The sequence below is a fragment of the Vigna umbellata genome, chromosome 1 (assembly GCF_029865625.1).
Source record: "Vigna umbellata cultivar VRB3 chromosome 1, Vumbellata_1.0, whole genome shotgun sequence".
Classification (NCBI taxonomy): domain Eukaryota; kingdom Viridiplantae; phylum Streptophyta; class Magnoliopsida; order Fabales; family Fabaceae; genus Vigna; species Vigna umbellata.
The window spans coordinates 88,873,179-89,017,357 of record NC_142165.1 but is presented as its reverse complement, the minus strand read 5'-3'; the positions used below and the strand labels follow the sequence as shown (position 1 = coordinate 89,017,357).

The following is a 144,179-nucleotide window of genomic DNA, read 5'->3' as shown; positions in this document are numbered from 1 at the left end:
TCCTGAGACGTGTAGATCACTGTCCTTAAGGACTTATCCGCGGTGTATTGCGCAAGTCCCCCAGGATACAACAGGAACTTCTCAGAATTTCTGAGGATCTCAGAACTAGCAAGGAACTCTAAAGAGAGTATAAGAATAAACCCAGAATAATTTTAGAAGAGGAAAAGAAGAAAAGAAAAGGAGAGAAGACTGACTTGGGATGTTTTTGGAATGGGAGAAAAACACTCTATTTATAGAGTTAGGAAAGAATATAATCAATAAAAGCCATTAAATATTTTGCCGTTGGAGCACTTAATAAAATGAATATGAACGTTGTTGGCAATTAAAGTTTTGACCGTTATAATCCAACGTTTTCTTTTGCAATAATCTAACATTATTACAACAACAAGTTCAATAACACATGATAAGCTTGGTAATATCAGTAGTTCGACAATAGCTCAACAACACATGATGATAATCCTATCAACAAGCTTGACGGCATATGATAAACTCAATAAAATCAACAATTCGACAACAATTCAGCTACAACTTGACAACACATGATGATGATCTTATCAGCCTCCATCAAGTTGACAATAGATATTTTGTAGTCCCAGATTAGAATAGAGAGTGTGGAAAGATGGAGAGGTAAGTGTTTAGTTAAAATATGAGCAATTGGCAAGGATGTTGAAATAGGAAGTTATTTGATCAATCACGCAACAATCTTTTCATGAACGAAATGGCAAGGTAAGGGTTTAGTTAAAATATGAGCAATTGGTAAGGATGCTAAAATAGGAAGTAATTTGACCAATCGTGCATCAACCTTTTCATGAACGAGATGGAAATCAATCTCGATATGCTTAGTTCACTCGTGGAAAATCATATTTAAAAGCTATTTGTATTGCACATTGGTTATCATAGTAAACAAGTGTTGAAGAAATGAGAGGAAGCAAAAAATCGTGAAGCAGGAAGGTTAAGCATTGGAGTTCACAAGTCGTGCTTGCAAGAAATCACTACTCTGCCTCAGAGGAACTAAGAGAAACAATGTCTTGTTTCTTGGATCACTAGGATATAAGGGAGTTACCTAGATAAATAGTGAACCTAGTGATAAAGCATCACGTAATACAGCATGTGGCCTAATCAGAGTTGTAGAAAGCTTTAAGATGAAGAGTTGATTTGCGATAAAGAAAAACGCCAAAACTAGGGATACTTTTATGGTATCTAAGAACATGAGTAGCAACTTGTTGATGAGAAAAGTTGGGTGCGGAAAGATACTGACTGAGATGGTTGATGATGAAGGTTATATCAGGACGAGTGGTGGTAAGATAGATGGGCTTTCAATAAGACGACGATAAGAGGTCGTTGTCAACATCATTCAGAGGTTGAGTAGTAGCTAGAGAGGATTGTTTAGGAACCATAGGAGTAGGCACAGGTGAACTATCAAGTAAGCAGGTTTTGGCAAGCATATCAAGGACATACTTACGTTGGCTACGATGAATACCTTTGGAGTTGCAAGAAACCTCAAGACCAAGGAAATATGTCAAGTCTGCAAGGTTCTTGATACGAAAAAAAGAATGAGGTTGGTGATGCGTCGAGTTTCCTCGCTGTTATTTCTAGTGATAATGATGTCGTCGGCGTAGATGAGAAGTGTCGTGATTTTCTCATTAATGTGTTGTAGAAAAAGAAAGTGATCAGAAAGACATCATTTGTAACTATGGAAAAGTGTAAAATGGTGTAACTACCATTTACGATCCACTTGCTTGAGACCATATAATGATTGTTGCAATTTGCAAACTTGATTTTGGAAGAGGTTTGAAGGCTAGGCAAAATCTTCATGTAGACATCTTCTTAAAGATCACCATATAGAAAAACATTATTGATATCCAATTATTTAAGTAACCAATGTTGAGAGACAACAATGGCTAAAAGGAAAAGAACAATTGTAAGTTTGGCAACTAGTGCAAGGTGTCAAGGAAGTCTAAACCTTAAAGGTTATATCCTTTGGCGACAAGCCGTGACTTGTAACGATCCACACATAAGAGTTATATTTTATTTTGAAAATCCAAAGACAACCAATAGTAAGCTTCGTGGGTCGAAAAATTGTTAACACCCTAAGTGTTATTAGCTTCTACAATGTCAAGTTCACCATGGTAACAACCCACTTGGGTTGTTTGGATATTAGACTCTGATACCATCGTGGGATCTCATAGCTTTATGAAAAAGACAATGGAAAAAGAGAAGAATAACATGTGCCTGAAATTACATAATAAAGTAATCAAAAGGAAAGGAAAAAAAAGAATATATAAGATATGAGGCACAACAGAAAAAACCGAAAAAATACATATATTATAAGACTCGACAATACATGACAAACTCGACATCACATGATAAGTTTGGTAACATCAACAACTCGATAATAGGTCCATAACAACTCGACTATCGGTGACAACTTAACAACAACCCAACAACAACTCGATAATACATTATGATGATATTATAAGTATATGCCTCCAGCTTCTAACCTCTTCTCTTACAATTATTTTTTTGGAGTCTTTGGTATTCAATTATTAATAACCCTAAATGTTTTTCCACCCAATTTTTCTTTGTTTCTGTCAACAACAACGAACATTGGTATACAAAGTTCCTTTCCAAAGTTGTTGTATATGCTTCCTTGCCAGCATTCCATCCGTTTCCCCTGGTCACAAAATATTTCGTAATGTGACTTCTAGCCTTATTATTGGTTTGAACCATGTTAACTTCATCTCTACGAAAGGAATATATATCACCTCCATTTTTTTGATGAACTCATTAAAATCTCTTTGCATCTTTCACAAATTGTTTTTTACTCTTTCATCTCATACATAAGAACCAAATATTGTTGTTTGATACGGCCATTAAATTCCTTCACTTCTCCATTAAGAATTTCTTTGTAGGATATAAATATTTATTATGATAACTCTCTTATTTCTTTCCTTCCTTCCTTCCAAATCTCTTCCATCCAGGAACCTTACCGTCTGAATGATTTTTGCATATACACAAAGTAATATTCCTGTCATATTTTGTTATGGATTCATGTACCATTTTGGCTATTCAAACGACCAAAGTTTATGCTCAATAAAACTTATTTTTTGTTTTTTTTCCATGTATACACGTAAGTTGAAATTCTTTCACCACGTAATTTTTAGCACTTCCATTTTACTTCGGTCTATGTCGGCCAGCTAAACAGGTAAAATCCTTGTTTTAAATTAAAAAAAAAAACAATTTTAAAAAAATTATTTTAGTATTAATTATTTTAGGTTCTTAATTTTTTTAAATGTTAAATGCTTTAAACCTTAAAAAAATGTCTCAAAAAGTTCAAAAAATAATTTTTAAATAAAATTATGATAAAAAGATTTCATTCTTAATTCTACTTTAGTCTTCCAAACTTCTTATCATCCTGGTATATATTTATTAAAACTTAACTTCTCTCCTTCACATAATCTATTTATCTCTTCTCAACTTCCTCTTTGTCTTTAAAAATATCCGATTTTCTCTTATAAATAACTATTTTGACATCAGAATAGTAAAATAATAGATAATATTTTTTTTATTATATAAACATTAAAAAAAAAAATTTTACAATCACATTTTTCTCTTATTTCCATTTAACAACTCTATATAATAATAAAATATTGAATTAAAATATAAATTCAATCACTAAATAAAAAAACTAATAAAAATAGTTGTGAAGCTAGACTATAAATTCAAAAGGGTGTTATTAACCTATTCTGTAGAAGTAACTGACTATTTTTTAGAAAAATATAGTATTGTTGCACTACTATTTATTTGCATAATTTTATATGTGTGTGAAATAAAAAAAATTGAGTACATCTGTACAGTACGCAGTACATCTCCTGTTTAATCAGTAAATTTAATTCAAGTGTTTTTAATATATATTAGTTGGTTATATATTTAAAGAAAAAAATCTGTCAACCATATTGATAGTACAGGTTTTGGTCAGATTCCTGTTATGGGGGCACTGAAACTGGGTATCTATGCTAACTGTGTGTGTAAAAACTGAGAATTTTAAATGTTCGGTTTAATTGTACAGTGTGGTGTTAAAGTGAAGAAGTTACAACCCGGTTTGGTTTCATAGTTTTGGTTGTTATTTTTTAGGCAATTATTTGTAGTACAGTTTAGACAGAATGATTAAGTGCCACGTAAGCGAATCCAGCCAGGTACCGCGCCGACAAAACCATTGAACCTAATTCCAAACAAGAAGAAGAAAGAGAAGGAGCGGTTAAGAACCATCCACACCTACTTTATTTATCGCAAGAACTCATTCGCCTCTCCAATTGAGATTAGTCATCACATTATTTATTAATTATTGTTATTCGTTTATGCCTTTCATACACTAATTCTTACCCTTACAATACACATCATACACAAACACTCTTACCCCCGACCTTATTATTATTCTTAATACTACTCTGAAATCTTAAGGTGGTTCATGTTACGGGCATGTTTTGGGTTGAATTACCATGGTAGAATGGAGGAGCTGCCAGGGGCGTTTGGAAGCAGCGCCAGTTTGGCTCTCCGATTGGGTCAAACAGTTTTTTCCACAGCTTCCCTTCTATTCATGTGTTTGGATGTTGATTTCTACGGTTACACTGCTTTCTGGTATCTCTCTCTCTCTCTCTCTCTCTCTCTCTCTCTCTCTCTCTCTCTCTCTCTCTCTCTCTCTCTCTCTCTCTCTCTCTCTTTCTCTCTTTCTCTCTGTTTCTAACTTTGGTTTTGTCATGTTCATCTTCTTCATATGCCCAATTGGGGGTCTTTTCTTATTCTGTCACTCACTGCTTCACCAAATTCGGTAACTTTTGCCGATTTCATCATGCCCCATTATCTGATTTTGTAAAGGGTAATTGATTTGGGGATGCTTTTGTTTCGTGATGTTGGAGTTTTATGCAAGAATTGAATTTGAGATCATGTATCTGTGCTTGTCATGAATTGTTTCAGAACTTAAGTGTTGGAGGATTTATGTGAGTTTGTGATTGGTGTGTCAGAGAGTGGTGTACTGTGGGCAAGAAACATGAGTAAAGGTAAGGGGGGGATTGTGGAAGAAAGTCAGTAAAATTGAGTGGCCTATTCAATTAATTTTGGGGGTTGCACACAGTTAATGAGTGGGTTTCTTGGTTATTACTCCCTTTTTCTTTCAAAGAATTGAAATAAATTTTCTTTACTTTAATTATTCTTTTATTTCTATATCGCAATAAATACATATATTTAAATCAATAAAAATGGTTAATTAATATCATCTTAGATTTTGAAAACAACGCTGAAATAAAAACAAATATCTTTAAAAAATTTATCCTTAAAAACAAATCGAGAGAATAACTGGTTAAAGAAAAAAAAATCACATTTTGAAATGGTGAGTTCTTATCTGTTGCCGCTGATCCGTATTTTTCAACTTTTGCATTGAAATGCCTTTATGAGACTTTAAAGAGGGTTATTGGAAACATTGAATATTATTAGGTTCTGATTTGTGGTTTGGGGAAGTGCACATGTTTATAGGTGAAGATAAATCAGATTGAATTGGCATGTAGAAAGTCGTTATATTTTTTTGGGGGCATTTAAGTAGAAAAGATAAAAATGAACTATTTCAAGTTGTCTTTTGTTGAAATGAAATCCTTTTGGATAATTGAGTGAATTTCAATGTTGACGGCACTGTTTTTCCGTTTTTCACTTCAATGTTTCTTATTTTCGTATTCCATATCCGTGTAGTGCAATTTTATCGCAATTATGATAACTATGATGCTGGCTTAATCGCTCTATATTTTCACTTCAACATGGTTTGAGAGTGATAACACGACATATTTCTTTGTGGAGTCGTTGTTCATGTATAAAGCTTGCAGAAGGTAAAAGATTTTGGTATACGCATGTTTTCCCAGTTTCAAAAGTTGCATTGGCAATGTCTGAGGGTTTATATCCTGTTTAGGTTATCTTGTAAGGATGTGCTTGAGTTGAGTTTTTACCTGTGTTTGTTTATGGTATTCACAGCTATTTGGTAACAGTCATGGGTTTGGTAATTCCCTGGAGCATAACACTGTTGGTTGTGGATGCATACTCTGTGTTTATAAAATGTTTACCCCTCCAACGAAGACTCGTAATGATAGTCTTTTTGGGAGACATGGTACGTGCAATTTGTGACCTCAAAAACTGTTTCCATGCTATACTAAAGCACTAATGATATTACAGTTTTTGTACACTCCAGATTTTGTCATATCTGTCATTAGCTGCAGCATGTTCAACAGCCAGTGTCACAGATCTGCTGCTCGATGCCGATCGATCCTATTGCCCAGCAAAGCTATGCGGTAGATATCAACTATCTGCTGCTATGGCCTTCTTGTCTTGGTTTCTTTCATCAGCCTCTTGCCTGTTTAACTTCTGGCTTTTCCCTTCTTTGTAAAATCTACCTTGCTTGCTGTTCATATGTGCTCTAATCAAAAGGGTGCAAATGACGAAGTCATTTGCTTTTGTAAAGATATTTTTTCTTTCCATGTGAATAAAATCATCATGACTATACCCAACAATGTAATAATTACTTTTCCCAGGCAAGAGAAATATCAAAATTCTTTGTCTTGGTTTTCTACTGCTTGCTACTTTTCGTCTCTATTTTAGATACTGATTGTAAGATATAAAGCCCCCATGCCTCCTGAGTGTTGTCTCGTATTGATATAGATACTGAAAGTTTATACATATATATATATTCCTGCAAAATTTGGTGCACACACTCCAACACTTTGTCTATGAGATTATCTTATGCACACATTTTAACTGTCTTTCATCACCCCTGGATGTAAATGTAATGAATACAATAACAAAGCTCTGAATAGAGCGTGCGTGGCGGTTACTTAAAGCAAAAAAAACTTTAATTGTGCAGTTTTTCTCATAATGTGACTAGTGATAACTGTCAGCTAGTAATCAGAAGAAAGTTTTTCCATTAACTGTCATGTATCTTGCAGGAGTTTTGGAGCAGAGGTCGATGGAGTGATTGTTAAAATAACTGGATAGGAGTATTTTCTATTTTGTTAAAATTATTTCTGCTTTTGATATCATATGCTTGATGTTAATAAGAGAGTGCATGGGTTACGAAATTGAAATATGAAGAGAACTTTCTATATATTACGTTTCCACAAATATCATAGGAGTATTTTCTATCTTGTGTTGTGTTCTTTCTTTCTTTAGACCTACCAGTTCAGATTCTACTATTTTTTTTTTATCCAGTTTCTTCACACATTATAGGAATCGACGTTTTATAAAATGTCACCCGTAACGTTGGTTATTCAGTGGTTGGACGTTGAACGCGTCACCGTTATACATTGTTTTTGTACTAGTGAATTTTGAGTACTTATATGTTTCATATAAATTATATAGTTTTTTATGAGTATAGTAGACAGAGGAAGTAATCATTGAACAACTGCTGATGGATATTTCCAATATATCTCAATAATAAGCACATCATTGATATACAACAAGATAGTGAAATTATCATAAAAAAATCCTAACAAGGACATAATGGTCAAAATAATCTTCTTATAGCCTATCATCAAAAGGCCTTTCATTACGAGGAAACTTCACTAAATAAAAGTATGATTATCATTAAGAATTTCATCTCATCCTTGCATCCAATAACTTTGATTCTTCCTCATTTATCAACATCATAAACTCATAAGGAAAATACTTATTACAAGGTTGTTTCTCTGTATTAGACCACCTAAGTTAAACTTAAGGTGCTTTAGTAACATTATTAAGATTTTCATCTCATAATATTTCAAGTCCCTTTCTTTATTAGTCATCAATAGGAATATCTTATCAGTTTAAAACATCAATATGTATATTTTGCATAAGTTGTTAAATAGATTCAACATTATTATTTTATTGATGTATTTAATAGTTTGGTCTTTCATTAATTTCACATCACAACCTCTCACAAGAAGTGGCGGAGCTTAGAAGCATTGTAGGGGACGTTGGAAATCCCATTTTTTTATATATGTAAATTAATATAATACAAGTTTTTTTTTTAATTTTAATGAACTTTATGTATTTGGTATCTCCAAAATTTTTACACATTTATCTTGACACCCTCATAATATTGTCTCAAGATCTACTACTACTCACAAGTTTATTTGAATAAGATCATAAAGCACACGACCAAATTCATTCTCTAATGGATCAAACACTTATCACTCAACCAAAAATTATAATTGATAGTAAAGACATAACTCTATTTATCAGTGTAACAATCTTGGTGCCACAATTTGTTTGTGACTTGACCTAGCTAGCCTTCACCATTAAACAATTCATGCCACCTATAAGAATTTTGCCTCAACAATTTCCGTTTTAGGAATCAAACATGTGACTTTGCTTTCATACAAATTATTAGATTGAGCCTTTGACCAACGATTAAAACTAATAATTAGTACACAACTCTTTCTACTTAAGAGTGTAATAACTAATACATCACAATTTGACTATGACTTAACTCATTTGACCTCTATCATAAGATAATTGATGTCACTTGTAATATCCTTAACTTTACATCCAATTGGGATCTTTCCTCCCTTGAAACATATACAAGTTCCTTCCAACCAAAGTCTCTCAATAGCTCATACTTGACATTCTTAGCAAAACAAATTTTGTTTGACACTTCACTATCTAAAGCAACAATAAGACTAGGAATATTAACATGTATCATAGTGTACATGTCTCACTTCAAAAAATAAGTAACTTAGCTTAAAAAATGATACACTTAGACTCTCTCAATCAATTTATTGGTCATGTTTTCAATAAATTCATTTAATGAAGAAATTTTAAGAGGACTCTTCTTAAATGTAATAACATCTACCTTGCAGTAGACATCAAACGGTTCACAATATTCATTATTATTGTCAATACAAATGCACTTTAATTTTTTTTATTTGATTGCTTCACAACCAAAGTATGGAACTGTATACCCTTTTTCAACAAATCAATCTTTTGTATTCAATGCATAAATATACTTTTAAAAAACTATTATGATAGAGGTGAAAAACATAGAGTTCGCAATAAAGGATTATACCTTCAACAATCCACAAACATCTTAACGTACCAATTATAGCAATTCAAATTTCCTAAGTAAAGGTTCTTTTGGGAAGATGTCCTAATTTGCTTATCAACCATGAATCAAAATACTTATCCAACTCTTCATTTTTTCATCCTGAAAGCACATCTTATTTTTCTAAACCATTTAGCCACTTTTGTTTGTTTAACCCAGCCATAAGCTCCCAAATATGTCTCCATATACATAACATTCACACTACACTGTCACGAAAAGCTTTAACTTAGTACAACATATAATTTTTTTCCCTTTGATCACAATTAATAAGTTAACTTAGTGAGTTCCCACTTTCTAGAGCCACATTACTTTCATAACCAATATAATTTACTATGTGCATAAAAATCAAATTAAAATGAGCATTTGGAGCATGTTTAACTCCTACCAATAACAACTACATCTCAATTTTGAATTACAAGCACACATCACTAATATTAATCATCTTAGACTCATTATTGTCCATCTTAGAGTATAAAATGTGAAGAAATCCTTACTAATTGTGACATAGTGTAACACCATTATCTCTCATCAACTATAAGATTAATTAAATCACAATCACTAGAATAACAAAATCATCACTAATAGTAGTATTTATCACATAATCACCATCACCATGATCTATGTCACATATATATTGATTTGCTTTCTTGTATTTATTTTCACTTATCTAAAGAAGAAAGCTCTTATGTATGTATTCATTTTATGACAATAATGATATTTTACATTCTTTTATGTAGATTTGAAGTTTTTTCTTTTTTAATCTTTACCAATTCAATTCTTTTCTCTAGTTTCTCTCCTTACTTTTTTTAACAATAAATATTTATGAGTGAATTAAAATACCTTCTATAATCTTTTTCATCTCATCATCATGAACACTCATTTTTTTCATTTTAAAATAACTATCACCACTGAACATTATTGTACATAACACAGTCTATGTCGAGTATAAAGAGTTTACTATATTGGTTATTATAGCATTATAGTTGCGAGTGATATACAAAAATGTCAAAAAACACCTGACATAGTAAGTTAACTTACTATGTCAAGTGTTCATATATATATATATATATCATAATTAATAAGTCCAACTTACTATGATAGAGTTAATAATCCTAACATAGTAAGTTGACTTACTATGACGAATATTTGAACACCTTCCATAATAAATCCAACTTACTATAGGTTGATAATCTTAACATAGTACGTCCAACTTATTATGACATGGATTGATAATCCTAATATAATAAGTTAATTTACTATAATGCATATTTGAACACCTATTAAATATGTTTTTAGTCCCTAAACTATTGGTCGTTCGAAACGTTCGAAAAGAATGAGGACCAAATTTTACCTTACTTTGAAAGAGGGACGAAAACCAGAAACGACCAATAGTTTAGGGACTAAAAACATATTTAACCCTAGTTATGTTAGGTATTGGTAGACCTAAAATAGTAAGTTTAATATAGTAAGTATCAAACTAACAAGAATGATAAATATTTATTATGATGGATCATCCAATAACCGACAAAATAAACTTTCATAATAATTACAATTGTCTCACCATGCTTGAATAATTATGACAAATCCAATATATATTGATAATAATAAGTTTGTTCTCTTCAATTATAATATCATATTCCTTAACACAACATTTTACTTTTACTATACAAATATTAACGGTTACAAATGCTTACATGCATCGTAATAAGTTATCATTGATTTCTCTTTTTTCACTATTGAAATACAATTCTAATTTGAAATATATGAGATAAAAATAATAATTATATTTACATAATATAATTTCTGCCCTTAAATCTTTGGATAATTTATTTTATTCTTGTTAGGATTAACCCTCGTCCCATCTCCTTTTAAAAGTATAAGAGAACTACAAGAGTAGCATTGAAAGCACCTGAGAATAATTTTGCTTTGAAATAATATTTCAAAATTTAAAAACAACATGGAAACTTTTTGTGACTAAATACTCTCCATAAAAGAAAAGTAAATCTTAAAAATATATCTATTTATGTAAGTATATATCTTTATATTGGTAGCGAAACAAACAAGCACTTAGTTATGGGTCCAATAAAACTCCATTATGCCGGACGAGGAGCAGGAATATAGTATATTGTTTTGACATGTTTCTTTGCTAGCTGCAGAACTTGCGTTGATGGGTTCAGTACTTCAATGTTGGGCTTTTCACTTTGTCTTTCAACTGAATTGGTGTAGAGACACTTTGTCTAACACACGTATGGGAAGTTGCAGTTCGTCAAAATATTTAGTATAAGTTTTAATTTTCAATTACTTATATTTATAAGTTACCACGAAGCCTATTTTATCAATTTATTTTAAAACTAAAATATAAGAAAATTTTATTTGTAAAAACAATATATATAATAGAATGGATCACATCGATTTTTTTTATACATTATTCTACCACGATGGTATCATAACTATTTTTACGATAATATTATATATATATATATATATATATATATATATATATATATATATATATATATATATATATATATATAACATTATTTTAGCATTCATCAGTTCTATCCTTTCGGAATATCTCATCAAATCATATATCATTTTATAATAATAAATAAGTATATTCTTGCAAATTTTTATGCCCGATAATTATCACAGAAGACTTTGGAGACTGATTGAAAATGGGATAAAAGATAACCCTTGATTAATTGCAATATAAATTTAAGGTATAAATTTTGACTTCGATTCCTTCACAAATCAAAGGACTATTTTTAATCCTAAGTTCTTTTCTTTATTATTTTCGATTTTCCATCCAGTTTCCATCCTGCTATTTTTTTCGTCCAACTGTTATGATATTATAATCTAACCATTATCCTTCACTTTTTTTTTTACTTTATTATTGTGTTTTTATCACCTAGCCTGATGGTGGTTGTGTGCGATAAATGAAACTCAACATTTGTTATGTATTTTTTTAATTTGAATTTGAATTTTGTTTCTCCTTTTTAACATTAATTTATACGTGTAGCATAAAATATTTAGTTGATTATTTATAAAATAGTAGTCATCCTAGTTTCCACTATCCTACAATAGCTTTGTTAGAGTTGGGAGTGTTCGGCTATTCAAGATAGCTTTTTCAAATTTGACAACTATTTTAGACTATTCAAGATTAGTAAGTAGTTAAGTGCCGAGAAATTAGGGTGAGAAATCCGTACCCCACCACATCCCACACATTTCTTAACTCACTAGTTTTACCATTCAACAATTTCTTTGCATTCTATACTAAAAAATAATATCATGATTTTATTATACGTATTTGAAGACAATTATTCTTAAACATTTAATATTGATAAGAAATAAGATTATGTAAATAAGTATATCACTTAATAAATTAATTTTTCATAAAGTTGAATTATATATATGTATGAACAAATAACAAACTAAAAGTACCAGCAAGTTCAAAATATGTGAAGCTTTAAAGTTTTCAGAGCAAAGTTGCTCGAACTTCGCTTTCGTTGTGTTCAATGGTTATAATAATATGTTTTTCTCAAAAAAATAGACAGAAGACAAGGTTCACTGCCATGGGTAAATCTGTCAGTGGAACCACATTATAATATTGTTTTTTTTTCTTTATCACATAATGTCAGCAAGGTATCTTGACATCTTCCAAACACAATGTGTAGTGCTTCCCTTTCACAACATGCATAGAGTATGTTTCGGTGGATACTTTTGGGGACCGAGAGACTAACCTGCTGACGCGTCTGGGCCGCTCGCTCGCTTCCAAACTCCTCCTGTTGGCCGATCGGTGTTGGCGTAAATCGATCGGTCTCCTTCCTGACGAGGGGGATGTACCTGCAAAAGGTACTCCGACGCCCAAGTTAGGCGTGTGATTTGAAGAGCCTCGACTCTTGTTTGAATATTTAGTGAATGATTATCACTATTGAATATTTGAGAGTAGCGTAGAGTAAATAATGCGTATGTGGAACGTACCTGGCTTTTGGCCCTGGCTTTGTATTTATAATTTACTTCATGGATCCTGAGCTGATATAAGCCCAATAAAATATAAACAGAATAAGATATAAACAGATTACCTGAATATCCGGTTGGTTGTTTGTAACCACTCGGTTAATATTTTATACTATACATTATGCCCCCCAAGTCCGAGTTAAGCGGTTGGCTTTAGCCGTGGTTAACTATAGGACTGATGAGTTTGAGGGAGGCTGCGTTGGCGGAACTGAAAGCGTTTTACCGCTCGACCTTCAACAGTAACCGAGAGGGATTTATCGCTCGTCCTTCAACAGGAACCGAGAGGAATTTACCGCTCGGTCTTCTACATTAACCGAGAGCGCTTTACCTCTCGACCTTTGACATTAACCGAGCGGGATTTATCGCTCGTCCTTCAACAGGAACCGAGAGGAATTTATCTCTCGGTCTTCAACCTTAATCGAGAGGATTTTACCTCTCGACCTTCGACATTAACCGAGCGGGATTTACCGCTCGTTCTTCAACAGGAACCGAGAGGAATTTACCTCTCGGTCTTCAACCTTAATCGAGAGGAATTTACCTCTCGACCTTCGACATTAACCGAGCGGGATTTACCGCTCGTCCTTCAACAGGAACCGAGAGGAATTTACCTCTCGGTCTTCAACCTTAATCGAGAGGATTTTACCTCTCGACCTTCGACATTAACCGAGCGGGATTTACCGCTCGTTCTTCAACAGGAACCGAGAGGAATTTACCTCTCGGTCTTCAACCTTAATCGAGAGAATTTTACCTCTCGACCTTCGACATTAACCGAGCGGGATTTACCGCTCGTTCTTCAACAGGAACCGAGAGGAATTTACCTCTCGGTCTTCAACCTTAATCGAGAGGAATTTACCTCTCGAGCTTCGACATTAACCGAGCGGGATTTACCGCTCGTCCTTCAACAGGAACCGAGAGGAATTTACCTCTCGGTCTTCAACATTAATCGAGAGGATTTTACCTCTCGACCTTCGACATTAACCGAGCGGGATTTACCGCTCGTTCTTCAACAGGAACCGAGAGGAATTTACCTCTCGGTCTTCAACCTTAATCGAGAGGATTTTACCTCTCGACCTTCGACATTAACCGAGCGGGATTTACCGCTCGTTCTTCAACAGGAACCGAGAGGAATTTACCTCTCGGTCTTCAACTTTAACCTAGGACTTACCGTTCGTCTTTGAGAGGGTTTTACCTCTCTCCCTAGGGGGATTTACCGCTCGGTCTTCGACCTAGGAGTGCTTCCTAGGGAACGGGCTTTACCGTTCGGCTTTGAGAGGGTTTTACCTCTGTTTTGAGCTAGGATTGTGTCCTAGTGAACGAGATTTACCGTTCGTCTTTGAGAGGGCTTTACCTCTCTCCCGAGGGGGATTTACCGCTCGGTCTTCGACCTAGGAGTGCTTCCTGGGGAACGGGCTTTACCGTTCGGCTTTGAGAGGGTTTTACCTCTGTTTTGAGCTAGGATTGTTTCCTAGTGAACGGGATTTACCGTTCGTCTTTGAGAGGGTTTTACCTCTGCTTTGAGCTAGGAGTGCTTCCTAGTGGACGGACTTTACCGTTCGGCTTTGAGAGGGCTTTACCTCTCTCCCGAGAGGGATTTACCGCTCGGTCTTGGACTTGATCGTTAATTATGAACTTTGCTGACAAAATTGGCAATCGGTGTTTGCAATAGGAGACTTCCCCTTCGTTAATTGAATTCCATGATACTTTAAGCATGAAGTTCGTTTATGACTAGATCTTAGTCTGCACTTGCATAGTTGATGGCGTGGATTTCGATATATATTTGTTCAAGATGTTCATTGCTGAAATTCTCATGATGATATATATTATGGTATATAACCGTATAATAAATGATTCGGTTACCAGATATTATGAATTGCACCGAATAAATAACATAGACAATAAACAAGGTATCAAAACCGTTTCGAGATTTTATAATATTGTTGTTGATAGTTATCTCTAACACAATAATTTATTTGACTATTTGAATCATGCCAGAAAATGTTTCGATTATAATAATTAGATAACTATATTTATAGTTATGTACTATATTATATATCATATATCATATAATATATTATGGATTATACTATATATTTAACATAAAAATAGTTGTTATAGTATCTATTATCAATTAGATATTTTATGATATATTCATATTTCAAAAAATACTTATATTGTTGACGACGTCTCACGTAGAGATGATGATTCATCTACTGTAGTTTTTACTTTGTCGAAAGTTTCTCGTGTTGATCCGAAATAGTGATGTCGAGACCAAACGCTCGTCTTGGTTTCTTGTGGTTTCTAATCATCTTTCTGGTGCTTTGTTGTTCCTCCATGCTCCTCGTGGTCATCATTGGGTTTGACGCTCGGCCCCACGGTGGGCGCCAAAATGTTTCGGTGGATACTTTTGGGGACCGAGAGACTAACCTGCTGACGCGTCTGGGCCGCTCGCTCGCTTCCAAACTCCTCCTGTTGGCCGATCGGTGTTGGCGCAAACCGATCGGTCTCCTTCCTGACGAGGGGGATGTACCTGCAAAAGGTACTCCGACGCCCAAGTTAGGCGTGTGATTTGAAGAGCCTCGACTCTTGTTTGAATATTTAGTGAATGATTATCACTATTGAATATTTGAGAGTAGCGTAGAGTAAATAATGCGTATGTGGAACGTACCTGGCTTTTGGCCCTGGCTTTGTATTTATAATTTACTTCATGGATCCTGAGCTGATATAAGCCCAATAAAATATAAACAGAATAAGATATAAACAGATTACCTGAATATCCGGTTGGTTGTTTGTAACCACTCGGTTAATATTTTATACTATACAGAGTATATAAAATTTCAAGGAAAAAGAAGATTGAAAGCACCACTTTCTTTAACCTAGTTTTTAATACTTGATTATATTGTTAGATTAAATGTCACGCAAGTTTCACTAAATAATTTGTGTCTATTTATCCATATATTAGTTGGGCTAGCTAGAGATTTCGTTTAATAAATAATGAGCCATGAAAGAGAATTAAAGAACTTGTTTATTCTTAGGAAGAAGAAGAAAAATGATAATCAATAGAGGCATTAGGTTCAACTTAGAAACCCATCTTGTCGTGATTTATTTACCTAGGAGCAAAACATGCCACTTAGCTTCCAATGATTCAAAGTCTTATCCATCATCACCGTATAATTTATTCATAATAAAACGATGATTATTACAATCATGACATGTCCCTAACGTTCATAACAAGGTCAAGTTAAGTCTGAAAATTAATGTTTTCTTATTGAGGGGCCCTCCGTGATGATAATCTTGCTCAATAATGAAGATCATAATCTTCCAAACATTGATGCTTCTTGGCTAAATGAATTGGATTTTGAATCAGATTAGTCTTAAGAAGCAAATAGTATTCCTCAACAACCGGCAATAACACATTGCAACATAATAATATATATTATGTGCTTAAGACATTAATACAAACAACAAAACTATCTATTTAATGTCACACTATTAGATTTTCAAAGCATTTTGACGTTTTCAACACAAGGACAATGTATGGTGTTGGGTATATCTTCGACCATATCAGAAAATGATTATAAAGTAGGCATTGTCAATACTTGGAAACTTCATTTCTCCTCAACATATACAGAAGATGCACACAACGCCAAATCAAATACGTAATGACCCCTTTAGATGACCAAAAGTATGTAATTAGACAAAAATTATAGTATTGTTTTGAGTTATGATTAATTACGTCGCCATTAAAAAAAATAATTACTGTTCATACTTGGAACGTAACTCTCCTAATATGAAAATTATGGACTTCGAAAGAACCAAATTCTGTCTTAAGAAGAGGTTGTCATGGTGTTAATAGAGACTGAGAGATTCACTTGTAAAAGAAAAAAAAATTGGACACTTAAGTCAGTACGAACATAAGAAAGTATATGAGTACAAGGGTAAACGTTAATATTTTCTTTAAAATTACATTATATTATATTTATAAGTGTCTTTAGGCGTGGACTAAGATACGTAAAAGATGCCAAAAATAAATAGAAGATATAATTTAAATATTTATTTATGTGTGTGTGAATTATAGAATTGCATGATAGAAATTCAACGTTAATTAAAGATAAAACGAGTTTACTACTGATATTTAATATTAATTAAAAATAAAACAAGTTCATAGTATATAAATAGATATAAACTTTATGGTATAAATCAAGAATTTATATTGAAATGTGTGCCTGTATTGTTGAAGATATAGTTACGTTTGTAAACCAGAGCATTTACCAGTCTCTACAACGTATTGGTCTTACAAAAAGAAAAAGCTCGCATCCTAAACAATGTTCTTGTCATAAAAATAAAGTGGGCATAAGCGCAGAAGATTTTTTTGTCATCCACAAAAGGTTTTTTGGTCAACTACACTTTGGTAGATTAAAGTAGAGTTTATAGTTTTCAGTATACACTAACTTGGATCATGTCTCATACTTATGTGATATATGTATTTTATTTTTATTTAATATGTCGAACTATGTTAAAATTTTATGGTCCCTCTCTCTCAATTGTATTGGTGAAATGATGAATCTGAAGAAAAAAAATGTGTACGTAAGGGAACTGTCTTCTATTATTTTTTTTAATTATAAAACTGCTCTTTCCATTGTTAAATGCAACAATATATATTAAACATAAATGAAAGTATTACAAATGGTAAGGTTTTACAGATGTCACATTTTTCTTTCTTCTTCGTTTAATCATCATTCAAAAGTTAACTATCATAGAAATAAAATTATTAAAATGCAATAAACAGACAATTAAAATAAATAATAAATAGGGAGAACGGCTTTAACATACATTTGGTTTGAGTTTAAACCCACCGACACTTTTGCACCTCAGCCCAATTGAATGAAGTGTCATCAACGCATATATTTTAGCATTATGGTCAAAAAGCTTCTTGAAAAAAATGTCTAGGAATAACATGGAAGTGAATGAGTTTTATTACGAAAAAAATAGTTATAAGAACATAACTACGTAATATTATTTAAGTTAGCTACCAATAATTGGAATATCTATGTGCTAAATACTAAAATAAAAATTAATCAAAATGATAATTATTAAATATACAATTAAATCTTAAAAACTGAGAAACTTTTTTTTCTCTATTGTTTTCTTTCAAAAGAGTTATAAACCTACACGTGTTCTAGTTGTTTTGTAATTATAAATTATCTTCGAGGATTTTTATAATAAATTCTAAAACTAATACTTCATACAAAAATATGTTTACATTAACGTCATTTCATCATTATGGTGATTAATAATATATACTGCCTATTTCTCTGTGCTAAAATATAAAGAAAATAATGTTTAGGTGTTAGAGTCAAGATGACTGATTTCCATATTGTTTTACAAATAACATTAAGACTTAAATGAATTTTTATAAAATATTAATTTGTATAATGAGTGTTGAATTTACTAAAAAAACACAAAGTGACGTGTTTTATCGAAAGAACTTAAATATCATGCAAGTATGAGTGATAAATAGAACTGTTAACTGTTATGAGCTACTTCTAACTCATCTTTCAATAAGTCTCTTTTCAGGAGGCTCCTAATTAAGGTGGTTAAAAAAAGTTTTAGTTTTCAAAATCTTTTCTCACTTAATTAATTATTAAAAAATATATATATTTAATTGTTTTGAACTGAAGGCTAAAATGGTTTGACTAAGATCAAAGGTTGTGACATATCTTCTTAGACAGAAATTTCAGATGAGCTCTTTTAGATTATGAGTAACAAATCACCTCATAAATAAATTGATTAAATTATAATTATGGTTTTGCTTTACTTTATTAACACCTCTCAATATTTTGAGTCTAATACCTTTCTCCATAATCCATTATTTTTTACATCCAACCTTCATTTTCATTTTGTTAGCAAATCTAGGTTAAACTTTTCAATATCTCTGATTTATAGCCCCTCTCTCCTTAGGTCTATACAAATTTTCTCATTTATTCTAAGTTATCTTTCTTTCATCAAGTCCCATCTCCAAACGGAAGTTTTTTTTTTTTTAGTTTTGTGATGGTTTTACATACATTTTTTTGGTGTTTTAAAAAATATAAATAGAATAAAGAGAACATACTTAATGAGACATACAAGTCCTGCAAAAGTTAGTAATGTACCATTCCATCTAAACAACTTGCACCTTATATTTTCCATCACCTCATCCCAAGACTTTTGTTTTCTTGGGTTTTACTGTCATTCCATCGTATACAGTTCAATGTTTTTGAGAAATTACTCACTACTATCTTCTCAATCTCAATAAGTCTATTAAAATATTATTTATTTTTAAAAAAAATAATTAAGTATTTTTATTATCTTTTTCAAATGACATTAAATGTTCATTAATGAAGTCTTAATTAACCGGGCTATGGGTATTTAATAAATAATAAGACAGAAACTTGATGGACCCATAGATGACCTTAAAGGGACCAAACCAAACACACCGATTGAGACGACGAATGTAAGGGAATAAATGGAAAAGGCCAAAATGTTTCCTGTCATTCTCACCAAACAAACAGTCCCTATTTTACTATCACCGTATATCAAAACAACGCGGATCTTTAAGGTTTTAACTGTTCAATACACGTAATATACGTACAACACCATATTTCTATTTTTTTAAATTTCAATATACTTATCTTTCAAATTCTAAGTCTTATTCTTTGGATGGAATACTTATCAGTTTTACAAATATACATTGTTGTTATGACATTAATTATTTTTTTAATTCAATTTAATCTAAATAGTAGTATCTTGTCTTAATTAAGATATAAAATTAAAATCATTTTAAATTTAAATTACATCGTTGTGAATGTACTGATATTTTCAAATTCAAATTGAATTGTTTTTTTTTTTAAGTCAAACTTGAAATTCTTTATAACGTGACATATTTATCTAATCATTGATAAATAGTTGTTTTAAAACTTCTATTGAAATTTTGATAATTTTGACATTAATTTTAACTTTAATAATTGTAGGAAAAACATTTTCAGCTTAGTCATACTACATAAAACGTTTTCAGGTAGTTTCCTACTATCAATAAATATTGTGACAACACCTCGTCCATTCGTCCTAAGTGGTTATTCATAAGTTACATGGTAGCTTGTTTTATATCGTGTTAGGTATGATACATAGTAACATTATAATGAGTTAACAATTAAAATAAAAGATAAAAAAGATAAATAAAACCAATAATAATTAGTGATGTAATTTTAATAAATGAAATAAAATTATGATAAAAATTTTATCGTTCTTGAAAAAAAAATAGTAACATTATCTTGAAAATAAGAAAATATAATTATTGACTATTTTTCGTTTCTTAATTTTCTTTCTGAAGCACTAAAATAGTACGAAAGTAAATTATTTGATTTTGGTAAATTTTGTTAAGAAAACAATTTCTTCCTTTTATAATAAAAAAAAATTAAACATGAGTAAAATTATAGTAATGTACGTTTTCTCTTCTCACATTTTCTCATTTGAAAAATTTTAATTAAATTAATTAAATCTTTTCATAATTTTTTTTTCTTCATTTATGCTATTTTTTAAAAAACAAAATATACACTAGGATCAATCATATACAAGTGTACCGATGTTAATCCACTTTGTTATAGCATTTGGTATGTTTTGATTGGTATGAATCTTTTTGCCTTTATACACATACTCCTTTTTCAACAAAATGATAATATTTATTAATGTGTGTTGTCCTGAATGAAAAACAAAATTCTTTATAATGTTTTACTCACTCAGATTGTCATAATACACAACAATTTTTGCTTATTTGTGTTCATGTTCTATGTTAACCTGTGATCCAAATAATTTCCTTTTCAGTCTAGGTAGTTTGGTTCTATAATAATAATAATAATAAAAAAGTCACATGTAGTAAAGAGTTTGACAATAATTATTTTAGACATTAAGTATGAGTTTTAACTTCAATTGTGAACTCAAACATAATTCTTTTTTGTACTTCAATTCTTTCAAAACTAAAACATAAAGCCAAAAATAAATAATAAAAATATAAAAAATATAGATTACACGGTTCAAATAGCAACAGAAGCATAAACCTTTTTTATTTTAAAAAATTATTTAATTTTAAAGATATTTAGCCTCAATTCTCTTTTAAGAATTTAGGTTAAAATATCCTTAAAAATTGAATAATATTTTTAATCAAAAAAGTATTAACTTTACTTACTACTTTATGTTTCAATTATGGTTATAGTCGAAGCCTAATGAAAACAAAGAAATTTTATATGAAAGTAATATAATTAAAAAATTGTCATGCATATTATATTTGTTGACTCTAACAATAATCTTCCTCACTAAAAGTCATACATATCAAGTTTGTTGATTGTTTCTAAGCAAAGCTAGCAACATTCCCTGCAAACTTCTCTGTCTCAACATCATCAATATCAACACAAATTAATTGCTCTTCGCAACAACAACAATGTCATGACAAGAAAACATGAAGCATGAGGGTTCAAATACTATTTATCAGAAACACTATTTGCAAGTTTAAAGTAGGTATTAGGGAACATGAAGCATGAAAAAGTGTTCAAATAAATCTAGGGGAATCTTATTCCTTGAGAAAGAAACATAACACACATTTTGCAATAACGAATACCTCAATAATCTTATTCCTTGAGAAAGAAACAAGATACCACCCTATACTATATCATTTTGGAAGACACAAAAAATACTTTTATAATCTTATTACCTGATAAAGAAACAGAAACTTAGGTTAATGACAAAGCGATGAATTCACCAGAATGCCTAAGGTTAATGACAAAACGATGAAGTCTCGTCAATGAGCGCTTTGGTTTGTTGAACCTAAGTCGATGAGTGTAGCTGAACTCAAGTTGGCGAGCTCAACGATGAGTGCAGTTAAACCCTAGTCAACGATCAATGATGGATGAACTAAGAAGGATGTATGAAAAATTTAGGAACAATTCAGAAGATGCGAAAGAGAAATAAGAAATATGAAAAGAGTCATGTGTGAAAAAATTTGGAGTGTAGAAGGAAAGTCTTGGAAAAAGTTGAGAGAGAATGTAGAGGATGAAAAATATATTTTAATTTGTAAATGTCATAAACCTCTTAAAAAACATCTATTATTATCTTTTTAACAAATTATTATAATTATCTTAAATAATGTTAATTTATGGAAATTTTTATAACTTCCAAAAAAATAACTTTCAATAAATAACAATTTTTTTAGTGATATATCCTTTTACTTGCAAAATGCCAAAAATTGTCATTTACATATTATCTTTCATTATCATTGTTTTTTTAGTTTCAAGTTTTATTCTTCCTTCGAATTTTATGAACATCGCAAAAACATACTACTTCCTCTTGATGGGCTACTTTAGGAATCTCTTAAACTAATCATAAATTAGTAATACATTTTGCTAGTCCAAGACATAATATCGGTTATTCCAACACATCATAATGAATCAAATTTATTATGTGTACACTTTGAATTGTACCTCACACACTTCAATTTATGTATTTTTAGCTTATATCATACTCGCATAAAGATAAAACATATTCTTAAGTCTAGGTAAGAGATTAAGTTTTGTTGGATTTCCTGACCTTACTTTGACATATGACTGTGTTCACGATGCTACATCATTCACTCTTGTTCTTGACTTGATGTAACATTTACATCTATTTTGTAGAACGTATATTCCAAAAGTATATATATATATATATATATATATATATATATATATATATATATATATATATATATAATAATAATAATAATAATAATTTTCTCCACTTTAATCAGTATCAAATTTTCTCTCAGTGCCTCTAAATCTCATCTTCAATATGAATATTACATCTGCAATCATCCAATTTTTTAATATACAATATATTATTATTTTTAAGTTCTTCGGCACACTCTTTAAACTGTATGTATAATGATATCTTACATTTCTTTTATACACTTGAATATAAAATCTTTCTTTCGTTAGAACTTTTCTTCACATGTACTCTTACCCTATTACACTCTCTATCTAGTAAAAATAAAATAATAATATTTTAATGTGAAAAAGTATATTAGCTACAATTATACAACAATATATTAAAAATTGTCTACAGTACTATTTTAACATCAATATTGTTAAAGACCAAAGTAACACCATAATAACTTACAATTAAAAAAAATGAAAAAAAAAGAACAAAACAAGCAATAAAAAATTATATAACTTACTAAAAAAATAAAATTATAACATCTTTCTCTAAATTTAAGAAAAAAAATAATACTTTCTCTCTGAAAAATGCGAAAATACAACTATTTAGAAAACCTTTAGAAAAAAAAAACATTTTTTCTCATAATTTTTCTCCAAATAGTATAGTAGAGAGTAGATAAAAAGAAGAAGTAAGTTTTGGTGTTTTACTAAAATAATATTATGTTTCTTTTATAATACGAAAAGGGAAACATTTGATGAGATTTCAACTAAAAGTTCACTGTTTTAGATTGATATAATGCTCCAAAATCATGTAGATGACCTCCTGAATTTTAAAATGAATACTAAGATTGGTGATCCTTTCACCTAAATCCACATACTTTAAATCCAAAGTTATCCCATTTCTATAGAATTATTATAAACGAACCAAATATCCAACATAAAGAAAGATAGTTTTATTAACAGATTGTTTTAAATTAAACATTTTATCATCTAAAATTTTATTCCTACATAAAAAAGAAATTAAAATGAGTTTCTGCACTTTAGGTGGCTTAGAATCCACTCCCATCGATTTATCTCAATGATAAACCTAAGAAGTGAGAAAATGGCAATAATACTTCCTCTTCATGGGGAAAGAAGAAGCAAAGGAATAAGAGAGGTGTTATGTGATGAAGCTGGAAGAGGTACTTTAGGTTAAAATGAAAGAACAAATTGAGTGAGGAGAAACATGTCACAAATGTCCAACTCTTTATTGGAAGAACTGGACCTACATTTCACTATTATGTCTTTCTTTTGTTTTTTTTTTCAATGTTTGGCTCTCACCTGTAATTAAAATCCACTTCACTGTGTCTATTCCACTTTGAGTGGAAAAGGATGAGGTAATCTATAGCAGATTCTAACTCCTGTTTTCAAAATAAATTAAATATAATTATTTTACTATTTTATTTTTTAATCTGAATATATATATATATATATTTTTCCTAATTTAAGCTTCAGTGTCACTTTCTCTTCCTATTTATTTTTTTAAGAAGAAAAAAAAATGAGAGACATGTCGATGGTTTCACAATTGAGATTGAACTGAACGCGGGACAAGTTAAAATATGCATATACACGGACCCAGTTTTAATATAATATCTTATATTCTTTTTGCTTAAAATGGTTAGGAATAACATAAAATATTTATATTAATATTTTTTTATATTATTATCTTTAAAATTTCATATTTAATAGTTACACTCATATTTTTACCCACTTGTTTTAATATAACTTTATTACTAAAAAAACATTTTAGATGTCGAACTAATTTATTCCGAATCAGCATGCTAATCCTAAAAGTAATAAGAACGAGACTGTAATAAGCATTATCCAAAACATTGCGTAAATCGTTTTTATGCAATACTTATTATTTTTAGAACCTGTAGAATTTCACTAAAATGATTTAGACACGTTTCATTTATATAATGAATCCACATAGTTTTGTCTAACAAAAAAAAAAATATTATAGTAGCAGAGCATTTATATGGAGGTCGTAAGCATTACCGTGAAATGAAGAAACTTGAGAAAAGGTAAGAAGAGAAGTAAAAGATAAGTGCATAGAAGGGACCAAAATCTGGTAGCAGTCCCTCTCTTCGTAAATACTAACTCACTCAACACTTCATGCACCACAACCTGTCACCAGCCTGTAAACCCATTCCCATTCTCCTCCCAATGCATGCACAATATTTTTTATTAATTTATTTATTTCTAATAAATTCCAATATTAGGGAAAAAAGGTGTTCTGACATAACATTATCTAGATTAATTTGTAAATTAAAAGGTAATGAAATTGAATTGTTTTTGTAATAAATTAAAAATTAGTTGGGGGACCAGAATTAGTATTTATTATTAATGTGGTAAAAGTTAAGAGTTGAAAAGGTGGGAAGCAAGAGAAGGCTGGCTGGCTCTTCCGAAGAGTGGGAGTCCTATAAATAGAGGGATAAACCTTAACACGGTGTCTCCAATTAAGAGTTGAAAACAAATAGCTATCCCCACACGCACAATTTGACTCCTCTTTCTTTCCTTCTTCTACATGGGAAATTGCGTTTGCGGCCAAACCGCCCAGCAGCCCACGGCCAAGGTCGTCGTTCACGACGGCCGGATGGAGGAGTTCTCATACCCGGTCAAGGTCTCCTATCTCTTGCAACTCTATCCCACGTGTTTCATATGCGACTCCGACGAGATGGCCTTCGACCACGTTGTAACAGCGGTTCACCACGACCACGAGTTAAAGCTTGGCCAGCTCTATTTCGCGCTCCCGCTTAACCGCCTCAAGCGCCACCTCCCGCCGCAGGAGATGGCCGCGCTAGCCGTCACTGCCAGCTCCGCACTCGCCAGGTCAGCCGGCGACAAATGTAGCTCTCGCCGCCAACAGAATCTGCTTTTCCCCTGCGAGGAGAATGCCAAGCCTGGCTGGAAAGTGGCGCCGGACAGTCGTGCCGCCGCCGATGCCGCTGATAACAGTGCGGCGAGGAAAGGAATGAATAAAAATGGCGTTGTCAGGGGGAGGGGGAAGTTCACCGCGACGTTGAGTTCCATACCGGAGCAGGGGTAGTTTCGGAAGAAAAAAAGACGTGCTCGCTGGGATTTTGTATTGCTGTATATATATTTAAGAGAAAAAGACAAAAGATATATTAATTGTTGAACGTTGTAGAGTTGTTTCCTGAAAAACAACCATGGAGGTATACAGGTTTAATTAATTAATTAATTAATTAATTAATTAAAACCGGTGTTATTCATGGGCTAATTACGTGAAAAAGCCTACTGTAATTCACTTATTATACTAACTTCATTCTTAGGAAAATTAATGTGTTTTTCTTTTTCTTTTTACTTTTTCTTCATCTCTGTTCATTTCCTTCGCACATTAACTACTGAGATTTCAGAACAAATATATGATAACTTTTACTATTTCACTCTAATTACGTTAATCATGTACTTTTTTTTTATTAAAATTCTATAGAATCATATGTTAAGATTTGTTAACGAATCTTGTCAAACAGTATCTTTAAGAACTGGTTATGAAATTAAAATGATTATTTTTGTACTTCAATACAAACTCTCTATTCCTAGTTTCTCAAGGAGATTTGTCTTTGTCGAATACGAGATGAAATTGATAAAATTTAAGGTTTGTTAATAAATTTTACTCTCACGGTCTAATAATAAATGTTGTGTAAAATGAAAAATAAATCATAAAATATATTTTTTTCATTTATACTTAATAAGTTGTTCATTTTAGTTTTTTCAATAATTACACTCTTTGTAAGTCTCTATTTAATTTTGCCATGTAATAATAAGGTTAGGTACTTAACATTATTCACTTTCAACTTTTTAATAGCGAAAAAGTTTATGTTCAAGAGTATCTTTTTTAACATTTTTGCTAATTTAACTTTGATATGAAAACTGTTTCTGATTAATCAAGTGATGATTCACTTTTTCATTCCAGGCTGAGAACAGAGTCATTTGGCGATGGTTGATTTTTGTGGGTTATTTCAGAGGAATTTTAGAATATGTTCCGAGTGAAATTAATTATTGTGTAATTGTTTCAAGGCAAGTGCGTTCCACCTTTGGAGAGGGTACTTCATTGGAAAATGTTGACCGAGAAACTAGTGAAAAATTTTATATATATCCTGACATTTTTCATGTTAAAGTTCTGTAAATCTTTATAAATTCATTAAAGTCGTACGAAATTAAAAATTGTATAGAAAAAAAATGCAATATTTTAAAAGGGTCATCAATAATTTAGTAAAGAAACAGCTATCCAGATTAGTTTGCTTTGATATAGTGTGTTATCATTTGATACAAAAGGTAAATACTAATCTATATTACATTTGCATTGAACGTTGAGTCTTGCAATTAAACAATTAAACAAACTACAAACTAGAAAAAAAAATATCTAATAAATAATTTAAGATATTCTAAATTATTTTAAGATTCAATATCTTATACATGTGAATAATAATTTGTATAAATCTGATTGAGTTTACATTCATTACACAAGGTTAAAATGAAGTGCTTAAGCCATGGTTTGGTAACTCGTTCGTTCACAAGGACAGAACAATAAAATGAGTGCCTATCGTACCAAACACTGTTTCTATCATACAAAAAAGGGTCTACCATTTATTTTATCCCTTTGTTGTTAACTTACTTAATATACATATATTTCCTTCTTTTCATCTTATCACTAAACACTTTCTTTTCCTTTGTGTCTTTCACTTTTCACTTGAGTGTATACACGTAGGGCATCAACTTATCATCATTCAATAAGAGAATTTTTGTACGCATAGTTTTACAACCCCTCTTTATTACAGAGACGAAAAAGTTATAACGATAAAAAAGATTTATATAGTACCGTCAAAATTTGTGATTTTTTTTCCTTAATTTAAATATTTTCTTCTTTAAGTCTTTGTTCACTTGAATAGATTTGGCGAGAGTGATTGAGGGAATTTGAGAGGATTTGAAGGTAAATTTTTGTTGTTGTTTATTTGAGTGAATTTGGAGGTAAATGAGAGTGGATTTGGAAGTAAATTTTTTTAATCTGTCACGTCAATCAAATTCTACACTAATTCTCACAAACTTTACTTCCAAATTCACTCCCACTTACCTCTAAATCTACTCAAATAAACAACAAAAAAATTTACTTTCAAATCATTTCCATCACTCTTCTGCACATCCATTGAAGTGAAGAAAAATTAACTGTGGAATATTCTTTTTACGGTGAGGAGTGATTGTGACATATTAAACATCTTGTCAGATAAGTGTTACTGAAAACTCTCAACCGCACAAGCGTTTCTACTTGAAATTTGAACGTAAAAAGAAAGTTAACACAAAAAGAAAGAATACCACCCCACATCGATTTCATCTTTATTTCTCTCATATTTTATTCTTCAATCCATTTATCGTTTTCTCTCTATCTTTTTCCTTTTACTTATCTCTTACCTAATCTTTGGGAGGACATAACATTTTCCGAATTAAAAATGCACAGCGAGAAGCTTTCCTTAATAAGTTGTGACCACCTGGTTGAGTACAGTGTAAAAATGGATAAACCTAACACGTAAAATTCAGTAAAAAAACAACATCAACAACAGAAGCCAAATTAATATTTGAAGGAAAGAAGACGGAAAAGGGTTATATTTTGGGTCGGTTACATTTCATTACATTACACCTAAGAGATAATAACGAAAACAGAAACCTAGGTATACATCATCTACATAGAATAGGTTGAAGAACAGGAACTTATCCTCGCACATTTGTCAAGGGTACAAATGTCACTGACAAGGAAATCTGCACAGAAGACGCTCTTTCCTTCTTTTGGACTTTTCTTTCAACATGCATCAGTGGCTTCAGAGACACTGTTGAGTACACTGTATTCGGTGACAAAAAGTACAAATAACAGACCGGCTACAGATATTAATCTAGTTGTGCGTGTGACATGGACGGAAAATACATGGGAACCCTTTGTCTATTCCATTTTTAAATTTATGTATACGAAAAAAAGTAAAAAATTAGTTTTTGAACCTAGGGTTTAAAAAATGAACTAACGGGCGTAGAATTTGGCATTTATATATACGCGGTTTGCTATTAAACGAAAAAAAAGTGAGAAGGCACAGGGTGGTTGAGCAATGTTACCATTAGAAAGAGTCGCTGTCTGTGATAGAATTTTTATACGTACAGCTGTAAAAAGCGTATACAGTAGCATGAGGGTACGTAACCACCACATTAAGTATGTTGAATATGAAGTAATGAATAATAAGGTTGCGTTTGAATATATATGGTTAGTGAATACTTATAAAGGGCTGGTGAAGTAATGAGATATTTAGATGGTGGAATTAGAGTGTTTGAATTTTGCTATATGTGACAGGGAGTTGCAGAAACAATGGAAATGGTGTCTGTGCATGGATGGTTGGCACAGCACGAATTTGCAGGCACTTGTTTTAGCGTGTTGAAGACATGACAATGACGTATGTGACGACTCACTATGTACTGTATGTTTTGACCTGATTGGAATGGAAGCTGCTTTGCCCTCCCGTTTCTTTTGTTTTCGCCCGTTTAGTTTAAGAAGGAGCAGTCATGCTAGACTAAATCAATAATAAGGACAAAAACAAAACTTCTATTTATCAACCCTATCATTATCTCCGATTAATATAAACATTATGACAATAAATAAAATTTTATCTTTCTATTTATTATAACGCGTTTGGTGCATGGTAATGAATCATATTTATGTACATTTAACTTTCTTCATTATTACATTTCGTTCGGACAATCCTATACGAGATAGAATTTCATAATCAGGTTTTGTTTATAATACCTTTTGAGTCTGATGCCAGTGAAGCTCTACATTGATTAATAAATGATGCGATATCATCAAAGGAAATAAAAATACGGGAATGAACAGGTCAAAGTTCCAAATTTGAATGTGTGATGGATGTGTAAGTAACACATATATTTGAAAACCCCAATGGAACGCGTATTTGATAAAAATAATGAAACTATACATAAGCGGGAAAAAGACATGAGATAATACGATAGAAAGGAAGGCAATTAAGGAAATTGAGCGTAGCATTGAATTTATAAGAATAGCATTATGTTTATATACGTATAGAGGGTGCGTCATTCTCCGTATGAAGGAACTAATTATTTGAAGCTGAAGACGATACATGCATAAGATTGGACCTTTCAGCAAAGAAAGGAAACATGATATGAATGAATATGTGCATAACTCGTTGTTGGTTTTAACATTGATTATGAAGTAAAGCCAGCTGGAGGAATCCGATGTTGATATATCATAAAAAGACTAGCATTCATTTAGTGCTCCATCTTTGGTTCAACCTTTTGAACCTTCAAAGTGTTTGCTACAAATGCATTTATATTGTGTTTATAAGGGATTGTCATGCATTTTTCTTTATTTCCTGCCAATGAAATCGACGCTTTAAATTTGAACTTAATTTTTATTTATAAGATAATAATATGAAGAAATTATAAAAGAAAAATTGTTAATGGGAATGGGAAGGAAGAACATATATAGTAAGTAGCACGTGATATTAGTTGTTGAGTTGTTGTCCAGTTGATGAGGAACAAGTGGGAAAGGCGATTTCTGAATGAGGACGAACATTTTTATAATTAAAAGGTACGGCTCCTTCTTGTGTGGTCCTCACAGCTGATTCACTCCACTTAACTTTGTTTTTTTCGGCGTTCAAGTTTGGGAGGAAGTAACCTATTTCAATTTCATCATACAAGATAAATTACATAAATTGTGTCTCTACATGGTTTTCACTGAATAGCCCAATGTAAAACTCTATCGTGTGATGGACACTCTTACACTAAATCTTTAAAGCCCTTCATCTTCAAACATAGATCATTACTCAAGTTCAGCAAATTTTCCTGTTTCTTTGTTCAATTCACTAGTTGTGGTTGGAGGAGTATTCATTGAGAATTTTGTTAGTACATTCTTCCACAATAATTTTAGACTCATCTAAGAGTTTCACTATTTAAATCATTTCATTTTTTTATCATTGAAAAAGGGAGTAACCTAAAACTTACAATTATTCACACACCACTCAATCAAATACAAAGTTATGTCTTTAATGAGAAGAAAAAAAACCATTATTATATATATATATATATATATATATATATATATATATATATATATATATATATATATTATAATAAAATTATACACCGATATTATATTCTAAATAAAATATAAAGTAATATCATGTCTTTCCTAAAATCTGTATATCTTAAAACTCATAAACATGATTGAAGACACTAAAATATTGATTCAACTGTGATGATGTGATCCAAATATCTCACCTAAATCCTAGTAATGTTATTATTATATAATTTTTTATCATAAATTTTACTCTATAAATTAATATTTTTTTAACTTATATTATTAGTTTTATTGTATAAATTTATTTTATATTATTATTAATATGTTACTACTACTAGTATTATTATTATTATATAAATGTATTTTATTATTATTAGCCAAAATGCATGTGTTAGATGATAACAAAAAATAATAAAATTATAAAAATAAATATAAATAAATTTTATAATTATATTTTAAATAATTTTTATTTATTTTGTAAATAATTTCTTATTATAAATAATCACTTTAGTTTAAAATATTAAGTTTTGAAAAATGTCAAATTGAAAAAATGGTTAAATTTAAATAAATTTGGAAAGATAATTATTTTAATTTAAAAAAGTTTTTTATTAAGAAATAAAATTAAAAAGCAAATGTGTATACCATCTTCCTTATATAATAATATAAAATTATTATTTTATTATGTTATATAATAATATAATTAATTATGTTACATAATACATTATGTTTAGTATCGATTATCACATTGATATTAAGGATAAAATAGTACTATATATACTATCTTCTAGCATGAATTTTTCACTATTCTTTCACATAATCACACAAGAGTGAGACAGTATCGGTAACCAATTATTAAAGATAAAACTATAAATTATTAATTATCTTTCAAGGTATCTTTCTCTCTATTTTTCACACAAGAGCGCGTACTCCTTGAATTCCTTCTTCGGAAATCACCAAATACAAACGTATGAATTTCCTTCAAATTTATTCATGAACAATTATCACCTGAATAGAAAATTTCTATTAGTGTTTGTACGATTGGTTTTCATGTTTACTTCATAAAAATTTCTTCCAATCTTCAACAAGAGTATACGTACAGATTGGAAGCACTAGAAAATTTGTCACGTCTTCAAGTGTATTTACGATCCCAAATCAGAATTGCAAAAATTCCAGCCTGCTAATCTGTAAAATTTAAGTAATAAAAATTTTAAAAAAAATATCAACATTTTCTGTGGATTTGTTGTACTTTTCAATGACCTAGTTAGGTCAATCAAAATCAATCCACTATAGCATGCACAAAGTCTTAAAGTGTGGATGGGTGGATGTATGATTGGATGTCATAGTTTTTCTTTTTCTGTGGATTTGTTGAACTAGCTAGCTATGTAGCCATGTTTCGATACTTTAAGATTTTTTCATCACATTGCCAATGCCACATTAATGGCAAGATAAGTCTATACAATTCTATGGCTTAGATCAAACTTATAACACCTACCACTCAACTTAATGATATCTATTGTATGATATAATACCATCACTTCTAGTTTATGTATCGTAATCTAGGAATACTTTTATGCCAAACAAAATTCGTTAATACTTTATTTATTTTTCGAACTTATCATTTCTAACATTTTTTTCCTGGTTGTTTTCCCTGTTTATTAAAAGCTACTACATAAAAGCACTATCAGGTGTCACCTTTGTCCAATCCGAAAAGACACAAACAAATAGAATAATATTATATACTTCACGTACGATTTGACAAAACTAATTGATGAACGAAAATATCTAATAAAAAATATATAACGAGATATCACTTGTTATACGTATTTGCAAGAAGTTATATATTCCTGAGAATAGACAAGAATTGTTGAAGTTTCCTCGCAATGGATCAGATGGCATAGTTAAAGAGAACTTGAAATTAAATTCTTATTTGCGATTGTGATAGCACTTGGAATCTCCATATAGTCAAAAAGATAAAACATAATCTAAGATCGATAATTGTGTCATAGCTTTCATTGAGTAGTCCAAAATAAAAATGTCCATCATCAATTATTCTCAAAAACAGTAGTAAGTACGATCAAGTAAATTGAATTTGGATGTTACTGGCCATAGTTGACGTAACTATCCAGTGAAAATATATATATATATATGCTCAAGAGTGAAGACGGTGCGATGATCTTGTTGATCAAGTTGTTACTTTTGATCAAAAGTCACACTCAAATATGCAGTATGATTTTGAAATAGCAGGTGACAAAGTAGGAAACAAACTCAATTCTTTAGTTAACTTTCATATAACTTCATAATTGCCGTCCATTACTGAATAATAATTGCATGTGAAGACCAAATATATGAATAGGTATGGGTGGATGAGAAATAGTGTTATGCAAGTTGAGGATAATCATCACTTCAGTTGAGGAATATAAGTCCCCGTTGGCTGTAGTACTAGTTTCTGAATATTTATCGAAATAAAAATAATATTTTTTAAATTTTTTGTGTGTTGTCTTAGTTTATAATAAGTAGGATTTTGTACTTTAATATATATACCATGTTTTCAGAGTAGCTACTTACAATCAGTATCTTTTAGGGCCTACAAAGCTTCAAACTTTATCTTTTAAAAAAATCATTTTCCAAGCTCTTAAAATCACATCATATAGCCATCAATTTTTTGATATCAAACCCCCCTTAAATCACAACAAACACAACAAGAAAATATCTAAATAATAACCAATTCCAAGCTCTTAAAATCACATCATATAGCCATCAATTTTTTTATATCAAACCCTGCTTAAATCACAACAAACACTACAAGAAAATATCTAAATAGTATAACCAATTTTAGAGAAAAAAAAATTAGTTATTGTAGTGACTAATTTAGATAAATTGATATTTAAATTGATCACTATAATAACTAATTATTTTTCCTCTCTAAAATTATTATTTAAGCATTTTCTTATATATCATAACACATGTATATTTCTAGTAATATGATGAACTGATAATTTTTTTTTTGTAATAGTGATTAAAAGAAATATATCAAATATCATAAGTAATTAAACGAAGATGGAAGAGAAGAATAGAAAAAGAAGAAAGAGGAGCAAGAGAAAAAGGTAAAGGCAACGACAAGAACAACAACAATCGTGAAAGGAATAATAGAGACAGAGTTATCAGTGGTGTAACAGAGGAGGAGGAGCTGAAGGTGACAAACGCAACATCAACAACAACTATGATAGAGGAGGAGGAGAAAAGGAAGAGGGAGAAGAAGAAAAAAATGTAAAAGAAGAAAAGGAGAATGAAGAGGAAGGTTTAAAAATAGAATTTTAGAATTAATATTAGTTTTAAAATAGTAAGACTCAATTATTTTAATATTAAAAGGCTTTAGTATAAATAGTTTTATTATAAAAGAGTTTCATTATTTTAGAACACGTCATCTCTCTATAAACCACTTTTCTAGAGTTTTTTTACTTTTCTCTACGAGCTCTCCTTTCTTGCTTATTTGATTGAAGAATCGAGGCCGCATAATTAATCCTCGTGAAAAACTCTTTAATTTGGATTATCAATTTCTCAGTTTGGGTAAGTTAGGTTCCAGCCCATCTCTTGGTCCATTTTTGTTTTCGATTGCAAGTGAGCTTTTTTTCGCTTGAATGTGTTTTTTTAGCCTTGTATTTGAATCTCTGCCAATCACTGATCATAATTATATGGTCTGATTTTTTTGTGATGTTTTTATATATAGATAGAGCATCATATGTGGTTGTAGATTGTTTGGAGTTTTAAAGTTGAGATGTCCTACTAGGTGAGAGAAGCTAATTTTATGCTAATATATATTATTGATATTTTTGTGAATTACAATTTGGTGATTTAATTTGTGAAATTTGAATAATTTGCATGATTTGGTTGATTAAGAAGTTTAATTTGTTGTTTCTATTAAATATAAGGAATTATGCTTTGATGTGTGCAGCTATTTATGAAAACAATGTTATGAATGTGTTTGAAATGCCTTAGTGAAGTCTTTCATATAGGTAAAATTGCATTTCCTGAATTAGGGATTTGAAATTTGAAAGTATTATGAGGTTGACAAGTCAAAATTTACTCAAAAGTACTAAATTATGTAATTGAAAGCTAAAAGGGTGAGTTTCTTATATGAATAATTGAGTTTAGAAAAGTTTTTTATTATATAGTTTATATCTATATAATTAGTTAGAGTACATTGTATTATGATACAACATGTTTTATGATGTTACTTTTGCATATTAATTTATCTTTTTTTTTATTGATTTATTTTGTATTTATGTTTTTTTTGTCTTATTGGTGAAGCAAATAAAGATAAAATTTGTAGTTTTCTTCTTAAAGCCATATGTCTAAGTCATAAGATAGTAGTAAATTCTATTAGATATATCTTTTAAATATAACTATAATTTAAAAAACTTGAGGTGTAAATATCTTATATTATTATAATTTTATTAATGGAATGATGGTACATATAAATATATTTTGGATAAGTTAATTTTTGAATATTTATAATAAAATATTTTATTTTAATAGTATTATATAAAATGAGATATTACTTATCATTAATAATAAACGACATATTTTTTATTTATTAATAATATTTAACAAAGATTTTATCAATAAATTTTAGAGCATTAATAAGACATTAATATTTTTTATTGACCGACAAATTTTGAAACTACCGACCAATGAAGTTAACGGCACATATTTATTTAAACGTGTTTTTATACAAATGTATAAAATTAATATTTAGATTCTATGAAGAATCATTTAATGTGTATATGTTATTTTTTTATAATTTTACCGTATTTCATTACTTAAAATAAGATGTAATTTTTGAAAATTATATTACTTCACGCTGAACCACAATTCAATCACTGTTATGGATAAACATAAAATCACTTCTTTCATAAGCTTAATCAAAGCTCAAATTTTAAAATATTGATCAATTCATCTCAATGCTTTTTCTTTGCCAATCAACTAGTAAAGATACTATCAGCTAATTTGCACATATATTGTCGGTTTTCAAACTTCACCAAATAAAATAATGTTTTGAGTTCTTCTGCTATTGGCTTTGAAATCTCATTTCATCTTCAACAGTCTCAAAGTTTCGTAATATGAATTGAAAACGTAATAATAATAATAATAATAATAATAATAATAATAATAATAATAATAATAATAATAATAATAATAATAATAATAATAGTAATAATAATAATAATAATAATAATAATAATAATAATAATAATAATAATATAACTGATCTGTAAGATTTTCTTATATTAAAAATAGACTAAAATTTTTAGGTGAAGAGGTATTTCTCGAGAACGAGTATAATAATTTAGTCTGAGAAGAAATGAAAAATGTAACATAACTAAAAGAATGTAGCTTGCATTGATTAGAATAATTGTTAGGGTATCTTTTGAGGTGATTTTTTTAGAACTTCTGTCTTCTTTTAACATCTCCATGGTCATGGAAAAAGTTTAATTTTTTTTTATAATTTAAAAATATTTTGATTTATATAATTTAAAAATATATTTCGTATAGTGCAATTTTAAATTCAAAAATATATTTTAACTATAAAAATGTATTATGAATTATACAACCTAAAATTTATTTTAGATTATACAATTTATAATGTTTTTAATTTTATAATTTAGAAACATCTAAAATGTATTTATAAATTACGAAATACGAAAATAAAAAATATAAATATATATTATTATTTTAAATTACATAATTTAGAATATATTTACGAATTATATGATTCAAAACATGCTTTCGAATTCTACGACCTTGCATGAGTACTACAGATATTTCCAAGACTCCCATGGAAATTGGAAAAGAAACACGGGGTGTAAAAAGTAACTTTTATATTTTTGTTCTTCAAAGAGCAGTGTGGTTTTGTAGAAGGAGGCCCATTAAAAATTAGGGAATTGCTATTTGACAACACATTTTCCATTACTCCACACCCGTATATTTTCATTTTCCTACAGTTTTCACCCCATATCACTTCACTCATTAAGCAGTTCGACGAAAGTAATTCATTAAATTATGAGTATTACATTTATAAGTTGTACAGCCCTCCACTGTGGCAAATTATTTTATAATTCTGGAATTGTCTTATTTTCACTGAAAGTTTACAGTTTTTTTTTTCTATCATTACTTTGTGTTACCCTTTAGCTCATTTTGTCGCATTATTTTTACAACATATCATAGATGGTATGAGCTTTGTATTTTTTTTATAAAATTTTACTTACACTTTGATGCAAATACAAATTTAATTTTTTATAATATTTAGATTTTATATTTAAGACTTGCTCATAGCTTTTCCTTTGGAAATAAATTATAATCCATTCCACTATAATTTTTTGTTGAAAATTTTCATCTTGAAGAATCCACCACCCTCGTGTTCCTTCGGGAAAAAAAAAACTAGATAAAGTTGATATCGATTTCAAGAATTTGTCTTTAATGTTATGCGTGCTCACCTATTTCACCTTATTTACTAAGTAATTGAAAACAAATTTTATCTTATAAATCAATTTTAAACGTGGTTATTTTCCATCACGTGTAATGCTTGTTCGTATTGCGTAATCGTTAATATCCATAAAGAACACATTCATATTTATACATTATGTTTTAAAACGGATTAGTTAGTTAAAGTATACCGTTTAAAACAACACGTGTTATGTTATAAAAGAAATGCATTTCCAATGTTAATAGAAAAATTATTAATAAGTTTGAAAATTTTCTTATTAAGAGAGAAAATTTATTGAAAAATCCACAGAAAGAAAAAGGAGTGAGAAGGTTTTGTGGTCAAATGGATGGAAAACTAAGAAAGTGATTTAGTTGGTTTTTTACTGCAGCAATATTTTTAATTTTGTTGATAAAAAATGATAATATTTTGTTGGTTGAGTAACTGCTGCTCTGCCCAGAACAGACATGAAGGGCATCGTTTGATGAGTTAGCTCACACACCTAGGCGCTGACTTTTCCCCTTTCCAAACCTACCCTAGTATATTACTGCCTCCAACAACTTTAGGGACCATAATTATATATTACTTAAATAACTTTTTATATTTCATTTCCTATTTTTATTATATTTATGAATATGCAAATTATGATACTAACTTTCATTTTCTTAAATTAATAGTTGTTAGGTATGTAATTATCTTAGTAAAATATTTATAAATAGCTATTGTCATTTTGTCAAAATTAATATCACTAGTGTAAAATTGGTCTTTAACGTCATTTTGTAGATGTTAGATTACAAAATAACCAACGTAAATTATTGACCAGTGACATTTTCATAAATAAGTTGGGCACATAAACGTCTATTAGGAGGGGTCCCGACATCTATAATATTATAGACGTCGGTGACCCTCCTAACGGACGTTTATATGTTTGACAAGTAGATGAAAAGTTCTTTTTTTCCGCCTTATAGACGTCTGATCCCGCCACCCCGACGTCTATATATGATTATAGACGTCGGTGACCCTCATAACGGACGTGTATATGTTTGACGGGTAGATGAAAAGTTTTTTTTTTCCGCCATATAGACGTTGGATCCCGCTGTCCGACGTCTAAATGGCCTGACAGGGTAGGTGAAAAGTTGTTTTGGACGTCAGATTAGTGAGGGCCCCGACGTCTAGGCGAGAATAGATGTCGGTTCCCTAGGTGTTCGACGTCTTGTTTGCTGTTAAATCAGAAATCGACCCCGCGGTTACGCGCACTTCATCGTCTTCCTTCTCACCTTTTCTCTCTGCGACATTGCATTTTCAGGTGCGTTTTTGTCTCTTTTGAACCGTTTAAACATACTTTTACTCCGATTAAATTAGTATTTGATTGATTATATTCCATTTGAACCAATTAAAATGAGTTTTTGTTGTGTTTTGGTGCAGTTTTTCTCGTGTCTTTGGGTAGTGTAGTAGCAGATTCTCTCTTTGCTAGTTTTCTCATAAGAAAAGCTTGCGTCTTTTGGATGTCTTATAGTGTTTCAACCCAAAACCGAACCTGGGTTCTTGCTTAGTTCTCAAGTCATCGTATTCGTTTTCATTGCCAGTTGGAATGGAACTAGGCAAGGACCCAAATTCGGTTTTCGGTTGAAATGCCATAAGAGGTCCAAAAGAAAGAAGGTGCTACTACGCTACCCAAAGACGGTGCTACAACGCTACCCAAAGACACGATGACGAAACTAACAAAGAAAAAAGGTGCTACTTACTACCCAAAGACACGAGCTGCATTAGACGTTGGTTAATGCCATGTCCAATGTCTATAGTGCCCTTAGACGTCGGTTAATGCATGTCCGACGTCTATAAAGACGTCGGACCTGTGGAATCTGACGTCTGATTAACATCATCCACAAAGACGTCGAATTTGGATTTGACGACCAAAATAACATACGTTAAATGCCCTTTTTGCACTAGTGTATAAATCTCCTTATTTTAAAAGTAAGAGAATTATGAATAGTAAATTTACATGAGTAGCTTTAATTTCTTTCTAATATTTTTAGACTGATATTTGTTAATTTCCATCTTTAGAGGCCAATTAAAAGACAATAAATATTAGGTTAACGTTATTAATTTACAATTTTGATTTAAGTAATTTTTTTACTCAAGTTCTCTGTTTTTTTTTTCTGTACATGGTTAGGGTTATATTGTTTTGTACATGACATATTTGATTAAAAAAAAGTGAATGTACAGTAGTCTAGAATAGTTATAATTGGTGAATTATGTCTTAGGAATAAGTTAGGTATCACTTTTTCCTCTTTAAAATAATTATTTGAAAGAAAAATATTTTAAAGTAAGAAAGTTAATTTGAAATGTTTATTTGTTAAGGTAAAATATGTTGAAATACTAATAAAATCCTAAGTTAGACACCACGTGGGGATGTAAACATAATTTGTATTTGATTTTGATTGAGAAAAAAAAATTGATAGATTTAATATTGTGTATATTTGGTTGAACTACTATGAAATTGTTGATATTGTTAAAAGAGAAAATTCAAAAAGGTAAGGGAGAAAATTCTAGCAATTTGAATTGGATAATGAAATGTTTCGTTTTATATCATGATTGTTATTAATTTCGGAAAACTTAAGTATTGAAAAATGAAATTGGAACAAAATAAGTAAATTTCGTTGTAAAAATTGATATTAAAAAGACTTTAAAATGTAAAATGCTAAATTTTGGTTACATTTTGAGAGAAAATATATTTACAGTGTTTAAATATATATCATGCGAAATGATGGGTTAGTTGTTCAAGCGAAATTAATGACAACATTTAATGTTATGTTAAAGAGTCATCATTCAAGTGATAGTTTCAACACTACTCAAAGTTTTGAAATGAGAGTTTAAGTGACAAATAAATCTTATCAATTCTCTCTCATTTAAGAGTTAAATTTTTCATGTTTTCTTAAGATTAAGTGGTTGGGATGTTTGAAATGGATATGAAACGATTTAGATACATACGATATATGGTTGGAAGATGTTAAAAAGTATGGTAGAGAAAGTTGCAAGAAACTTGGTGATGATCCATTTCAATGAATAATTATGAAATTGTTAAATTGTTATGTTTAGTCACATATTTAGATTTGGGTGAGATAAGGAGCTATCTAGGTTGTAATTTGACATGTTTGAGATAATGTGGTATTAAGTATTGTGTCCATAAAGGAAACATGTACATTAAAACTTCATTGATACTTTAAATCATATGCATTAAGATATAAAGATAAAAATGGATGAAGGTTTCAGTATAACAATTAATTGATGTTATACAAGGAGTTATTCGGAGTGCTTATAAGATATATTAAGAATAAGATATATTAATATATGGTAAACTTGTCCGATATGTCTCTTTCATAAGGCGTCAAGTCATGTAATTCCTTAAAGATTGTAATAGATATTAAGAATAAGGTACAAGTGTGGATGATTTCATTAAAATGATTTAATCTTCTGTAACTAACTATAACTATAACTGTAACTCTATATATATATATATATATATATTCTTATACTTATATCATAATCCATTTTAAGTTATTTTATCCTATTTATTATTTTTGTAATAATTATTACACTCGTACTATGTTACAAGAATAAATAATGCTCCATTATAAAATTATGTTAGACCAAATTCTAAAATTTTAAAGATTTTTGTGTATATATTTGTTTTTCCATAATGTCAAACTTATGATCATTTAATGTAAGTTGAGAAAATATAGATAATGTATGGAAATTTTATTTTATTTTATGGACATAGAGAAAGTTTTACATGAGTAATGATTTATGTTTAAATATATGTTTTTTTATTAAATAATTAAATAATTAAATAATAATTATAGTAGAGTACTGGTTTATGTTCTAACCTTTTTACAAAAGTATATAACCTCACATAAGAGATACAATAAATCTAACATCATGAAAAAAAAAACTTTTTACAGGATAAAAAACTTAGATAAAAAAAAAAATCTCTGCAATATATGCTCATATGAGTGACTGTTTAGTGCCTTAAATAGAGTTTCTGAAGAAAAAAATCGCGTAAAAAAATGTTTAGTGGCTTATGGTAAAATGTTACAAGTGAAAATTTCAATTAAAAATGTTAAATACTTATAGATTTAACTACTTATTTAGTTTTTATAGGTAAAAAGGTTTTGCTCTTTAATCACTACACTAAAAAATATCACTTATACATATTACTTTTAATCTCTTCCGCACCTATAAACATATAATTTTAGCTTTTTTAATACTATTCTTAAGGATTGAAAGGGATTCAAAATATTATCTATAGAGATTAAACTTAGATATTTTTAAGAATAAGATCTAAAATCAAAAAAATTATATTTATAGAAATCAAATAAGTATTACTATATAACCTTTTTGAAAAAAAAAAAAAGCTTTTACTATAGGCTTTTACACCTTTACACGTTTTTCAATAAAAAAAAAACTATTAATTTCTTAACCAATAAACACTAATTAAGAGGACTCTTAAAATAATGATGAAAAAGAAAATGCAAACATATGAACTTAACACCTAGAGAGTTAAAAAAAAAAACATTTTACAAAAGCATAATTACAGTTAAAAGACATGTTAGAAAAATATAAAAATTTTATTCATCGTAATAATTTACAGTAACAATATTTTATTCATTAATTCCTTATCCTATCTCTAATATAAAACGACTGTAGTAAAAGTTTTTACTAATTCAACAACAAAACCCTTAGAAATAAAAATAGCGCCTTGTCATCCATTTGTGCAATTTGTTTTAGCGTTGCACCATTTGGTAAATTTTCATTTTGACTGCAAAATTAGTATAATAAAAACCTATGTGTTGCTTAACATTATCGTAATTTTTCAACCAGCTATATTTACAAAAGAGTAAACATATTTCACTCTTTTATACACCATTTTCTAATGTTAAAAGTGTGATATAGGATAAATAGTTAAATATTAAAATACAAAGAAAAAATCATAAAAAAGAGGTTTATTGACAAGGAATAATTGCTGTTAGTATATATAGTGTACAATGTACAAACAGTAACACAACAAACGCAAGAGGGTAGGCCACACTTCACAACAAAACCAAAATGCTTTATCGTGCACTGTTTCTGCTGGCAGTTCTCGCCACGTTCCATGGCACATCGGAGGGAGACACTCCGGCGGTGACTTCCCCGCTCCCCGCGGCGGCGAGAGATTTCTTGGAGGCGCACAATGAGGCGAGGGCGGCGGTGGGCGTTGAGCCGCTGCGGTGGAGCGAGCAGGTGGCGAACGTGACGAGCAAGCTGGTGCGGTACCAGAGGGACAAGATGGGGTGCCAGTTCGCCAACCTAACAGCCGGAAAGTATGGGGCGAACCAGCTATGGGCTCACGGCACGGCGGTGACGGCTCGAATGGTGGTGGAGGAGTGGGTGAAACAGAGACAGTTCTACAACCACACCGACAACTCGTGCGTGCCCAACCACAAGTGCGGCGTGTACACGCAGGTGGTGTGGAGGAAGTCGGTGGAGCTCGGATGCACTCAAGCGACGTGCGTGAAAGAGGATGCTAGCTTGACCATTTGCTTCTACAATCCCCCAGGGAACTACGTTGGGGAAAGCCCTTACTGATTCTTCCTCTTCTAAGTATCTCTCGGTTTTAGTTCCTTTCATATATCTAGGTTAATGATGTTTGTTTGTGTCGTGAAGTTCTGCTAATTAATCCTCTGAAACTGATATATATTTATGTGTAAGGTAATGAGTTTTTTTCTGAAGTAGAATCAGATGCCATGAAGCCGCATTGCATGGATTTTGATGCTTAACATTGGTCTGGTTCTTGATTTGGATTTCCTTAGCAGATCTTGTTTCCATGGAAAATTATATAATCATTTTGTTCACGTATAAACACTAGTCGTATCTTGATCTTGAAAACATTATAATAATAATGATAAGGTGGGCCAGGTAGTGAGTGAAATATGGGGATCGATGATGTTTGTGGAAGGTTATTAAGGCATTGACGTGGTGTGTTGTGGGGTTTTCGTCAACTGCATGCATGTCAGTAACTTTATGGCATGGATGAATTATGTGGGGGCTCACGTGCAAACGGGACGCTGTAGATCATCCCGTTGAACACGGAACTTTTTGTTTCAAGTTTCAACTCGATCCAAAATATCTAATCGCCATTATATGCATGTACGTTATCTTTCTGTGTCTGTTTGCGTCTCACAAATTCTTCACTGTTCACTTGTGATTCGGTCCGTAAGTTTTCTCGGCCTCTTCTGCTCTCTTTTATGGTGAAAACTCCATTCTTTCAAGTTGGCCCGCTATGTTTTGGATTATTTTATAACATTTTCTACAGATTTATCAAACAGAAATCATGACTGATTGATTTGAAGTTAAACCAGTATTTTTCCATAAACGGGACCATCTGGCAAAGGAAATCCCGTTGAGATTGAAAGTTAGGTGAAGAACTCGTCACATGACAACAAGCAACCATTGTCCATTAATGACTGGACAGACCAGTAGCGTCACGTGATTGCTATAATATTGTATATAGCGATCTCAATGCACCTCTGGTTTTGTACTTGGAAAATGTTTTCTTTTGACACAGTCACAACTCAGTTAAAAAAGTTCATTTTTGTATTTACAAAGAAAAAGATATTCAAGAGTAAAATAGTAGATTTAAAGTATATCTAAAAATTTATTGGGTGCAAAATAATAGTCTTCTTTATACTTTCATGTAAGAAATTTTGCGAAGGTACTAGAGCAATGAATCACGGGCGTATAAATAACAAAAAAGAAACCCCAAATGACAATTGATTACACACACATCATTTATACTCCTAATATCATGATCTCAACTCTATGAATAAGCTACATCAATTACAGATAATACAATGAAACGGTTACACAATGCATACACAAAATGCAACACATTGGAGTATTAGATTTTGCTGTTGCTGCTACCCTGTCAACTTTGTACAAAAGAATACATAATAGAGCAAACAATGTAGATCAAGGTTTAAAATTGCAGTGGCAGTCGTAGTTGCAGTTCCATTGTCATCCTCGATATTTTGAAAAATTGCTGAGAAATTCGACTACAATTGCAGCTTTGGACTGTTTTTTAAAGCTTGATGTAGATTGTCTCCCATAATAAGAAGGAAGGCTAACAAGCAATTATTTTACCAGCTCCTTGGGTATGAGATATCGAAAAGTGAAGTTGTGTGGAATCCATTCTATGCTCTTCTTAGATTTTGCAAGGTCATATTTTTTAATACTCTTTCTTAGAGATTCAGGTAGAGACTTTTGGATCATCTCCAGGGTACCAGCAGAGCATAAACCCGAGTCTTTACAAAATGACTCCACAAGCTTAGGTAAGAGTATTTTCTGGTCCTTGCGTACCCCAAAGGTGGCCCGAATGTATTCTTCCTTTGCAGCTTCTAGTTCTTGAACCACTCTCTTGGGTGTATATACACGTACCTGCCATAGTTTTAAACAGATAAGCAACTCGTTGAAGTTAAGCATGTAAGAAATGGCTACGGAATCTTTATCTGTTTATCCGTATCCATGAACATGTTTATCCATGAACACATTCCAAGCACAGGCTGAGACCTTTTTATATAGTAGTCAACTCTTGTACAGTACAATCCACATTAACTATGAAGGCATTAGAACCACTACTATAAGGAATTTAATTCTTGCAGCACAAACCATGTTTACTATATAATTCAACAAGTCCAAATGAAATTATTTCATGTTAAAATTATCTGCTGTTTCCTCAATTAAACCACACATACAGAAGAATTGGAATAAGTACCGCTGGATCAGAATGGTTTCCTGAACAGAGAGCAAAGTGCAGAAGAGGCTCAGGATGCTCAATTCCAAATGCTTGTCGTCCATCTCCAGCTTTGAATTTTGTCCTTGAAGAAAAGAACAAGCGTAGCCACTACAAGAGGATGCAAGTAAGAAGAAAGCTCCTTGTAAGCCACTCTAGGATTTACAAAATAAATACGTTGCATATTAAGGAGACATTTCAAAGATATCCTAAATGCATGGCTATTTCTTTTTTGCTTTAAATTTTCTGTAAGGGAAAGGATGGAATTGCGTGAGCAGATGAAGCACCACCTGTCCGGGGCGAGGCATCTGGCACCCGATTATAGCTTTCTGTATTGTGTCTGCACTGACTGTATGACCACCAACATTATATGCAGCCTGAAAAGGGCATCCATAACATTGACGAAGTTAGCAAAAGCAAATTGGCTAAAAGGGTTCATCCTTTAATGGACCATTAAGCTACCATAGTTTTTACCTTCAACAAAAGGAGGACTCTTTTGACGTTGTTTTGCGGGATTCCATAAGCCAAAAATGCCTATTAGAAACCAAAGAACATATTACAACCTCAATTAATAAGTGACAAATGGAGAACTATTAGAGTGAAACATTGTTTTGATAATAAATAGTAAGTAATTACATGCATCACCAAAGCGTTGTGTATGTTGATCCAGAAAGCTAATTTCTCCTCATGTTTTAATTTCCCAGGATCTACATCTTCTAACTGACAAATAAGTGATCTGAAATAACATATAAGTGGATGGCCATTATAACTCCAAGAGACTGCAGAGTCCTGTTTAACTAAGTACTTTTCACATGAAAGCTTCACGATCTCAATCAGATATTAACAAACTCACCTGAAATTCTTGAGCAACTGCTCAGTATCACCCAATTTCTGATTCTCTCGGTAAATCCATGATACCTCAACCATGGTGCTGTATGGCCCACTAAACTCCTTGAGTCCTTCCACATGGAAAGGATTGTCTAACCGCACATCAAAGGAAGAATTCCTGAACCCTGGACTCCACATGTCTCCTTGATCTCCAATAGAAAAACCACTAGTTGTAGACAAGGATGAACTGGGAGATGAAAGACCAGCATTTGTCGTAGATGGATCTGCGATTTTGCAATATATAGCTGATATGCATTTGACCATATCCTCAGAAAGCCTATTAGGTGTATTTGGAATATGATCAGATATTCGTGTGCCAAGATGTTCTGCCAAACTGATTATTCTTGATGAAGCATCAACATTTTGGGCATACTACACAGATTAAACTGAGTCAAAATCCATAGAAGGTGTCCAAAAAGATGATTCTCTGAAATCAGCACTATATGTTTACAAAGAGAAGTGTACATAACAGAACTTCACAATGAAATGAACACTGTCATTTATTCTTCCATTCCGTAAGGATAAAAACATGTTAAAGTAACCAAGACAACTGTAATCTATTATGATATGATCGGAGAAACTTAATGTGCTAGGAACCATACTAAATACAAAAAGCAGATAAAAATAAATTTCCATGAACCATGATTTACCTCCATCATGGACAGTGGTTGGGAATGACAAGCACGCAGAGATTCAGTTAATTCATCTGCTGCAGGAGGCGACACTCTCGTTGTAAATGCTGTACACTGGGATAACGAGGAGTGGCACCGATATACACCAGAGTCTAAATGTTTTCCTTCTGGTTGATGTACATTGTATTCTTTTCCTAAAGTCTGAGGTTCATTTACACTATAATCCTTTGGCGTAGCATCAAGCTCGTGATCAATTGATTGTACTGCAGAGCTTCCTCTTTTGGTTAAGAGATCAGGCTTAGATACTTCAACGAATATTGCTGTAGGTGCTGTTGGAGGAGACTTTATTTTTTCCCCCTTGGTGAATGGAGCTATAGAGGGTAATTGTTCATCAAATGCTTTACGATACAAGGAGAGAAGATATTGTTCCAAATACACAACTTCTAACTCTAACACCGCAATCTCTTTAATTAATTGGGACGTTGGCTGGAGGAAAAAAAAAGTAAAAGTAAAAAATAACTCAAGACAATCAGAAAGACATACATGACAAGAAAATCATAGCAGACCTGTAATCCTAAACAATGTGTAATCATTTATGGCAACAAGACAACCTTATGATTTTCCGACACATACAAGGAAGAATTGAGCTACAAATATATCCACCATAAACCTAGATTACGCAAAGAAAAACTCTATGTATGTTTACAACATCAATTTTCTTTAAATGGTTTAGAAAACACATATAAAATCAACCCATTAATTCTCAGTGTGATAGAGTCTAGGTAATCGTATTAAAATCATGACATAAGAAAATGCTTATTTATTGGGTCAAAATTTGTTGAAGAGGTTCCAACCTTGGGCAGTATCTTGTCATTTGATGTAACAAGGGATTTAGGTCTGTATCCAAGAGCCTTTTCTAACGTGCATCTGACCTCAAATTGATCTTGTAGTCTTTTCTCTAATTGTAAAATCTGCCACAAGATAATTTAAACACGAAAATAGACATGGCTATTAGGTAGAAGTATCATGAAGCATAAGAAAAGTCTGAAGAAAGATTAGAAAAAAAATGACTGATTGAGTAGAATATGCAACAAAAGAATTTTGATGAATAGTTGTTGTGTCTTACCTCTTGCTTCAGTGTAAGTTGAACATCATTTGTAGGGGTTTGTTTTTTCCTTGGTTTACCACATTCCGTGAGGTACCCTGTATCCTGAAACCATATCAAAGCCATACATAGGTGTGAAAATCTTTCTTCTAAATCATTGTCTATGAGTGATTTGTTCTGATTGTGGACAAGAGAGAACGATACCATTATATTAGATTAGACAACCATTAGCATAGGTATATGAGATGGAATTAATTTTGTCAGACATATATGCTTTCCATTAAAAAAACAGAACAATTCTCTGTTCGTCCATCACTTTCCCCATACATAAATTTGACAAAATTATTTTTTATTAAAATTTCTGGCTGCCCTTGGCTATTGTAGTACCATTTATACCAACAAAACATCCCCTCACATCATCACCCCCGAAAACCACAAACATTTTTTCAGCATCATAAATGCCAAACAGCACCTCCAAATCCCTAGTTAAAAAAGAAAGAAAAGAAAATGATAAGGAGATATCTTGATAAAATGACGTAGTGATTGATTATACCAGCTTTGTTCGATCTGAAGTCTCAAGGTGGTTATCTGCATTATCATCCTCCATTCTTTTCTTATCAGGAAAGCTGTCAAACCAAAACAGTAAAACACAATTAATATATATTATTATAAGTCGATGTCTGGTTCTGTATTTTACATTGTGTTGCTCTTCAAGGTCCCCAAGCTACATTCACGAAACCCCCAATTCTCATCGATTTGGAGAGGTATGAGCCTTCAGTTTCTCTTCCAACCAGAAACCCCCTTCTCCAAAAGGGATGTGCTCAAATGGGTGAGACAAGGAATATATAAAACTAGACCCAAAAAAGAAAGAATGAATAATTGGAGAAAACACTAACATAAATGCAAAAGCATTATTGTCCATTTTCCCAGAAAAGAAAAAGAAACCCCTGCTGCCTGAAGTCCACAATCAAGAGAGTAGTACAAGTGAAGTGAAGAGAGTAAGGAAGAGAGGAGCACCTCTTTGAACGCTTGTGTCTGGGAATCAACCCTTCATACCCCATGCCTAAAAGCCATCCAAAACCAAAGTCATTTCCAGTGAACAAAGTATACAACACCACCAAAACAAAAAATTCGGAAAACAAAGCAGCACAAGGTCAGCATCCTACCCTGAAACATTACAGCCAAGAAATCAGGAAGAGAACACTTGAGCAATGCAATGAACCAAAAAGCCGAAACACTATATAGCCCAGATACCAAATTACCCAAGAGAAGAGTCTACAAAGGAAACTCCAAGACTTGAGTTGATTTGACTAGAGTACTTGCATTTGAGCTGCGAAAAGCTTCCTTAGTACACACAAAAGGGATCATTTGCAGTGCTTGGTGCTAAAACATCTTAGACAGACATAAACATAACTATAACGGGCAATGCATGGACCAAACGAAACCAAATCTAACCCACGAATGCGTATAATAGATTAATTAGGCTTTTGACCAATGAGGCTTCACTTTTGACAACCCTCTGGTGAGGTGGTAAGTGTTTCGTGCTATGTTCGTAGCCTTTATGCAAAGGGTGGCCTTTTGCAGTGGTAGACCGGTGGGAAATGCGAAATGTCAAAACGTTTACCAAAAGTTCACAAAATCTTCCTGTAAAAGCCTCTACAGATCCAAGGTCCCGTAAGAGAAGAAAATAAAATAGTGGCTCAACACACATTACATATTCATTCCAGTTATGAATGACATAAAGTTGCCCACGTCTCATTCTTCATTTAACACTTGCCCTTATGTAGTTTCTACCAAACCTTTACACAGAATCTCTGATGATCTTGAAAATGAAAAAAGAAATAATTCTACAAAAGTGATAAGCTATTTTTTGTGAATATTTCACACAAATATTATAATAAAAATATATAAATGTAACAGCAAATTGTGGTTAATAATTTCACTTGTAGTACAAAGAATAGCACGCAAATATTTCCAAACTTAACAAGATTATCATAATATCTTACGACAATGTTATTTGCATGTAACAATTTTACAATATTGTTATATTTTTTTCTAATAATATCAATTATATACTATTTTTTCGTGTTAAATGTTCTGAAAATAGTTCTTTTTTCCTTTCTACCCACCCTAATTATTATTTACATCCCCCTTCCCAGAATGCATACATACATGAAAAAAATAAAGAAAAACAAAAACAAAAAAAAATCCTTTTAATAATTTATAGAATCCAAATTAATCACATCAAGAGTCACTTTAGGAATCACAACTAAACATTAAATAGGTTTCTCATAATCAATTTAATAACACTGGCTATTTAATAATCAATTCACAACTCACTTAAATATACAATTATTATAATTCAAGAGTCCACTGACCATAATTCTTGGTGAACTAAGCTTCAGAGAAAAAGATTGCTAAGCTTCAGAGAAAAAAATTGCAATCTCATCCTTTCATTGTGCAATTTATGTCTATATCAATATTTTAGTTTTTTTTTCCTTTTTGATTCAGAGGGTTGTTTTGATTTAAATAAAAAAGTTATGTAACATGACTCCTCTGCAACCGAGAAGGTGTCCAGTTGCAAATAATATTTGAAGATGAGTTACCAAAATTCTCCTTCTAACAATCAAACACACATGATGAATGGATTGAGATAGAACTATTCTCTTTCATTGACTGTGCATACGACCCTGTGCGTGTTTATACAGGTGGCTCTTGTATTTTCAACATTTTCTGCTCTTGTTGGTGAGAGTTGGTGATAGTCTCTCCACCTTTGTCTCATTTTGCATCACATCTTTAATTATTAAGCCAGTTGATTTGATGCACCAAAATCTAATGCAATGAAAATGGTAACAGAGATGAAGATAAGATGTTTGTTTTTGGTCCCAGAGAGATACATTTTGACTGTGTCAACAGTGATAGAACCATTTATTTGTTTAGGTGCATTGGATTAATCTGTATAGAATGTTAGAAGGCTCGCAAATTGATTTGAATTCCTTGGTTTTGGTATGGTTCTTGTCATGTCCATTCATGAAAAAGGCATTTTGTTTGTACTCCTACCTGACCAATTAGGTTTTAACAGATTGTAACCAATAATGGGAAACAAGTGACTAGGTAACAAAACAGTGGCTTAATTGCTAGAAGGAAAAAAAGGGTTTATCTCAAAAGTGATGAAAGGTGAAGGATAATAGACCTTGGATGGTAGAAAGAAGAGGTTTTGTGGGGTTTTCTCTTTGTCTAATTGTCTTTTGGAGGAATTAAGAGATACCCCATTTTGTCCTTCAGTATCAAAGAGACTAACGTTTGTCACAGAATCCACAAAATAATACAATATGTTGATTAATGGGACCTTGACCTTTGCCAAAACCAATACAAAAGGAAAAGGATGGGAGTGCGGGAAGGTGGCCAGTTCTCCCTTTTTGTCGTCATATTAACCTACTCAGATAAAGTTTCTTTTTTGCTGCACACATTGCTTAGACAGAGAAAAAGAAATGAAAAAGAGGGGAAAAGGCACAGGAAAAAGCCTAATTGGTGAAGCCAGGTGAGAGAAAATTCCTGAGGAAGGATTTTGTTGGTAAAATCTGATCACATGCAAGGTTTTTTTATGCACATTTTTTCATTATCTTTACAACTAATTTAAGATTGGAGATAAAAGGAAAAACAAAATGGACAAATAAGAAAAACATGCACATTGTGCATAGCATAGTAAAAAAATTTCTCTTTCTTTATTGAAAGAAAGAGTAGTTAATTCATTTAAGGCATAAACTAAAGGGCTTAATATATAACAAAGCCAATAGAGACTACAGACAAAGTTTAGTAAACATCTGTAGTGAGCTTAACTGTGTTGAATAGTTATTTGCTCAAACAACATTATCTTGATGAAGTAGATTGGTTATGCGTGATATATAGAATTAATTAGTTGTGCTGTTGGGTAAATGACAAAGTGTTCTATCGTATTCAAATTTTGTTTCCCTTTAAACTTGACATAGTGACAAATTTTTTGAGAGCGTCGTTGGGTTATTTTCTCAGTGGAGTGAGTAAAAACAAAACAAACATGCAGGGGGTTCTTCTTTGGACAGATACGATATTCTAAACTTCATTAGAGTCGAAAATTCTGGTCCCAATAAATAAACAAATGAAACTTCTATTTTATCTTATCGTGGAAATTTCATATAAGTCAGATGGACGAATTTCTATGCCACAAAACACCAAGATTACAAGAAAAAATAATGTGTAATATGTGGTTTCAGACCAAGTGAGAGGATCCGTTTTCAAATCAATCTGACAGACATGCTTCCTAGATCCATGTAACCGTCGAAATTGTCTGATTAGATTCTCTAATTGAGGATTGCAAAGCATAGTATCCGTAAGATAAGGATCTAAGTTCATAGTTTCTACATACGAAGACGAGATTCTCCTTAGAAATTTGATAAAATCAGTTTTATAAACACATTGCTTAAATGGTAAATATAATTGTTTTGCATAAACATATCTTGAAGGCTTCGACTAGAGTGCAAACACTAGCAACCAATATAGGATTTGAAAGGGCAACTGATTTGTCTGTTTCATTTGCATAGTTGGTTAATTTTACAAACTGCGAACAAATTTTGAATGAATTGATAAAAAGACAAATTAGAAGCTTTTCATTTGAATGTAAATTCAAACGAAGCTTGGAGGGCTTCCACACTTGTCTGAAGAGTGGTACTTGTATTGTGTAATACGAGATATCTTGTCTTTGAGTTCCTAGTCATATGTTTTATTAGCTAGCACTTGTTTGTTTTTCATTGGAAAAAAAACATAATTTTGAATAGCAGTAAAACAAATCAAACTTGGTTTTTGTATCAACTACATACGAGACCACCTTGTATTTGTAAAAAAAAAATATAGAAAATTGTATATGTACAAGAAATATGTAAAAGAATTGTAAACAGCTGAGAGAAAAATGCTATGAAAAAATATAAATTTAAAAACAAATGAATTTAGTGGTGTTGTTATTTGTACTTGAGCAGATTTTATTTTGCTGAGAATTCAGTCTGTTGAAGGGTTTTGTTGTTGCCTTGTTGGTAAATTTCTCAGTGGGCAAATCCGTCTACTTCAATGCACTTTATGAGTACAACAAATTAAAAGTGACTTTTGATAGCAAAGAGTACAAATGTTGCTCAAATCATAAGAGCATGATGAAGGCCAAAATGAAAGTTGTTTCCAAACTCTGAATTAAAAATTGGGTGGTGCAGTATCAAACATAAATCTGCTACTCTACGGAGTATGGAATCTGATGAATGGTGTCTCTCACTGCCTCGTAATGGCAACACCTAAATCCACAAATTATGTCCAATAGCTAAACGTGGAGGGAAAGAAGAGAGGGGACACTCTGACTCACTGTTCATTGTCAGTGTATTATGGACTCCTTTTTTATTCTCTATATATCTTTTAAAGGCTATCATACTCCAAATCATAAGCTGATGTTTCTCGGTTTGATTTAATGGATTAACATGGTAGTATAACAAATATGTAGTGAAAAGAATCTGAATCAATTACAAAAATGTTTATGTTGTCATTGGTAAATGGTAGCATGTTGATCGTTGTGAAAAACGGTTTGAGAAAAAAATGTTTTGGTTTTGAGAAATTGTGTTGGAATCGCAGTTGCGTGACATAAAAGGCGAAGTTTCCAAAGACGTTTAGACAAGGCAGTGAATGCCAATCGTATATTACAAGCAAAAGGCATCTCTCTCAGTCTCTCTTTTCCTACTCCTACTGTCCCCACTTCTCTTCTTCCAAAGATGGTCCAAATTCCATTATCTTAATGCCTCATAAACCAGTTCTTCAAGCTCCAAACCTGCAAAATTTAATATTCTGCAATACTTAACCATTCCTCTCCAACACTCATTTCATTGCCCTAGTATTTATTTCACTAATCATTTTATGGTTTAGTCACTGTTGAATTATCTATCTAGTCCAATATATCTCGGTATAATAAGATATGTTAAAAGTTAATGTAAATCTTATCTTCTAATATGATTAGACTTTAATTTACTTCTTAATAATATCCTATTATAAAAATTACAAACTTTCATTCTGGCCTATCACAGGTTTTGTTTCAAAAACAAAAGAAGAGTCTTTTTGCTGACTTAAGTTCATAAACTTTATTCTAAATATGTATGAAGCTCACGTTTAAATGCATTTTGAGTAATTTAAATGACATTAAAAAAAGTAGGTCCTTTTGCAAATATGAGATTTATACCAAAAGGGTATTTCCGCAGGCTTTAACATCAGTCACACAGCCTGGTGAAGCGATGCTTGCGCGGAACATCTTGGTTGGCTCCTAATGCTTTTTATGTTCCTTTTTCTCCCTTTTTATACTTCTCTTTTCACCAAATTCTCTGCCTCGTTCCCTATAAATTATCTCCCAATTTATTTTTAATTTAGAAAACTAATTCTTAAATCTAACCCATAAATGAATAATAATCGGTGGCACTATAAGTTTTACTACTTTTGACGATTGTTGACTTTATAGCATAAAAATTATGAGCAATGAAGTAGAGCGGTTGACTAAAAGAAAGGAAGTAACATGATGCTTCATGTTTCCTAAAACCCTACCCTCAATCATTGCGCAAGCTGTTCTCAACATATACCTAAAACTCAAGTTAAACATTTGTTGAACCATTCTCCATTGTAGAGAAAAAAGAGCATTAGGATATATGCATATATTATAAAGGTTAGAAGAAAAAGAAGTTCGCTAAAGTAAATCAGAATATAATCTCATTAACTTTGAAGTCTTTTTAAGCAGATATAGTGTCTTATCCCTTTTACCTCTTAAAAGCAATCTGATTCCATTGGAGTTAGATAAGTTAAAAAGATATGAATTCACTTCGGTCTGTCTAGTGACTAACCAAGAATAGAATAATACTGTGAACAAAAACTAAGTCAAACAAATGAAATCCATCAAAGAGGAGACTTTCTCTTCTTGAGGAGTTGGTGACAACCAAACAGAACAACTATCATATGACAAACGTAAAAATAACCGTTACACATTAGTTATTAGTTAGAGCTACCAACACCATTACTTAGTGGCGGCCCTAAACAAAACTGTTCTAAACTGAGTGGTAGAGAGGGTAGTTGAGGAGAGGTTGAAGAGACGCAGGAACCAAATGAAACATCTTCTCACATTAATGTGTTACTTGCTTCCTTTCCAGATTGCAACCTGAAATGAATTGAATCATGCAGATGAAGTTGTTGGGCCACTCGATGCTATCAAGAATGTTTAATGTAACAAGACTAACCCAAAAATGAGTTTTTGCTGGATTAAGAGTATTTCATTTTTCAAACTATAACTTTTTTCTTTATTTCTTTTCATTTAGAAATTGATATTTTGAAATATATTTGTTACATTTGGATCCTCGCCTTCCGAATGAAACTGAGTGAACCAATTATTTTATAAATCTAGATTACTTTAAGGTATGGTTCAACACTATTATTCTTTTATATATATATATATATATATATATATATATATATATAGACACACACTTTTGTGTATGGATGTCAAAATAAATCTGAATTTTGAGTTAATTCGATTCCCTACATATTTGAGCCGGATTAGATTGAAAATAGTTTTGCTTATGGAAGAAAACAATCTAAACGTACCTAATATACAAATTAAAGAAGTCTGAGTTGAATTATTAGCATTTTAATATTCTAAAACATAAATAAATTATACAATATTCCCCTTTTAAATATCTAATTATTTGAATCACTTAAATATTTAATTTATTTGAATACTTTTGTTTACTAATATTTAATATTTGAATTGAATTTGTATTAGTTACTGAATATTAAAAACCATGGAGGTGTAAAAAAGAAAACAAACATTGATTTTGAATGGGAAACACCATGGAGGAAACACTATTGTCGGGAAACAAAAGCTATTTTATCTTCAAAAGCATCTCACCATTAAAGGAAATGGAGGTGTAGGGGATGAAATTGGTGAGTAGTGGCGCTGTGCAGAGAACATACGGAGAAGAAGTGGAAGATGAAGTGATTTATTTTAGGTTTTTTATTAAATTTTTCATTAAGGGTGATGAAGTCATTTCAATAAGACTATGAGGTGCAGGAAGAAAATAATGGGACTGCAGAGAGAAGCAGCCTTTTCGAAACTGTTAAGATCTAGGACCCATCAATAAAAGGGGGTCCAATCTTTTTAAGAAATTATATAATTATATTTTTTTATATATTTTCATGTTAGTTTACGAATAAATTGAATTGTTTTTTTATTTAGTATTCCTTTTAAATTAAAATAGTATTTGTTGTTAAAAACATATAACTAGGTAAGACGATAGTTTTTATCAATGTTAGTTTGATATTGAGTGATTTTTTTTCAGTTCCTATTAATGGATGTTGATTTATGATAAAATATTTCAAATTTTTAGGTTTTTAATAAGATAAGAAATAATTAATAGGTATTGAGTTATGATAACATAAAAATAATTAAATAAACATCTTATTGCCGATGGTGTAGAGGTGATAATGGTGAAGGAATATAACAATACTATTCTTGGTAAGAGGTGAAAGTTGTATTTTCTCTTTCTCATTTATCATAACTTTACACATTTTTATAACCTTCCTATAATAATAGATGGAAAAAGTAACATTATTCATGAAATTTCTCTTCTCATCTTCACATATTAGTTTCTTAATATTTTGTAAGTTATGATTCTTAATATTTTATAAGTTATGATTTAGATGTTGGTTATAGGTCAAGAATCTGGTCGATTCATTTCGAAAACTAATTGGCCAAATCTGATAAAGATGTTTGACATTCACAGTAAGATAGGTAAAACTTATTTCGCTAAAAACAATAATTGAGTATGATGTGTGATGACATTAATTGGTACCAATGCAGTTGATCGGAACAATTTTAATAATGAATGCAATTAAAGAATACGAATTTATAATTTATTATTATGAATTTTAGTAAAATTTGTGATCATTATTTATTCTGATATGATGTGGTGGTGGAAGATTGGTTTCATGTGTATCCATTCCTCACAATACTTGAACCCAACCAAACCAAACAACACAACAACATAAAGCTCTTCTTATATTGTATAAATATTTAAAAAGCATTAAAAGTAAAGTATAAGCTCGAATAGAAAGTCACAAGAAAACTATTTTAAAAGTGATAAAATCAATGCTTAATGTTGGATAAAAAAATATTCGGAAATTATTTCAAAAAACATTAAAAGTATCTCGAGTGAAACTACTTTAAAAGTGTTTAACCAAGATATACAAGTCCAGATAAAAACATACCTACGAACTTCTTCGGATGACTACATATCAATAAGTTAAGTATTTGGTAATTGATTATCATAAAGAGATGTGTAATTTTTTTCTTAGTTTAAACCTTTTTTTCTTAAATTGATTTTTTTTGTCGAGCAAGGTTTTAATAAGTTAAATTATTCTAAATTCGTATACATCCAATAAAGTTTCTCAATCAAACTTTTCTTGTAATTTTTAAAAAATATTTTCACCTAATATTTATGAAATTTATTGCAGTTCCTCTAGATTTCTTATACCACGAACGATGTCACTTCATTGATTAATGTTGAGGTTCCTATGGTATGTCGAACCTGCATTACTCTTATTTGTTTTATCACAATTGAATTCCACTAGGTTGATGGGGTTATGCACCAATTTTGCTTTTGACAAATTATTCTCATTCAACCTTTAAATTTAAGTCAATTTCACAAAGAAGATATGAGAGGGAGAGTAGACAAATCTTGGTTTGAGTATCATCAAAGGTGGATAGCTTATTGGAATGACCAACACACTTGGCTCATTCAAGATACTTTGTTCACGAGTAACGACCATTTGCGTGGCACAATGCCTTAAATGCAATGGTACATTAGTCGTACAATTCGCTACATATCACCTCGTGAACCTGATGACAATTAATGTAAGTTTAATTTCTAAAAGATTGACTCATGTACTTCTTTTTTATTTATGACTAATTTCCATTCTCTTACCATAATATGACATTCCATTAGAGCTTCAACCTCGATATCAAGATATTGTGTTTTCTTCCTATAGTCAACAAGTTCATGAGCACATAGTTGGTCAGTCTAGTTTATATGGTTTGCATTAAACTTCGATGTCCACAAACATGGATCATCAACAAAACATGTTTTTTCAATCACCATCCCAAAGTGTTTCATTCACATATAACATTTTCTCTAGTCAATTAGATATTTTTTCTAGTCCACTAAATATGTTCGAAACTTTTGTACTCTCACCCTAGTTTGCATTCAATCCCACATCATCCATGGAATACTATCATCCTACAATGTCATCCCAAGCCTCAATTGGTCAAGGTGACAATATTGATAATGAAGACAACAATGATGATAATTATCAGTTGCCACCTCCATCCTCACATCATAGCTAACAACTGAAGCCTAGAAGACAAACATGAGTCCACGTTGTGGGACTTCATCTCACAGATGAATTCTCTACCACTATATTACCAATGAGTAAAAAATATTTGTATTAAGATTATACGTGTAACTTTGTTATTATTCTAATTTCAATAATGAACTTATTATTATTATGAAGTATCTTTCACCAATTCACAACTAATTAAGAATTAAATCTGTAAAACCAAAGTCAAGAAATTTCTTTGAATTATTTCAAAACTAAAGTCGCCAATCTTTCTCATGACTTCAACTAAACATATTTCTAAAATTTCATTAACACTAAGTCTCCAATGTAGCTTACATCTTTAGTTCAATTATTTTAAAGTTGAAGTCACCAACCAGTGTCAAGACTTTAGATTTTAAAGTTGAAGTCGTGAACCATTCTCACGACTTTAGTTCAAAAATTATTGTAGGTTGAAGTCACCAACCTCATGTACGACTTTAGTTAGGAGAAGTTGTCAAAAACTTTCCTCACTTTAGTGAAATTGAATTTAGATTGAAGTTTCCAATCCTATATTATTTGAATGTCATTTTAAACAAAAGTCATCTTACTTTGCTTTGAAGTTAATTTAAGATTAATTAAATTTAATCTTTGGAAAAGTCAACGTACACAAAAACTAATTCAAAATTATTAAAAAATTATACATGCATTTCATGACTTCTTTAAAACGAGATCTGACTTAACTCTTTCCGTAATTATAATTTAAAATGAGATTCAGATCCACAATTTCAAAAATAAATTAATAATTTATATATTTACCACCTTTTGCATGTTAACTTGAGGAGACATGTCAAATTCTTAATTGAAATCCAATCTTGGAATGGAATGAGACATGAGATTCAAAATATAAAAGAAGAAATGAAATAATTCAATAACTATTATTATCATTTATTAACTAATAAAAATAAAGAAAATCAACATTGTATATTAAATATTATTTAATACATATAAAAAATAATGTAGTCTCATCGTATATATTTACTTGGTAAGTTATTTTTTACTTTTAAATCAAAGTCATATATAGTAAATAAGGTATGTTTTCTTTTCATCTAATTATTCTTAAATCACACATTTCAATGGTCCAATGTGCAACACAATTTATCTCTCGTCATCTACTTAAATAGTGTATCTTCCCCTTAAACTCCGCCACTTATTTACGGGTTCTACAGGCTTATTCATTATTTTGACTTGAATGTCTTTCTACTAATTCAGGAGGATCCCTACACCATTCCACATTTCTCCTTACATCCCCAAATTTCTTATACAAAAACTATCCTTTATATTTTAAAAAAATCTTATACCCCATTGTTTTTCTTCAACAAATTTCGAAATCCGTTAAAGAAAAAATCTTTAAACGGATTTTGAAATTCGTTGAAGGATTTTTCAAGTATTTAACAAATTTTGAAATTCGTTGAAATTTTTGAAAAATATTCAACGGATTTTAAAATTCGTTGATGGATTTTTTTCTTCAACGGATTTTGAAATCCGAAAGATATTACTCCTACCAAACTCCCCACGACCCATTACACATAATAGGATGACTTTTCAACCTAGCTAGACTTTTCCTAGAGATGAACTTCCTTTCTACTAAAACTTTTCCACTTTTCTAAATTTTCATTTTCCCATCCCAAAACAAACGCGGTCACATTTACCCATTCACAACACACTTTTATTCTCTCAAAAGTCTAATTCTCCTTCCTTTACTCTCATAAAACGCGTTCAAAACGATGGATCTTGATTTCCGTGTACGGATATTAAGATCCGTTAAAGCCTAAACGGATCTCTTATATTCGTTGATTTGTAGGATAAAATGGGAATGTGGAGGTGAAGTAATTTAGCTACTTTGTTTCACTTTAAAAAGGTTTGAGTGTGTTTTCAATCAAATTTAGAAAGATTTTTATTTTCAAAATTTTATAATATTCTTTTATTCTCTCAAGATTAAAAAGAAAAAGTTATTTTAGTCAATAAATATTAAATTGAAGAAAAAAAATGATTTTTTAAGATTTAAAGTTTAACTTTTTAAAATTTAAAACTAATTTAGTCTCTTAAATTAAATGTTTTGAAATTAATACTATGATTTTATTTTGACGAACGATCTTTAAAAAAATTGAAGGATAAAACCTAAAATGACCCCTTTGAAACACTAAAACCATAGCTAAAAAAATAACTGCGAAACCAAAAGCTTTGTTTGAGATGTAAAAACAGAGACTTGGCTTTTGATTTGGAAATATGAGCAAATCTCTGGCTTTTGTTGCTACAGCCATTTCGACAAGGTTCCGCGTTCCTCTTCCTCAAATTCAATACCGTTTCTACTGTTCTTCACCCTCTCATCCTTCATCCAACAAGCTCTTTGTTGGAGGTCCCTCTCTCTCTCTCTCTCTCTCTCTCTCTCTCTCTGTGTTATGCTCATTCCTTTGTTTTTATTGAGTGAGGTTCTTTCAGGGTTGTCATGGTCAGTGGACGAGAAGTCGCTCAAAGACGCTTTCTCTTCTTTCGGAGACGTCACCGAAGGTAATATGCGCCTTAACGTTTTTCTAGGTCTTTGTCTTTTACCCATGTTTCTGATATGAAGCTACGTGTTCGACGTTTTGTCTCACTGAAGTCTTGTTGCGAGCGTTGGGACTTATGTTATGGCTGTCTAAAAGTGTAATTTTTATACATATCAAATTTAATAGCATGTTTAAACGGGATTGAGGGGTCATGCTGTTTCATGCTCATAAGACTCTGATATCATCATATAATTTCTCTCTGCTCCCTCCTTTTCATTCCACCATTCCAGAATCACCGTAGATGTTTTAGTTTCTGGTTGCCTTGCCTTGTGGCTTCCCAAATCGCAGGCAAAAGCGGATAACTTGCTAACCACACTTTGAAACCTTGATTCTCTTTATACCTGTGATTACTTCTACTTTTGATCCATTATTTTTTTTCTTTTGGCTCTGTTCAGTTTTTCCTTCCTTGTTATTTTATTTCATCTGCATTTGGTCAATTTCTTTTTCTCTTCTCACAAATTTGGCATACTGTCATGTAAGATGCACTTGTGATGAGCTCGCGTTCACCCAAGTGAATGGGACAAAAAGATCATACATGCATACATACATGTTAACACGTGCACCAAAATTCTAATGTCTGCTTTTTTAATCTGCCCCTTTGTAAAATTAATTTGGAGAGAAAGTTTAACTCAATTTGTTTGTATTATTCTCATCAATCAGTGATGTACTGGCATATGGGTTTGTGTGCAGGGGAAAAATTAGTAACTAACCAATTCTAGTAATGGACAGCTAGATTCAATTAATAAACTAATTCCCTCCTTTTCCCCGTTTCCGTTTTTCATCATGTAATACCCCGCTAGCGGAGGACTGGTAAATATTGACCATTCCCAGCTTAGAAACCTACTGATGGTAGGTAATATGGACGGAGATTCTTGTAGAAGACATGAGCAGTCTGATCACCGGTAGAAATGGAGATAAAATTCATGAGGATTGCAATATGTTTCTCCGGAAGGATGTGACTGTCATCATCTGTTTGGCGCATTCATCAAATACCGGGTTTGCAGGAAAGCAGTGTGTACATTTACTGTCGCTGCATTGAACAGGTTGCTTGACACAAGTGACATGTAGAGGAGATAATGTAACAACTGCAGTTTGTAGGTGACGGGCAAGAGCGCGATACTGTGTCATTGATGAAGAACGAGCTATAGTTGGTCTTGTAGACCGCCAACACAAGAAAGATTCTCCCAAGAAGAAGCAGCAGCCTGTAACCGAGGCATGAGCATGTAGTAGGAGTGTACATGGTATGGATTGGGATGGGTTAACTTATGTTCTTACTCGGCCCCAAGTTTTAATAGGGTTATTTTTGAAAACCCAACCTGATCAAGACAAAACAATATTTAGGACAAGACCTGGTTATTGAAAAACACATTTTAGATCTCTCGGTCGCTCCTCATCTTCTTTATGTTTATTGAAAAGTACANTCACCGTCAATCGTCATGATTGGTAGAATCATGCTGTGTTTATCTTTGTTATACATTCCTGATGCATAGTTATTTAGGCATCTTCATATTTGGTAAGAGGATAATTAGCTTCAATTACAGTGCTTATCGAAATAATTATTTTATCATTAAAAACATGAGTCATGTTACGTGAATAGGTTGGAGTGAAACTCTTTAAAAAAAAGTGAGTAAAATAAAGAAAAAAACGGATCCACAAGTTCTATGGATTATCTAAGGTATGTTTGGATTCACATATAAATCGGGTTGATCTTTTCAATCTGTTAATGCATATAAATATAAATTAAGTTTAAATTAGAAAAATCAATTAATTAATTAATTATAAGTTTAAAAATACTTGTATGATCTTATACATGGACATATTAAAATAAAAATGAAGTAATAAAATATAGAATTAAAACTAACAGACTAACGTGTTAACCGGTCCTTAGGACAAAACTATTTTTTATAACAAATTAATCTAACTTGTCTCCATTTTTAAGAGACAAAGAAAATAAAGTGGAATATTAAATTGTGAAAAAGTAGGATTTAAATGTAATTTAATTTTATAAAATTGATTTATAAAGTGAGTTTGTATTTATTTTTATAACTTGTTTCTTGTCTTGAATTAATATAGGATTTTTAAGACATTTCGTAAAACATATATATTTAAGAGTGATATTAAACATTAATATATGGTTTAACAGTGATTTGATAGATGTAGTATATAATAGGTTTAATAAATAATAATTTTAATAAATAAATTTTAAATTTAATTCAACCTTATAAAATAAAGTTTGTATTTATTAATATATTATAACTTTTTTTATCTCTTGTTAATGTAAGAGAGAAATATAAAAAGATGGAAAAAAAAATGAAAAAGTGAAACATAAATAGTTAAGTGACACCAATCCATACACTTAATAATATTAATCAAGATATATTAAAAATATTTTCACAATCTATTATTCATCTATTGAGGACATATGAAGAAAGTATTCAAAATGACTAGTGTGGAGTCAAGAGTAAGTAAAATGCTATTTTGCACAATCAATCAAAGGACGAGTATTATAAAGAGAATGAGAAACTAAAAGGTCGTAACATATAATATCTTACTAGGATGATATCAATGAAGGGTGTAAAAAAAAAAGGGTTTGTAACTCGTTAGAACTCGGCTATTTATCCCTTATTAAACAATGAAAAAAGATAGAAGTTGGTTATTTAACCTCTATTAGAACGACAATAAAAAAAAAAATAATACAACTAACGTTGATCAAGGATAATCAAAGCAAATTGAAAAAAAAAAAGTAAAACAATTGTCGTTATGAAAACATAATGTATAATCGCTCAAGATATGTGACATCTAGTTGGTAGTCATTCGGGAAAAAAACTCTAGGACGATTATAGGACACTTTAGCATGTAACTTATTTAAATTTTGAATTTATTTCATATAAACGTTAAAGGAGACTAAAAATAACAAATAGGTTTTTATTTTGTATTTTATAATAGTAAATATTACTGCATTATGAAAAATGCTACTAATAAAAGAAATGACTAATCTAATGTTGGTTGTCGCAGTCTGGATTACCGTTCTCATTGATTTATGTTTTAAATTTCTTTTACTTTTCTTCATAATTTATTTCCTGTCATTTACTTTTGTTTTTTTATGTTTTACTAGAATAATATAATCACTACAACATTGACACTTACTGTCATTTCTGATTTTACCATCTTATAAATTTTCTTTTTTTCTCCATTATTATTGTATTCTCATTTCCATTATTACTATAAAACCAAAAAAAAAATCAAATTTTATTAATGAGACATGCATAAAATTCTAATTGAAATTCAAATAAAAAAGAGATTAAATTCATCAAGCGTTTAGGTGTAATTAGTTTATGAAATAAGTGAATTTCACATCAAATTTATCTTCTTCATAAAAGCTTAAAGGTAACACACCTTAATTAGAGTAAAAAATAAGTGTTTATTAGTCTTATAAAAAAATTCATGTAAAGTCAATTTAGTTTTAAATAATATCGACAGAGCTATTGAAACTAAATAAAAGAAAAAAAAATATTTATAATATATTATGTGACTTGAAATACGCATAAAATATTATTATTTTATATAATTCAAATTCAACCAAACTTTTATTAGAAAGGATGTGTTTTATATTAAAATAATATATGTGAAGAGAACTGATTATTACATAAAAAATAACTATAATTTATAATTCGTTGTCTCCCTTTCTAAATCAATAGCACGTAATGTTATAAACTATTTTATTTTATTTTTTTTAATTTGAATCTCTTTTACGAAAGTCATAAAACATCAAATTTTACTTCAATTATCTTAATTTCTTGGCTTAACATAACTATGTTTCCAATTTTTTTGTCAACTTTGTTCGAAATGACTTAACTTTTTTAAAATATTTAATGCAATCTTAAATATCATAATTTGTATTCAATTTAGTTCCTTTTGCAAACGGTATTTAAATAATTAATGATCAAATGTTCAATTGTGCAATCAGTGAATGACACTTAACTGCTGATCTGCCTTGACTGAAACATTACACAACCAATGAGAGACTGCCACGTGGCAGCCTCTTCCCCACCCAAAAAATTAGGGTTTCTTAATGCAATGGGGAAAGGCTTCCTTACGCCTGCGCCGCGAGAGGAAAACTTAATGGGTTTCAAAATGTAGGAGCATCGCGATGCGAATCTTGCTCGTGGTTGTTTGTCTGCGATTTGGTTTCTTTCTACTTGCAGGTTCAAAGAGCAGCTTCGCGATGGCTGGAGAAGATGAAGATTGATGGAGAATGACGCTTTTGCGACGGCGATTCTGCTCCGATTAGCTTTTTCGTTCTCTGTATTTTCCGTTGTAGGTTGAAGACTTGACGAAAAAGATGAGCTTGCGCATGGTTCGCTATCTCGTTGCGACAGTCATGGTTGTCGCGACAAGATGTTAATGGCGATTCACAGTGAAGGAAGGGGAAAATGGTCATGGTGGTGTTTTTGGGTGGTTGTTGGACGCAAAAGATGAACAACGGTGGTGGTGGCGTGACCATCTGGTTAGGGTTTCGAAATGTTTGATGATGGAGGTGCGAAAATGGTAGTTGGCCGTGAGCATGGCGGTGTTAGGTGGTGGCTAGGGTTCTGTGTAGAGGGAAATTATGGTTTCTGGAAGTAGAAGATAATGATGACATGTCAAGAATGATGTATCACTGATTGTAGAGCTGAATATTTGATCGTTAATAATTTAAACGTTTACAAAAAAAGACTAAATTGAATACAACTATCTTTAAAATTATATTAAATATTTTTTAAAAATTAAATTATTTCAAATAAAATTGACAAAAAAATGGACATGTAATAATAAGCCTAATTTCTTCCTCCCTTCCCGTTACGTTTACTCCATCATGCCTGTCACGGCAAAACATTGACGATGGTCATGTCTTTGTCTTTTGGCACCTGGGGTGATGCGCACTAAGATTTTGAATTTCAGTCTTTTTACTTTTAAAAAGGTTATTAATATATTTTTTAATATTTTACGATATTTTGCAATATTTATTATTGGTGGTAAAATCTGACGATATTTATTGAAACCTGTGTCAGTGAATCATAATTGAATCACCGAGTTGTTATTGATCCAATTAGTTCAGTCTATGCTTAAAATACAAAAAAAAAGTTATTATTATTAATTTAACAAATATAATGTAAATATAATTTTTTTTCTCAAAATAAAATAACAATAAAAATATAATAAAAAATAAAATCCAAAATTCTTAACAACAATAAAAGTTCGTAAACATATTCAGAATACTATATATATAATGAAAAAAATCTGGACTGGGTATGTCTTTTTAAAAGGATAGGATATCATTTGAGAACATATGTATTAAAGGAACACACAAAATTTAAATTTATAAACGAGTTAAAAAAGTTTAACTCAAACTTAGTATTTTTTTCAAAGGTTTTAATTATGCTTCGATTAAATAAATAAGCCAAACTCAATCACTAATAATTTTTGCAAGTTAAGTTCAAGCTTTAAACATTTGGGTTGACTTGATTAGTTTACACTAGTGCTTACAAATATCATAGTTCCTCTCAAGTATTTAAAGAGTTTACAAAACAAAAAAGGAGCAAAATTTAGCTATCAAAATTATAAATGATATTATGGAATAAAATATATTAAAAGTTTATAATTAAAAAAATAATTAAGGATAAAACCATAAATGAAGTGTCTTAAATTTATATTTTTCTAAAACCATCCTTTGTTTTCACATTAGATAATCACACAAATTATTGTATTTCTGGTATAATTCATTTTTCTAATATATTTTATTATAGATTGAAATTTATTAAAATAATATTTTTTAAAAATTTTAATTTTAATTAAAGAATCTATTTCTCAATTTTTAATAAGCATTAATGAATAATAAAAATGTATTAAAATTAACTGTAACTAAAAAATGGAATCAGTGTTCCGTGTCTGGCTCCACGCGCTTGGAAGTTGGAATTGCTAGGGTAACGAGGGACATAATTTATTCGGTCTTCGTAATTTGTTGTTCGGTGATCATGATTTAACATCTTGACTTTTTTTATATTTAAATTATAAACTCATAAATTATTATTTTTTTATACTTAGATTTACTACTATTATTTTATTATAGAAAAGTAGTTGTTAAGAATGTAAATAAAAATAAAAAAGTTAATGTAAAAGGAACATTTTTCTTTGTAATTATCCCTTTCCCTTTGTTTGGAGAGCCATAGTATTAAGGACATTGGAATGAGTGGGAAAACTGCACACAGAATCTATGTCCTGTACACAGAATGGGTCTCTATGTGATGAAGTTACTTGCCATTCTGCAAAATTGTTTGGAAGTTAATGTGAATTTCTAAATTTTACATAATAATTAAAAGGATTTATTAACACGTTATTCTTTTAAGATTTTGAGTTGAATTTAATATTATAATTTTTTTATAGAAGTTTATTTATAATTCATGATTTTAAAAGTTGTCTCTCATCAAAATTAACGACAGTAAATATTACTTTTAGAAGATATAAAGCAATTCTAACTACCCCGCCTCTGGTTTACAAATAAACCAAACGGTTGGTTAATAAAGAAGACTTGTAAGAAGGGTTTGGTAACTTATAATAATTTTAACTAATTTGAATAAAAGTAATTACTTTTAGTAAACAAAACAATTGTGATTTATAAAAATAGAATAAATAAAAAAGTTAGTTATTAGGTCACCAACATTGAAATTGTAAAGAAAATATTGTAAGAAGTAAGAAATACGTAAGGATTTAAACTACGAACCAACACGAGACCAAACGGTCAATTAATAAAGCATAATAAAAGTAAAGTGGTTTCAATTTAAAGTTATATAAATTATTTTATTTTTAGCATTATGAATTTCGCACAAATATTAAGAAAAAATTGATAAAGAACCATGAAAGATTACTCTTTGTAATTTCGTATATTTTTATATTCTGTGTATATAAAAGTAAATCCTTAATACAAACAATTACATAATTGTCACTGGAAATATTAGTTTTTATGTTTAAATAATTAATTAATTAATTATTAAGGCTGGTCTACCTATGTGGAAGTTGCAAAAGAAATGATAAAATATTATAAAAGTATTCGGATAAAGTATAAAGAAAAAGGTACCAAGTCACTAAAGCACTGTTGTAAATAAAGAAATATTCGAAAAAAAAATGAGGATAAAGATAACCCTCATAAATAGTGGACAATTTTTTTTTTCAAGTCTCTTTCCCCTAATAGTTCATGTTTAATGTATTTGCATTTTTAAAATACATTTCCATAGATTTTTTAAAGCTAAGTGTTTGAAAGTATACATAAATCTTTAATTTGGTAAAATAATTAATATACATAATTGAAAATGATAAATAATTATTTTTATGAATAATTTAAGTTCATCTATGACTAGAAATTTTATATTGATTAAGTATAAATATAAATACAAATATTATTATTATTATTATTATTATTATTTTCAATTGACTATGAGATGTGATAAGTATGTGTAGATATCTCATCCCAATATTAATCTTCATCATCGTCAATTACTAAAATATACATAGAACATTAAGTAAGAGTGATTATATTAATTTTTAAAATGATGGTGTTCTAACTTTTTGCATCTCTAAATTGCCTAAAATTTCTTTATTTTAACAGAGTAAGGTTATACTTTGTTGTTAGTTCAGCCTAGATAGGTGTTCACTGACTTTTTCTTTCTTTTGTTGCCAAGTTTATGTGATTTTTCTTTTTTATTGATTAATGAGGGTGTGCCTAATTGGAATTAATTTGGACGATGCTGGAGTGCTTTATCAAAAATACGTGAGAATTAGAAAACTTGATTTGGTTGGATAAGGTGTCACAGGCTAAAACTTTTGTTTTTTGAAAATTGTTGTATTATTATTATTTATTTATTGATTTGGAGATTAAAAAAAAGACTTTCGATACATGAACTATTGTACTCGTCTGAGCCGATCACCAAGACATACCATTAGCTCTGATACCACTGTTGGGTCTATCGAGGAGAAGGTTCACTAGGGAGATACAAACACCAATGATATTTGAGCCCAACCTCATAAGAGATTGTCACCACTGCAATGAGTTAATGTGTCTTTCACCTTTATATAGTGTTTTACTTTCTCATTTCTATCCAATGTGAGACTTAGACTCACGCTTTGAATATTTGACTCATTTATGCTTTCATTGTTCTATCATTATATGGTTGTGGCCATGGTTCAATGAAGCTTTTCATGATTTGTAGTTTTATTCTTTAGTTTATGAAGTCTTTTTATAATCCTTAAAGTAGCAGTTATTTGGATGATAAGAGATCATAATAGATTTCAGAATCCAATTGTATTTACTTATGTTATTTTTCAAATTAAGAAGTTAATGTGTATGATTGAGAATAAATCTAAGAAGCAAATATAAGTAATATTGTATCTAATTTCTTGTGCTGAAATTTTTCAATATTCAAATTAAGAAAAATAGGGTCGTTTCAATTATGGAGATAATATGACAAGTTCCATATGTCAATTGGCTTAAGGTGAATATTAATGGTGTAGACATGGGTTGTCTTGGTTTGACTTCATGGTATACTTAGAGGAAGTTGGAGTGAATGTGAGGATAGTTTTTCAGTTATTTTTAAGGTACAAACTTCTATTTATACTAAATTTATGGGGACCATTTTTTATTTGAAGCATGCTTGGAGGGATGATTTTCAAATGTTTTGGTAGGAGAATAATTCTTCTTTAGTATGACATGTTTTTTTTGTAAATATGCGAATTTCAAAGTTTTCATATAATTTGTTTATATTTCATTAAATGTAATTTTTATCATGGGTTTTGTATGGTTCCATGCTTTCTATTCTTTTATTTTACTTTCTTTTCAATAAATTTTCATATGATGATATGTCAAAGTTTATGGCTATGTCTAACATCTATTTTGAAGTAATATAAAATCTTGTCTTTTTTATTATCTTTGATTCTTACTTTTTGTTTCATATAGGATTTTTTTTTTCGCTAAGGGTGTGTTTAGTTGGAGGTAATTGGGGGAGAGTGATTGGGGGAGAGTGATTGAGTGGATTTGAGGGGATTTGAGGGTGATTTTTTTGTGTGTTTATTTGAGTGGATTTAAAGGTAATTGAGAGTGAATTTTGGGTTGAAGTTTGTGAGAATTAGTGTAGGATTTGATTGATATGACGATTTTAAAAAATTAGTTTAATTGGTAGAAATTGAAGATTACCAAAATGTCCCTAGGTATTAAAGTAATATAAAATTATATTTGTTAATGTTATATTTAATTGTAAAAATGTTTATTAAAAGTTAAAAATTTGGAATAATTATTAAAAATAATTTAAAAAATATAATTAAATTATACTTGATTGAAATTAATTTTTTATTAATATAATCGTGTTACAATTTTTTGTTTTATTTTATTTTGTTGAATATTTTAGATTATTTAAAGAATAAATGTGTACACTTTTTTATGGAAATTTTGAATCATGCAACAGTGGTTATGGAAAAATTTAAAATGTCAGGGGCACATGAGTAATTGATCCTACTGTCCCTCCAAATCTTCTCAGCCGGGCGGGTGATCAAAAAGAACTCCATCCCGCAAATCAGTCACGTTCCTTCCGCGCAAATACAGTTAAGTGAACACCCAATACATTGCTTTTCATCGCTTTCCAATATTAGTAAACAGTAAATACCCTCCAAGTGAACACACCCTAAAACAATTTCCATCATATTTTAATCGTTTCACTAGTTTGATATTTGAAAAAAATATATATATTTTTGAGGTATTTTTCATTTTATCATACTCTTAATCATGTACTTTTCTTCTTTGTACGATTTTATTTAATGAAATATCAAATGGTTTTTAAAACACACATCTTGTCACTTATATATTTTTAATATTTTTATTTGTTGTACAGTGTTTTGATGATTTTTTATATAACTATTTTATTTTATAACTCATTCTCATAAGACTAATTATACTACTACAATTATAAAATGATATTTTATTTGCTATAATATAATAATTTATAATGTGATGTTATTATCATGAATTTTGTTCATCGTCATCAAAAGATTATAATTCAAAAGACAAAACAATATGTCCAAATTTTAAATATTATTAGTTTAATATTTTTTTCATAGGATTTCTTTCAAGTAGTATTATAATATTTGTTAGTGTAAAAAAAGATTTCATTAAAATTTAGAAAAAATAAATAAATAGACGTTTAAAATATTTTTAAATTTAAATATTTGTTCTAAATATATTTATAACTTCATCATTTTTATTTTATTAATAATGGTAAAATTAATAGATATTTTAATTGTCATGAAATTTTAATTATGTGTAATTATATAATTTATTTTATATAATTGTTTGACTCTTATTTAATTGTTATTTGATATTCTGTCTTAAAATTTACATAATTATAATTTTTAAAAAATTTTAATATTAAAGAAATGAAAATATACCTTTTAACATTTAATCTATTGTAATATTATATTTTATTTGCTATAATATTTTTAAAAGTAATTAATTGATATTAAAACATAAAGTAGAATATGGATATAGTGATAATGGTGATAAGACAAAAAGAAATTTGTACATATAAAATATAAATGAAAATAAATATTTACATGAGGAATAGGATGAGATATTGAAAATAAAGAATTCACAAGTTGAGAGTGAAAGAGATAATTAAAAAATTAGACGTTATTTGTAATAAAGTCTTGTTTTAATAAAAATCATATTAATTTATATTTAATTAATTAATTTTGAACAATTATTTTCATTTGAAAGCAAAACAATATTAATTTTAACACAAGAAAATAAAATATGTATGAAATTTCAACGGAAAAATTGTTTTAAAATATTCATAAATTACAATTTAAAAAAAAAACAGTATATCTTTTAAGATTAATTTTTTCAAATTTATTCTATTATATACATCTAAAATTGCAATTACTTTGTATCAGAAAAAAAAAGTGTAAATAATTTTTATTTTCAAACATGCTTTTAATATAAATATGAAAATAACATAATCAGACAAAACTGTATTAAAAATGAATAAATCATACTAGAACATCAGCAGTAATATATTCAAAAGAATAAAACTTATCTAAAATCAGTTCCAAGTTAATATATTTTATAAATGAACAATTTAAAGATTTATTTAATTTTAATTAGTTTTAAGATTAAGTTATTGGTAAGATTTTTGGCAAATAACCATTAAATTATTAATATTATGATAATCTTAAAATTTATGTAATTATTATTTAATTTTTCTAAAAATAAAGACAACAAACACAAAATTAAAATATTAGAAGGGATCAATTTAAGGAAGTGTTTTGTCAGACTTAAATGCTCAATTATCAATCTTACTTTAAGTGCTTATGATGACTCTAAACTACAAATATAACATATCTTACTTTAAGTGTATATTGTCAGCAAAAAAAATCAAAGATGCATTTTTTTTCAAAATTATCGAAATAGAATGATTTTAAAAAATATATGAAAATAAACAAGTTGTGTTAGTTTAATTTTATTGTGAAGAAGTCATATAAGTTTGATACCAATATGTGGTGATATAAATGGAGTGAAAAATTATGTCAAACTGGCATAATTTTTTTAAATTGAAATTATATCACTTGTTTATTTTCATTTTTTTTTAAATTTGACCATTTTTTTAATGTTAAGAAAAATATTACACAATTTTAATACTTTTACCGTATATTGTTGTATATTGTTTTATTAGCCATGACATAGTCTCCTATTTACTTAAACGCTTTCATCATACTTTACTTAAATGAGACAATATTATTTTTGGTTAAAGTATATTGTCTTGCTTAAATAAGACATTACAAATTTAATGTACTAAAAGGGCCACAATATAAGTTTATTCACAACTCATATTATTATCCAATTATATTGAAGTCTTTTATTTCGGTAAAGTTGTCCAACAAAGTTGATATCTCACTATAAAATGAAGATAAATCATTTAGATACTCATGTTCAATAAATATTTTTCTTTGATAAAGACCACTATAAAAAGGAAAGGTCATGGCTAACATACTTGTTCTAAAAAAATGTTTTTGTTCGAGATAGAAATATTCCAATAAAAAAGATTACTTAAAAGTGATAAATATTTGTTGAAATATTTTATATATTTATAAAATATTTATGACTGCTATTTGATATTTTGATATACATATTTTTTTTTACGGAATTAAAGAGTTTATACCAATTTGTTATCATTACTATTAATTAAGAAAGAAAATTTTCCTACAAATATTTTTTGACATCTAATTCTGTAGCATTTTGTTATAGATTCCATCACAAATATATAAGGGACTAATGCTTTTCACACACAAAAAAGGATAATGAGAGAATAAATGACATTTCCAATATTACAACAATAAAAGAAAATTAATTATAATCACTCCAAAATGGGAGAAAACCAGAATGCTTGTAAAACAAAGTATTGAAATGCAAGTTATAAAAGAGGATCTAGTTTGAAATCAGTTAGGACTACCTCTAGCTTTAGATCACTAAACATGGATATGATAGGTTCCCATAATGCAGCCCTCTCTTCATCGCATACTACCACTCTTAAGCTCTCAAGGTCCTTCACTGAGTATGGCAATTCAGACAATCTGTTGCAACCTCTGCAATTCAACCTTTCTAAACTACCCAGCTCCCCTATGTTTTCTGGTAACATCCTAAGACTTACACAGTCAGAAATGTCAAGAAAGTTCAGTTTATGAAGGCTTGTGATGCTGTCTGGCAACTCTTCTAATTTGGTACAAGAAGTAAGCCTCAATGATTCCAAATTCACCAACTTTCCAATTCCTGTAGGAAGTTTTGAAAGTTTATGGCAGTTTGTGATGCTTAGCTTCTTTAGGGAAACAGTATCGGAGAGTCCAGCCGGCAATTCCTCCATATCACAGTAATCAATGTTCATCTCCTTCAAATTTGGAAGCACATCAGAAACTTTGATGGTGCTGTTTTTGAAGGCTTCGTTCACATTGCACATAAAGAAAGAGAACTTGTGCAGATTCTTCAGTGGCACTCCAGTCTTGCTAAGGAAAGGAATTGAAACCTTCTCTAACCTGATTCTTTTGAGATCAGAAAGATAATCAAGCAGCTCTAAATTCTCCAACTCAGCACGATTGACGTCATAATTCGTTATTGTCAGGACTTTTAATTTATTCATTTTCTTCATGAACGGTGGTAGAGAGCGCTTTTTTTCTCTAAGGTTCATCACTAGAACCTTGACCTCATTTGGCTGCAAGTTGCACCACTCTGAAGTGAATTCTTCATCTGCAAAATCAGACTCAATAATTAGTGTTTGAGAACTCTGTCAGCATGTGTGCATACCATATGTGCACCGAGATAGAAAGATGAACATACCAGTTGATATGGATAATGAGTGGGCTGCAATGTGATACTCATTCTGTGTAGTCCACCATTTGGGGATATTGTTCCCTCTGAGGTCAATTATTAGCCTATGCTTCTTCTCAGTCGGCAAATTTCTTGTTTGATGGATGGCTAGGTCCCGAAGAAGACCATGCTGCGTAACATAGTGGTAATTGTAGTCAACTGTTCCACTCGTAGTATTCCTGATCAATGAAAATAAATCAATCGCTCATTAGTCAATGCACAGCAAACAGCACAAACAATATTCTATTCATCTAGTAGAAGTAAATTTTGTAACAGTTTATAGGAGAAAGCGCCAATAGGATCATGGTTTCTATCTAGAGAATAACTCAAATATCAAATATTTTTTCAAGATGACTTGGAATGACTTTGTATGGTTTAATGCATGGATGTTCTCCAATGAGAAGCAGTAATTCGCCATACCTTGTGACAACAAGATCAGCCACGTTCCTTTTGACGAGGTCATGGATATTCTCCATTGCAATGTCATCGTCTTCATCACGCTGTTCTGCATAAATATCAACAAGTGCTGCTGCGGGTATCTTCTGTGCTTCAGGAAATAAGCTCAGGTCCATAAAACTCTCAGCAAGCTTAGCATCCAAGTCATCAAAGCTTTTTTGGAGGCAAGTAAGAAGCCCATCGCTATTAGAACTATAAGAAAGAACAGATTGACCCCTCGACAATGTCCTCGCCCTGTTGTGCCAAACCACTGGTTCTTCAAGACTTAAAGATTTTCCGGTTACTATAAGTGCCAAGGGAGAACCACTGCACCCTTTTGCTATCTGCAATTTATTTGATATGTTCAATGAAATCAGAAATTGCTCCTAAAACATTTAGCATTGTTTTGCTATTACCATTACTGGAAGGTGAAAACTTTTTTAGACAAGCATTCCGTAGTTACTATTTCACACACCACATTTGTAATACCATAATTGAGCAACAAAGAGTATACCTTCTTCACAATAGTATCCGGAATCTTAAAGCTGGTCTGGTCCAGGGATGCATGGTGGCGAAATAAGTTTAAAGCATCAGCTTCATTCAGTGATTTCAACACGTATGGCTGCCCAAATCCTTTAATTGTGAATCTTGATGTCACTAAAATCTTGTAGTTTGGGATCTGAAACACGAATTTCTCAACTAGAGATGCTGACTCTGGCAAAACACCGTCCAAGACCAACAATATGGGGTTTTTTCCAATCTGTTTTAGCAAATTTTCCAATCGATCAACTGCACCCTCATCACTTTGAAACTGTGGCTTCTCGTAACCATTGTGTTCAAACAGTCTCTCCACTATGGTGCTCAACTTGGGCACTTCCGCTAAGGAGATGAAGAATATGTTGTCCTTGAATTCACCTAAACAAATTTCAACATGTTTAGAGCTCTGGATAATCATTCTGAAGTTACTATTCCTTAGACATGTTTACAAGTGAAAATATGACCTTCACAGAAAATAAGATCTAGCTTCTTAGGCCAATTATTTTGGACATCATCAAGAACATATAAAGTACTTTCATTTCTCAACTACTTAAATCATTTTATTCTCTCCACATTCACACAGATATTCCCCTAATGGATTAAGTGTTCTTGTATTTTCATCAAGTTCAATGTTTCTGCCTCAAAATGGGTAAAATGTCCCTTAGATGAAACTGTAACGGCTTTCCAAATACAGCCTAAAACCCATTTGTTGCATTCTGACATCAAAACATTTACTTGAAGCTAATAGATTGCGTACTATGACTAAAAGTGGCAACCTCACTAGATTCGGTAGTCAATAGTATCCAGTAACTAGTAATGAAGTTAAATAACCACCTAATGGTTTGAGATCAATAGAACCAAAAAGACCATCAAACTACCTTTTCAAATAATACGAATACGAGAAGTGAAAGATGATGAGATAGACACATTCATACCTTTAACTTCCTCATCAGAACAAAACTTCTTGGCCAACGTTGACTTTCCCGAACCTCCTGTTCCAGTTACTGTGAGCACTGACCCCACATGATGATTATTCAGCAACTTGAACTTCAACGCCCTCAAATGAACATCCAGCCCAACAGTGAAAGCTGGGGGTTCAGGTGGAGAGCACAAGCCTGCAATCCTTCTCGGAACATTCTCCACAAGCTTCTCGTGAATCTGATGCAGCAGCATCTGGTTCTCCAGCACAATGACATTTATATTTCCTTGCATATCCAATTGAAAGTACAGAGTAATAGAATCGATCAAGTCTTGAAGTTTCTCTTGGGAACTGGCCTTATAACAGCAATTCCACCAATCAACTTTGGAGCACTCAATAACAAGCTCCTTCCCCTTCTCCATCTCATCGATCAGCTTCTGCGTTTCTGTAGCTGGTTTATCCAATCGCTTGTTAAGACCATCTATCTCCCTAGCCATCGGTTCTACTTTTTTGAGGATAGAATGCAAATTTTCCAGGGTGGCTCTGAACTTCACTGCCCTGTCTTTCATTGCAATAACAGTGCTCAGCAGTTCATCAAGCACTCGTCCAACAACAGCATCCAGAATCATAGCCATGACTACTGCACACAGAAACTAATTAACTAAAAACACCCAAAACCTGAAACTTTGATCTAAGTTCTAACACTGGTATGTAAGCCAAACAAACTCAATAATAAGGTACCGGAATTAAGAAAATAGAAAAAGTGTGGTGAAATAATAAAGAATGCCAACAATAATGCTCCGAAGTTTTTTTTTTCTTTCTTTCTAAGACGCTGTTACGTTGGAGAACCCGGTACCAGATATTTTTGTTCACATCAAAATTCTCTTGGATTTATAGGATTTATGTTTTCTTTCTTTTGACGAGGCCCTTTCCCTCTAAACCGTGTTTCGTGTTGACATGGCTTTGACATCAGTGAGATCAAGAATCTATAACTTGAGCAAGTTGAGGTTCACGCACTCTTGAATGTTCACATTGATATAAGGTAGTCAAGAAATTGTTTAAATAGTCGTGCTTCTTATAAATAAATAATTAGAGAAATGGTGGTATTATTGTAGTAAAATTTAGTGAGAACATTGAAGACAATTTGGCACAGGCAAAGACTTTTATGAATCCTGACTTCGACTAAGTTGACAAAATCACTCCCTCAATTACTAAGTCAAGTATTCTAGAGACAACTCGCTTAATAATGAAAGGATTTCGTTTTGTTCGACAGTTCAAAACTAATAACATCTCACCTTTCATTCTTTTCAATTTAACCATTTTTAATATATTATTCTTTTCAATTAAGCATCCTTTTTCTTGAATAGGTCTCACCGAAATATCACATGTTTATATTTTGTCAATAATATATTTTATTAAGTAAAAAAAATAAATAAAATGTAAAAACCAAGAGATTTTTTTTTTTTATATATTTTATGTGACATCAGTTGACATAAAAAATAAGATTATTTGTAGTGACTAATTAATAATATAAAGATAACCAGTTAATCTTATTTGTAGTGACTAATTAGTTTACATAAGCATTTACATGTCGTCAGTGTTTATGTGATATGAAAACTTGTGTATCTTGACCCAATCCCATTATGGGTGTAAGTAGCTACGAGTATACAGATTGAATTGTTTCCACCATGGAAATACCAAAATATTATAGTTTTATAAACTCGAGAATTTTGCATGATTTAATTAAGAATTTTGCATCACTTTATTGAGAATGTTGATACCCACACGTTCAAACAGGAAGCACGTATTTGGAACGAGGATAATTTGAAAAAAAGAAGATAAAATGAAGTTGAAGGGAAAAAAAAATTGGAGAAGTGGTTGTTTGGATTAAAAAAAAGGATAAAACTCGATAAAAAAAATTTATGAAATTTTGTAAATAATTATATATATATATATATATATATATATATATATATATATATTATTTGTGTGATTTTCTTTTTTTTTTTACTCTTTTTGTTTAAATTGTTATTAAAGAATTTATGTTTTACGAAAAAATTATTAAAGGTATTATTTAAAATCAATTCATCTTTTTGATTTGTTAAGGACAGTAACCACCTCTGACAATTTTATTTTATTTTCTTTTTAATAAATTTTTATATAATGACAAATTATTTATGAATGTTTAGGTATAAACATAACGAGGTGTCATGATGATGCCTAACATTAGGTTATTTGGAAGTAATATAAAACCTGCCTTTTTTTACTGTCTTTGATTCTTTCTTTTTCTTTCATTTGAGATTTTTTTTTTCGCTAAAACCATTTCCATCATATTTTAATTGATTCACTAGTTTGATATTTGAAAAAAAAAATTCAAGATATTTTCCATTCTATCATACACATTTTTTTTTTCTTTATACGATTTTATTTAATAATGTACCAAATAGTTTGTAAAGCACACATCTTATCATTTATACTTTTTTTAATATTTTTATTTATTGTATAGTGTTTTGATGATTTTTTATATAATTTTTTTTATTTTATAACTCATTCTCAAACTAATTATACTATTACAATTGTAGAATGATATTTCATTTACTATAATATAATAATGTAACGTTATTATCATGAATTTTGTTTATCACCACTCAAGATAGATGGTATTTCAAAGGATGAAAAATATGTCTAAATCTGAATTATTATTAGTTTAATATTTTTTTCTGTATATGATTTTGTTCAAGTAATATTATAATATTTGTTAGTGTAAGAAAAAGAGATTTCATTAAAATTTAGACAAAGAAAGAAAGGAAATAAACATTTAAAATATTTTTAAGCTTGAATATTTGTTTCAAATATATTTTATAAATTTATATTTTTATTTTATTAATGTTTGTAAAATTAATAGATATTTTAGTTGTCATAAAACTTTATTTATATATAATTATATAATATTTTATATAATTGTTTGACTCTTATTATTGTTATTTGTTATTCTGTCTTAAAACTTACACAATTATAATTTTTTTAATTGATTAATATTAAAGAAATGAAATACACCTTTTAACATTTAATCTATGATAATATTATATTTTATTTGCTATAACTTTTTCAAAAATAATTAATTGATATTAAAATCTAGAGGAGAATATGGATATAGTGATAATGGAGATAAGACAAAAAGAAATTTGTGCACATAAAATATAAATGAAAATAAATATTTACATGAGGAATGTGAGGAGATATTGAAAATAAATAATTCACAAGTTGAGAGTGAAAGATATACTGGATGTTTGGGATAATTATAAAATTAGACGATATTTTTAATGAAATTGTTGGATTTAGTTATGAAATACCAACAGCATTAAATTTTGAGTGATTTAGCTATTGTTGTGTCACGTTTGATGACATATGTACTGTACTGTAGGATACTTAATTCCCCACAGGTCAATCAACAGCCCGACAACAGTCGATCACCAATAGCCCGACAACAGTCGATCACTGTACTATGGGACACCCAATCCCCCAAAGGTCGACCAATAGCCCGACGACAGTCGATCACAGAGCAAGGTCGACCGCTTGGTCCTCGACAACCAACATCGCGACAATTAACAATCACACGACACACGACATGTCGCCTAGCCATGTCGACACACAGTATGTCCGACATACAGGACGCAATGTCATAGAAGGCAGCTACAAATAAGCAGTTACACATGTTACACATAATTAGCTAACCAACACCATGAATCACGGAGGTAGTTGACTCGGTATCAATACACAATCTGGCAGTTATAACTCCTAGGCAGTCAGTTTCGATAACTGACCGGATTGCCAGGTAACGGTTTATTATTACTGTTTTAAATACACAGAGCATCTAGGAAAAAAGGTACGTTTTTCCCCTAAGAAGAGAGATATTCTTATTTTCAGATAGATATTCTCATTTTTCAGACAACACCCTTGTTGACTTGAGCGTCGGAGTACTTTTGCAGGTACCCAGCCCACCTTGTTCAAAGGAGACAGAAAAAAGGTAACACAGTGAAAGCAGCACAGAGAAACAGCGCAGAGCAAGTTTGTTAGGTTCGTATCTCGTTCTCCACATCCCTACAGAAACATTTTGGCGCCCACCGTGGGGCCGAGATTACTATCCCAACAACGACCACCGGAGCTATGGAAAATTCAGATACGCACGATTTGATCAGGCAACTGCAAGCGCAAGTTGAGGCACAGGCACAAACCATGCAGGAGATTCAGCGCAAGCATGCAGAGGAAATGGCGGCATTGAGGGCGCAGATCCCAACACCAGAGTTATCTGCTTCAAACAGGCAGGAGGATAACGAAGCGAGCCATCATGGGGGACCCTCCGAACGTGTTGTTGGAGGAAGGAGGGGGCCTACTCCTGCGCGCCTCACCAACCTGCTTCCATTCACGGAAGCCATCATGCAAGCGAATATGCCGGACAAGCCTCCCCCAACTCTGGAACGCTATAATGGATCTGAAGATCCTGATGACCATCTACGCAATTTTATCGATACCATGGCATTCTACACAGACAGCGATCCGGTTATATGCAGAGCTTTCTCTTTATCCCTTAAGGGTGAAGCTTTGGAATGGTTCCATAAACTTCCCCGCAATTCCGTAGATTGCTTCGCAACCATAGAATCCTTATTCCGAAAACAGTACGCAGCCAATCAAAAGCCGGCAATGACTGCTACGGAGCTCGTCCATACCAGGCAGGAGAAGGATGAGACTTTGAAAGCTTTTATGCAGCGATATATAGAAACGGCCAGGCGAGTGCCGGATATTACTCCCACTTTCATCATCAGCAATTTGTCATCCTGCTTAAGGCCGGGGGAGTTCTCGGAACAGTTATATGCTGATCCCCCATCATCCATGGAAGAATTGCAATCCACTGTGGCCAAATTCATTCGCATTGAAGACCACCGTAATGCCAATTCCAGAAAGAAGCACCACCAAGATATCCCCAACCAGGAAACTAAAACAACGAAGCGACCCCCCAACGACTACAGACCGGACCGAGCACCTCGGAAGGAGTCGGGGTGGATATCTAAATATGATCACTACACGACCCTCAACGCCCCCAGGGCGAGGGTACTGGAAGAGGCCTTACACACCGAACTTCTCACAGCGCGGCGAAAGACCACCCCAAAGAACGCCGATAGGAGCAAATCTTGTCGGTTCCACATGAACCAGGGTCACGACACGGAAGAGTGCAATACGGTAAAAGACGAGTTAGAACGGCTCGTCCGTGCGGGTTATCTCCAGAGTTACATCAAGGAGAGAGTTACCGCAAGAGCAACAACTCCTCGTCGAAGGGACCCTCCCAGGCGAAGTCCCCGGCGATCTCCCCCTAGAGATGATCGACACCGCAGGCGATCACGCAGTCCGCCTCGACGCATAGAGAGGGAACGCTCAGTCCGGGGCCGCATCGACACTATATCTGGTGGTTTCGCTGGAGGAGGCGTGTCGTCTTCAGCGAGGAAACGACATTTGAGACAGCTGAAATCGGTCCATATGGTCGAACGACAGGCTCGGTCGATCCCGGACATCACGTTCACGAATGCTGACTTCCACGCTCCAGACCCTGATCTTGATGATCCTATGGTCATCACGGCTAACATAGCTCGGTATGATGTCAGCAAGGTCCTCGTTGATCAAGGAAGCTCGGTCAACATTTTATATTGGTCCACTTTTCAGAAAATGGACCTATCCGAGGATCTCATCGCCCCATTTAATGAGCAGATTGTCGGATTCTCAGGAGAGCGAGTAGACACCAGGGGATACCTTGATTTGCGAACTCGACTCGGAACCAGTCGGGAGGCACCTGAACTTCGAGTTCGATTCTTGCTGGTCGAGGCGAACGCATCATACAACGCCTTGCTAGGGCGTCCCTGTCTGAACGCATTTGGAGCAATTGTGTCTACTCCCCACCTCGCCATGAAGTTCCCAACAAATCATGGTACTATTTGTACGGTGAGGGCCGACCAGCGAACGGCCCGACAGTGTTATGTGGCGGGGTTAAAGGTCACCCCTTTTATTCCAACAAAGAGAACAAAAGTAATCGACACAGCAGTAGTCGACCTAGACCCCCGAACCAATGTGGACGAGCGCCTTCATCCGCAAGGCGAAGTCAAGCTCCTATCCCTGACGAGTGACACGTCTAAAACCACCAGCATCGGCAAGGATCTCACCTCAAACGAGGAGCAGGCCCTAAGTCAGATACTGCGAAACAATGCAGACTTATTTGCATGGACAGCCGCCGACATGCCAGGAATTCACCCAGGAGTTATGTCCCACAAATTGTCCATCTTCAGGGAGGCGCGACCAGTCGCCCAGAAGAAGCGTAGGTTCGGAGAAGAAAAGCGTCAAGCCATTCAAGTTGAGATCGACAAGCTGATAAATGCCCGATTCATCAGAGAGTTAACATATACCACATGGCTGTCGAATGTGGTTATGGTCAAGAAGTCAAACGGTCAGTGGCGGATGTGTGTCGATTTCACTGATCTCAACAAGGCATGCCCCAAAGACTCATACCCCTTGCCCAGCATCGACCGCCTTGTAGATGGAGCTTCTGGTCATGTCATTTTCAGTTTTCTGGACGCTTACTCGGGGTACAACCAGATCCCAATGTACCACCCCGATCAAAGCAAGACAGCCTTTATCACTGAACGCGCCAATTACTGCTATGAAGTAATGCCGTTTGGATTAAAAAATGCCGGAGCCACTTATCAACGCCTCATGGATAAGGTCTTCCATCATCAGATAGGGCGTTGCATGGATGTGTATGTGGACGACATGGTAATTCGCAGCAATTCTATAGACCAGCACCTGCAAGATTTGAAGGAGGTCTTCGGGCAACTCAGACGATACAGCATGCGCCTCAACCCTTCCAAATGTACTTTCGGCGTCCCAGCCGGAAAATTCTTAGGATTCTTGCTCACACGTCGAGGCATTGAAGCCAACCCCGACAAATGCAGGGCGGTACTCGACATGACGGCTCCGAAGACCCTAAGAGAGGTACAGCGTCTTGTGGGTCGCCTAACCGCCCTGTCACGGTTTATTCCAAAGCTGGCCGAACACATCAAACCCATCCTGAAGAATTTGAAGAAGGGTTCCACTCAACATTGGGACGAGGATTGTGAGACTGCATTCAACACTGTCAAGCGCATCCTCACTAGTCCTCCAATTATGGCTCGACCAGACGAGGGATTCGACTTACAGCTATATATCTCAGCTTCCCAGCATGCTGTCAGTGCTGCCCTGATACAAGAAGCACCCTCCTTCAAGTTGATCTACTTCATCAGCCGTACACTGCAGGGGGCGGAGGAACGATATTCTCGAATCGAGAAGCTCGCCTTGGCCCTTCTCAACGCCTCTCGACGACTTCGCCCGTACCTCCAGAGCCATCAGGTGGTAGTCCGTACGGATCATCCCATAGCCAAGATCCTCCGCAAGCCAGATTTGGCAGGGAGAATGGTTGCCTGGTCCGTGGAACTATCCGAATTCGGACTCCGTTACGAGCCACGCGGATCCATCAAGGGTCAGCATCTGGCAGATTTCGCAGCTGACCTCACATCTACACCGGCCGCCTCCCCTACCACATGGCTACTCAGTGTCGATGGTTCCTCCGACAAGAGGGGAGGTGGAGCCGGGATCGTTCTAGAAGGCCCCGACGGTGTGGTCGTAGAGCAAGCCATCATATTTAAATTCCCTGCCAGCAACAACCAAGCCGAATACGAAGCCTTGGTTGCAGGCTTATCTTTAGCCCGAGAATTCTCAGTCGATCATTTAGAGTGTCGGATGGACTCAAAGTTAGTAGTCAGCCACGTCAACGGCACCTATCAAGTCAAGGATAACCAACTGCTGCGATACTTCCACAAGGTTCAAACCTTACTACAGGGCTTCGTCACAGTTAATATCATCCATGTACCCAGGGAACAAAACGCAAGGGCTGATCTATTGTCTAAGTTAACTCATTCTAAGGAGCGAGCACAGCTATCATCTGTTATTAGAATGACCCTCGACCATCCTGGGGTGGAAACTTTAGCCACCGATGTGTCGGCGCCCGTAACCGACTGGCGACAGAAAGTCAAAGATCTTATGGAGCAGCAGGACAAAGGAGGTAGCATTACGGCAGCCGACTCCAAGAGAATCGCGCGTTTTGTATGTATAGGCGACGACCTATACCGTCGTGGTTTTAGCTATCCTCTATTGAAGTGTATATCTGCGGAAGAGGCAGACTATGTGATACGTGAACTACACACCGGGATATGTGGATTTCACTCTGGCAAGCGGACCTTGAGAGGCCGTGTTCTCCGTGCTGGATATTACTGGCCCACTCTCGACCACGACTGTGAGACATTCGTCAAGAAATGCATCTCCTGTCAAGCACATGGCCACGATATCCGTGCACCTCCCGAAGACTTGCACAATATTGTCTCTCCTTGGCCATTCGCCCAGTGGGGTCTCGACATAGTGGGACCACTGCCAGTCGCCAAAGCACAAAACAAATTTCTCCTCGTGGCGGTCGACTACTTCACAAAATGGATCGAGGCGGAGCCATTATCCATCATCAGTGCACAACGAGTGCAGAAATTCATTTGGCGCCTGATCTGTCGGTTCGGTCTCCCTAAAAAGATCATTACCGACAACGGTCGCCAATTTATTGAACGCAAGTTAGAGGATTTTCTCAGCAGTTTGGGCATTAAGCATGTCACGTCATCAGTCGAACACCCTCAAACAAACGGCCAAGCCGAGGCCGCGAATAAAGCCATCCTGACAGAATTAAAGAAGCGACTCGGCGAAGCCAAGAGTTTATGGGTATAGGAGCTGCCAGAGGTCCTGTGGGCATACAGATGCACACCCCACGGATCTACAGGTGACACGCCATTCAACTTAACATACGGCACCGATGCCATGCTCCCGGTCGAGATAGGCGAACCCTCATTAAGACGACAAATCACTGATATGTCACTTAATGAAGAGCAATTACGGACAAACCTCGACGTACTTCCTGAACGTCGAGAGGTTGCCACCATCCGCGCAGAGGCCCAGAAACGCATACTATCTCGACGATACAACACAAAAGTCAAGCCCAGAGCCTTCAAAAGCGGCGATCTGGTATGGCGAAAGCGGGGAGAGGCTCGGAAAAATCGAGCCCATGGCAAGCTTGCAGCTAACTGGGAAGGACCCTTTCGGGTCACAGAAGACATGTCGAACGGTGCATATCGCCTCCAACAGCTTGATGGACACCCAGTTCCCAATACCTGGAACGCCACTCATCTTAAATATTATTTTAGCTAATATCCGTTTATTGTTCATTTCTTTTCACAACTCTATCAAGTTCAGTTATCAAATAAAGATTACATTCCATCATGCTTATTGTCTTAATTCATTTATCAATGTTATGATGTCGAGTCCCAAGGCTGTCGTACAGGACACTTCCACCTACAAAGGATTTAAGAGCAGACCCATTAATCGATGTTCGCCCTTGAACATCCAACACATGTGGAACACACTCCCATTAATCGATGTTCGCCCTTGAACATCCAACACATGTGGAACACACTCCCATTAATCGATGTTCGCCCTTGAACATCCAACACACGTGGAATACACTCCCATTACTCGATGTTCGCCCTTGAACATCCAACACACGTGGAATACACTCCCATTACTCGATGTTCGCCCTTGAACATTCAACACATGTGGAATACACTCCCATTAATCGATGTTCGCCCTTGAACATCCCACACACGTGGAATACACTCCCATTAGTCGATGTTCATCCTTGAACATCCAATATCTGGTAGAGGTTCACCCTCGAACACCCAGTATTTTCTTCACTCAACCATCGTTCTCAACTGTCACACGACATGCTATCAACACACTCGACACTCACACTTAGCCATCACTACAGCAAATACATTGCAGAATCAGCTAAGTTAAAAAGCAAACCGCAAAGTCACCAAACATACAAGTCGAGCATTCATAAAATTATCAAAGTTTAGCATTCATAGTCGTCAACCAAATATTCAAGTATGTATCTACAGACCTTTCCTACATCCTAATCTATTACAATCTTAGACGAGTCGCCTTCAGCAGCATCAGCATTCTCCTTGGCGGGCTCGTCTAATTCCATCGCTCCTTCGGGCTCGTTGTTGACGGCCACCTCTTCATCCTCTTCCCCCTCCAGGACAGCATCCTCTGGTATTTCTTTCAAAGGCTTCAGGTGGCCTTCATGCACGTCCTTACGGACGTCAAATTGAACTCCTTTGGTGGATACTTGAAGCAAGTGCCCGACTTGCCTCAAGGCTTTCCTGAAGCCCTTCTTATGTTCATCCATAACCGCATCTTTCAGCTCCTCAATCAACTCCTTATGATCAAAGACTTCTACCTTCAGCGCGTTCCTCTCTCGGGCCACTATCAGCATGGAATTCTTTGCTTGATCCAGGTCCCGCGCCATCTGCTCGCGTTCTTGTTGGAAGGCCACATCAGCTTCCTTCAAACGTACCTCGCCCTCCTTCAAACGTTCTTCCATACGCTTCTGCCTGGCCTCACAGCCAGCATGGACCTCGCCTAGCTCTTTCAGTTGGGCACGCACCTTTTCTAACTCAGACCGCATCTGACCCCTATCCGAAGCATACGCCAGATGCCAAGCCAGCGCTTGGGCTCGTGTATTCATCTCCAGCAAGCTGTCAGCAATTTGTTGCTCGCTCATGTTCTCGATCACCTTCTTCTCTGAAGCGTCCAGGTTGAGGTCCACTCTATGACCCGGCATGAAGGCGCGATCCCATATACCCAGCGGAAGGGGACGTTCAGTATCTTCAACCACCTCCTTACTTTTCTTTGACGCCTCGCGATTAGGGTCGACTGTCTTGGCTTTCCTTTTGCGCACAAGGGGCACCTCAGCTTGTGTTGTCTCCCCAACCGACGCCACTGCGACTGGAGGTGGACCAGATGGTGGTACCTGGGAGCGTTGTTGCTCAACAGACGACCCTGGCCGATTACCTTCATCCCTCTCGCTATCAATGCTCTGAAACCAACTGATACCCCTACCTTTCCTTCCCATTATCTCTGCAAACACAAACATCCACCCACACTGGTCAGCAACAACATAATAATTTACAAAAGTAGTGGGTAAAGACACATACCAAACACCCTCGCCCCCGCGTCATCGAACTCGAGGCAATCTATAATCTGACGTGAAGAGAAGGGGCGGGGCAACGAGGTCAACACACTCAAAGCCTCCAACTCTTCAATCGTCATCTTATCCTCCGGCCACGAGGTAAATTTCAGAGGCTCCTGTGTCCAATATAAGGGAAATCTGGGATTCCCCTCACCATCAAAAAAGAACCGTCGACCAGCATCGGTGATCGACACCTTAAAAAATTTTTCCTTAAAACCCCTATACGATTGCAGGTAAAGCTCTAAAATTGCGTTACCTGGTTCTGAAATCAGTGATACCCACCCCTTCGTCGCAAGCGGGCGACATCTAAAGAAGTACAAAAACAAGCCTACAGTAGGCCTAATTCCTAACACCCCACACAACACTCCGAAGGCCTGTACATATCCCCAACTATTGGGATGCAGTTGGCTAGGTGCAACATTCAAGGTTCGCAAAACATCTATTTGGAAAGTGGTGAACGACAATCTTACATACAAATCGTAGAATAACGCAGCATAACAGTAAAAAAATTCATCAGCAGCATTCTCCCTCCCATGACAAACCCTCTCATCCTCCCGACACGCTACCAACTTCACACAAGTCTGATATCCTAGGGTCCTCAACACACAACTATCCTCAATCCAATCCATAAGGATGGCCCTACTCCCAAATTGACTCCTCAGTTCCTTTACCTCACGCGCCGCCCAGGCGTATTCATCTCCGCTAATCAGAGATATCAGGCGTCCCCCTGGACCCTCACCACATACGTTTCCATATACGAAGGCTCTCTCCCCATACGGTACTGTAGTAATTGCGGCACATTCCACCGTAGATGACGGCCCCGGCGTTTCACCCCCAGTATCCCGCCCCCTCCCTTCCATGATCAATAGTAAGTACACTAAGACGAAAGAGATTCTAGGGTTACCTGGTTGTTTCTCGTAGTAGCGAAGGCAACGAAATTGACGAAGAAACAATCTCGTTCGCAGTATACACTCTCAGTATTTGCTCTTCTGCCAAAGTGAATAAACCTCTTTTGAGTCGTGTTGAAGAAGCCAAACCGTTTAATTATCAGATGCCGTAGGATTATTTTTAATCTAACGGCTCCTAGTTGGCGTCCCCTCCTTTCCCTAAAGGAGCGGGAAAACCCTAAATTTCGTAACGCCGCGCACAGCTGTCATCCACATCTCCTCGTTTCTTCCACGTCTCCTCGTTTCCTCCACGTCACCTAGATTCTTCCGACAATACTCAAAAGCCCTTCGTAACTCGGTCCCCCATTTACTCGGACTTGGGGGGCATGTACTGTAGGATACTTAATTCCCCACAGGTCAATCAACAGCCCGACAACAGTCGATCACCAATAGCCCGACAACAGTCGATCACTGTACTATGGGACACCCAATCCCCCAAAGGTCGACCAATAGCCCGACGACAGTCGATCACAGAGCAAGGTCGACCGCTTGGTCCTCGACAACCAACATCGCGACAATTAACAATCACACGACACACGACATGTCGCCTAGCCATGTCGACACACAGTATGTCCGACATACAGGACGCAATGTCATAGAAGGCAGCTACAAATAAGCAGTTACACATGTTACACATAATTAGCTAACCAACACCATGAATCACGGAGGTAGTTGACTCGGTATCAATACACAATCTGGCAGTTATAACTCCTAGGCAGTCAGTTTCGATAACTGACCGGATTGCCAGGTAACGGTTTATTATTACTGTTTTAAATACACAGAGCATCTAGGAAAAAAGGTACGTTTTTCCCCTAAGAAGAGAGATATTCTTATTTTCAGATAGATATTCTCATTTTTCAGACAACACCCTTGTTGACTTGAGCGTCGGAGTACTTTTGCAGGTACCCAGCCCACCTTGTTCAAAGGAGACAGAAAAAAGGTAACACAGTGAAAGCAGCACAGAGAAACAGCGCAGAGCAAGTTTGTTAGGTTCGTATCTCGTTCTCCACATCCCTACAGAAACATGTACATTTTGAAATTAAAATTTTTCTTGAAGCTCAGATCAAGGGTTACTCAGAAAATTAGGGTTTTCTATGAAGAATATTTATGATTACTTTAATCTAATTAATGAAATCACGATTAGGATTATTTACTTCCAAAAAAGTGGTGTGGTTGCGGTGAAGTTTCTAAAACTGGACCAAAATGGCCAGTTTGATTGGATTGGCTAGTTTATATATAATGCTTTGATTAGTGTTTACTTCTCTGTTAAAAGAGTTGATAATGTCATTGAAGATGCCAACAAGGTCTACCTTCCCTGGTTTGGAGACATTTTCTCTGAATGCATAGTCTAAATCCTTTCATTTATAGGCATTAAATATAGTATTTGGTTATATTTTCTGGGTTCAGATTGCTGTTGAATGCGCTACATATTTGATTCTTTACTATTGTTAAATCAAACATGCAATACTTTACGATTAAAGTATTTAAATTAAAAATAGGGACTGCAGCCAAATTAAAAACATGATAGAATAAACTAAAAATAGTGCAATAATAGCAACTGCATAGGTGGCGATCAAGTACTGATACAATTTAAGGAATCATAACATAAAAAAACACCATTGAAATAAAACCTAAACATTTTTTTCTTTCTCTCCCCATGCAGGTACTGTAGTAAAAATAATAATCAAAACTCAAACCGCAATTTCCTGAGGCGTGTAGATCACTGTCCTTAAGGACTTATCCGCGGTGTATTGCGCAAGCCCCCCAGGATACAACAGGAACTTCTCAGAATTTCTGAGGATCTCAGAACTAGCAAGGAACTCTAAACAGAGTATAAGAATAAACCCAGAATAATTTTAGAAAAGGAAAAGAAGAAAAGAAAAGGAGAGAAGACTGACTTGGGATGGATTTGGAATGGGAAAAAACTCTCTATTTATAGAGTTAGGAAAGAATAAAATCAATAAAAAGCTATTAAATATTTTACCGTTGGAGCACTTAATAAAATGAATATGAACGTTGTTGGCAATTAAAGTTTTGACCGTTGTAATCCAACGTTTTCTTTTGCAATAATCTAATATTATTACAACAATCCCCCACTTATTGCAAAAGAAAAAAGATAAGAAACTTTTATTCTGGGTATCATAGGATGTAATGCATCAGAGGGTATAGCAAGCTATATGAACCAGTCTTAGATTTAGAAACTTAACACACAATGTAGTTGGTATAGCAAGCTATATGAACCAAAGACATTTGACGTGTGTTAGAGGTTTATCAATCACAATATACCCCCACAATCCTTGCTGTTATCGCTGTGTTGCGCTTAATAGGCCATGCGCGTGCCCGGTATTCATGAGTGCTCTAGAGATCATGCCAAGATCTCATACAAGCGGCCCCACTCGACACTCATATAGGTGATTTCATCAAGTGTATGCTGCAAATCATACACCACCCATAAGGGATATGAAAATCATTAAAACTTTGTTTAAGACAAAATTCTATCACCGTATAGAATTTTAATGACAAAGTTTAACCTCTCAATAATGCAGTCTCTAGCACTTTCACACACACAATAGGAATGGACATAATTGATTAAAATCAATTTAGTGCTATCAGAACTAACAAGTGACTTGTTTTTACCCATATGAACCTTATTCATGGGATCTCCAATCACAAAGGTTGGGTTACCATCACTTGTTTGTTTGCTAGTGGCTTAAGTCCCATTCCCCTCGATGTTTCTAATATCATTTGTCTTACCAAGGGTTTTGTCATAGGATCTGTTAGATTCCGTTCTGACTTCACATAGTCAATGGAAATAATTCCACTCTTTAGCAGCTACTTCACCAAATTGTGTCTCAATTGAATATGTCTATTCTTTCCATTGTAATTTTTGTTTTTTAGTTATAGCTATTGCCGATTGACAATCACAGTGTATTGACACAGATGGGGTTGGTTTCATTCCTAGTGGAATGTTTGCTAAGAAGTTTTTCAACCACTCAGCCTCACTACCAGCCATCTCAAGAGCGACAAACTCAGATTCCATTGTTAATCTTGCAATAATTGTTTGTCTGGCCGATCTCCATGTAATCGTACCACCCCCAAGTGTGAATAAATAACCACTAGTGGATTTTGTCTCATCTGAATCAGAGATCCAGTTAGCATCATTGTACCCTTCTAGTACAGCGGGAAATCCACTATATTCAATGGCATAATCCATTGAACCTCTTAAGTATCTCATAAGCCTAGCAAGTGCATCCCAATGTTCCTGATTTGGACATTGAGTGTACCTACTTAGTCTACCTACTGCATAAGCAATATCAGGTCTAGAAAAGCTCATCAAGTGCAGTAAGCTCCCAATTATCTGGGCATACTAAGGCTGAGATAATGATTCTCCTCTATTTTTTTTTTCATTAACTTAGAATTAGCATAATAAGGGGTACTCACTGGTGAGGTCATAAAACCTAAACTTCTTAAGAAGTTTCTCAATATATTATTCTTGGGATAGTAATATACTATCTCCCTTCCTTATGATTCTAATACCTAAAATCACATTGGCTTCACCCATGTCTTTCATTTCAAATTTTGATCCTAGAAACAATTTAGTTCTAGCGACAATTTCATTCTCAATATGAGACTATTCAATCATCGTTCATCGACATCTAAAGTCTCATTCAAAATTCAAAAATACTATATGCTCAATGGGTTCTACTCAAACAATAAATAACAAATAATAAATATCATTCCAAAATAATAGATCATTTATTACTATAACCCATCATTAAAATCAAATTCCCATTTAATTTAAAACCCATTAATTTTCTTTTTGAATCAAATTAATTTCTCTTTTAAATTAATTTGATTTTCAAACAATTACTAAATAATTAATAATAATTTTTCTTCTCTCACTTTACAATTTATTTTCATTAATTAAAACAATAGATTATGAGTTCTCCAGACCCAAACCTGCACCCAAGCCCAACTAGACACTCTGGGTTTGCAGTTCAAGTATTTGAACCAATCACAGTCCTCCGTGCCAGACTCTGGGCCTACAGCCCAATTAAAATTCTTATTATAAATTTTGGAATTAATTTCCAAATCTGTTCCTCAAAGATTTTTACGGTCCAATTAACCCAGCCCAGATCAAGTCAGGCCCATGAAAGATTCCTCGGCCAACCACCGTAACATCCATGCCGCACCGACCAGCACTTCCATTGCCGTCGCTCGTGCAACCACCACCACGGGATAATCCAAAACTTCGAGAACCAGAACTTCAAGGCGAGAATCAAACTCAACAAAGGACCACAAAATGCTACGAACAGAGGTAGAAGAAAGCCCCAAATCACAGCTCGGAATCCTAATCCCCAAACACGAGATCTAAAATTCTCAAAAATGGAACCCAAAACTCGATGTTGTCGCTGTTTTCACCCACATCGCAGCGCCATCAATAATCCCTCCAGGTTGGTTGCTCGCGAGAAAGAGAGAGAAAGAAGTTGGAGTTTTAAACGCTCGTGGAAACACCACCGTTGCAGGACACCCTTGCCGCGACCTCGCCGCCAACGTTGAGTTGCCGCGGTGAAGAAAAAGAACATAAGCCTCGAGCTTCTAGGTTTCGCGTGATGAAGAAAAATGAAAGAACAGGATGATGGCATCTCTGTGGCCCTTCGAAGGAGATAAGGGCTGGACCCTTAATTGGGTCCCATAGGTTCAGGCCCAATTGGAAACAGAACGAGAAAGGAAAGAAAACTCTGGCTTTATGAAACAATTTAGGGTGTTGCTCCCTCCACCTCCACAGCCTTCTCCCTCCACCTCCCCAATTATCTTTAATTCCAATTATATCCTTAAAGTTAAATTTTTTTATTTTTATTATTTTATTATTTTAATATTTTAATATTTAAATATAAACTAATATAAATATACATTATTAAAATACATTAAAAAGATATTCAAAAATAATAAATCAAAATATTAAAATATCTAATAAAATAATAACATAAACATAAAATTAAAACAAAGCTTAAACGGATGACATCCTTCAACGGATGTCAACATCCGTTTAAGGCGAAACGGATTCGTTTTCATTTTACGTTTTAGGGTTAAAGGATTATTGGAAGGATTATTGGAAGGGTTTAGGGTTTAGGGTTTAGGATTATTGGAAGGATTATGACTACGTACCTGGAGAGGAACCACGACAAGCACATTACACCACAAACGCACTGCACCACGTACTGCATCGAAAGCAAGAGGAAGATTGCTTGATAATTCTTTTCACGATCACTGAGCTTTGCAGAAAAATATTTTACTCATACAAGGAACTACGTAGGTTATCAGTGAAATATGTTATAAATGAGTAAAATTAAAAAACAATAATTCTAAAAATAAAATTTTACTGAGGGGCAAAATAGTAAAGGGGAGATGGAGGGAGAAGGTTGTGGTGGTGGAGGGAGCAACACCCAACAATTTATTTGGTCATTGATTAGGGATTTTGAAAGCTCTAATTCCAATTAATCCCTCATTAAAGAATCTCCAAAACCCTAATTTTAATTTTAATTGCAATTAAACGAAACCTTACTGTTACTATATTTCTAAAACACAAACTTTTAATCTCTCTTGATATAGAATTCAATTACGTGAATTCTTATAGCATTTCATTCTGTGATTTATTATAGAATTCTATTATGTAGAATTCAATTACTTAGAATTCAATTGCTTGAATTTCAAATGGATGATAACGCATGGATGATAACGCACAAGAAACAATACAATTTATTTATAATTACATGATCAACCCAAAAATTCATAAATCATTCTACCACACCAAAATATTCAATCATGATATTAAACATTCAATTAAATTAATCACCATTTAAATGCAAAGATAGTTTTTCATAATCATAAGAAGATACTCAAGAAAATGTTCACATTCATCATAAAGTAAAGAAAAGTAAGCTTCCCATACCTTTTTTTACTTTTCACAGTAACGAGATTGAAATATAAGTCCTTAAGATTGTAGTAAAAATAATAATCAAAACTCAAACCGCAATTTCCTGAGGCGTGTAGATCACTGTCCTTAAGGACTTATCCGCGGTGTATTGCGCAAGCCTCCCAGGATACAACAGGAACTTCTCAGAATTTATGAGGATCTCAGAACTAGCAAGGAACTCTAAACAGAGTATAAGAATAAACCCAGAATAATTTTAGAAAAGGAAAAGAAGAAAAGAAAAGGAGAGAAGACTGACTTGGGATGGATTTGGAATGGGGAAAAACTCTCTATTTAAAGAGTTAGGAAAGAATAAAATCAATAAAAAGCCATTAAATATTTTACCGTTGGAACACTTAATAAAATGAATATGAACGTTGTTGGCAATTAAAGTTTTGACCGTTATAATCCAACGTTTTCTTTTGCAATAATCTAACATTATTACAACAGGTACAGGTCCTGTGAGGATGTTTCCAATTAAATGTATAAATTACATTAGAATAAACTATTATTATCGAGCCAATTAACAAGGCTAAGGTCACTTCCTCCGAAAGCAAAACGCAAAGAAAGATAATGCATTATGTACTCATACAAAAGTAGAAGTTTTCCAACTCCTCGCCAGTTTCGTACCATCTAACATCAGAGCAACCATAGGCTTTTCAAACCATTCGTTCCAGCACTTAAAACTGACATTTCATGTTCAATCACTTAAGAAAATATAACCAAAAGCACATGAGATCATTTCTGGTCTGCACAGTTTATATGACGTCTTTGACAGCAAGCACACCAAGTCCCACAACCACACCAATTTGATGGAAATAAAGAATCCTAATCATAATTTCGTTAATTCGGTTGAAGTAACTGTAAAGATTAAAGTAAAAAACCCATTTCATTAATTCGATTGAAGTACAAAGCATAAAAGATTGAAATAAAGATCCGCAAAGATTGAAATAAGGAACTCTAATCACGATTTCCTTCATTTCGATTGAAGTAAATAACCCTTTAAAATCCTAATTTGAGTTTAGTTAAAACAAATTAACTTTCAATTTCAGAAAAACATATAAAAGATTTACACACGTCATCACATATAGCACACTTTAACCAGATCATACAAAAATTAAGTTGGTACTTGATAACTAAATCTAACCGTTTATTGATTAAAATGAAGCAAAAGTGAAACTAAAACAAAAAAACGCATGATAGTTTACGGACAAAAAATATAATTAACCCAAAAATATTAATTTTAACACAAGAAAATAAAACATTTATAAAATTTCAACGAATAATTGTTTAAAAATATTCATAAATTACAATTTAAAAAACAGTATATTTTTTATGATTTCTTTTTACAAATTTCTTCTATTATATCAACAAAATTGCAGTTACTTTGTATCAGAAAAAAAAAGTGTAAATATATATTTTTTCTTAATATAAATATGAAAATAACATAATCAGACAAAACTGTATTAAAAATGAATAAATCATACATGAACATCAGTAGTAATACGTTAAAAAGAATAAACTAGACTTATCTAAAATCAGTTTCAAGTTAATATATTTTATAAATAAACAATTTAAAGATTTATTTAATTTTAATTACTTTTAAGATTAAATTATTGGTAAGATTTTTGGCAAATAACCATTAACTCATTAAATTATATGATGATCTTAGAATTTATTTAAATATTATTTAATTTTTCTAAAAATAGAGACAACAAACACAAAATTAAAATATTAGAAGGGATCAATTTAAGAGAGTGATTTGCCAAACTTCAATGATCAACAATCAATCTCGTTCTAAGTACTTATTATGACTTAAACTACAAATAGAACATATCTTATTTAAAGTATATATTGTTAGCAAAAACACCAAAATGGTGTAAACTTTTTTTTCAAAATTATCGAAATAGAATGATTTCAAAAAAAATTATAAAAATAAACAAGTTTTGTTAATTTGATACTATGTTATTGTGAAGAAAATCATATCAGTTTGACCCAATTCAATATAATGATATAAATTAAGTCAAAATTCTTATCAAATTGACATATTATATTTTTTTTTTAAATTTGATAATATTTTTTCAGTTGGTACATTTTAGCAATGTGTACTGAGTTTTAGTAAACAATAATATCCTTATATATTATGGATTATAAGTTTTAAAGTCAAGGGTATTTGAATAATTTTCATTCTTAAAACTAAAAAAAACAAAAAACCTTCAAACCCTTACCCACCTCTCTCATTTCTCTTAACCCTTTCTTTTTCATCTCTTACTCCAATATACATTTTCTCCGTCATCCCTATTATAGCTCCAAGGGAAAAAATTAAAAATACTAATTAAAAGAGTTATAAAAAGATTTATAAGTTAGAAGTTAATTAAAAGCAACCCGCAACAATCGAATCTAAGAAAAAGATGAAAACAACTAAAATAAAAAGAATTCGAAAAACAATGAAAAATTTCGTTCCAATTTAATTGAATCTAGTACAAAAAAGATGGTACAAAAAGAATACATGGATTTGGAACTATATTTCGTTTCAAATTGCCAGTATGTTAGTTATTTTTAAGTATTTTTTATGATATTTTGCCTCAACCTATCCATGAATATAAGAAATAGCGAGAATTCTTGATTTCTCTTAATATCTCTCTCAATTCGAAAATCCAAGACTTGAATTGATGTCCTTTTATCGAATCCTCCTAATTGCATTGATTTTCCGAAAGATTGCACTTCAATTAGAATTATGTGGGTGAGAGAGAGTATGGAGATGAGAGAGAAACAAATTGGATAAGTGAGAAATGTGGATTAGGATTAGACGAGTAAGTTAAAATAATCGACATATACAATGATACCTTTTCTCCTTCATCCCTACTATATGTCGATTACTTTAACTTACTTTTCTTTTTTTATCCTCTTGATTGCATTGCCAAACTATACCCAACTACAAAAATGGACATTATAAAGCTAGTTGAAGTCAGCTTGGTCACCTCTATCATCTTATCACCAGGACTTGTGATTCAGCTTGACAACTTCGTTAATCCTATGCTACCTCTACAATTTATGAAACTTTATTGTCCTTTTGAGTAAATATAAGAAATTTTAGACATTGGATAAGTTTAAATTAATTATATAAATAAATATAAATATTATTTTATAAATATTTTTTGTACGATTAAATTATAAAATTTACTTTTTAAAATGAAATCATAACTTATTCTAATTAAGTTTAATAACTTATCGTATTATATATGGTTAGATTATTGTCAAACCATCAACAGATATTTAATTGTAGAATATATTAAAAAAATTATATCAACTATATATAGGTTCAAATTATAATTATATAATATATAATTAAATGAAAACCACACTTTAAAAATTTATTTTATGAAATTAAAATTGATCACTATGTAAAGGTAGTCATTAGTCAATGTTTATCTCTTCCAAATTGCACACTTGTCTGAAACTGGAACGGTGCTATTGTGGAATACTTCACATCAGATTGTACAATTTTAATTTGTTATTATCAGAATTGGGCTTAATTTTTCTTGATCCTCAAAAAAGCAATTCGTCATACACATTACTTCCCAATGAATAGCTTACTTCTGTATTATTCAATAATCTCATTCGCTAGAATGTTCAAGCAATGAGCTGCAGGATATTTTTTATAGTATATCGTTCAATTACAATTCATACTCAAAAATTATGTGATCACTCAAAAAATGTAGAGAAAACAACAAAAGCTCCTAATAATTTTGAAGTACACAGATTTGGTTCTCGGAATATAATATACATGCCTCCAAATAATGCGATTGTGTTGTCAAAACCAAGTACCAGAATGCAAGTTATAAAAGAGGATCTAGTTTGAAATCGGTTAGGACTACCTCTAGCTTTAGATCACTAAACATGGATCTGATAGGTTCCCATAATGCAGCCCTCTCTTCATCGCATACTACCACTCTTAAGCTCTCAAGGTCCTTCACTGAGTATGGCAATTCAGACAATCTGTTGCAACCTCTGCAATTCAACCTTTCTAAACTACCCAGCTCCCCTATGTTTTCTGGTAACATCCTAAGACTTACACAGTCAGAAATGTCAAGAAAGTTCAGTTTATGAAGGCTTGTGATGCTGTCTGGCAACTCTTCTAATTTCGTACAAGAAGTAAGCCTCAATGATTCCAAATTCACCAACTTTCCAATTCCTGTAGGAAGTTTTGAAAGTTTATGGCAGTTTGTGATGCTTAGCTTCTTTAGGGAAACAGTATCGGAGAGTCCAGCCGGCAATTCCTCCATATCACAGTAATCAATGTTCATCTCCTTCAAATTTGGAAGCACATCAGAAACTTTGATGGTGCTGTTTTTGAAGGCTTCGTTCACATTGCACATAAAGAAAGAGAACTTGTGCAGATTCTTCAGTGGCACTCCAGTCTTGCTAAGGAAAGGAATTGAAACCTTCTCTAACCTGATTCTTTTGAGATCAGAAAGATAATCAAGCAGCTCTAAATTCTCCAACTCAGCACGATTGACGTCATAATTCGTTATTGTCAGGACTTTTAATTTATTCATTTTCTTCATGAACGGTGGTAGAGAGCGCTTTTTTTCTCTAAGGTTCATCACTAGAACCTTGACCTCATTTGGCTGCAAGTTGCACCACTCTGAAGTGAATTCTTCATCTGCAAAATCAGACTCAATAATTAGTGTTTGAGAACTCTGTCAGCATGTGTGCATACCATATGTGCACCGAGATAGAAAGATGAACATACCAGTTGATATGGATAATGAGTGGGCTGCAATGTGATACTCATTCTGTGTAGTCCACCATTTGGGGATATTGTTCCCTCTGAGGTCAATTATTAGCCTATGCTTCTTCTCAGTCGGCAAATTTCTTGTTTGATGGATGGCTAGGTCCCGAAGAAGACCATGCTGCGTAACATAGTGGTAATTGTAGTCAACTGTTCCACTCGTAGTATTCCTGATCAATGAAAATAAATCAATCGCTCATTAGTCAATGCACAGTAAACAGCACAAACAATATTCTCTTCATCTAGCAGAAGTAAATTTTGTAACAGTTATAGGAGAAAGCGCCAATAGGATAATGGTTTCTATCTAGAGAATAACTCAAATATCAAATCTTTTTCAAGATGACTTGGAATGACTTTGTATGGTTTAATGCATGGATGCTCTCCAATGAGAAGCAGTAATTCGCCATACCTTGTGACAACAAGATCAGCCACGTTCCTTTTGACGAGGTCATGGATATTCTCCATTGCAATGTCATCGTCTTCATCACGCTGTTCTGCATAAATATCAACAAGTGCTGCTGCGGGTATCTTCTGTGCTTCAGGAAATAAGCTCAGGTCCATAAAACTCTCAGCAAGCTTAGCATCCAAGTCATCAAAGCTTTTTTGGAGGCAAGTAAGAAGCCCATCGCTACTAGAACTATAATAAAGAACAGAGTGACCCCTCGACAATATCCTCGCCCTGTTGTGCCAAACCACTGGTTCTTCAAGACTTAAAGATTTTCCAGTTACTATAAGTGCCAAGGGAGAACCACTGCACCCTTTTGCTATCTGCAATTTATTTGATATGTTCAATGAAATCAGAGATTGCTACTAAAACATTTAGCATTATTTTGCTATTACCATTACTGGAAGGTGAAAACTTTTTAGACAAGCATTCCGTAGTTATGATTTTACACACCACATTTGCAATACTATAATTGAGCAATAGAGAGTATACCTTCTGCACAATAGTATCGGGAATATTAGAGCTGGTCTGGTCCAGGGATGCAGAGTGGCGAAATAAGTGTAAAGCATCAGCTTCATTCAGTGATTTCAACAAGTATGGCTGCCCAAATCCTTTAATTGTGAATCTTGATGTCACTAAAATCTTGTAGTTTGGGATCTGAAACACGAATTTCTCAACTACGGATGCTGACTCTGGCAAAACACCGTCCAGGACCAATAATATGGGTTTTTTTTCCAATCTGTTTTAGCAAATTTTCCAATCGATAAACTGCACCCTCATCACTTTGAAACTGTGGCTTCTCGTAACCATTGTGTTCAAACAGTCTCTCCACTATGGTGCTCAACTTGGGCGATTCCACTAAGGAGATGAAGAATATGTTGTCCTTGAATTTACCTAAACAAATTTCAACATGTTTAGAGCTCTGGATATTCATTCTAAAGTTACTATTCCTCACACAAGTTTACAAAACAAGTGAAAATATGACCTTCACAGAAAATAAAATCTAGCTTCTTAGGCCAATTATTTTGGACATCATCAAGAACATATAAAGTACTTTCATTTCTCAACTACTTAAATCATTTTATTCTCTCCACATTCACACAGATATTCCCCTAATGGATTAAGTGTTCTTGTATTTTCATCAAGTTCAATGTTTCTGCCTCAAAATGGGTAAAAGGTCCCTTTGATAAAACTGTAACGGCTTTCCAAATACAGCCTAAAACCCATTTGTTGCATTCTGATATCAAAACATTCACTTGTAGTTAATAGCTTGCGTACTATGACTAAAAGTGTCAACCTCACTAGATTCGGTAGCAATAGTATCCAGTAACTAGTAATGAAGTTAAATAACCACCTAATGGTTTGAGATCAATAGGACCAAAAAGACCCTCAAACAACTTTTCAAACAATACGAATGCGAGAAGTGAAAGATGATCAGATAGACACATTCATACCATTAACTTCCTCATCAGAACAAAACTTCTTGGCCAACGTTGACTTTCCCGAACCTCCTGCTCCAGTTACCGTGAGCACCGACCCCTCATGATGATTCTCCAGCAACTTGAACTTCAACGCCCCCAAATGAACATCCAGCCCAACAGTGAAAGCTGGGGGTTCAGGTGGAGAGCACAAGCCTGCAATCCTTCTCGGAACACTCTCCACAAGCTTCTTCAGCAGCTGCTGGTTCTCCAATACAATGACATTTATATTTCCTTGCATATCCAATTGAAAGTACCGAGTAATAGAATCGATCACGTCTTGAAGTTTCTCTTGGGAACTGGCCTTATAACAGCAATTCCACCAATCAACTTTGGAGCACTCAATAACAAGCTCCTTCCCCTTCTCCATCTCATCGATCAGCTTCTGCGTTTCTGTAGCTGGTTTATCCAATCGCTTGTTAAGACCATCTATCTCCCTAGCCATCGGTTCTACTTTTTTGAGGATAGAATGCAAATTTTCCAGGGTGGCTCTGAACTTCACTGCCCTGTCTTTCATTGCAATAACAGTGCTCAGCAGTTCATCAAGCACTTGTCCAATAACAGCATCCAGAACCATAGCCATGACTACTGCACACAGAAACTAATTAACTAAAAACACCCAAAACCAGAAACTTTGATCTAAGTTCTAACACTGGTATGTAAACCAAACAAACTCAATGATAAGGTACCGGAATTAAGAAAATAGAAAAAGTGTGGTGAAATAACAAAGAATGCCAACAATAATGCTCCGAAGAATTTTTACTTTTTTTTCTCTTTCCTTCTAAGATGCTGTTTCGTTGAAGAACCAGGTACCAGATATTTTTGTTCACATCAAAATTCTGCCCTTTCCCTCCAAACCGTGTTTCGTGTTAAGCAGAAGTTTCCTACAAAGCTTTTAGTTGACATGACTTTGGGATGAGTGAGATCAACTGGCTATGACTTAGCAAGTTGAGGTTCACGCACTCTTTAATGTTCACATGGACATACAGTAAGAAATTGTCTAAATAATCGTGCTTATTATAAATAAATAATTAGAGAAACAATACTGATATTTACACACAAAATTTTTATATTTATTTGAAACTATTTTTAAATTTTTTTTATTCATTTTTTCCTTGAAAAAATGTAAAATTTTATCTTTTATGATTATTTTATAGTATATTTTCTGTAAAATAAATATAAAAATACGTCACATTATCATTATTATTTAAAAAAATGGTAGTATTCTTGAGCTAAAATTTGCATAACATTGAAGACAATTTAACACTAGCAAAGATTTTTAGAATAAATTTAAAAAAAAAATGTAAAAATTAATATAAAATTTGACATTATAACAAATAAAAGAAATTATTTAATTAATAGAAATTAAAAATTGTCAAAATATTTTTAATTATTAAAATAATATGAAATTATAATTATTAATATTATATTTATGGATAAAAATATTTATAAAAAGAAAAAATTAAAAATTGATTATTATAATTAATTTTAAAAATTTAAGAAAATTATAATTTAATAAAATGAAAAAAAAAATTAATATAATTATTTTTTAATATAATTTATTATTAAGTGGAAGGCTGGTACAAGCAACAACATTACCCTTCGTTGCCATTATATGTTCTTTTGGTCTAATACTCCTCCTTTCATAACTTTCCCACAATAATTACAAACACTGGTATTTAAATTTGATTCATCCATCGGGTGACAATGTTTCCAACCCGAGTCACTTTTATGAGATGTTCTTGGACTATCTGATCATTAGCCATTATTGTTGTTGGAAAATAAGTATATTTTTTTTGCAAAATAATTATAGTGAAAGTAGAGAACTAGAAAAAAGAATAACAAAATTGAAAAAGAAAAGGCAAAAGGGTGGCTGGTGGCAGTCACAGTAGTGGTTGTTGGTGGGCAAAGGCAAAAGGGAGAGGAGAAATTGTTTTAGATTAAATAAAATTTCACTGCAGCTGCTTGTGGATGCAGTAACGTAGGATAAAAGGAGTTTTGTATATTATGTTAGATTAAATAATTTTTTAGTAGGTTTGGACCAAATTTTTACCTTATTTTAATAACATTCATATAAAACTATGAATGCAATTAGGTTTTTTAGGCTAGTTATTACTTTTTTCTCGCACGTTTCTCTTTCATCTGCTGTTCTTTTTCTTCAAGCCTCAACTATCTATTTCTTCTCTTTCCTTTTGTTAAGTTATTTTTTATTTCCATTTCCTTCTTTATTTGAACTTTGTATCTCATTTTTGTGTGTGTGAATATATAGAGGCAAATTTATGTACTAGGCTACGCCAGCGTATTGTTATTGTTAAAAAATCACAAATAAAACATATACGGAACCGACACGAATCGAATACGGATGCGCCTGTGAAACATTATTACAGTATTTTTATATAATATTTCAAACGTTATATTACCTCCACACGTTTAATACGTATATCCATTTATTAAGAGCAATAGAAAGAAAAATAAAGGTATTAATTAGTGTGTCCTACTTTTTACCAAAACAAATGAAAGTTACTTCTTAAGTGGTCCTATTTTATACATATTATTACTCGCTTTTTTTCTTTTCAATTTAACCATTTTAATATATTATTCTTTCAATTAAGCATCCTTTTCTTGAATAGGTCTCACAAAAACATCACATGTTTATTGGTCAATAATATATTTATTAAGTCAAAAAATAAATAAAATGTAAAATCTAAGAGAAGAATATGTTTATATTTGGTTAACAATATATTTATTAAAGTTTTTTTTTTTCATCTTAGATGTTTTTGGCATATATTGTTGGTCCTTCAAACTTCTTTCATCCTTTTAGTATTAGCTGAACCTCCTACATTTTAACATTTTATGGTAATGCTAGTAAGAAGGAAGGTTAAACTTAAATTAAAATAACATTTATAGGAGTGACTTACATTGACCTTTATTTGAGTGGATCTTTATTATGGGTCTATTGACCCAATGATCATTTTACCTCTGAAAGCTATTTTTGGCTAAGAGGAGATTCACTGGGGAGACACAAAACACCTATTAGAAAGTGGTTTTTAAGCCTAACTAAATTGACCATGTGGGACTTCCAACAACACCAATAACATATGAGTTCAACCATATAAAGGATTCACATCACTCTTTATCTAAAATCTTAAGACAATAAGTTAAGGATATTTTATTTTTATATAGTGCCCTACTATTTCATTTATATCCAATATGGGACTTAGATTCACACTTGAATTCCCAACAAGATGTCTAATTCACATTTACTTAATTCATTCTCTTAATGTCAAATTATCTCTATTATTAAAATAGAAATTTATTTATATTATTATTATTGATCATAATACTTAATTTATTTATATGTATCTAATATATATATATATATATATATATATATATATATATATATATATATATTTCCTGTTTTTCTCTACATATGAAGAAAAAAAGTTTAAAGAAAATATGACATTCCATTTTATTTTCTTTTTTCCACTTTCATTTTAAACCAGTGTTCCCGTGATTATGTCCTTGGAAACAAACAGGGCTAAAATAAAACCCAAAGGATATATAAATATGTGACTTATTTTAGTAATTAATATATAATGAAAGAAAAATTCAACAAACAAAACTGTTTTTTAATAAGGATCGCGATATGTTGATAACGCAAATTTGACAACATTTTGGCAACGACACATGTCAGTGTTGTATTGGGCCATTTTGAAATTTTTTTTAAAGAAATCTGATTTGAAAAAGGGATCAGGGTTTTAGATTTCATTATTCCGAAAGTACCTTTCTTCGTTCAACACTATCTCCTCTCTCAATTTTAGGGTTTTCAGTTTCATTTGAACTTCTCTCTCCATTTTGTGCATTTCTCTCTCGACGTTCAGCAATCTCTCTCGACGCTCGGCAATCTCCGTCGTCGCTGGCCTCGTTCGAAGTCTCTCTTTTTTTGTCGAGTTCGTGATTTCGACGACCGATCTCCGTCGTTGGTTTGTTCAAAGTGTCTCCTTCGATGTTGATTGTGTCGAAGTTCTGAGCTTTTTTTGTGCAATGGGTTCGTCCGCTGACATAGGTTCTTCGAACAAGGTATGCACTTTTTTCCTTTTTCGTATTCGTATTTTGGGGTTGAGCTTTTGCTTTTGGCTTTTGGTGATCATTTTGGTGGTTTTTGTTGGTTATTTGTAACCAATTTTTTTTTTTTGTAGTTGTTTGTTCGCATTCATTGAAAACCAAGTGCTTTGTTACTTTGAATGAAATTTTGAGTGAGTTTGTAGAACTCCGTACACAGTCCCAAACTTGACTGATTTATGTAATTTGTGATTAGTGCAATATTGGTATATGTTAAAGTATGGATAGTTGTAAATGTATCAGAAGAATTTTATTGAATGTTAATAAAGATATTGGTTAATTGATTGTTATATTCATTTCAATTGTCCTTTTGTAGTATTATTTAAGATTCATCCTTTGTGATTGTTATAACAAATGTCCAGTTCTGTCACCCCTATGTGAAGGGAAGACCCACTAAGGGTGTTTATAGGTTGACAAGTGAGGTCCTGCACCATTGACATAGGACAGATGCACTTGTAATCGATTACTGGGACCCTGTAATCGCTTACCAGGGAAAAAAATCCTCTTTTGTACTGAAAGTTGACAAGAACTACCCAAGCCTGGCTTAAGCACTCCTTAAGGTTATTTTGGAGTCCTTTTGACTGTGTTTTGAAGGTTTTATGGATGGATCATTATTGGAATACTTCAAGTTGGAATACTTCAATATTAAACAAATAAAAAAGGAATACTGAAGGGTATTGAGTAATGAAAAATTATAACAATATTAAAAACCACATACATTAATAGGAAAACGTAACAGCAGTTCATCAAACCACAAGTTTTGAAATTAAAAAGTACATAACGGTATTAGAAAACGTACATAACAGTTCATCATACATTGGTGCACTAAACACCACTCATGACCGTTAAACTCACTCACCCATCTAAAATAACAAACATGAAACAATAACTTGAAATGAAACTCATTTAGGAAGCTTAAAAAAACGCTGTTTTTTGAAAATTAATTGCACCTAGTGCAGTTGTTCAAAAAATAGGAGTTAACAGTCATTCGAAAGCTCTTTGAGTCTAAATGCCAACAAAACAAGAACCAACTTGTTCGAAGTTCTATGGAGAAAGTTAAGAGCAAAACAAGCAGCAAAGGTCAGAAAAATAGAGTTGGGGAGTGTTGTTCATCCAGCTGGGGAGTATAGTTGAAGTTTCTGTACAAATGACCATTTTTCCTCTAGTAATCGATTACCAGGGCAGAAATTGGCTAGAAATGCTTATGGAGCACATCTAACTTACATGAAAGCACCTAAATGACATTTTTTTCTCAACAATTCAATGACCTAACATGTTTATTGGTGCACTAAAGACCACTCATGACCATTAAACTCACTCACCCATCTAAAATAGCAAACATGAAACAATAACTTAAAAGTAAACTCATTTAGAAAGCTTAGAAAAACTTTTTTTTTTGTGAAATTAACTGCACCTAGTAGAGTGGTCTAAAAATTATGAGTTAGTAGTCATTTGAAAGCTCTTTGAGTCTAGATTCCAACAAAACAAGAATCAACTTATTTGGAGTTTAGTGAAGAAAGTTAAGAACAAAACAAGTAGCAAATGTCAGAAAAACAGAGTTGGGGAGTGTTGTTCATCCAGGTGGGGAGTATAGTTAAAGTTTCTGTACAAATGACCATTTTTTCTCTGGTAATCGATTACAAGACTCCTATAATCGATTACCAGGGAGAAAATTGGCCATAAATGCTTATGGAGCTCATCTAACTTACGTGAAAGCACCTAAATGACATTTTTTCTCAACAATTCAATGACCTAACATGTTCCTGCACACGCACACACTGGACACATGCACTTGTAATCGCTTACAGAGAGGTTGTAATCGATTACCAGGTTAAAATTGCAGTTTTGTACTGAAAGTTGATTTGCGCTACCCAAATGTGCCAACTGCGCTCCCCATGATTGTTTTTTGTTTGTTATGAGTGTCTTTGTAAGATATTGTCAATGGAGGACCCTTGTTGGTCATGGTTGATGGTTTCCACAACTTGTAGTGTGAAGTTTGGTAAGTCTTCTGTGTAGGGAAGACCCATCCTGGGTGGTCTTAGCAACGCAGGTAAGGTCCTACACCATACACACTGGAGACATGCACTTGTAATCGCTTACAGAAAGGCTGTAATCGATTATTAGGTTAAATTTGCAGTTTTGTACTGAAAGTTTATCTGTGCTACCCAGGTGTGGCAACTGCACTCCCCATGATTGTTTTTTTGTTTGTTATGAGTGTGTTTTTAAGATTTTATGAATGAAGGACCCTTGTTGGTCATAGTTGATGGTTTCCACAACTTGTAATGTGAAGTTTGGTAATGAATCAATGGTGTGTGCGAAAAAGCCCAAACCTCGGTGACACCAATCTCGACGGTGTATGCGAAAAAGCCCAAACCTTGGGAGAAATACCGCCAACCACAATGGGAGACAAAAGCCAAAGACTTACACAACCACGGAAATGCCGCCAACGACAATGCACGCCAAAATCAACAAAATTCCAGAATGAGGGATATACACTGCCAACGAGCCCACGATCACACCATCAAAAAAAGGGAAATGGGTAAAGAGGGAGACGAAATCCTCGACAATGACCAAATGACCTAAGAAACGAAGTAAGAAGAGTCGAACTCAAACTCAAAGGGGAGAGAGAAACAACATTTCAATGGTGGACAGAGAATGAAGAAAAGCAAGGAATGAAGAAGACCGAAACGGTGGAGAGAGATAGATGTTTCAATGGTGGAGAGAGATGAAAGCTTCAATGGTGGAGAGAGAGTTGAGAAAACCAAGTTACGAAAAAGAATGAATCTGAAAAAAAAAAACCGCCAAAAAGAGTTTCTATCCAAATTCTTTTTAAAATTGTCCTTCTAAACAAATTTTACTTTTTTAAAAAATCCTTTTAAAACCAACCAATGAAACAATGTCACGTGAAGTTGTCAAAATGTTGACAAAATATATTATTAAAGAAACGTTTTCCTTTTAATAAATGCATATCAAATAAGTATTCGTATTTTATGTATTTCCTTTGAATTCAGCATTTTGGTCACAGAATCAAAGTACGTACGTCGGAACCCCCTCAACCATGCATGTGTTTAGGATCTGTCATCATGTTTTGTTCTCTTTATTTTTCAAATTTCTAGAAAACATGCCCTTAAGCAAATAATTTATACCAGAAAGTTGGTCTTAATACTTTTTATATAAAGAATCTTTATATTTAAAATTTTTCATTTATATTTTATCCCATTTAAACCATTATGAAGACAAAGTTTTAGTATCATTGATGAATTTTTTTATAAAAGACTTATTAAAAAAATATAACACTAATAATTAATATTATCTCTAATTTAACATTTTAAGATAATAAATTTATGTGTTTTTTTTTAATTTTTTATTTTTTTATGTCTAAGTAGTAGTGTCGTTAACATGGGTTGAAACCCGTGAGCCAACTTGGCTCATCACGAGTTTGAGCCGGGTTGGGTTGGAAAAAAATGCAAAAATTTTGATGCGAGCTAATTTTGACCCGGCTCACTAAGAACCCGGCTCACACGAGTTAAACTCGTGGTGGGTCGGGTTGGCTCACCAACCCACCTATTTTTTTTAATGAAATTAAATTAATTAAATTAATTATTCAAATTCTATTTTTTTTATTAAAATCAAATTAATTAAATTAATTATTCAAAATGCACAAATAAAACCCTAAGAGCATAATACTGTGGATTTATCCATTCAAGATTCTAATTTTATAGATGGATAATATTATAAATTGGATAATTCAGGAATATATCATTTGTTTTATGTTGTTTTTAAACATATCTACAAGTATAACAGTTTTATCTTGTGCTATATATTTTTGTTAACGGCTATATGTAGTTTCTTGATCAAACGATTGTGTATGTCACATTAAACTAAATTGGCAAAATTTTATCCTTGATAGCTTAGAATATATATAATAATATATTTCTTTTGTTTCATTTTTTTTATATCAATTGGTCCAATTATTAATGTTTCAATTTGATCGACCAAAGTAACATGTTATAAAAATCTGAGAAGAAGATGGTGAAAAAAAATGTGGGTCGGGTTGGGTTGGGTCTGATTACCCGTTTTGACAACTCTACTGAGCAGTGTGAAACTTAAATTTATAATAAAATTTCCCACAATGACAAAAAGTGAACACAAATAATGTATGGCCTTCTATTTTATTTATGTATTTATGTTGTAGGAACTTAAATACGTTAAATAAGTGAATAAGATATAAATAGAAAGAATACGAATTTATTGACTCCTAAAATTTTGAATTTAAAATAGTTTTAATTTTTCATATAAATTTACGAAATAACCTAAGTTCTAGAATATTCTGCTATTCCTAAACTCACCATAGAAAGAAGGACAAAAGAAACATATGCATTCCTCGTCCTCACTGTCACTCAATAGTGAAAAAGCTAATTAATTATCTTCCATTCTACCCACCCTCGTTAGGCTGTCGTTTTCACCGCAAATGACGCTTTCCATGTGTTTTTCTTATTGTACTACCGAATTCCTACACCTCATGTGCTACTACATGCTCTATTTAATATACAACTTTTCTTTATCCTCACTATTTTTTTTTCCTCTTTTCTTCTTCATTCTTTCACATATTTATAATATGAAAACCAGAAGGATATTTTTACATACATAAATCTTTTATATTTATGTAATATTATATATTTTTATTTTATTTTGTTTTCTTTAAAAATATATAAAAATTTAATTTTTATGATATTTTATTAATGCAATATATGTTAAATGAATATAAATATATGTCACCTTATTATTACTTTATGAAAATACAAAGAAAAATTCTAAAATAAATGAAAAAAAATTGCTTAATTGTTTACCAAGAAAAAAAGTATAGTACGATTTACTAAAAAATAGTATGATAAAATTTTCTTTTTCTTTTATTTTTATCAAATATTTTAATTTTCACCAAGTTATACCTTTCTTTTTCTATTTTTTTTATTTCTTTTCTTTTTACCATACACATATCCTACGAGCATCAAGCGTAAGAATTCATTGACACAAATATTTTATCTTAATAACTAATATTAAGTTTGAGTCGTTAATACTTTAAGTCTCGAGAAAAAGAATTACTACTTAGGCTTGTGATAGTCATCATGTTATAATATTGATTTTAGCAACACTATTAACATAATAGAAAAGATAGGTAAAGTTATATATACTTATATATCATATTAATTATTTTCATTTATCTTTTTTTTCTTATTTTCATGTCGTGTAGTACTCTAAAATTGAAAGAGTCAACTTTTGATTGACTGTTCCCCTCTAAGGCATACTAAAACTTCTTAATACGCGTGGTTTGATGTTTGAATTTCTTAATTATGTTATGCGATTCTAGCCTAAAGGAGAGGAGATACTACATTACTCTAAAAATAGACGAATCCAGTGAGAGGAATACCTCCTGATTGATTATAAAATAATAATTTTATCAACAAATTCTTCTAACTTGAAAATTGGTCTGACAAAAGATATTATAACCTCTACAAAATAATGAATGTTCGTATTGAGAAATATTCACCTTTAAAGGTATATTATATTATAATTTTAAAAAGCTATAAGAGTTTGTAGAAATATAATTATTTTTAAGATCTTCTGAAGAGGAATTTCCATAATTAAAGTTTGTAGCTTAAGTTTTAATGAATCTATAGAATTTGAAAGTACATCGTTAACTTTTAAAAATTAACGATAACAGACATAAATAATAATAATTAATTGTAAGATCTGGATCAATAAAAATAAAACCAACAGTTTGTTTTCAATACTTTACTGTAAGATTACAAATTAAAATGTATTCATTTCTCAAAGATAAAACTAGAGCCGTCAATTTTGGTCCATTCTAAAGGGCTGGGTTATGATTCACATGAATTTGGATAAAAAAAATCCCACAAGGTTAAAAAGCTGAAAAATTTTAAATGGTAAAAGAAATCTATAAAAGTCATTTGAATGAGTTTATCATGGATTTTTCTTTTAAATATGAAAAAAATATTAACTTTTAAAATATATTATTAGATTTTTAGTTTATAGCAATCCATCTTAACTTTTAATTTAAATATGTTTGTTTCAAACTTCAGTTAGATTGTCTCATGTCGACCTTCAATTTTAACAGGATTAACTAATCTCGACCTTCGACCCACGATCATGATCTAATTGAGTTTTTCTCAACCTTTAACTAAGAATGAGATCAAATTTAGATAACGATAAACTCCATCGAATTCGGCCAAATTTTGGTTGGATTTGACTTAATAGAATTCAATTGAATTTTCGTCTAAGTCAACTCGGCCAAATTCCTGTTGTGGCTAACTTGGTTGAATTTTTCCAAATTTTTATTAAATTTTTGCCAGGACTAATTAGACAATCTTGGTTAGACCTACCCATATAGACTATTAGTTTAGACCAACTCGTCTCAATAATTGTTAAGAATTATTTTTCATCATTATTTATTATCTATTAATCTAATTCATTAGGTTAAGGGGAAAAACATGTAAGAAGAAATATTAGGGTACTTATAGCAACTCATATTCACTTAATAGTATTATTAATTTAAATAATTTTATATTAGTGTTATTTTGCAAATAAATGTGCATGAGATTAAAAATATATAAGTAAAATGCGTAAATGAAATGGGTTAAAGAGCATTGATAAGCACCTCCACAAAGGAAGACACTTATTTAAGTTATAAAATGTATTTTAAACATATATGCCTGAATTTTAGTCTTAATTTTTTTTTTCTTTACATACATTACTTAAAAATAATATGATGAAAAAATAATTACAAAATTTATATAACGAAAAATATAAGTACGAACACAATCTAACCAACGAAACAAACCCACATTCAAACAATGGACTGAACGACAACAACGAACTCCCCTACCAAGGCAAGAAACCCATAACAAAACAATGGAGCCATAATGCGAGCAGGGAAACAGAAGACATACTCAAACAAGTGAAGCTACAAGGCATCACTGCTAGGTTTTTTACAATGAAAGTTCACCCTGTACCAAATGCATTTCAAATGTTCGAAACTACGCTGGAAAAAATAACTCCCCCGTCAATAATAAAAAAATAATTGAAAATTAATTTTAAAACAATCAATAGACTGTGTCGTAAAAAATATGGGTTAAAATATGATTTTTATTTTTTTTACATTGCACTTAAACCCATCTGTCCCTTTTATTTTTTGGATGAGCAAACCCCTCTGGAGACATACGAACTTCACATGGAACAATTATGAACTACGATAAATGCAACTATCAAATAACTCAAAGAAATAAAAAAAATAGCCTTGATCGGTGAGAGTATGGTACCCTTTCACAAGGAATTAGTCTTCCTCTTTATTGGCGTATGGGTCAGTAGGTGAAGTGTAAAAGCAATTCAACAATTTGCATATCTACTATACACAAAAATCACTTTATTTTTAAGCCGCAGTTTGAAAATTAAAGAACTTCAACTACAAAAAAACTCTCTTTAAATATCAAAATATATCATTCGCTAAACCCGGAACAATCATTTAATTGAAATGGTGAGAATGCAGCTACATCTGCAACTGAAAAGCAAAACAAAATTGATATGATCAGTGGCGAAATTTCAGGAGGCCATTGGTCAAAAAAATGCTAGTGGTGCCCAAATAAAGCTCGTTTCACTTTAATAATGATGTATGTTTTTCTGTCAGAATTAAGAATTGTATATTATAATTTACATATATAAAATTCGCACAGTATAGCTTTAGCCTGAAGGAACATCAACTTATGGAACCGCGTTAACACCGCAGAAAATGGATGATGAATTTGTTACCTTAACACCAAACACGATCCCATTTTTTAATTATATTATGTTACCAATGTTCCTTCTATATAGATATAAATATATCACATGTAATAAATGGCCTCTGCAGAGCTAAGCCTCCAAGCCTTACTGAGTTTCACTGTTGAAGAGAAAACAACAGAAGTGGTACTTTTCAATAACTCGAAAGTGATGCTTCATGTTTAGTTCCTTGTTTCTTTCATTATTTTCTTCCTACTCTTGAGTGAAACATAAGTGTTCTTTTCTGTTGTCATATGATGTTCTGTTTGTGGACAGACGCAATGGGAAGCACTTGTTTGCTCCATCTGTTGCGTGGTGTTGTTCTGGCTCTGCTGAGTGTGTGTCTTGTACAAGGAGAAGATTCATATAAATATTACACGTGGACCGTTACATATGGAACTCTTTCTCCCCTAGGTAGTCCTCAGCAGGTGGGTAATATAAGATGCTTTCATTGATTAAGATATGTTTGGATAATCTGGTTGAAGCCGAGTCTAAAGTTTTAGTTCTTGAATTTCCAAGGTCATTCTGATCAATGGTCAGTTTCCGGGTCCTCAATTGGATTTGGTAACCAATGACAATGTTGTGCTCAACCTTGTCAACAAGTTGGATGAACCATTTCTACTTACATGGTGAGTTTCCTTTTTCTGTTTTTTCATGTCTCGATCATACTGTAACTGAATTTTGAATGAAGTGATATTTTCATTTCATCAACTAGATGTGTAAAATTTTTAGCTACAAGAAATGCATTGTTAAAATAAATTTAGACAAATTACAATGTTTTAGTCAATTCTAGAAAGAATAACAAGAGGTTCCAAGTTTCCTGAGACATCTGACAGAAATGCTGAACTTGGTAGCATGCTTGTTTAGGCATTTTGTTTGAGAAAATGGGATGACATTGTTGTTGTAAAACAGGAATGGCATCAAACAAAGGAAAAACTCATGGCAAGATGGGGTCTTGGGAACCAACTGCCCTGTTTCTCCAAACTCAAATTACACGTACAAGTTTCAGGCCAAGGATCAGATTGGAACCTTCACATACTTTCCATCAACTTCACTGCATAAAGCAGCTGGAGGATTTGGAGGACTCAATGTCTACCACAGATCTGTCATCCCAGTTCCTTATCCGTACCCTGATGGAGATTTCACTTTACTCATCGGTGATTGGTACAAGACCAACCACAAGGTATCTTCAACTTGTGCCTTTGCATTATTCTCATGCGTTGTGCTTGCTTGCAAATTTGCCACCTTACATTCTCAACGTTTTGTTTTTTGATATTTGCAGGCATTAAGGGAGACTTTGGATTCTGGAAAATCTCTTGCCTTTCCCGATGGTCTTCTTATCAATGGCCAGGCTCATACTACCGTAAATGGTGACCAGGGTCAGTCTTTTCAAAAAGAATACGGTTCAACCTTATGCAGATTCCAAGTGATTAATTTCAACTTTGTCAAAATTGTATCTCCAAACACTATTCACGCTTTAGCCTTTAATTTCAGGAAAGACCTACATGTTTAGGATCTCAAACGTGGGCATGTCAACATCAATAAACTTCAGAATTCAGGGTCATACCCTGAAGCTAGTTGAGATCGAAGGATCACACATTGTCCAGAACGTATACGACACTCTTGATGTGCACGTTGGGCAATCAGCTACTGTGTTGGTAACCTTAAATCAGCCTCCAAAGGACTACTACATTGTTGCATCAACAAGATTTTCCAGAAAAATTTTCACAGCAACGGCAGTCTTACATTATTCAAACTCTAATTCCCCAGCTTCGGGACCCCTGCCTAGTCCCCCCATTCACCAATATCACTGGTCTGTGAAGCAAGCCAGAACTTACAGGTTGATATAAACCTCTAACCAAAATCAACAAGCCTATAGTTTTAGTTGCTTGAATTTAATTTCTACACATCCATGGTACAAAAGGTTTTCATACTAATAACTAATTACAAGTTATGTTACATATAATCATTATTGCTGCAATAATCGGTAAAATTATCGTATACAATAAAGTTAAACTCTCCATAGCAATCATGCATGTACTATTATTAACTCTTTTTTGTATCTGCTAAAATGTTAATTGCTGGTGCAGATGGAATCTGACAGCAAATGCTGCTAGGCCTAACCCCCAAGGGTCGTACCATTACGGAAAAATAACTCCTACAAAGACAATTGTATTGTCCAATTCAGCTTCTTTGATAAATGGAAAACTGCGGTATACTGTGAACAGGGTTTCCTACGTTAACCCTGACACCCCTCTCAAGCTTGCTGATTACTTCAACATTCCCGGAATCTACAGTGTTGGCTCACTCCAAAGCCTTCCTTCTGATAACACACCCTTATCCGTAGCAACCTCCGTAGTGCCAACTTCTCTCCACGACTTCATTGAGGTCGTTTTTCAGAACAACGAAAACACCATGCAATCTTGGCATCTTGATGGTTATGACTTCTGGGTGGTGGGGTATGTCAGCTTGAATCTTTTTTTAGTATTGTAGAAGCAATCATCTTTACTTAGAATTAGCTTAAGGAAAAGTATTAATTAATGGTGTTGGTTGCAACAATGACAGTTATGGCTTTGGTCAGTGGACGCCAGCCAAGAGAAGAACCTATAATCTAGTTGATGCCCTGACCAGACACACTGCACAGGTAACATAAACAAGTGTATAGTTTTATTTAGATATTTTCTGATGTTATGAGATGGTGATTTAATGTAGGTGTATCCAAAGGGTTGGACAAGCATATTGGTGTCGTTGGACAACCAAGGAATGTGGAATCTGAGGTCTGCAATGTGGGAAAGGCAGTATCTTGGGCAACAGTTATATCTCAGGGTTTGGACTTCTGAACGCAGCCTTCATAATGAATATGATATTCCCAACAATGTGTTGCTTTGTGGCAAAGCTGTCGGACATAACAACGATCCCTAGTATCACAATCTTCACCCGTTAATCTTATGTTGTCCTTTTCTAGTCATGAGGGTTTGACTACCAATTATATCTTTTATCAAACTTTCACTGCTCATTCTCGTATATGAATTTTACCGATTAGTTTCTTAGTTCATGGTAATAACCATTAATTTAGTAGTGTTCTCTTTCGTAATGAAAATTTAAACTCATAAAGTTATATAAATAATTCCTTTTCCATTCCACTATGTACAGAATTCTTAAAGTATCAAATATTCATCAATTCAGTTTAATAAACATGAACACATCTAGGTTTTTTAAATAGATATAAACAGATATGTAACTTTAAGACATAAAATATGAATGTGATGGTAATAAAAATATTTTTATTAAATTGATTACTTGTTAAATAAACTGATTCGACAAGTTTTAAAATAATAAATGAACTAAAATACAATGTTTTGAGGTACATAATTTTATTACAATGAGGAATAAATAAATTTAGATAAAAGTGGCAAATGGAAACCCTAGGATTATTGGGCCGAAGAAAATGTTGAGAATGGGATATGCAGTGTTGCAAGAGGGTTACTCGTTACTCCCTACACCACCCTATATTGCTCCTTGCACCACTACATTTTTTGAAAATTTCAAAACTATCATTTATATTTAAAAATATCTTACACCCCCACATTTTTTCTTCAACAGGATGTCGATATCCGTTGAAGAAAAAATAATTCAACGGATATGTCACATCCGTTAACGGATATGTCACATCCGTTAACGGATATGTCAAATCCGTTAATGATATGTCACATTCGATCAAGTTTTTTTTTAGTTTTTCGTTTATTAATTTAATATTTTTTATATTATTAAGTAAACGGATGTGCCACATCCGTAAGGTTTTTTATTTTTTTTAGTTTATTAATTTATTATATTTTAAATTAATATAAATATTATTTAATTTTTTTAAAATTTTTTATATAATTATATATAAATTAATTTTATTTTATTTAATAAAATAATTACTATTAATTTAATTTATATATTATTATTTAATTAATTATTATAATATTTTTTATATTATTATTAAACGGATGTGCCACATGTGGTCATCGTAGTTTTTTTTCTTAGTTTATTAATTTATATATTTTAAATTAATCTATAAATATTATTTAGTTTTATTTTAAATTTATTATATAATTATATATAAATTAATTCTATTTTATTTAATAAAATAATTATTATTATTTTAATTTATATATTATTATTTAATAAATTATTATAATATATAAATATTATAAATGAAACGGATGTGATTACATCGGTTAACGAATGTGACCACATCGTAGGTTTTTTTCTTTTTTAGTTTATTAATTTATATATTTTAAATTAATATATAAATATTATTTAATTAAATTAATAATAATTATTTAATTAAATAAAATAAAATTAATTTTCGTAATATGTTATAAAAAAATAAAAAATTAAAATAATTTATAAATTAATTAAAATATAATATTTAAAAAACTAAAAAATGTAATAACCTTAAAAAAATATATATATAATAAATAAATAAAACTTAAAAACAGTTTATGAAGACATTTTCAGAAACTTACATTTCATTTTCTCTCCTTCAAACATCTCTCTAACATTGTCCTCTCCAAAACCCATTCTTCTCTCTAGATTTCCCCTCCATTGAGTCACTGGATTCCCATTCCGCAGACGTCTAGGCGATCTTTGCATCAAGGGCTCCAATTTTCACCGATTGCATTTGCGATTTCGTAGGGTAAGTAACTTTCTCCTTTTTAAACTGTGATCATGTAGCAAATTTTGCTGCATGCAGTTCACTTGTGATTTTTCCCCAAAATCTTAACCCTAAGCTTATTTTAGAGACTAATTTCTATCACCATTTGGTGAAATATAGGTGCTGTCGATTTTTCTAGAGTGCCTTTGGATTTCCTCTTGAGTTTAAGTGTTGGAAATTTAAGGTAAGGGGAGCTAGTTCTACTCTTGATTTTACTGTGTGGAGTGAATGCATGATAAATTTATAGTGGTATGTTGTGGAAGCATGAACTTGGTTCTAGTTAAACTTGAAATGCATGTATGGAAGTGTGTGTTATGTGAATTTGGTGATTGATGGCTATAAACTGTTTGGAATGACTTAGAATGATGGAATTGTGTATGTTGGAACTGTTTTGGCATGAAAATTTTGTGGTAGTGCTGTTAGAAAGGAAATCAAGTGTCTTTAGGGTCAATTTTAGGTAATTTTAGAGGAAGTGAGGTAGTGATTTTGAGCAAATGAGGTCTGCAGCGTTATTGGACTGTTGGGACAGTTTTATCCGCTGTATTGTGACTTGTTTGAGTCACTAAATTGGTCAAAATTAGTGCAAAGAGGTAAGATCGGGTTTTGGGTCTCTAAGTTGGAAAAAATTTGGTGTTTTAGAGTTAGAAAGGAAGTGTGGTGGTCAAATTTAGAGTTTGGCATTCTTGGTGATCCTAGTCAGTTTAGGTAACTTAGGTAGGTCATGTGTGACTTAGTAGGCATGTTTAAATGGTTAAAAACCAACTCCAAGTTGTAGAATTGAATTTAGACCTCTAGGTTGATAAAATTGAAGTTGTAAAACCTAAATCAATGCATAAACACTTTATAATAATGTTAGAAAGGACTAGAATGGTTTAGGTAAGTTTAATTTAGCATGAAAGTTGATTTATGAGTGGTAGAAGTTCACCAAAATGATTAGAATTGGTAAAGGGGAGTTAGAGTTGCTCAATTATGCAGAAAAATCTGCAAAATTTAGCTTCCTCTGCAGCAAAATTCGCATAGCGCACAGGGAGGGTGCGCTGAGCGAATTATGCGTGGCAGATTGAGTGTTTTCAGTGTTTTTGATGTTTTGGGAGTTCCGGACATCCGTTTCGGACGTTCTTTAGTTCGTTCTGGGGGGTTTTGACCCTTCCGGAGCCATTGGTGAGGGTCTCCAAGCTGTTTGAATTACTTAAGTATTGATAATTAAAAGTCCTAAAGAAATTTGTGTTAATAAGTGAGGGTTTTGTGAAAGTATGTAATGTATGAGTTGTTTTCTGACATGGTTGATGTTGTATGATGGTGTATGGGTTTGGTATGAGACAATATAGTAAGAATGCACTTGAATGACTATGAAATTTTATGTTTGATGAATCAAAGTGGTTTATGAGGTATATTATTGATCCAAGAGGAATATCATGTGATTTAAAGTGGTCGGATTGAATATGAAATTAAGATCTCTCGGTGGGATTAGTTAGTGTATTGAATGAATGTGAGAGGCTTCCATATGGGGGTTTATCCCTAACACTCCAACGGTCTTTCATTCTCACTTAGAGAGGATTGACGCGTGTGGTGGGAGTAGTGGGAGGTCCTAGGGTAGACGCTATCACTGAAGGTTTATTCCGCGGTAACGGACTAGCCTTGTGTATGGTCGGGTGGAACCCCTCGGCAATGGCTTTGCAAAGCAGTAGGGGCCATCACAAGTGCACAACCCGCCCCAGCTCTACATACATTCTATGTCCGGACGTGTCTAGAGTCTTAACATGATAGGATGCTTGTCTTGATGAGTTTTATGAAATAAATGCTTATGTTTATGATGACTAAGGTGTTTATGTGTGTATGGATATTCTGGGAAATGCTAGATTGATTGAAAATGAATTGTATGATTGTTTGAGACCTAGCTCACCCTTGCATTTGTATGTGTTGCATGTGTTTGCTTTCCCCCTTGCGATGATCATCCAATCCTTTGGATGTGAGCAGTAGGTGATGATGTATCTTTGGAGCAAGCTTTGGAAGTTGAGGAAGACCCAACCCCTAGTGCTTAGGATTTCTACTAGCTCTTATTTTAAATAGCTCTTTATTTTGAAAGACTTCTAGCCTTCATTTTATCATGATCTGTATTTTGGAAACACTCTTTAGGTCCCATTGAATCTTTATTTAATCATGTATTTTGGAGAATTATGAACTTGTACTTAAGTTTTAAAACTTCCCAGCCAGACTTGGATAACTGTACTCCTTAATCCTATCTATTGTGTACTCTTAACTGCTTTTTATTATTATAATCGATGCATTCTACATATATACATTGCTATATATTTTGGGATGTCATAAAAAATACTTAAACGGACGTGGTCACATTCGTCAACGGATATAGCACATCCGTTGAATATAATTAATTAAAAAATTGGGTATGAGTGCTGAAACGGATGCCGTTTTATATCAATGATAAATTGAATATAAAATGGTGCAGGAACAATTTGTGGTGGTGAGGTTTAGTGACCTTCACTGTTCCCACTCTCAATTTTGCTAATTTCTCCTCCAACTTTTTTTCCTTTCCTTTTATCAATTTTTTTAATGAAAACATTTTTTCACTATATTATTAGGAGGTCGAGAGTTCGCAGTATATATCGAAAGACGCAATTCCCTTTTATGTTATATCACAAAATATAACAGAAACAAACATTAATTTTGATCCATGTCAAGTTTTTATTTTAAACTATTTTTATTTTAAAAAATTGGTCATCAACTTTGTACTGATATTGCAACTAATGCCACACTTTCTACATTATTTGTGTTTTTGTTGATATGCTAAGTAGTTAGAAGCAATGGATGGGAGATCCACATAGATCACTTTTCCCATAGGTTTGGCGTGAAAACGTTGGCTGTCAATAAAATTAAATGAAAAAATTAAGAAAATATTAAAAATTTGTTTTTTTTATTTTTAATAAATTTTAAAATTCGTTAATTTTTTAACAGATTTTTAATTCAGTTGACTTTATCGGATTTTAAAATTTATTGAAAAAAATAAAAAATCATCTCTAATTTTATGATTTTTTTAATTTTTATCTTTACATTTTTTGTTTTCAATTTTTTCAAATATTGCTTGTTTTAGTTTAATAAAATATATTTAAAATATTAAAATATTTTTATATATTAAATAATAAATTAAATTAAATATTTATAAAATTTTAAATTAAAAAACAAAAATTTTAAAAATATGTTAAAAAATATTTTAATTAATTTTTTTTAATTATTTAATTTTAAAAAAAGAAAAATATAGATCAGAATAGTAAATAACACGAGTCACCTGATTAAACAACAAATCAGTATATCATGTAAACCTCTATCCAACGTCCTTGACCTCCTCATTCAATGGTAGAGGGTCAATGCGAGCAATTTCAAAAAATAAAAAAATATAATTGAAAAAAAAAACAAGAGACTTATTTAAGATTCTCAACCCAAACAGGGAATACCGAAATAATTAAACATAAGTTAAATATTTAATCAATTTTAAATTTAAAAAAAATGTATTATACGTATTTAGAAATTTGTTAACATATTTATGATTTTTAAATTTTAAATTTTTATATTTCTAGTTTTTAATTTTTTATTTTATATTTTAGTTTAATAAAATATATTTTAAAATAAAAAAATATTAACATATATTATGAGTGTATATTTATGTCTTTATTTAATTTTTAATATTGGATTTTTAATTAATTTGTGTACTTTAATATAATATTTTAATTAAGATTTATTATAATTTGGTTTATTTAGCATGAGATATAAAAACATATTTAAAATATATTTTTAGTTGCATAAATTTTTTTTAGATATTTTGATGTGTGTTACCACAACAATAGCTAAGTTGAGCTCATTCAAATGTGGAAATAAATTAGTTAAAGTTTCATAACACCTTAAAGATAAATTCAAAAATGACAAATAGTCAAGATTATAAGAAGTCGCATAACATGAAAAAGTAAAGAAATTTGGCTAAGTTAAGAAAAGGAAACAAATAACAAAAAATGAATCTTACAGTTTTCTCTAATTTTTCTACTAAAAGGACTTTGTTAATTGATAAATGTTTATAATTAAATATAATTTTAGGAAAATATATCTTAAGATATTTTATTTGATATTGTTAAATAATTACTTTAGTTAACTATATCAATAAATATCAAAAGTTAATATTTACCAAATCTTTTTTAATCTAGCATATATCTTCTAAAATATTTTTAGATCTCCATAACAAACAAATATATCTTGAAGATATTGGATTATTTAGAAGATAATCAAGAGGCGATTATATTATTCCTAGGAGTGTTAGGCCTTCAGGATTTATTTTGCTGTAATTTCTTAAATAGATTATGAGGTTAGATGAATAGATTTGTTTATTCTTTTTTATTCTTATTGTGATTTATTTTTATTTATGTGTTTTACTTCTTAATCAAGTAGAAGTAGTGATTTTTACATTATAGCAAGTTAACATGGTGTTAAATCTACATAACATATCAATCATATTTATCAGCTTTTATTTTTAATTGAGAATTTACTTAGATTAAATTTAGAAACTTTTATGTGATTGTGTAAGGACCTCATTTTCTTGGTGGTGGGGACACGGTGGTCACCCACCTTTCGCATTATTGGAGTGCAATAATGAGGGAAGGAGAGAAAAGGAGAGGGGGGGGCATTTTACGGGGGAGGCTTTGCAAAAAGAAGACTCTCATTTTTGGCATGTGAGAGGGAGAGAGAGAGAGAGCAGCAGAGGGAGGGAAACCTTCTCCCGTTTCCAGCCGTCCAGAGGGCAACCATGGGAAGCTGTACCAACTCTGAAGGGCTGAGAGGAGGATCTGGGTTGGGCATCTGGTGAGAGGGGAGTTCTTGCAGTCAGATCTGGAGAGAAAGGGGAGAGGTACTGAATTTGCTAGGAGATCTGGAGCTGTATGACTGGGAGGAGATGGATCACAAATTTTACAAAGGAAGTCTTCAAGAGGTAAGGGGAGCTTGATTTATTTCCTTGATTTTTGAGTTATTAAGTGTTTGATGCAAATCTGGGTAAAATCTGGGAAGAAGGGGATGAATTTGGGGTTTCTGGACTCTGGTGCAATTCTGCAGAATTTCTGCAGAATGCGCGTTCGTCCAATTTGGGTGAGTCAAAATTGGACGTTCGTCCCAACAGTGCTCGACCAGATAGTGGTCGACCAACTTCAGAACGTTCGTCCAATTATGGTGAAATTGGACGTTCGTACAAATTACTGTGCGTCCGGTTTTGAACGAACGTCCGTGTTCGTCCGTCAAGTCTGTTTATATGAGACGCTAGTCCAAACAGTGAATTATGAGCGTTCGTCCTTAACTTAGTATCTTCGTGGAGTAATCTTGAACGTTCGGCCTTGGTCTCAAGACGAACGTCCGTAGGTTATAAAGAGCGTTCGGTCTGTGAGGATGTTTGATCTTATGCGCTCGTCCAAAGCGTCCAATGGTTTAGCGTTCGGCCTAAGTGATGGATCTTAGCGTTCGGCTCAGTAATTGAGCGCTCGGCCTTGTGATAATTATGAGCGTTCGGCTTTTGGGGTATAACGAGCGTTCGGTTTTTGAGTATAAGTGAGCTTTCGTCCTTGGTTAAGTGAGCGTTCGTCCTTTGTTAAGTGAACGTTCGTCCATAAGTGTTACATTGAGCGTTCGTTCATAAGTGTTACATTGAGCGTTCGTCCTTAAGTGTTAAATGAGCGTTCGTCCTTAAGTGTTATATGAGCGTTCGTTCTTAAGTGCTAAATGAGCGTTCGTCCTTAAATGTGATAGTAGCGTTCGTCCCTCATTGTGAGTGTAACGTTCGACCTTGGTTTAATTGTGTTAGTGAGCGTTCATCCTTAAGCTGGTATTCTTAGGTTTGAATCTGGAACGTTCGGTTTTGATGTATTAGTGTACGTTCGACCTTAGTGATTTATAGCGTTCGATCTGGATCAGGTGTTCTGAGGTTTAGATTATTAGCGTTCGGTCAATATGGAATTGTATTCAGCGTTCGACCTATAGAGTATGATTTTCTAGCGTTCACGTAAATAGTATATCCAGTCAAATGATGTTCAGAAAAATACGTTCGTTCTTGGTTTAGCGTTCGGTCTAAGTACTCAATTATAGCGTTCGACTGATTAGTGTTTGATCAAGTGAGACGTTCGGTAGTAGCGTTCGGCCGAATTGTGGGTACTCGGTTTAGCGTTCAACCTATTGAATCTCATAACGTCCTTCCAATTAGTATAGTAGTGTTCGACAGTTGTATTTGGTGAATGGTGTTCGTCCATATAGTGGTCTACAAATGGTAATGGGTTCTAAGTTCACATTGCTGTTGTTTGGGTTGAATTAATTGTGCACAATGTTTGATGTGATTTATGTGAAAAGTATGTGAATGCATGAGATATGATAAAATTACTATGATGAATGTATTTTATGATGTTGACATGAAATTTTGCATCTGATCATGGAATGAGTATTATGGGGAGATTTTGTATTGGTGTAATGTGAGTTGAGGAATATGAGTATGGTATGAATCTCATGGAGAGATTCTGAAATGTTATGATATTAGTGTGTATGTTGATGTTGAGGGTCCCGTAGTTGGAGGTTATCCTGATACTCTAATAATTCATACAGTCTCAAGTAGAGAAGGATGAATTATGTGGTGAGAGGAGCAGGAGGTCCTGGTCTATGTGCCGGTTTTGGACATAGTGAGGGGACTAACCTTGTGAATGGTATGAAGTATTTTGGAAGTGTATTTGTAAGAAAAAGTAGAAGTCATCACAAGTGCATAACCTCCCGTGACCGCTCATCAACGTATCATCCGGATGAGTGTTTAGTGAGTATTGTGGTGTTTATTGGGATTGTGGTTCGAGTGTCTTATGAGATTTATGGTATGATGGTATATGAGTATGTCTGTCTTAAATTTTATATGATGCCTATATTGAAGCAATTTTGCATGTTTTATAAATGTTGTGTTGCATGTTAGCTCACCCTTACTTATTTGTGCATGTATCGGAAAAATCATATTTTTGCGATGATCGTATAACGTTTTTGTTATACGGGAGCAGATGGAGGATTGTCGCGTGATCCTGTGCAAATGAAGAAAGAGATGAAAGACCAAATTAGAGAGATTCAATGTTATAGTTTCAATTAAAATCTGATGCATAAAATTTTTGTATAGATTTATGTATGAGGTTACGGGGGTTACCGTAAATGTATTATTACCATATTTAAATTCTGAATTTTTAAAGGGCGAATTTTTGGGATGTTACAGATTGAATGAGTTTTTGTCAATAATTGAGAATGTACTTTGATTAGTGGTAAAATTTTTAACAAGAATTAACGAAGAATGTACTTTTGTTAATTAGCTTCTTACTTGATATAAGAGGTGAAATAATATAAATGATTCTGCATAATAATATTTAATTAAGAATGTACTTTGGTTAAATTTACTATGATTAATCTACAAAATTCTTACTTTTAATTGAGAATGTAAGTGAGAATGCCAACAAATTAATTTAGAATTTATCTTGATTAATTTGAAAATCTAACACAACAATTAATTGAACAATAATCTTAATCTGAATTCTATTTTGAAAAAGTAATGTAATCAACTTATTTTCTTTATATTTGTTTTTATTTTTTAAATCTTTTTTCAAATTTATTCCTTCCTATCTTTTGTTATTTTGTTCTCTAATCTTTTATTGATCTTTATCTTTTTTATTGTTATGCTTCACTAATCTTTTTTATTAAAATTAATTTGTTAAGAATCAATTCCGTATTCGGTAGGAGACTACTTAAGATTAAATTTAGTAGTATTAATTTGATCGTGTCATCATCAATATTGAATTATTTTTAAATATTAAAATTAAATTAAATAATTATGTATTTATAAATTAAAATAAAATTTAGGAAAATATGTTAAACAGATTTGAAAATTCGTTATCATATTCTTTTAAATTTTGTTTTTAAATTTATAAACTAATAAATATTTAATTTAATTTAATTTAATATTGTAATATAATTTAATATATATTAAAATGTTAATATTTTATAATATATTTTATTAAATTAAAATAAATAATTTAAAAAAAAAACTAAAAACAAAGATGTTGAAGAAAAGAATTTAAAAGAATAAAAAATTTATTAATGAATTTGGAAATCCATTAGGAGTGTCGACGAATTTTGAAATCTGTTAAGTGTTTTGATGGATTTCAAAATTCTTTAAAGGTCTCTTATGAATTCTTTAGTAGGTTGTAAAATTCTTTGAGACCTTCAATAAATTTTAAAATTTGTAAAAGCTTTCAATGAATTTTGATATCCCTTGATATTTTTAATGAATTTTGAAATCTACTACTTTTAATGGATTTCAACAAATGTACAGTAAGACAAATATAAAAAGACGATGAAATTTGGTGAAGCTTCACAGTTTTAGGTTTTAAATTTGAAATATATGAGTTTGTTAGGAGAGGAAAAGTTAAAATAATAATATTATGACCAAAAATATTAGGAGACAATTTGAAATCTATGAGTTTGTTAGGAGACAATTTCTTTTTTATAAATAAAATTCAATTCATTCACAAAAATAATAATATTATGACCAAAATTAAGTGAAAGATGTTTTAGTCAAACTTCATGAAAAAAATACAATGAGTTTAATTAAAATATGTTCAACAAAAACTAGTTTAAAAATATTGATTGAAAGTTACTTAGTTGATACTAGAAAAAAAATTCTTTACTTAAAATTAAGTTAAGATTCTTTGATTGGGGATAAATAAAAAGTTGTTCAATTAAGATTCAGTTGAGCATCTCGATCAATAAAATGCAATGTTCCAATAGACTTTGTTGACTTGAATGGATTTATGGGAGAGTGATTGAGGAGATTTGAGAGGATTTGAAGGTAAATTTTGTTGTTGTTTATTTGAGTGAATTTGGAAGTAAAATTTTTTAATCTGTCACGTCAATCAAATCCTACGCTAATTCTCATCAACTTTACTTCCAAATTCACTCTCACTTACCTCCAAATCCACTCAAATAAACAACAAAAAAACTCTTTCCCAAATCTATTCAAGTGAACAAGGTCATAATGTTGGTGATTTAATCGAAGCCATGTTGACAATATCCTTGAGTGAAGCCAAGTTAAGGAGGTCTGAGGTTGAACAAATGATGCTTACCAAAATTGAGAGAATAATATCTTAATTAATGCCATTATGTCATGAAAATTTAATTGTGCACTTTCTTTTTCTTATATTTAGAAAAAATCTTCTGTTTTTTTCTCGTCTACAAGGTTTTAAAAATCAATAATTTTATTTAAAAAATATTTTTTTATATCTCTAAAAAGTAAACTTAATTATTTATCATATGAAAAAAATGGATAAATTATTATTTTTTATCTATTAAGTATTTATCATATGATCTATTGAGTTTCAAAAATAGTAGATGAATCATTAATTCTCTATAAAAGTAAATGTAGAAATTTATTCTAATCCATCATCATTATTATTATTATTATTTTACAATGGCTAGGTTTGATAAAATTATTTGTGAATAAGCTAAATAAGTATTGATATATGGATTATTTTCTCAACCTTTTAAAGGTTGTACAAAACCATTAATAGATAGCTTATTATTTGTTAAGAGTGAATAAAAGAGTAGAGAAAAGAGGGTTAATAAACATGTTTAAGACACTGCCTTTAAATAAAACTAGGTGACGTCTCATTACAAAAGTTAACAAAAAATATAATTTTGATCTCTTAATATTTTTTGAAGGTTTTCTAAATAAATAAAATTATATCACTTTTAGTCTTAATAGTGATAATTTATATTTAATAGTGATTATAAATTGTTAGAAAACGTATTTTAAGGAGTACAGACTCTTTCAAAATTTGAAGAAAAAAAAGGATTAAAAATAGAGGATTAAACGAAACTAAAAAGGAAAATAGATGACCCAGAAGCTAAATACTTGTATATGCCAAGCTCGTTCTTGAAAACTTAAATAATAAAGGTACTGTAATTCCATTCATTTTTCCCTTTTCCCAGGAAATCAGATCTTGGATCTATTCCATATTATTATTAACTCTACTTAACTTGCTTGACATGAACATGAGTGAAGTTTCTAGAGTTGACTTAATCATTTATGATCAGTTGACTTCTATTTATTAATTGCAAGAGATACAGTGTCCATCTCCTACAATAAAACTCTGACAATTACTAATCATTCAGTATTTTTTTTCTTCTCAAAAATAGTTAATTTGATCAAGGTTTTATGAGTTTTTGGTACACATGCACCTAAGACTCAATCTACGAAGACAAATTGCACAATATTTCACGTCATGACTACATGAAAAGCTTGATAGATACATCCTCGAATTTGACAGGGTGGCAATATGAACATGATGCAGAATTAAACATGATCCAACAAATATGTATTCTAAACTTGTACGGGTTCATATTTATATTTGTGGTGAGTTTTTTTTATTAAGGTTGGTTTAATTATGATTTAAAAATAAATAATTATATTTTAACTTTAAGTTAATCGGTTTTGGAATTCATCTATTTTGATTTTGTGCAAATTATTCAGTTTGATATGTTGCTGTTTAATTTGTTAGATACTGCTTGAGTTTAATGACTTATATTTGAGACGTTTGATTGACTATTTAGTCTCGAGATTTGTTACTAGTTTGATGATTGATTATCTAAATTATAATTAACTTAATGCTAATTGTCCGGATTATAGTTGACAGAGTGATTATTTTTGTTTAAGATAGAAAAGATCGGAATGTAAATAGTCTTTGGGTATGACAGTTTGTAATCTCATGAAAATCACCTTTTGCTAGTTTTGATGTTACCCATAATAACCACACACAATTGGTCTTAGAATTGAGGGAATTTTTATATGGGATTTTTAAGCAAGAATTGTTCCCAAAACTGTTGAAGTTCAGATCCATATATGGATTCAATTTTCCCCATCATTCTATTATATTCACTCAACGTCGCGTTTTACGAGCTCATGTGCACACAGTTATGGCGGGAATGTGAGCTTCCGGAATACAAGTTAGGAAACAAGATGCAAGTTGACTGAATGAAAAATAAAAGTTCCAACATAGATCCATACTCTTCGATTGCATTGTCATCAAATTTTATTTACTTCGTTGTGTTTAGATTGTTAAAGAAAATATCAAGATACACACTCAAATATTTTCTTAAAATTGAGTTTTATTATTCTTTTAATAATTAAAGACTTTAAATAGCGGTGACACTTACAATATTATGAGAATAAAAATAAAATTTGAAAATAAAATATCAATTATATTAAAAATAAAATATGCTTAATCTATCGTAAAATAATATTGTATCTATAAATCAAAAATCATAACTACATATCCCTATTTTATCTCTATCAAATCCAATTAAATATTACTATACCAAAAGCTAATAAAATAAGATTTAAACAAAAATTATTAATAAAACTTTAAAATTTAAGTTTATCCACTCTTCGATTGGATTTCTAAAATTAAAACTATACTCAACAAAATATTAGTCATTCATATTTTTATCTACTTAATCAAATGATGAAAATTCAATTCAAATTGAAGAAACAAGAACGGGATATATGATATAAAATAGATTTGGATACAATACGAGGATAGTAGAAGTTACTCTATTAATTAATGAGCATCCGCTCTTTGATGCGCCGCAGCCGGTGGATCTTTTCTTCCGGCCACCACGGACTGAAGCTTAGCACAAAAGCCAACTCATCTTGCTTTCACATTTTCACACGGAAACCATTTGAATAACCTATACCAAAATGAAAAGCAATAATATATATTATTTTTCTTTAACGCGGTGGTCTTGCTTGTTTCAAGAAATTCTAGTCAACTTCGTAACATGGGCTTTTCACAATATTAAACTATTATCTTGAGAAAGTTATGTGAGTTGTGCCAATTAAAGAGAACAATGTGCATGTACAAATTGGTGCTATATGTTGCGTACACAGCTCCTGTGCTTCACACTCTGGCACATCTTCCATACCATCTTCAATTCCGCACTTCTCTCTGTATATATATATATTAGGTAGCGTGACTAACTCTATTCTCCATCTTCATATCAGTTCATCAACTTGGTTTCCTCTTGTGTAAGAGGAGCTTAGATTTCTGGTATGCTTTCAAAATTTCTTCTGAACTCCTAATGCATTCCTTTGTTACGTAGTTTCTTAACACATGCAATATATACTGTAAAGTATATCATTTTCCTAACATAGATACAACATATTGATGTTTCGTTTTGTTGATTGATTATTTTAACTGTCGAGATCAAAACAATTTGTACTCCGATGGAATGTGAATTTTGAAAACTAAATGATATTCCAAATTTGACAGCGCCAAGATGAAGCAGCGCACTCTTTCCTCGTTTTTTCTTGGAGTTTTGGCTTGCTGGGGTGCTCTCTCAGTTATTGCAGAAGACAGATATTTGTACTTCACATGGGAAATTACAAACGGAACAATTTATCCTCTAGGTTTTCCACAACCGGTTGGTTATTTTTCCATGAGTATCAAAATCTCATTTTTTCATATGTTGTTGTAAAAGTGTACATGAATATGATATTTATTTGCTTTTATTACCAGGGCATTCTTATCAATGGTCAATTTCCGGGCCCTACAATTGAAGCCATCACCAATGACAATATCGTTGTGAATGTGATCAACAAGCTGGATGAAAAATTCCTGATTACATGGTTAGTGATTTTTTCCCACTATTTTTAATTACTTTATAAACTGAGTGCATAAGCATCAAGCTTTGATTCCTTCGGTGTAATGCAAAACAGGAGTGGTATAAAACAAAGAAGAACATCATGGCAAGATGGAGTTTTGGGAACCAACTGTCCAATTCCTCCAAACTCAAACTGGACATACAAGTTCCAAGTAAAAGATCAAGTGGGAACCTACACATATTTCCCATCAACCAAAATCCATAAAGCTGCTGGTGGTTTTGGGGGCTTTAACGTTGCGCAAAGATCTGTCATATCCATACCATATCCTGCCCCTGATGGAGAATTCACCCTGCTCATTGGAGATTGGTACAAGTTGAACCACAGAGTAAGCGAATAATCACTTTCCTAAATTGCTTTCTATCACTTCAATTATTTTTTTTATTATACTTCAAAATTGTCCCTAAATAATCTTTCTATTTTTCCGTTCTTAATGTAATTAACTTAGTTATAAATATAAAAAAGCCTTTCTACAATAGCTTTTAACCACTAATTTAGTCTTCTAAACTAACTAATAAATAAGACAAGTTTTTATATTAATATATATATATATATATATTGGTAATAATCTGATAACGATATTTAATAATACTGATATAATAAATTTAATAAATAATAAACTTTGTTAAAATAAATTTTGATTTAATATCATATTAAAAATTATACTTTTTTACATTATGTATAGATAAAAAGATGAATTTAGAAAATAAAAATGAGTAAATTTGAAGGAAAAAAATGAATGTAAGATTGTTTAGATTTTATTTGTTTGGTGAGAAATGAAAAGAAAGTTTATTGAAGATACGGTGATTTGATTGATGTGTATATTGTTATTTATATTTTTCTATTAATATTATTATTTTTTACTATTTATAAATGTATTTATAATATTTTTATTATAAATTGTAATACTTAATATTATTAATGTTATTATTATTATGTATAAACTTTTCCTGCATTTATTAGCATACGAGGAAAGAAAGTTTACCAAAATATGACAATCCATTTTACTTATGTGATTTTTCTAATTTTATCTCAAATTTATACTTATGTGATTTTATCAATAAAATCTAGAAGAATTTAGTCCAATTCAATATTATAAAATTAATTTTTAAAATAAAATTATATTTATTATATATAATAAATTTATTTTATTTTTAGTTAATGTAACATCTTAACTAATAATTTAATTTTTTTATATAAATAATATAAATTAATCGATAAACTAGTACAGTTTTTCACTACAGAACTTATTTTTACCAACAATGTATAAACCATTAAACTTGTATGCTGATATGATTAATTAATGATCCAAAAAGTTTTGAGATTTGAAATGCAAAGATAATATATAGTATAATCTTGATTTTCAGGAGTTAAGAAGACAATTGGACTCTGGGAAAAATCTTCCTGATCCCGATTCTCTTCTCATAAACGGCCAAAAGAATGCTGCGGTATTCACTGGGTTACCTGGTAACCATTTCCATCAACAAACACCACGTTATTTTATTTCACATCCTATGGCTATGAAATAGAGATAGTTTTCAATTTCCATCTAATCTAGAACCATCCATGGTTATTATTAATTTTGGGGAAAAAATAAAATTATTTTCAGGGAAGACATACAAGTTGAGGGTGTCCAATGTTGGGTTATCAACCTCGTTTAACTTCAGGATTCAGGGGCATGACTTGAAGCTCATCGAAGTTGAAGGTGCACATACAATCATGGACTCCTACAACTCCCTTGATGTTCATGTGGGCCAATCTCTTACTGTTTTGGTCACACTCAATGGCTCAATTGCTGACTACGCCATTATTGCATCTACCCGTTTTACTGGGCCCAATCTTCTCACTACCACAGCAACTCTTCGCTATGCTGGCTCCAACACTAAGTCCCCAATTCCACTGCCCGAAGGCCCACCAACTGATGATGTACAATGGTCCATAAAGCAAGCTAGAACCATCAGGTACTGTATATTTTTTTTTTTACAAAATTTATCTCCTCTAAAATAAATAAAAAAATGTTATGTAAAATAATACATGTGTTTATTTCGAGGAAAGAAAATTTAATTTGTAAGAAAAATACTTAAAATAGCTGAAATGTAAATACACCTTTTTTTTTCTCACATATATCACTTTCACCTTTTTTAAGAGGAAACATTTTACTTCATTATTTTCAGTGTTGCACTGTTTTCGATTGGGAATCTTCTGACTATGTTTTGTTTACTTTTGTTTAAAGACTGAATTTGACAGCAAACGCAGCTCGACCAAATCCTCAGGGCTCATTCCACTACGGAACCATCCCTGTTGTAAGGACACTTATATTGGCAAATTCCGAAGCCAAAATCGATGGAAAGCTACGATATGCAGTGAATGGAATTTCCCACGTCAATCCAAATACCCCATTGAAGCTTGCTGATTGGTATAACATCCCCGGTGTCTTTGATCTCAATACCATCAAAGATGTTCCTCCTCCTGAGGGCACCCTCGCCAAACTAGGCGCATCGGTCATAGGATTCACCCTCCATGACTTTGTAGAAATAGTCTTCCAGAACAACGAAAACTACATTCAGTCCTGGCACATGGATGGATCTAGCTTCTATGTTGTTGGGTAGGATATAACTAATTTTTACTCTTCTTAAACTTCATTTTCTTCATGACAAAATTGATTAACCAAATCTAAATATCTAGATTCGACAATGGCACGTGGACCCCTGATGCTAGAAAGACTTACAACTTGATTGATGGGATTAGTAGATACACTGTTCAGGTGAGGGTGTTAGTTATATTATTTTACGTTGAAGAGCAATAGAAATTTAGAGTATATATTTAATCGGTTGCATGTATGCAATGACAGGTGTATCCAAAGTCGTGGAGTGCCATAATGGTATCTTTGGACAATAAGGGTATGTGGAATTTGAGGTCTGCAATCTGGGAAAGAAGGTATTTGGGACAAGAATTGTATCTGAGGGTGTGGAGCAATGAGCAAAGTGTATACACCGAGACTCTCGTCCCTCCCAATGTACTGTATTGTGGCAAGGCTAAACACCTCCCCAAATCATAGGTCACAATGGGTTTATATATAATTTCATGTGATTATGAGCATAAGTTGTAACTTTGGATTTTCACTTTTCTTCATTCTTATCATTATTTTGCTTACGAGTTTCAGTTACGAGGGTGTGACTGTTCAAGAAAAATGTAAGAGAATGTAAGCCTTCACTCAATATGACGTCCATTGTATTAGATTATTATTTCTTCTAATCATAATAAAGAAACATAGTGTTTTTCCCTTGCTTCCTAATCCTCACGACTTTCGACTTCAATTATTACAAGATCAACCAATTCTTAATGAACAAGAAATTATCATAATCTTTTTATCAATAATAAAGAATTAATAAAACATATATAGTTAAATTCTATGTAAAATATCTCAATTAACTGTAGTGAAAAAACCATACGCAATCAGTTTATACTGTAGTGAAAAAGATTGGCATGAAGTCATAAAAAGGAACATCCAACCTTTAATGGGTAGCCCAGGCATACCACAGCAGAAACATTAATTGTCTTCCATGCTTGCCACCATGCAAGCAACTTTAAAACCAAAAAAAAAAAAAAAAAAGATATCTCTGAATATTTTTAATGTATCTTGTAGATGGTCTCTTATGATTTCTTCGTTTTTCTATTTCTCATATTTCCTAATATATCATGATATGCATCACTGTTTAGTTATTATTTAGTGAGGCCAAGTGCTAGCTAGACCTTATGAACGGCATCGTCACATTGTAGTAGATCACCACACTCAGAAAATATTATTAAAGTATTCATTATCTTTTTCGTCTTCCTCAATTCCTATAACCCACAATTCCAACATTGCCTGCAAGTACCACGCGATGACCAGGGTACTTCTTTACAGTTTCCTTCGCAATGTTTGAGTGAAAAGGATTTCCGTGCAAAATATTAAAAAAAATATATTAAATGAATTTTCTTTATAACCCATTTTATATATTCTCTTTACAATCAATTTCGATCTATTTTTTAATATTTATAAAATTATTACTGTATTTTGAATTAAATCGATTCTGTTATAGTTATTTTATATTATATTTTAATATCATCATTTCACTGGTGTTTGTTCTGTCGACATTTTTAATGTAATCTTCTATTATTTGGTTATACATTTCGTACACTATTTTAGTAATTACCAAAATCATATCTGATTATAATTTTTTATTTTATTTGTATAATTGATTTCTTAAGTTTTAATCTTTTTGTTTTGCTATTCCATTTCTCAATCAAATTTAGATAGTTTTTTGTCAATAGTAAAAAAATAAATTAAAATGCTGTAGTAGGCCTAGGTTTGAACCGAAAACCTGACCTCATTGGAAAGTAGGATGGTCCAATAATAATAATTAGGTTTAATAGGTTCGGAAGTCCCTATATCTGCGGGTTCGTTTCAATTGGGTCCTTCAATTTTGGAAGTGATCAATTGAGTCCCCACCACCGACCTAATTTAATATTTTTAATAATTTCTAATTATATTTTCATTTATTAATATATTTAACAATTAAAAATGTTAAAGTTCATCTATACAGTTCAAACGGTACCACCTGGATGCCATCTATATTTAACGAAAATGCTATTATTGAATCAAATTGACCAAAATTAGGGACCCAATTGATCACTTCCAAAATTAGAGGACCCAATTGAAACGAACCCGCAAATATAAGGACTCCGAACCTATTAAACCTAATAATTATTATTTGAATGTAAGGCTTGCATGGTATAATATTCGGAATGAAACCAATGACATATCACTAGTTAAAAAAAATAAAAAATCAGTTTTAAAATGTCTCTTTTTAAAACTTGATTTTAAAGTACGTAATACCAATGTAATGTTATTACGAATATATAACTCAAAATCCCTTCTTTAATTAACGCAACATCATTTCGTCATTCTCTGTCTTTCTCTTTTCTTCCTTCAAAATATTCATATCTTCACTTCTCTCCATCACATTCAAAGTGTTGTGCTTTTTTTGTTTGACTACCAATACTACCTTTTATACTCACCATGTTTTTTCCACATTTTTCTGACAATTTTGAATGTGCACATACAAACTTTTCTACATAATATAGACCATATTTATATATGTATGAACATATTTATTACTAAGAAAATGATGAATTAAGTTGTTACAATTATATTATGATTAGATAAGTATAAGAGAGACCTATTATAGAAGAATAAAAGACTAAAAATCCATATATATTTAAATTATTTGTTGTATTGATGTGCATACATGGATATTCATCTAGTTAGGATAAGACTATTTTAGATAAAAATTAGTCCTTGTTTAAATAAATTTTGACTTTTTACAATGGTAATTCCAACAAATAGAAAGTCACTTTCTAATAACTTTTTATTATCTAAATAATTTTTTACACATACATTCATTTTTTTTCTTCTAATTTTTAATTTTTAAAAATATCTACGCAAAATCTTTTTTTCTTTAAATTGTATGAATTTCTATAAATAAAATTAATACCCACAAACATAACAAAAATGTATGACATAAGCAATAGTGAATGAAGTATTGCAACATAATAAATATTCCAGAATCTTGGTATTGTCTTTGGCGACTGGAACAACTAAAATGGAGAAGATCTATGATGCTCAGATGATTTCCATATGGACAGAAGTTACATGGTTTCTTGTTCAAATCAATGTTCTTCCTCGTCTAGAGCCATTTCTCGATACGATATTGCTTCCCTATTCTCAGATTTATGAATCACCTTATTCTTTGTATTTTAGTAAGTTATTTTCTTCTGTTGTATGATCATGAAAACTATTATTATTATTATTTATATTTTTTTATGATGTAAACTATCATTAATTGCATGTTTAATGGTAATGTTGGGTACAAACAAAGTTTCACATATGAAATACACATAGGTTTATATATATAAGATACATCATTTAATAAGAAGTCTTTTGAAGTGGTACCAAAAGCAAATATACGAGAACTTAATCCTTAAATATGCACACAATTTATCAGTTTTTTCTTTTTTATTATTTGAGAATCATCACAGAGGGACACTATAACTACGTTTTGGCAGTTCAGCTTTTAGTCTAACTTATCTTTATTTAAGCGTGGTTTGGACGTTCTGAGAGAAAGAGAGAGGTCAGCAACGAGTAGAAAAGTAGGGGGATGGTGATAGTTTGAATGGAGGAATGTCTTCACATAAACAAAACGAAAACAAATGTGTGGGAGCATATATATATATATATATATATATATCATAATTGATTATATTTTATAAATATAATTAATTATTAGTTTCAAAATATTTTATTTTTTTATTTTCTTTAATATATAATAACAATAAATAATTATATAATAGTATTAAAAATAAATAAAATGATTATTTTTCAATCAAACAGTACAAGTTCTCTTTCCATTTGCTTTCTTCTTTTTGTTTCGCTTTCCCTTTTGTTTCTCAGAGTACAGTTATTGGCATACATGATAACAACACATTACTGATCGGATATATTTTCTGAAGGTTGAAGAGGTTCTGAATCTGCGAGTAGGTTCTGAATCTGTGGTAAAAACACGAAAGGTTAGTGAGTCGGCGTAATGATTTAGAATTACTTGTTTGCATGTGACTGAGTGACTGGTTCTTGTCACATAACGTGTGAGACACTCATAATAGGTTAGAATCGTTAGATAGGTTCGCATTACTGACTAGAATACCAAGAATCAAGATGAGTCGACAGCTAGTTCCAGAATCCAGACACAACATTGTGCGTGTGCGTTCGATAGATATTGTCAGTACTGGAAGAAGGAAATAAAATTTTGGACAATACCGGAGAAACAGAAGTCAGGCATAGCATAAGTGCTCACTGTTCTCTGTAAGGACACAGATGGATTCCTCCCATTACCAATTCCAAGATTCTCTAATGCTATTTCAGGAAACCCTTGCAAAAGCCTGGTTTTCCCTTAGATTCGTCGATTTCTCGTAACAAAACAAAGTTCTTGCATTTGCATATGCTACCCACTAGGACCACCACCACGCCTCCACCACCTCCTTCTAACACACACCAAAACAAAAACCCTAAACTTTTTAGTATACCAAGATCATATATTCTTCTACACACCAACTTTACTCTTTCTTATTGCCTTAGAAAATTGTTTTTCTTAAGAACCTCTCACCTTCCCGATTTATTGTCAGTAACAATCTACTCTACATTTTTGTATTCTCCTCCTTACAATTATCGATATACATACATACATACATATATACATATATTTTCGTTTATATTAGGTGAAGGAATTAAGACTCGGGGAAAAGTCGATTTGGAAGAAGCAAAACTACATTAACAAATCCAGAGACGTGGAAAGTAATATGAACCATTAAAAAATTCTCCATTCAGTTTTGAACTCTGGTCCTCGAAATAACCATAGATAACTTAGCCAAGCACACCATCAACCAAACTTACACAAAAACAAAATATAAAAAAGATAGAAGGCTAGTGAGAAAAGAACTGAAAAAGTGCTAGATCCATATTCATATACCACCCAAACCAAAGCAACCACAAAAGAACCAAACTCTTAAGATACAAAGTGATTAATTAGGAGCACTATGCTACTGTCTAACAGGAAAAGAAAATTTAAGCGGTGAACAAAATAGAGAGAAAAACAGTTATTTCTGTTACGGATATGCACCGGCGCCATTCGTTGTTGGAAGATCAGACCACGAAAAGGTTGGACCGTTCCAGTATCCGAATTCACCCCCAGCTACCGATGTTGTTTCCATAATGTTGTTGGACACAGAAGAGGAATAATTAGAAGCCATGTTCCCCATAAACACTTGTGACGAGTTATCACCGCAATAATTATTAGCCGATGATGACCTTAGCTTCTGGTAAATCTCTTGAATTCCACTGTTGTGATGTTCCCCAAGTAGGAACCCCCCATTTTGTTGCTGATCTTGATTGCTTCTCCCAAACAGACCAAGCGAAGGAACTTGCGCAACCGCATCATAGCCTAAGATTCGGTGATTCAGCAACGCATTTGAAACCAAGGGCTCAGTGCTCACCATGTGCCCAATCAGGGTCCCTTCTTCCTTGATGGACATGGGACTAGGGTTAGGGTTAGGGTTTTGATTCTGAGTAGCTCTCAGTAGAGCCAGAAGGTGAGTGTTTTGGGGGGAACCCCAAAGGATTTGGCTCGGTGGTGGAAGCTCGTGTTCAACTTCAAACCCACCGAAACCTGGTGATTTTCCAAGCTCAGATGCAACGGCTTTCATCTTGGTTGAGGCTGTCTTTGCCACTGAGTTCGCCACGCCGATATTTTTGTTTTTCCGGCAGCCTCCGCCGATGGGAACGTTGCGGAGAGCGCCACCTTTGGTCCAGTAGCGGCGGCACGTCTTGCAAAAGTGGCGAGGCTGAGTGAGGTTGTAGTTGTTGTAGTAGCAGAACTTGGTGTTGGATGAATCGCATCGCGGGCACCTGAGGTTTTGATTTTCCGATGTGGGAGTAGTGGTGGTGGTGGTAGGAGTAGTTGTTGTGGTGGTGGATGTGAGGGTAACATTATTAGTTGAGGAAGAAGGAAGAGAAGAGGGAGATGGTGCAGTTGGGAGTAGAACTCCTCCACCTCCTCCTCCTGCACCCCCTCCATTAATGGAGGGTTTTCTTTCTGGTGCTATGAGGCTAGCTCCACCCAACAGTTCTTGGATCATCTTCTTTATCTTGGTGGATCTACAACAATCCAAAAACGAAAAGCAAAAGGGTGGCGAGGCTTTTTGAGTTAGTGGAGAAAGAAAAGCGAAAGAAAGTGGGTTTGCTCTGCGTATGAGTGAGAGAGAATTAAAGAGTATATAGATTGGAGAGGAGTAGAAGTGTATGATGACACTCGCCTTTGGGAATTCAATTGGCCAGCTTCGTTGTTTTATGCTGCTAGTAGGACAGCTTCGTTGGCAGTCAGGTACTCTTGTTGCCAAAGAATATATAGAATTGGGGGCTCCCAATAATATATACATATTTATACACTCTATGCCAACTCTTTACACTCACAACAAATTTACCTTTCCTTAAATAAAATCATACCCATCAGTTTTAAATCTCAAGAAAAAAATACCTTATCAACTTTATTATGCAAAACATCTTCTCCGTAGACTTCACAAAATCAATTTCTACCAGAGAAAGATAACGTTCAGTTTCCACTTTCCATTTTGGGTGTTAGAAAATTTTGACTACAAGTGATAATATATAATAAACAATAGTTTTTTTCTTAAGCTAATTATTACTTTCGATCTTATATGATTCCAACTTCAGTTAGGAGAGGTTTATTAATGCACTGATCATTACTCGTTCTATCATACGTGCGGTCTTTGCTGAATCAATTATGAATTATGTAAGGGATGAAATCATTTTGTTTGTCCCACTTATGAGTAAACAGTACCAGTAAAGACACTTCGTTAATTTCTATGCATCCAAACAGTTTGAATTCCTTTTCTTTTTGCTCGCATATCAACAGAAACTTGCAGACAACGGATTTGAATTCGACTTCATTTTCCTATTACACGCAAATGGCTAAAACGTGCTTCTCTTTTATGGACTGGGCGTTTCGCTGCTGATGTGTTTTGCTTCCACGTATAAAGTTAACAACTACGAAAGTCTCTAGTTCCAAACTCATGACCTATTGTGTTCAAAAAAATAATAAAAACTTTCGTTCGTTCTTAATTTGTGGGTAGTTAGCAGATGTTTTTCTTAAATGAATAAACGGGCTCGTGTATCGATAATAATATAATAGCAGAAGTGAAAAAGTAGAGGATGAAGGATATATTTTTTGTTCCCCCACTTTGGAAACAATGATATTCCGTAAATGCATTAAATGTGTAAATATTTGTTGTAGTTGCGTAGATTGAAGTGTTGTGATGGGATGAAAAGGAAAGATAGAGAGAAAAATTAGGGTAGTGATGAAGTATTGCAAAAGAGTGGTACTTGTTGGCGCTTATGGAGGAAGGGATTGAGGGTTTTATGTGGATGAAGATTCTTCTGCGTTCAAAAACGATGATTACAAGTTCAAGGTGAGGGCTAGTCACGTGGAAGTACGTGTAAAGCTGATTGTCCCTACAAGTATAGTAACTAAAAGAAAGAGCCACTGCGCGCCCGAAACTCATGGCTTCAATTCAGCCCTTCCCCACACTCACTCCCCCTGGCCAGAACAAACACATGTCCCATTGTCCTCTCTCTGCTACTCATCACACACCCAAATATTTAAACTTCATTCCTATACCCTATACTATACTACTTCACAGTTATATGCTCAACAACAAACAAAATAAGGATGCAATCAATTCATCCATTCTTTCATCACATGAATCTTTTCTCTATGGCTTATTGCAAGACCTCTATCTCCATTATGAATATACCCTCAGAGAACTCAACTCACCCTCAGAACTCGCGATCTTCAGATACCCCTTTTTTTTTATTTCATAAAAAGAACGAGAAAAGCATATGGAAATTGCATGAAATTCTAACATTGGAATATGAAAGCGTGTACGTTCATTGGCAGCTGCGTCTTGCAAACGATTCTGTTTATGTTTGTTATCACCATTCTACTTTCTCTGGTCCACTCTACCTAACAAGACCAACAACAGTGCGCGATTCAGAGAATGTGAAGCGTTGCAGATATTGCATTCTTTATTTTAATTTTATACGTTATACTATTGCTTGTATACAACTTTATTTCTATCAATCCATTCACACATTTTAATTATCACTTTTAATTATGTATTAGATAATTAGAGAAAAAGGTTTGATTGTCTTTACTATTTTTTATAACCTTTCTATAGATTGATTTTTTGTAAAAATAAAATAAAAATGCATGTGAACTATATAAAAAGGTATTGCTATTTCTACATCGCATAAATTGCCCATTTTGAAAGATACTTTAATCTAGAAAAAAAAAAAAGTAAATCGTCGTGGATAACTATAGGTGTAGATAGACCATTAGAAATACGAATGTAAGTATTATAGGTTTTTTTATGTGAAAAATGAAAAATAATAGATATTACAAAATGTTTGATATAAATGTTAATACTTCATAAAAAAAACTACGTAGCTAACAAGTGATGAAGGAGATAAATAGTTAATATGAAACTTAAATCATCACCACAAATTTGTATCTATGGAGATATAATACTATCTGTTGGAATCTGACGTACTAGTAGAGCCAATAATTTGTTAATAATAATTTCCTTAATTTTTCCGGTACTTTGATTTGTTTTTTTCATAATAATATTTATTTTCTTTGGGAAAGTCGAGATTCCATCCTATAATTTCATAGGTACGTCAATTTTGATCTTAGCCAAAAATAGGTATGTAAAATTTGTCTAGAGTCATATTGCTTCTACCACAACCAAACACAATTAGATGGAGACAGTTACTTGGTTGAATGGTGAATACTATATTCTGAAAATGAAAAACAAAAATACCATCAATTATAAAACTTTTTTTAAAACCGAGGAATAATGAATGATGATAAATTGCGCTAATTACTACTATTGAAGGAATTGGTGCCCTATTAACGGAAATTCGGTGCGCTTATATGTGCACCGTAATAGAGGTTTTATTGCAGAATAACTCCTTAATTCTGGTCTCAGTCTGATACGATTAGTTGAATTGATTGAAAGGTGTTGAGTTCGTAGAAATTCTTCATCGCGTATAAAAAAATGCTCTCTATTCGCCATGACGAAAAGGAGCAGCCACGAAATCAATCCGTCGTAATACTTTATACTGTTTTATCTAAAAGCTAGAAGACAGATTAAACATCAATTTATAGTAACGTGGCAAGTTGTGTTTCGACATCACTTGTAAGCATATATTATTGGGCGAATTATGCCAAATATTGTATATTAATGACAATTAGGTAGATGATCATGTGAAGAAGCTGACTCGTGTAAATTGAGGTCTTGGTCTGAAAAAGCTTCTAAGCACTTACATTTGCATACCTAGAAAATTCTGAAAACGTAAAGTCAAGGATAATTAGTTAGAGAAACAAAAATATGCGATCACAAGAGACGGAACGAGGAGATTCTTCGAAAAGGAGGGGTCTATGTGTTTCGGATTCGCTGAACCATTTGTCAATCAAGATTTTGATTGATTGAGAGACATTGTCGATGATGAATGACAAATTAATCTTAATCACTTAAGATATAAGAAAGCATATAAAGTAACCAATCAGTATTTGGTGATCTCTCGTTATCTACCAGTCTTAGGCTTCTAAAATATTTATTTGACATATAATTAAAACGAATTTAATATTAACAGAGTTGGCTATGTATTAAAATCTACATCGATCGGACAGAACCAATCCAATGTTATTTTGTTTTAATTCAACTAGACGGTTTGATTAATCGAAGGGAATTAGTGTTGCTTTCACCTTTGATTGAAACTTTTGGAAAAGGCAGTGTAGATGGGGGCCAAAACTGGAAAATTTACTTGTTAAAATCACATAGAAGAATGTTGAACAACCCAACATAGCCGATTTAAAAAGTTGCAGTGATGACCTTGTATTGACCAAATCAAAACATTGTCCAAATATAAAAACAAAAACAAGTTGTTGTAACAATTGGAATTTGAATCTGACTAGCTAAATTGGCATATATGCATGGTATTTCTGGGAAGCGTGCATGAAAATACCTAGCAGATAGTTAATGAGGTAGAGGAATTAAGAGAGAGATAGATAATGTGACGTTGGGAGGGTCGAAGAAAAGAGAAAAAATAAATAAATGAAAAAAAGAATGCGAAAGGGAAAGGTGAGGCAGCACGAAAACAAAAACTGGGAATGTCAATTATTGGGATCGAAATACTGAAATGTGATGTGATGTGGTGTGTAGTGTAGCGTAGTAATGTATATTGTACTGTATGCATCGCAGAATGAATGAATAGCATAGCCTGAGCGCGCGTGCCGTCCGGAGAGGCAGACAGAGACTGAGTGGGTCAGATTTATGAGAATGCAGAATTCAGAAATCAGAAGAGAAGAGAAGACCGACATGCCTTTTAGTCCTTACGGTACATACATAATACAAACATAGTAGTATGTAGCAGCTATTACCAAGGATGATGAAGAAGGGTATGTTATGTTATGTTACTTCTCATTACAATATTTCATCAGTGCTGTGTTTGGTTTGGTGTGCAAACTTTATTCCCTTAAAAATCAAAAGTTCCGATTGGGCGGGCAAAGCGGAAAACGACGCCAGCTTTGGGTAAAGACGAGAACAAATAACTCTGAATGTACATGTTGGGCAACGCGGGCAGTGCGGGCACCTAGACATTGATACTATACCCTGTGGTCGCCGTCAAGGGCCCTGCCTCCCACTCTGACCCTCACCACCATCTCATTCCTTTCTCTCTCTCTCTCTCTCTCTCTCTCTCCTTTTATTTTCCATCAACTTAGTTTCACTTGGCGCCTAATAATCTTCAACTTTTTCTGCAATTCATCTATAGTAAGTACCTATCACAGCATTTCACTCTCTTACAAGAAAGAAATAATTTAAGTTGATGAAAAAAAAAAAGGTTTGATGCATCTCTGATTAATAAACAAATAATAATAATAATAATAATCTATGAGC

General features: G+C 32.3%; 10 protein-coding genes, 1 long non-coding RNA gene and 1 pseudogene across 14 annotated transcripts; 7 read left to right on the top strand and 5 right to left on the bottom strand.

The window, feature by feature from the left end:
• The first annotated feature begins 4,241 nt into the window (after positions 1-4,241).
• On the top strand, positions 4,242-6,605 carry LOC124843818 (CASP-like protein ARALYDRAFT_485429). Of its 2 annotated transcripts, none has more exons than XM_047320642.2 (3): positions 4,242-4,638; positions 6,016-6,148; positions 6,214-6,373. In XM_047320642.2, the coding sequence occupies exons 1-3, from the start codon at positions 4,469-4,471 to the stop codon at positions 6,331-6,333; spliced, it is 423 nt and encodes a 140-aa protein (XP_047176598.1). In that variant the 5' UTR covers positions 4,242-4,468; the 3' UTR covers positions 6,334-6,373. The 2 variants fall into 2 exon arrangements, with proteins under 2 accessions (XP_047176598.1, XP_047176597.1); XM_047320641.2 differs by having other exon boundaries at positions 4,252-4,638; positions 6,230-6,605.
• Positions 6,606-25,323: 18,718 nt separating this feature from the next.
• On the top strand, positions 25,324-26,208 carry LOC124826700 (uncharacterized). The gene has a single exon (XM_047299601.2). The coding sequence runs from the start codon at positions 25,412-25,414 to the stop codon at positions 25,931-25,933; it is 522 nt and encodes a 173-aa protein (XP_047155557.1). The 5' UTR covers positions 25,324-25,411; the 3' UTR covers positions 25,934-26,208.
• A 16,320-nt stretch (positions 26,209-42,528) lies between these two features.
• LOC148206728 (STS14 protein-like) lies at positions 42,529-43,291 on the top strand. Its single transcript, XM_088104648.1, has one exon. It carries the CDS (start codon positions 42,582-42,584, stop codon positions 43,098-43,100), a length of 519 nt encoding a protein of 172 aa, XP_087960774.1. The 5' UTR covers positions 42,529-42,581; the 3' UTR covers positions 43,101-43,291.
• A 939-nt stretch (positions 43,292-44,230) lies between these two features.
• LOC124826704 (uncharacterized) lies at positions 44,231-49,704 on the bottom strand. Of its 2 annotated transcripts, XM_047299606.2 has the most exons (12): positions 49,095-49,704; positions 48,946-48,991; positions 48,482-48,554; positions 47,950-48,033; positions 47,678-47,794; positions 46,842-47,309; positions 46,157-46,563; positions 45,940-46,039; positions 45,778-45,837; positions 45,594-45,680; positions 45,286-45,414; positions 44,231-44,948 (listed from the first exon to the last, which is right to left on the bottom strand). In XM_047299606.2, the coding sequence occupies exons 1-12, from the start codon at positions 49,102-49,104 to the stop codon at positions 44,646-44,648; spliced, it is 1,884 nt and encodes a 627-aa protein (XP_047155562.1). In that variant the 5' UTR covers positions 49,105-49,704; the 3' UTR covers positions 44,231-44,645. The 2 variants fall into 2 exon arrangements, with proteins under 2 accessions (XP_047155562.1, XP_047155563.1); XM_047299607.2 differs by lacking the exons at positions 48,946-48,991; positions 49,095-49,704 and adding an exon at positions 48,626-48,930.
• A 23,611-nt stretch (positions 49,705-73,315) lies between these two features.
• Positions 73,316-77,276, bottom strand: LOC148206727 (putative disease resistance protein At5g66900). Its single transcript, XM_088104647.1, has 5 exons — positions 76,290-77,276; positions 75,332-75,732; positions 74,803-75,161; positions 74,353-74,561; positions 73,316-74,262 (listed from the first exon to the last, which is right to left on the bottom strand). Exons 1-5 carry the CDS (start codon positions 76,906-76,908, stop codon positions 73,436-73,438), a joined length of 2,415 nt encoding a protein of 804 aa, XP_087960773.1. The 5' UTR covers positions 76,909-77,276; the 3' UTR covers positions 73,316-73,435.
• A 3,164-nt stretch (positions 77,277-80,440) lies between these two features.
• Positions 80,441-85,117, top strand: LOC148206726 (uncharacterized). The gene has a single exon (XM_088108701.1). The coding sequence runs from the start codon at positions 80,441-80,443 to the stop codon at positions 85,115-85,117; it is 4,677 nt and encodes a 1,558-aa protein (XP_087964827.1).
• Positions 85,118-86,357: 1,240 nt separating this feature from the next.
• Positions 86,358-88,339, bottom strand: LOC148206725 (uncharacterized). The gene is made up of 2 exons (XM_088116620.1): positions 87,445-88,339; positions 86,358-87,367 (listed from the first exon to the last, which is right to left on the bottom strand). Exons 1-2 carry the CDS (start codon positions 88,337-88,339, stop codon positions 86,358-86,360), a joined length of 1,905 nt encoding a protein of 634 aa, XP_087972746.1.
• A 9,780-nt stretch (positions 88,340-98,119) lies between these two features.
• LOC124825784 (putative disease resistance protein At5g66900) lies at positions 98,120-102,055 on the bottom strand (annotated as a pseudogene).
• An 11,036-nt stretch (positions 102,056-113,091) lies between these two features.
• LOC124825783 (protein SKU5 SIMILAR 14-like) lies at positions 113,092-116,217 on the top strand. Of its 2 annotated transcripts, XM_047298489.2 has the most exons (9): positions 113,092-113,223; positions 113,353-113,504; positions 113,596-113,705; positions 113,989-114,259; positions 114,359-114,455; positions 114,571-114,916; positions 115,167-115,535; positions 115,642-115,720; positions 115,789-116,217. In XM_047298489.2, the coding sequence occupies exons 2-9, from the start codon at positions 113,358-113,360 to the stop codon at positions 115,996-115,998; spliced, it is 1,629 nt and encodes a 542-aa protein (XP_047154445.1). In that variant the 5' UTR covers positions 113,092-113,223; positions 113,353-113,357; the 3' UTR covers positions 115,999-116,217. The 2 variants fall into 2 exon arrangements, with proteins under 2 accessions (XP_047154445.1, XP_087960772.1); XM_088104646.1 differs by having other exon boundaries at positions 113,169-113,504.
• A 6,175-nt stretch (positions 116,218-122,392) lies between these two features.
• Positions 122,393-125,049, top strand: LOC148206724 (uncharacterized). The gene is made up of 2 exons (XR_015783723.1): positions 122,393-122,768; positions 124,852-125,049. It is a non-coding gene; the product is annotated as an uncharacterized LOC148206724 (long non-coding RNA).
• A 5,112-nt stretch (positions 125,050-130,161) lies between these two features.
• LOC124838715 (L-ascorbate oxidase homolog) lies at positions 130,162-133,839 on the top strand. Its single transcript, XM_088114566.1, has 8 exons — positions 130,162-130,312; positions 130,408-130,517; positions 130,608-130,878; positions 131,918-132,017; positions 132,160-132,511; positions 132,784-133,155; positions 133,236-133,314; positions 133,402-133,839. The coding sequence occupies exons 1-8, from the start codon at positions 130,169-130,171 to the stop codon at positions 133,606-133,608; spliced, it is 1,635 nt and encodes a 544-aa protein (XP_087970692.1). The 5' UTR covers positions 130,162-130,168; the 3' UTR covers positions 133,609-133,839.
• A 4,246-nt stretch (positions 133,840-138,085) lies between these two features.
• LOC124838714 (uncharacterized) lies at positions 138,086-139,526 on the bottom strand. Its single transcript, XM_088104645.1, has one exon. It carries the CDS (start codon positions 139,278-139,280, stop codon positions 138,252-138,254), a length of 1,029 nt encoding a protein of 342 aa, XP_087960771.1. The 5' UTR covers positions 139,281-139,526; the 3' UTR covers positions 138,086-138,251.
• Between the last annotated feature and the right edge of the window lie 4,653 nt (positions 139,527-144,179).

Bases quoted from the DNA above. Each gene is read 5' to 3' on its own strand.
- LOC124838714 (XM_088104645.1), bottom strand. From the start codon at position 139,280: ATGATCCAAGAACTGTTGGGTGGAGCTAGCCTCATAGCACCAGAAAGA.
- LOC148206728 (XM_088104648.1), top strand. From the start codon at position 42,582: ATGCTTTATCGTGCACTGTTTCTGCTGGCAGTTCTCGCCACGTTCCAT.
- LOC148206726 (XM_088108701.1), top strand. From the start codon at position 80,441: ATGGAAAATTCAGATACGCACGATTTGATCAGGCAACTGCAAGCGCAA.
- LOC148206725 (XM_088116620.1), bottom strand. From the start codon at position 88,339: ATGGAAGGGAGGGGGCGGGATACTGGGGGTGAAACGCCGGGGCCGTCA. The intron at 87,368-87,444 runs GTATGTGTCTTT...TTGTGTTTGCAG, and splicing joins CGCGGGGGCGAGGGTGTTTG to AGATAATGGGAAGGAAAGGT.
- LOC148206727 (XM_088104647.1), bottom strand. From the start codon at position 76,908: ATGGCTATGATTCTGGATGCTGTTGTTGGACGAGTGCTTGATGAACTG. The intron at 75,733-76,289 runs GTATGAATGTGT...AAATTTGTTTAG, and splicing joins TTCTGATGAGGAAGTTAAAG to GTGAATTCAAGGACAACATA. The intron at 74,263-74,352 runs GTATGTTCATCT...CTGATTTTGCAG, and splicing joins CTCATTATCCATATCAACTG to ATGAAGAATTCACTTCAGAG.
- LOC124825783 (XM_088104646.1), top strand. From the start codon at position 113,331: ATGATGTTCTGTTTGTGGACAGACGCAATGGGAAGCACTTGTTTGCTC. The intron at 115,536-115,641 runs GTATGTCAGCTT...CAACAATGACAG, and splicing joins TATGACTTCTGGGTGGTGGG to TTATGGCTTTGGTCAGTGGA. The intron at 115,721-115,788 runs GTAACATAAACA...GATTTAATGTAG, and splicing joins TGACCAGACACACTGCACAG to GTGTATCCAAAGGGTTGGAC.
- LOC124826704 (XM_047299606.2), bottom strand. The intron at 48,555-48,945 runs GTGCTCCTCTCT...TTGGTTTGACAG, and splicing joins AGACACAAGCGTTCAAAGAG to CTTTCCTGATAAGAAAAGAA. The intron at 46,040-46,156 runs GTGAGTTTGTTA...ATGTTATTTCAG, and splicing joins CAGTTGCTCAAGAATTTCAG to ATCACTTATTTGTCAGTTAG.
- LOC124843818 (XM_047320641.2), top strand. From the start codon at position 4,469: ATGTTACGGGCATGTTTTGGGTTGAATTACCATGGTAGAATGGAGGAG. The intron at 4,639-6,015 runs GTATCTCTCTCT...TGGTATTCACAG, and splicing joins TACGGTTACACTGCTTTCTG to CTATTTGGTAACAGTCATGG. The intron at 6,149-6,229 runs GTACGTGCAATT...TGTACACTCCAG, and splicing joins TAGTCTTTTTGGGAGACATG to ATTTTGTCATATCTGTCATT.
- LOC124826700 (XM_047299601.2), top strand. From the start codon at position 25,412: ATGGGAAATTGCGTTTGCGGCCAAACCGCCCAGCAGCCCACGGCCAAG.
- LOC124838715 (XM_088114566.1), top strand. From the start codon at position 130,169: ATGAAGCAGCGCACTCTTTCCTCGTTTTTTCTTGGAGTTTTGGCTTGC. The intron at 132,018-132,159 runs GTAACCATTTCC...AATTATTTTCAG, and splicing joins GGTATTCACTGGGTTACCTG to GGAAGACATACAAGTTGAGG. The intron at 133,156-133,235 runs GTAGGATATAAC...CTAAATATCTAG, and splicing joins TCTAGCTTCTATGTTGTTGG to ATTCGACAATGGCACGTGGA.